General features: G+C 46.4%; 2 protein-coding genes and 1 long non-coding RNA gene across 18 annotated transcripts; 2 read left to right on the top strand and 1 right to left on the bottom strand.

Moving 5' to 3' along the window:
• Nucleotides 1-11,040: 11,040 nt before the first annotated feature.
• Nucleotides 11,041-67,659, bottom strand: IGFBP4 (insulin like growth factor binding protein 4). Its single transcript, XM_084804585.1, has 4 exons — nt 67,195-67,659; nt 20,043-20,209; nt 18,899-19,033; nt 11,041-13,548 (listed from the first exon to the last, which is right to left on the bottom strand). The coding sequence occupies exons 1-4, from the start codon at nt 67,541-67,543 to the stop codon at nt 13,414-13,416; spliced, it is 786 nt and encodes a 261-aa protein (XP_084660711.1). The 5' UTR covers nt 67,544-67,659; the 3' UTR covers nt 11,041-13,413.
• A 56-nt stretch (nt 67,660-67,715) lies between these two features.
• LOC146341021 (uncharacterized) lies at nt 67,716-71,777 on the top strand. The gene is made up of 3 exons (XR_014783812.1): nt 67,716-67,921; nt 70,193-70,684; nt 71,353-71,777. It is a non-coding gene; the product is annotated as an uncharacterized LOC146341021 (long non-coding RNA).
• Nucleotides 71,778-74,965: 3,188 nt separating this feature from the next.
• Nucleotides 74,966-140,509, top strand: LOC146341020 (uncharacterized). 16 transcript variants are annotated; one of them, XM_084804611.1, is made up of 26 exons: nt 74,980-75,266; nt 91,559-91,677; nt 98,689-98,799; nt 100,344-100,415; nt 101,054-101,122; nt 103,127-103,195; nt 105,167-105,235; nt 107,240-107,308; nt 108,499-108,555; nt 112,259-112,432; nt 115,264-115,623; nt 118,948-119,058; nt 120,040-120,081; nt 120,247-120,273; nt 120,396-120,482; nt 121,738-121,782; nt 122,160-122,240; nt 123,624-123,665; nt 125,517-125,544; nt 126,496-126,548; nt 131,444-131,578; nt 132,854-132,916; nt 134,974-135,042; nt 135,487-135,681; nt 136,605-136,726; nt 138,700-140,508. In XM_084804611.1, the coding sequence occupies exons 1-26, from the start codon at nt 75,248-75,250 to the stop codon at nt 138,893-138,895; spliced, it is 2,484 nt and encodes an 827-aa protein (XP_084660737.1). In that variant the 5' UTR covers nt 74,980-75,247; the 3' UTR covers nt 138,896-140,508. The 16 variants fall into 16 exon arrangements, with proteins under 16 accessions (XP_084660740.1, XP_084660747.1, XP_084660737.1 ...); XM_084804606.1 differs by lacking the exon at nt 74,980-75,266 and adding an exon at nt 90,681-90,872; XM_084804614.1 differs by lacking the exon at nt 121,738-121,782 and having other exon boundaries at nt 74,966-75,266.
• Nucleotides 140,510-143,610: the final 3,101 nt, after the last annotated feature.

Genomic DNA, 143,610 nt, shown 5'->3' with positions numbered 1-143,610 from the left:
CTAGACAGGTCTCTGAGTTCATCTAGCTCACTGACTTGTGGTGGGTAGGGACAGGTGATACAGAGGCCATAGGATTCTGTGGATCCTGGCCTCTCTCTCCCTTGCCCCCAGGAAGACCCCCTTTTTGACCTCTGTGACTGAGATTGCTGTTGCGGTTCTTTCCGTGACAGCTGTGGGTGGGAGGGGCGTGGGTCAGATGTCAGATTCCCCTTCCCGAGGTTGTAGGAGTGTGTATGGCCTTGGAAGGGGGAATCCAAAATATCCTGTGGTCTGTGGAACGCTCTCCCAGAGAGCATCTTAGTGAGAAAGTTTGATGTTTCATTTTATTTTAAAATCAACTGGCTATTTCTGAACTTCTTTCTGCTTGTTTCTTTAATATATTGAATTAGAAACTGGAGTTGATTTGGTTCTCTTACTAGTCTGAAGGGTGGCCTTATTCATGCACTGGACTGCTTGGCAAACATGCTAACCTGCTTGTTAAGGAATTTAAAGGAGGCTCTGAAATGCGGGGGGTCTATCCTTCTCCACATATGGAAGCCATAAGCATGGATTCCCATGAATCCAGGGTATGAGTTATTCAATATTAATATTCCATAAGAATTAATAATAAATGGGTGGTGTGTGGCACGGCCCTACCTCTGAGGAATGTAGGCGAAAGGATGTCTTGCTGCCTGGCCTGCCTCGCAGGGTTGGAGGTGCAGACACACCAGTGTGCCACAGCATGGCTTTTGGGGCATATCAGTTTTTCTATAGGGAGGGGGATAGGGAGGAGAAATGATGTGGGGACTGATGGAGCAAGGAGCTTTCCCACTTGGCTCTGTATCACCCAGGAGTCACAAATGCCGCTCCATTGTTACAAGGATTATTGAGCAAATTGTTCTGTACCTTGAATGCTGCCTAAACAGTTGCCTGTGGGCCATTCCTATGTTAAGAGAACAAGGCAGAAGTCCAGAAAACGTTTCACTTGTATTTTATGCAGAGAGAGAGAGAGAGAGAGATCTTGGGGACCCTCCTCTCCGCACTCATCGAATGGGATCTGCATGTGAGGGAGGCAGCTGCATCCTTTCCAGGTCTTTCTACCCCTGCTTCTGTAACTCTACGATCTCACTGTCTCCTCTCCTCTCTCTTCAGAAAACTGATATGCCCAAAGAGGCAGGACAGCTTGCCAGAAGTGAAGGGAGAAGACTTAGCAAGCTGTTGGCTTTTGTTCAGAATTCATGCTGATGGGGCCCTTGGCCAGCTGCCTCCATCTTGCGTAGCTTTTTTTCTTGTGTGTTTATCAGCCGGGTTCTACCAGAAAGGTGGGCTGGGGGGACAAACAGGCTGAGAGCTCTTGGCCAGCTTGCCAAGAAAACGAAGGAGCAGCTGGAAACGGCATTTATCTTATCAGCACGTCATTCCGAAATGGAAGGGTCATTAAAATGAATGATTCCAGTGTGAAGGCCTACATAATTTTCATTATTAGTTGGCACCAAAGAAGGGGTGGAGAGACATAAATCTCATTTTTGTGCACAGAGTTGTCACTGCAGCCTTGATACAAGCTGAGGCCACAGTCAACAGTTTTTCTCCATCCAGTTCTTCTCCACAACAACAGCCAGAAACAATTTAACTAACCGACCCGGGCCAAGGTTTGTTTTGCCGGATTTGGAGATGAAGAGTGGAAGGAAGGGGGGAATAACTAGCTGTGCAGTAGCATTGCCAATAAGGATTTAGGGGTTATAGTAGATAATAAACTGAGGATGTGTCAGCAAAATAGCATGCTGGTGCAAAAGGGCACTCTCAGTTGCCTCAGAATAAGCTTCAGTCCAAATAACTGTTCTGCTTGGCTCAGTGATGTCATGCATGAGTTAGAGCAGCGTTCCCCAAACTGCTCCCCTCCAGACGCATTGGACTACAATTCCCAAGCATCCCCTAGCCAGTGGCTAGGGATCCTGGTCGTTTTAGTTGAGCAGTTCTGGAGGGCACCAGGTTGGGGAAGGATGGGTTGGAATGTTGGGTATGGATGTGGGCAGTCCTGGTTCAACTTTGGCTCATATGCTCCCTCTCCCCTTTTCACTTGCGAGCAGTGATTCCCTACTTCTGACCCTTGTTTGTCCCAAACTTTAGTTTACCGTTGTATCTGAACAGGAAAAGTATGGTTTGTGTTTTCCTGCAAACCAGGATCACAAACTAGGGGGGTGTCTCCACCAGCGATTTACTCTGGGCCGGCTGCGTGTTGAGGTCGTTAGGGATGCATGACATCATGGCCATCCAGCAGCCACCCCGGAGCTTATCAGGGAAAAAGCGGATTTCCCGAGACTGCTTGAAGTCCGATTCTTTTGCTTAAGTCGGGTGCTCCCTCGTATAGTTGCTGTGTGCCCCCCCTTCAATTCTGGCATGCTAGCCCTGCCCAGGGGCATGCCTTTCACCATGACCCTGGTCACGGGGCGTTTCCTGTCCCCCATCCCTGTGTTTCCCAGCACAAACCAAAGAGTGTCTACTCAGAAGTAACACCCATTGTGTTCAATGAGGCTTGGGGCTCATTGAGAGGCTTGTCTTGCAAATGCGCACAAGGGGAAGTAACGACTTTGCACCTTCCTTACGGAGCCTGGGGTGGGGGGGAGCCTCTCTTATTGGTTGAGCAGCCCCTGCCACTCAGATGACGTTCACTCCAACGCCGCTGCCCCCCCGGAAGTAAGTTATGTGAAGCCACTTAGAATGGTGCGATGGACACCCTCGTGGAGCCCTGCCCCGGGCCCAAAGCGGCTCCTACAAAAATGTGGGTGAGTGAGCCACTCCTCCCTTTCCTTCCATTGTCATGGAAACAGGGCCTAGGATTTGCCTTAAGCAAAGATCAGAAGTAGGGAATCACCAGGTGCAAGAGAAGGAGGAGAAGGGAGAGTGTACGCCTGAAGCTACTCAGGGCATGCTCAGGTAACATGACACCAAATCATGGTTTCATGTTACATCTGAATGGGCCCACAGAGAATGTGAGAAATAACTCTGAGATTTCCTATTTGGAGTTAGCTGAAACGGGGTGGGGAGAACTGCTCAAATAGCTTTCTGGAGGATAGTTTTTTTTAAACCTGCAACAAGAGTGCCTGTTTGCCTTCACCCATGCTCTGTTTGTACACTTGTAAATAAAACATGTACTACAGAGATGCCATAGGTCTCTATTTCTCTCTCACCCAAAGGAAACTGGAAACATTGGGTAACACTGTCCCTGGAATTTATCCCCACTTCTCTAAGTGGCAGGTCGCATACTACAACCCTTAGACGAACCATTTGATTTTCTTTCCCCAATTTTAGGAAGTTCAGAGCACCCTTTTGTAGGGGAAGTTTCCTTTGGGGAAAAGAGCATTGACATCTTATGGTGACTTTGTAAATGTAAAAAAAAAAAAAATGACCTGAGATTTTTTACATTAAAAAGTATGCATGGACCAAGAGACTTATGATACCACATCACTAAAATGAGGTCCAGAGGAGGCTAATGGGCTGGGACTTGTAGTAGATCTGGGCTTGGCCATGAAACAAACTGGGTGGTCTTACGCTTGTCAGCATCTGCTGGAGGGGCTCTCCTCTACGTCCCACCAGTGTGAGACATACACTATGGTGGGACGTGGGAGAGGGCCTTCTCCACTGTGGCACCCCGGTTGTGGAATGTCCTCCACTTGGAGGCCCAATTGGCACAGACGTTGGTTTTATTTTGGTGCCAAGTTAAAACCTGGCTTTTTACCCAAGCTTTAGAGGGCCAATTGAATTCCCTAAAGTTGCACACTGTTTTCAGTGTTTTAGAGCACAATCCTATGGACGCTAGACAGCAGCTAGATGGCCATAGGATTTTTCAGTTTTCGGGAACCGACCTCGGTGCTCTGAGGTTGGTTCCCGGAAAACTGCCTCCTCGCCCCCACCCCCACTGCCTCAGAGGCGGTGCGGATCGTTCTGGGCCCCGAGCTCCGAAGAGCAGCGTGGAGCGGGAAAGGGAGTGTTCCCAGGGGTGGGGAGGGGCAGGGAAGGCAGAAGCATCATTACTACACTTCTTATACGTCGGCCGGCCAGCCGCCCCCCACTCTGAACCACTCTGTCTAGACAGCTGAAATCGGCTGTCTAGCCAGTAATGCAGGGTGGCAAAAGCACAGAGGAGAAGATCCGCTCGGTGCTCCGCCCACCCTGCATTGCATAGGTGGTCACCTCCAAGTTCAGAGGCGGCCCGCTATCCCCATAGGATTGTACCCTTATTGTTTTCGCTTTTCTAATTGCTATAAGCGTGTTTAATGGTTTAATATGCTTTTAGCTGTTTACATTATTTATTGTTTTATAGTGTTTGCATTGATTTTATCTGTACACAGCCCTGAGATCTTAATTATATAGGGCAGGATACAAATGTTTTAAATAAATGCATAAATAAATCTCTCAGCTTAACTTACCTCGCTAGGCAGTTGTAAGAATAAAATGAGATAACCCTTGGGGGTGGGCACTTATACATCTCCCAAAAAGAAGACAAAAGAGGACACAGATTTGCATATACTAATTTATATGTACAGATGCATGTTCAGAAAGAACTAGTATAATTTCAATAGTAATATAATGCATCCCACCCTAATAGGGAAGATTGTGACCAATTGCTCAAGTACTCACTGTTGATGAGCAACTTCTTAGGGTCCTCAATCTTTCAACCAAACTTGGACAGCCCTTCAAATAGGGGATGCCTCCAAAGAGAGGGCTGTTCTCTGTAACATAGGACACGTAGACCCAGACTTATAATCCAAGAACAAATCATGGTTTATAACCCTGGATTGTTTCCCCTTCAACAACCCTGTTGAAGTTCAACAACAACTTCAACTTCCCCTTCAACAACAACCAACAACTCTGGGTTTGCATGTCACAGAGAACAACCCAGGGACAGGGAAGAAATGTGAACATGTATGTGAACATGCAAACCAGGAGCAGGGCCATGCTGCATAGTCCCACCCCTGATCTCATGCATGGCACACGACCCTTTCTACTGGCATGTGCACAGAGATTGCAAACGTCTGCAGAGAGCGGGTTCTCATCCTGTGACACATGATAGGGCTTTCTCTCTCGCGCACTCTCTCTCATACACACATATACACATACACTTGAATGTTTGAATAGATCCTTTTTTTGTCAGTGCAAATTGCAAGCATGAAGTCCTTGATCTGGATCGGGACCAAAGTGGGGGTCAAAAGATTGAAGCCCCCCCAACCCCCCATGCTGGGGTACCAGTCTGGATTGGGTCATAGAATCATAGACTCATAGAATAGTAGGGTTGACAGGGGCCTACACGGCCATCGAGTCCAACCCCCTGCTGAGTGCAGGAATGCAAGTCAGAGCATCCCTGACAGATGACTGTCCAGCCTCGTCTTGAATGCCTCTAGTCCTGGGCTTACTTTTGAGTGAGGAGTGGAAAAGACGTAGCTGCTAGCTTCACCTGTAAAGTAACATGTAGCTTGACCCTAAGATTCTCTTGTTTAAAATCCCTTACTCTCGTCAGGTGTCCTTATGCAAAACCATAGCAGTAGACCCATTCACAGTAGCCAGGACAGGGCAAGTAATCCAGACACCTGGTTACCTTATTTTCATTGTTGGAATCCCTTTCGCTATGGTGAGCCTCTTCATCCTGCTTAATGTAGTTTGTGAATTCTGCAGTCCTATACACTGACCTGGGACTAAGTCCCATTGAACTCCATGGGAATGACTTCCCCGAAGACGTGGATAGGGTTACACTGTAAGGAGAATATCTGGAGTGCATGGAGCGTTTCCTCCTCCATGCTGGATGTTCCTGGAGGCACAGGTGTGGAAACTGTCCACACTGAATGTCACTGATTTTTATTTCTCCTTTATTTTTTACCATTTATAAATAGCTTTTCCAAGAAATGCTCCAATTAAGCGATGTACAACAATCATAACATTTTTTTTCAAAGTTAAAAAACAACAACAATTAAGAGCAATAAAATTCACAGCAAATAAAAACATTACGACCAATATATGAGCAGATAATCACAGCACTAATCGTATGCAAAAGCCTGGCAGGGTGAGGAGAGCCACCATGCAGAAGGATAAAGTAATATGCAGGCAGGCCCTCTGTTGAATCCTACAGGGGTAACATCACAGCTGCATGGTAGAATGAAGACTGTTTTGAAGGCTCAGACCCAAACGAGGTGTCAAAAAGAGGAAGCCGGGCTGCCGCCACCAATCCCCATCTTGTGGACAATGGATGGGACTCGGAACACGATGATGTCACCTCACATGTCCTCTCTTGCCAGAGAGATGTAGGTTACCAGTGAGATATAGGGCGGCGGCAGCCATGTCTCCCTGTAGCCTCCAGTTTGGGCCTCTTGGAACACAATCCTATGCATGTTTAGACAGAGAAAAGGCCTTTTCTCTGTCTAAACATGCATAGGATTGCACCCTAATTAATCTCTAGCATTTCTAGATATCTTGGGGAGTTAATCTGGGAAAAAGCTCTGCCTGAGATCTTCAACAGCCACTGGTAGGCAGTACTGAGCTAGTTGACGGCACTGATCCATCTTGGTAAAAAAGGAAATGAAAGTAGCTCCTTATATTCTGGTTTGAGTTCATGGGGGTGGTTGGGTTTGGGGCAGTGTGGAAAAATTATCTGTTTATCAGGATATGAATTTGCAATTTTCAGAATAGGGTTTACACGTGTCCTGCTCCCCAAAGCAGTTTAATGTCCTTTGTTTGCAGTGCCACTTATTGGTAGATTTCAGCACATTAATAACACACAGCAATAGATGTATTTCAGAGTCATCTTGTAAGACCAAAGCAAGGGTGCCCTTCACAAAACCACATTGTATATTTAGTGCACCATGGCTGTAAGCCCTGATACAGCATCACTTGCATCTTGTCTCCATATAATGGAGGGATACCCTGACAATGGGGTGGGGAGGTTAGTGGTGGAAATAGCCAGATTCATGTTTGCTAATTCTTCTTTTTATTTAACAATAATAAACATTGATTATTATTTTTATAATAATAAAATCCAGTTTCAGCTGGATGAGTGCTCCGAAACTGCCTTGGCACAGTGGGGGAACACACAGCCAGCAAATAATTCAAATACGCACACTAATTTTTAATAACGGCAGGGCAGAGTGTAGTGAGGTTATTCTTCATGTTAAAAAATAATATACATGGTTTTTTACCTGAAGCATAATTTAAATGAACAAAGGTTTACAACGTGGCAGAACATATGTCACTTTTGGCTTAATTGCATTGCAGGAAATATTCCAAATGTTATCTCTATTGCTACATTTTTCATGACAATTGTAATTTTCTATGGTAATTGTAATGGATTTCACTACCTGTAGAGATAAGAAGAGCCCTGCTGGATCAGACCAAGGGTCCATCTAGTCCAGCATTCTGTTCACACAGTGGCCAACTAGCTGTTGACCAGGAACCCACAAGCAGGGCATGAGTGCAACAGCACCCTCCTGCCCATGTTCCCCAGCAACTGGTGTACACAGGCTCACCGCCTCTGGTACTGGAAGCACATAGCCATCAGGACTAGCAGCCATTGATAGCCTTTTCCTCCAGGAATTTGTCCAACCCTCCTTTAAAGCCATCCAAACTGGTGGCCATCACTACATCCTGTGGTAGCAAGTTCCATAGTTTAACTATGCGCTGTGTGAAGAAGTCCTTCCTTTTATCTGTCCTGAGATGAATCACATTGTCCCACGTACAAAACAGAGTGCATCTAGTGCTGGGGAATATGTGATATTCCTTCAACAGAAGCGCAGTCTTGACATCTGGGCTGTACGCAGCAGATGTATAATTGTTGTACATTTATTGTGATGGTATAGAAAGGTGCTATGTACCTTGTAGCCCAATGCAGACTGTGTAACCCTATACATGTATACTCTGAAGTAAGCCCCATTGGATTTTACTACCAGGTAAGGAAGTTCAGGACTGCAACCTAAAAGACTTGCTGTACCAGGAAATAAGGTTTCCTGTACTGTACCACTCATAATGCTGTACCACTAAAAAAAGTCACTGGCCACATGGTTAAACTAGCACAGAGTAGCACAGAGATGTTATGTCACTGTTATGGACCTACACGGAGCTACAAATGTTTAGATTCATGATAGCAGATTGACCTGGTTTGCACATAGCGCCAGTTCATGGGTTGTTTAACCCATGAAGTGGCAGGGCTGCGCCGGAGCGAGCAACCATGTTGCCTCCAGCCCACACATTTTTCTGCTTTCAGCAACAACCCAGGAATGCCCTGTTCTCAGGTTGTTTGGATGTGACATGTGAACCCGGAACTCTGGGTTGCTGAGAAACAACAACCCAGGGTTTTAACCCCAAAACAAGCCATGGGTTCAAACTCTGGGTTGTTTGTCCCTCAGCAACCCTGAGTTCTGGTTCACACATCGCATCCAAACAACCCAGGAACAGGGCCTTTGTGACGTCTGTCTGCATATATGAATTTGTCAGTATAATAATGTATTCCCTTTAGAAGTCTAGGTTTATGCTGAGTATCTCTAGGGTGAGAGTAGGATGAATGGCCGGGAGAATGGTGGATTTGCAAATGTGTGATGACTGGCTGAGTGAATGAATGTGGGGTGAAGTGTGTGTACTATATAAACTGTGTGCTGTGCTTGTGTGAGTCAGACAGGGATATGATTTGACAGAGATATGGGATATTAGGATTGAGAATTGAGAGAGGAAGGGAGGGAGGTCTGTGGTGATTTGTTAAATGATTGATTTGAGAATGTGATCTGGTGTATGGTGTATGAGAGAACATACATTAATAGAGCCATTAAGAGTTACTTATTTACTGTTCAACAACTTATTTTCTGTAGTTAATAAAGTTTATTTGTTTAATCAAATCCTACACCCTCTGCTCTTGGCCAAGTCAGGGGAAGGTAATAAAGGAAACAATACAGGCGATATTATAAACAAGCATGTCCTCACAGATAGAGGACTGAGGGTGCCTTCACACTGAGCTTTTATCCTGCAATTGAGATTGCTCCTTCACAGATCTTTGCAGGCTCTTTACACGACGCCATGTCCCTCCTCCACTAAATGCCCTTTGTTCCGTTTTTAAGTAGATTGCAGATAATGGAACTATCAAATTACCCCGTTGTGTTCCGCTTCAGTTTCCTCCGTGAAAAGAGGAAAAGTGGCAAGAAGAGGAGCCAGATCAATGAAAGATAATGGAAGACTCAGATACGGGGAAAAGGAGGGGGAAAGAGGTGGGGGGGAAAGGAAGCACGTGAAAAAAGGAGTCGTGATCCTGCATTTGAAACGGAAGCAGAAAGCCCCATTTTAAATGCAGGATGTTAGGCTGGTGTAGAGATGCCCCGAGTGTGGGTTGGACCACAGCCTTAAAGGTCCTGATGGCAGTGTGACTGTGTGTGGGGAAGGTATTTCCTGCTGGCGTGAGAAAGGCCTTAGAAAAGGGGTCTTCTCACAGGGAAGGGGCGGGAACGCCACAGCCTTCCTGCACACTTGCTCACTCTGGCACAGCACCAATAACCCATGATTTAAACAACCCGTGGGTTGTTGTTACACATGAATCGGGCCAGTGATGCACCAGCCAGCTAAATTCTGAGTACTTGGTTTTAGAATGTTTGGAAGAATGGAGCTCTACCATCAGCAGAATTCATGCAAGTCTTGCGGAACTGTACCACTTCAGAATGTAGGGGATTGTATGTTTCAGTGTCCCCACCTCACCCACGTATTGAAAACAAAACAAAACACCACTCTGTATTTAGTAACCCTCTTGACCAACATAAAGATTTTAATTGGCTTTTTACGGTGGGGCATAACAAAATAGATTGAGAATTGACTCTTAATTTCCTGACAACTGCATGAATTTGTATAGCTGTCTGTTGGGAAACACCAGTGCGTGTATTTTGGGATGGCTTAAAAAATTTGGGAGGTTGCTTTACTAACAAAATCAAGGGCACAATCCTATGCATGTTATACAGAAAGAAGTCCTACAACTCCCAGCATCCCTCCAGCCAGCCATGCTGGGAATTGTAGGACTTTTTTCTGTCTAAACATGCGTAGGATTGCAGCCTAACTCACGCTTCTTTACAGGTTATTTTAGAGAGCTATCCTAATCCCCAGATATGGCTAGTGGGTTTAGGCTGGGGCAGAAGTGCCTCCCCACTGGTGAAGAGGAGCTCCACCAGTATTGGGGGCATGTCCTTCCTGGAGGCACCAGTTACGTGACTGGAAAGTTTCAGAGGCATTGATCTACCAGTGTTCTTTCTCCTGCCAGCAACACATTCCAAGGGTGGGCTGGAGGGAGGCTTGGATCCATTTGATCCACAGTCCTTTTATTCCCCCAGGATCGAGTCCCTCAACTATGAGCATCTCTACACCAGCCTAAAATTCTGCATTTAAAATGGGGCTTTCTGCTTCCGTTTTAAATGCAGGATCATGACAGACTCCCTTTACACATGCTTCCTTCCCCATACTTTTCCTCACTCCTTTCCCCCCTTATCTGAGTCTTCCATATGTTTCATTATAAAGCCACTAGATGGCGCTGTGGTCTAGCTCCTCTGATTGCGGGTTTTCCTATTTTCATGAAGGGACTCAAGCCGAACTCAAGTACTGTAATTTGAAAGCTCATTATCGCCGATCTTTGGAAAAAAACCAGAATAAAGGTAATTCAGTTCTGGAGACACCTCAGAGGTTGACGATGTCATCTAAAGGACCCGCAAACTTCCTTGAGTAACCAATCTCAATAGCAGGATAAAAGTTTGTGTGAAGAAGCCCTAGGTGTAATTAATTTCTCCACTCCTGAAACTAATGGAGGGGGGATTAAAAATTAAAGCAAAACCAGCAGAACAAAGAGGAAAAAGACTGCCCCCACATTCTGCAGTGGCCAGCATGAACCAGCGGGGCATGAAGTGGTGGACGATCTGTCAATTCTCTCCTCTCCCTGCTCCCTGAATAGGATTGCTCTGATAGATATCAAGTTGACAGCTTTGTTCAGAGATGGTCCTTGTTTAAAGATTTTTGGAACAAGAACAATCAAGTTAAGGTGCAACTGTATTTTTTCCATTTATGTTATGAATGATTAAGGTTCTTTTCTTCTTTTTGTTCCTTTTCCGTTTATTCTTTGTTCCCATTTTTTGTTCAAATTTATTTATTTATTGATTGATTGCATTTATACCCCGCCTTTTTTCCTCTTGCAAGGAACCCAAGGCGGCTTACAGTATCCACCTCCTCTCCATTTTATCCTCACAACAACAACCCTGTGAGGTGGGTTGGGCTGAGAGTCTGTGACTGGCCCAAAGTCACCCAGTGAGCTTGCATGGCCGAGTGGGGACTAGAACCCGGATCTATTATCAAATGCTTTCTTTCATTATGCTTTTGTTGTTCTTAACATCTGACATACGATTGTCTTTGTACAACGTTTGTAATGTAATAATAGTAATTAATTTTTTAAAAAAATCTCCATTTAGAGGACTATCATTTCAAGAAGAAGGGCTTTAGCCAAGACTTTTATCCAACGTGCTGCTGGAAGCTTTTAGATGGGGTAGCATTCAAATGTAATTCCTCCACCGACAGTCGGAAGAGATGCAGACCAGCAAGAGCTATACCACATGATTCTGCTGATCATGTAGGGAAGCCTTTACTCCCATGGAACACACAGGAGCTGGTCACTGGGACAGGTGCTTCAGAAGCCCTTTCTTGACACTCGCCTGTCTGGATGGGGGAAATGCAGCTGTCAGGGCCAAGCTGTATCTGACAGAGAACTGCCTACTCCCTGAAATGGGATGAGGCCCACTCGCTACGGCGAGCCATTTCATTTGGGGAAGCAAGTCATTGTCCCACTGCAACTATTGCCTGGTGGCACTCCCTTTTATGCTCCTATAACTAGAATGCATAGACGTTCTTGAGAAGGCTGAGGGAAAGTGAGCTGGTTTCCAGTTGTGTTGGATACTGGAATCTAAGGCTGGGTGGAAGCACCCTAGTTTGCCTGTTTAGATTTTGGCTTGGAACTATTACTGTCCCTATGCTGTTCTTTATCATCGGGGCTGAACGCACTCTGCACCTAGCGAGTTGGAAGGACAAAGCAAAACTCTGAGCCAGGTGGAGCTTGAATTCTGCTACCTATATAAATTAAACAGATTACGCTATTTTTGCATATACTCACTTTTCTTATGTATTTAATTCCACAGGTCATGGGGAGGGATGCAGTGCTAATGCCCACACTCTGCTGCCCATCAAAATCTTGCTCAGCTTTATTGCTTACACAATTTCAAACATCTGCAACCTGAAGCTCTAGAAACTGGCTTATCTTTTTTGAAATGAAAGCCGAGATCCTGAGGGTGCCAGGTGTGCGCCCAACATCAGTTCTTTCTCCTCCAAAGTAAGGTGAATGTGAATTTCCCACTGCTCAGAGGGTGACAGAGTATCATGCAGATTATTGTAGTTTGTTTGTTTTCTTTACTTATTTTTGTTTTTTAAATGAAGGATTAAGGATTGGTGATCCAGAAGCTTATTTGTAGTGCTCTTATTTTATGATCTGGACTTTCCTTCTTATGCAGTCCTATATCTGTTTTTTAATATGACCTGAAAGCCACAGTTAATTCCTTAAATGAAAACAAAGAAAAGGGGAGTTCCAAACCTTGCTTGGAAACTCCACCATTTGTAATCTTGCATTCTAATCCAGAGACATGGGGCTGAGAGCAGATTGTGTTTGCTCTTTTGGTTTGAAAGGCAAACTTTTCACATGTTCAAATGCACTCTGTTCTTTATTATTGCTTCACATATTCAAGGACTGAGCCATGGCATTGAAAACAAGCCCCGGGGCTGTTTTCTAGCGAGGCCTGGCTGGAAAATGAGGCCTTCCCAATCAACCTTGTTCGGTCTCCCCTCAATTTAATTTATCCCTTGCCCCCAAACAATAGACTAGGATGGGGAAAGGTCCAGGCACCTTTTAGCCAGCTTGTATTTGGGGGCAGCCCCCCAAAAGGTAGGGAAAAGTCCCTCTATCGTTCACTCCTCTTTTCCTTTTCACAGCAGAAATGCTTGAAGAAGAAACCATTCTCCAGCGGTTTGTGCCGAAAGCAAAAGCAGGTCTACCTGGGGAAACTCTCATAAGACCCATCAAAGTACTTAAAGCTTGTAGGTCTTTTTTGTCATCAGTGGTCACTCAAATGGAATGTAGTTTCCAGAGTCTGTGAAGAATGAGCCATGGTTGCAAATAGCTATCCAATTAAACAGCAGAGAGATGCAGGCTCGCCACATCATGCTTGGATTAATGCAGTTATGGGGGGGGGGCAGATGTTACTGCTGTTATCATTCCCCCTCAGGAAAAAAAAGTATTGTGGTAACATCCCCGTTTGTTATTCCATCTGCTCAAACAGCACCATTAGTTTCCTTGGCAGTTCGTCAAGGAAAGTTGTTGTCCATTTATCATTGGTCCAGTCACTCCTGTACCCCCTCTGCAGGTAGGTGGCAATCCAGCTCTCCCTTCAACTCCAGACTTCCTGGCAATTTCACCCCAGTTTTCCGATCCACACACCAACATTTCCCTCGTTGTCCATCCAATGCTGGGTGACACTGAAGAAGAAAGACAGAGTGACAATTCATTACTGGGATAGCAAATACCAGTGTCCCCTTGAGCAGAAATGAGATGAGCTCAAAGCAAAGATGATCTCAAGCAAATTCCGCTAGCTTACAAAATGTCAAATTTGTATTCTTCTAACATCTTTGTTATAAGTGCTTTGAATGTTGACTCTTTGCAGGGAGAGCATTACATTTGGTAAATAGATACTTAGCATAAGTGCCTTAAAATTCATCAACAGAACTTAGGATTTCAGTTTGTGTTGCTTTTTAAAAAATATCCTACAGCACTGGATTTTGAGGACAAAACTTGGGAATGTTTTGAAAACCAAATCTGAATTCTGAAATTTTAATGTATTACATCTTTTTGTCAAATTTTGCTTGAGTTCTTGAAATGCAAGGATCCTGTTTTAAGAATGATTACCTAGTCTTGTTTAACAGGTTCAGCTTGCAAGACAGAACAAGTGTTTTTGTTTTTCTTACAGTTCAAAATGCATCCCGAAATGGTCTCCCTTGAACATCTGTGGAAGAAAAAATTCCCCAAAGAATGTTTTAAAAGTTGGACAGGTTATGGCTACACATCATCACTGTTTTCTGCTGCCACCTTTGTGAGGCAAAAAATTCTCACCCTGGTTTGCTGCCCCTGCCTCTAGTCCTACGATTGCATCATGACACACAAATATAGAGTAGGTGAAACTGTTCCCAACACTTCATCCCTGCACCAGGAGAAGGTTCCCCTGTTAAATGTCTGCATCTGAGGCGCTTATAAAAGGAACAGGAGCAGGGCCAATTAAAAAAAAGTGGTAGCTCTTACCTATGGCCCATCTGGGACAGTTGCCAGATGCAAAACATGAGACGTCTCCTTTACTTTTACAACACAATCCAATGCATGTCTACTCAGAAGTAAGTCTCATTGAGTTCAATGGGGCTTACTCCCAGGAAGGTGGGTATAGGATTGCCGCCTTAATGGTTATATAGCAGAGAAAAGTCCATCTGTCACTACATTACTGTGAAGGGGAAACACACGCACCCATTTTCTATGCAGCTTTCAAAGGCACAACTCCCACAGTCCGTCCTTGACAACAAGTAGCATTAGAGCATTCCGTGCACATCGCATAAATGTTCATGTTCTAATCCCTTTAATACCTCTGTAAGGTAGATTAGTAGTATCCCCATTTTGCTGATGAGAGATGGTAAGGCCATGAAGTGGTTGCTTGATACTTCTTGCTCAGTCTCTTAGCTGAGCTCAGTGAGGATTGGCGGCTCTGATTTCGGTGGGGCTGTGAATCCATTCTGAGTTTCTGTCAGAACCAGGCGGAACTCTGTCCAAGTTGCTGAGCCCCCGCCCCAAAATAGGTTCAGCACCTTGGATAGCTCCTTTAGAGTTCTGGCAGGTTCTGGGACTGAACCTCAGAATGGAAGGGCTGGATGCACCTGATCTCGGAAACTAGGCAGGGTCAGCCCCAGTTAGTACTTGGATGGGAGCCTGCCTGGGAATCAGGCTTCCTGCACTGAGCTGGGGGTTGGACTCGATGGTCTTGTAGGCCCCTTCCAGCCCTACGATTCTATAATTCACAGCCCCACTGAAATCGGAGCCACCAGTCTTCACTGCTGAACTATACCAGTTCTCCAAGGGTGCTTCTAGATGGCTCCTAGCATTAATAAAGCATTGTTCTTCCACTGTAAGCTACAAACAGAATTGCAACCGACTTTCCACACTATGGGGATATTGTGCAATTTCTGTGCACACATCCCACTATGTTCCACCCACACCAGTGCCCTTAGTGCTACTATTTTGTCTTTTATGGGATGTGGTTTTGACGTGGTTAGTGAATTGTCAGAAAGCTGAACCTATCACACCACCACTTTAGTAAGGTGGTTAATGGAGATGATAGCAAAGGCTTTTTTAAATGATCTCTTAACTAGCATTATAGAGATATAGCACTATATGTCTGTAATGATATAATACTTAGGGAGCAACCTGTGGGAGCAACAGGGAACACTCTCCCTGTGGTTGCTGGGAGAGTGTTCCAGGGTCATAGGATTTTTCAGATCCCGCCTCCCAAAACTGCAGACACTCCTACAACTTTGGGAGGGGGACTCTGAGATTCAATCCCTGCCCCTACCCGCTCGCAACCGCCACAGAAAGAATTGCAGTGCCTGCTTTCTGAGATTAGGAAAGCAACCTTGGATTACCACGTAGAGGTAAAAACGGGGTGTTCTGGTGGGCAGTGAGAGGAGAGGCCGGGATCTGCTCTATCTTCTGGCCTCTCCAGCCCTGCCTCTGGCAATAAGATTCCTCTCAACGGGCTCAGAGGCCGTCTAGAGGAAAAAATAAAAAAGGAAGATGGAGAGGCAGGCAGGCAGAACACATTGTATTTCAGCAAGAAGAAAAATGCTACTTTCTGCGTGGAAAAGCTACTAGCAGGGCTTAGCTCAGCTGCAGAACATATGCTTTAAGTGAGAAACAACCCAGGTTCTGTCCCTGGTATCTCCACTAAAAGAAGCTTGGGTGGTAGGACCAGAACAGTCCTCTGTGTGAGAGTACTGGAGAATTGCCGCCACAGTAGACAGTACCGGACCGATGCTCTGACTGAGTACAATGCAGCTTCATGTTGTTATATGCAGTGTTTGGGGTCAGTCTAAATTACCTCCAGGGATCCCTTACAATTCAGTGCTGCTGAGTACAAAGAGACTGAGGATTTCCTCCCAACACCTCTGACTCTTGAACCAGTAACCTTTGTCCTACAAGGCCTGAGGGGGTAGGAGGAAATCAATCTGGGGGAAGGTAGACAAAGGGAGAGAGGCTTTTGTTTTGCAGGTAAAGATCGGCTGGGCAGCTGAGAGGAAGCAAGGTTTTGTTTGGATTTGTGGTAGGCCTTCATCCTGAGCACGGTGTAAATAAACCTTTATAAAAGAAACACCACAAGTCTCCAGTGCCCTCTAGGAAACTGAAGTCTGAGCAAGTGCTGAGGCCCCTGCAAGTTCACTCCTCTCAGGACTGGAGTGCAGGAGTGTAACAATATGTTCACCCAATTTCATTTGGCCCATTTCTGATTAATCACCTAGGCTGCTTCTGCATGGGGTATTTATTTATTTATTAAATTTATTAATCGCCCATCTGACTGGTCACCCAGCCACTCTGGGCGATGTACAACTCACCATAAAACAATTTAAAACAATAAAATTTTACCATAATTTTTTTTTTTAAAATACCCTAACCCACCCCAAATGCCTGCCTGAACAACCACGTTTTTAATGCACGACGGAAGCTCATTAAAGAGGGGGCATGACGGAGTTCCCTAGGGAGGGAGTTCCACAGAGTGGGGGCCACCACAGAGAAGTATACTTTCCAAATTTAGTGTGGAATAGTCACGCTGTGTTCACTCATTATTTATGGGACATCTGCATGACACCGTCATCAAATTGTTCACTCCCATGTTTTCTTCATTAAAGCTTCCATGCCTTCTCAGAGCTCAGAAACTCCGTTAACACAATGGAACAGATGCACAATCTCCCCACGTGTATCTGAGCGATCACACAGCTATCCCTGTACATTCTGGGTCGATTGGTCTAGTCAGCTATCCCACAGCATTTCAGCTGGATCGCATCTCTGTTATGGGCAGTATAGATCGCTCTAGCCATTTCCTGGCTCCGTGGCAAGGGTGGTCAACTCTGGAGAGTTCAGGCAGCAATTCAGCAGCCAGAATAGAAGCCACATATTTGCTTAAAAATGAGGCACGCAGGGCAGTATGCACCTTGCTTTAATGCAACATCAGACTCCTGAAGCTCCGGGAGAGCATGATTTTGCATTAAAATAAGGTGTACGCTCCTCACACACTTTGTTTTAAAGCAAAAAATGCCTTTTATTCTTGCTGGTGAAATTCAGCAGCAATACAACAGTGCCCATTTGGGCCTGGTGGGGGCTGCAAAAAAAGACTGGGGTGCATATGCCCCATGGACCACACGCTGCCTACCCCCGCTCTATGACCTCTCCCTCCCTAGAAATCAACTGTACTATTTTAACCCTTCCCTTTCTAAATGGCATTGCCTTTCCCATCTATTTCTTTTCAAAATTGCAGTTGCCCCAATCAAGATTGGAACCATAGAGAGTGGGAGTGGGAGCGGGAAGGGAGTGTTTAACAAATTTGTGAACCGCCCAGAGGCTTTGGCTATTGGGCGGTATAGAAATTAAATTAAATTAAATGAATGAATGAATAAATAAATAAATAAATAAATAAATTTCCCAGCACACTACAGTCTCAATAAATATTCCCCCCACCCCAACATGTAGGGGTGACTGCCCTCAGGGCGACATGGTACAGAAACTGATTTGGTATTCCGCTTCCAGTTTGACTGAAATGGAAAAGGTAGGACAGGGTGCCCCAGTCTACATCTGGAAGCACCTATAGGGTTGTTGGGGTTGTTGCCAAAAAAAAAAAAAAAAAAGGCTGGACTCTGTGAGTATTGGTCTGTTCTGGCAAGGCATTCCTTGTATTTGGCAAATCCTGTTTTGGGCTACATTGCAAATGCTCTTTTGGGCTGCATTAATAGAAGTATACTTTCCAAATCCCATGAAGTACTAGTTCCCCTCTACTCAGCACTGGTTAGGCCTCATCTGGAGTCCTGTGTCCAGTTCTGGGCACCGGACTTTAAGAAGGACGCAGACAAGCTGGAGAGGGTTCAGAGGAGGGCAGTGAAGATGATCAGGGGACTGGAAACAAACCCCTATGAGGAGATACTGAAAGAACTGGGCATGTTTAGCCTTGAGAAGAGAAGACTGAGGGGAGATAGGATAGCGCTCATAGAGATATCATAGAGATATGATAGTACTTGAAAGGCTGTCACAGAGAGGAAGGCCAGGATCTCTTCTCGATCATCTCAGAATGCAGGACACGGAATAATGGGCTCAAGTGACAGGAAGCCAGATTCCAGCTGAACATCAGGAAAAACCTCCTGACTGTTAGAGCAATACAGCAATGGAAGCAATTACCTACAGGGGTGAGGGGCTCTCCCACACTGGAGGCCTTCAAGATGAGGCTGGACAGCCACCTGTCAGGGATGCTTTGACTTGGACTCCTGCATTGAGCAGGGCGTTGGACTCAATGGTCTTATAGGCCCCTTCCAACCCTACTATTCTATGATTCTATTTTTAAGCAAGAATTGCGTATTTGAGATCACCTGACACAGACTAGTTATTCATTAACTAATAAGATGCAACTCATAATAGTTATTAGTATGCACTACGCACTCCTGATTTGTAAATTAAAGCTTGCCAGGGGATCAAGGGTTGGTAGTTTAAAAAAGTATTAGTACCCCACACAAAGAGCCAATGCTTCAGTGTTACCTGCTTGGGGTGGAAATTCCCATTGCGGTCACAATTGGGGATGGGTATTATGTACAGGTCCTCGTGAGTTCGGGTTTGAGAAGCTGCTAATCTCTCCAGTGCTCTCTGAAGTTCACTCTGACATGAGCCTTGGACCTATTGGCAAAGCAGTAGGAGGAAGCAAAGTCAGAACATGGTGACAAGAAGAGGAGAAGGTGTGAAGGTACTTAATGAAAGCACTACCACCACCACTTTAGTTAACTACTTGCAGCCTCCCCATCAGAAGGGATGGCTGTGTCTTCAGAACACTGGCTTGAATGGGACACAGTTGAAAGTCATCCCCATTTTTTTCCACCCCAGGGTAGAGATGAAGAAACATGTCATTGCTAGGCAACAAAAATGTCCTGCTCTCCAATCAACTTAAAGATGCGTTGGGCTGCAAATGAAATGAAAGTTTGTTAAACAGTGTTGCTGTCTTCCTTGAACTGGGATTTCTCCCGGAACCTGGCGGGCCATGATATGATATGGCCGATGGACTCGGTAGGCCGCAAAAGTCACGCTGACCTGATCCGAATGAAACCATGCTGCTCTGTTGCAACAGGTTGGAAAGCTAACAAGGATATTTTTCACCAGCTACGCTGCCTCCTGCCAATATCTCCGTTTCCAAGGCACATCCTTTCTCAGATCTCCCCTGCAGTATCATTCAGTGGAGTATGGTGGCGAAAACCTACTGGCATTTTGGGCCTTAAGGGTATAGTGATCTCCTTGTTGTGGTACAGACATACAAGGTGGAAAACTCATTCTGGTTAAAGAAACAATTTTCTCTCCGCAGTGTCATGTTGCCCTTTGGATGTGCACCCCATCTTAGCAACTACTTGTACATTTCTCCAGAACCCTTATCATGTATTTAAATGCTTACATATGTCTTGGAAATCTTAACTTTCATATGGCTTCATTCGAAGTGCGCTGGAGTTGAGGGATTGGCAGTAAAGTGCACTGAAGCAAGTTGGGTGATACGTCCTCTTTTTTTTAAGCCATCGGCAGAGAGAGAGATTGCTTTACTTAACTCTGCTGTGAGGAACAGTCTGTTTTAAGGAACAGCAAAGCTGGGCAACAGATGTGATTTGTGGTCCCTCTCCCCTAAAGACAAGCCAGGACACCTCACCACTGGCCGGGTGTCCTCCCGGATAGGCAGGTTCCCGTTGTTTCTCATCTTGACACCACTGTTTATCCGCTCGCGTGCTCTTGCTTGCTGCTTCTGGAGGCATTTTCTGTCATGGGTGGGGCAGGGGCTGAAGATGTTGGTCTGGGGGAGCTCAACCTCCTCCTGCTCTAAAGAGGAACAAAGCCACAGGGGCGCAAAAAGTGTCAACAAAGGTGATTTGTTTTATGAGGACAGCATTACAAGCAGCACTTTTAACATGGTAAGGACATGCACATCCCAATAGTTCACTGCCATGGCTGCTTTTTTAGGACACAGCAGTGCAAGGGCTTCCTGTTTTCCCAAATACAGATGTTTTGTTCCTTGGTCACATGAACTGCACCGCTCATGGCATTCCCCCTTCGGATGAGTGGATCAGCTGGTCCTCTATGTTTGGACCAAGGGGGTGCACAGGAGCGGACTCTCACAATTGCTTTGGTTGGATCTGTCTGGATGTGAGCGTAGCAGAGGTGGCAATATGGAACATAAATGGAAACAATTGTGTGAAGAAATGTTCCTAGCGCTTCTGTGTAGTTTAGAGACTTCATTACCAAATGGTTGTTTAGTGTTTTGTAAGGTAGATTAAGGGTGTCTCTACAAGAGAGATTTATTGCACACTCATGATTGATAATTCATGGAAGTTTGCAGTCTTTTACATGATGTTGTCAACCTCCAGGATCTCTCCCGCACATTTCCCCCTTTATCCCACCTTCAAAAAGATCAGAGATAAGCTGGTAATAAAAGTTAACGGTGACATATTGGCAGCGTGTAATGCTGGCATAGCACTGCGAACTCGCCGAGGAAGGAATTTCTTTGACTCAAACCGCGTGTCTGCCATGTAAATGCTTGAGCACATTTCTCGATCTAACAGCCGATTGGAGGGAGAAGAGGGCAAAATGCCTCCCTGCAATGAAGTGAGACAGATCTGATCCCCCACCCCACCAAGCTCAGAATCAACGTCCTCTCCTAAAGAAACTGAAAGCAGAAAGCCCTGGTAAGGATGCAGCGTTGTTGCTTAATGTAGAGACACCCTAAGGCTGCCCACTTTTTAGCATCTTTTTACTGGCCATGGTCCTGTGTCTTAAAGGCCCAAACGTAACCATGCCAGTGATCGCACATCCACCAGCAGTGTCTGCTTTCCTCTGCATCTCCTACGGTGTCTTTTGATACCCGTGTTGCGACCTTTCCCCACCTCCCAGCAGCAGCAGCTAGTGATGGGGGTCAGGAAAACAAGGTGGGGAGCCCTATGCTATCCTGAATGACTAGACCTTAAAGTGAGGGTGGTGGAAGCTAGATTTGCCGTTGCTGACCTTGGGACATACATTTAGCATCAGAGCAGCCGATATACAGACATTTTAGTAGGTGATGCTGCCATTCATTTCATGTGGACTTTTGCAGGAGACCTTCCTGATGGATTCTATCTCAAGGGTCAGATCTGTGCATCTCCCACTCTATAATGGATCAATTTGCCATGTTGTAACCCAGGCATTTGCTCTGCTGTTTTAAAATAAACAACAGATAAAAGTGGGCGGGGGGCTGCTACTTCCTCTACCTGTTCTTTTATCAGGTAAAGGCTTATCTGATCCTTTTGTCTTCTCCCCTCTCCAAACTGCTGCAGTGAGCAGGGATCCAGCTGTGCTGCACAGGAGGCAGGGGAGATAGCAAACAAAAAGAATGGGGCTTTCAGAGCAAACAGGAGTGCAATCCTATGCACGTTTAGACAGAGAAAAGTCCTATAACTCCCAGCATTCCCCAGCCAGCCATGCTGGCTGGGCAATGCTGGGAGTTGTAGGACTTTTCTCTGTCTAAACATGCATAGGATTGCGTCCGAAGTTGAGGAAGCTGCAGTGTCTAATGCTAATCGGTCGTTTTAAGGGAATGGGGCAAATTTCCAGATTGCAACTTGGCAATGCTAATAATAGTACACTATGGTTGGGGGTCACCTTGGAGTAACAACTCAGCCCCTGGTGCTCTGTAAACCAGCAATCTAAAAAGCCCCCAAGGGTACACTCCCAGGAAATATCGCCACCATGATTACAAAGCAAAACGACAACTTGTTTTTCATTATTTACCAAATTTACAGCTCTCCTCCGGCAAACCCATTGCTACTGCCCTCCCTGTGGGTATAGTGATGGTCACCTCTCAAGAAGGCACCCTAAGGAGAAGGTGGGACCAGTTCTTAATTTGTCACAAGAGAGATGGCTTGTGTGCAAGCCCGCCTAGAATTCATATTCTGTGACAGGACCGGCTCTGTCATTATACACAGTGAGACAGTTGCCTCAGGCGGCACGTGCTAAGAGGTGGCAACAAGGTGCTGGAGGAAATGCAGCCTGTGCTGCACTCCTTAAGAGGAAATGCAGCCTGTGCTGCACCTGCTGCCTTCAGGTGCAGTGGAGAATGTTGTCCCATCATCAGTGTTGAAGACAGTCTCATCTGCCAATCCCGTCAGCTGTTGTACATGGAATGGGAGGGGACACCATCTTGTTCTTTGCCTCAGGCAGCAAAACATCTTGGGCTGGCCCTGGCCAGTGACCTAGAAACCTTGCCCTGTAACCCAATGCAGAATACGTGGGTGGGTTGTGTTACTCAGCAGTGAAAGAAAAGCACTCTGTCTTTTATTATGACTACATGTCCCTAGCACTGATACTACATTCCAGAGATAATCCCTGCTAAAGTTTTGCTCGAAATTAAGCCCTGCTTGAGTAGTAAGACAACAGCATTCTACTCATGCTCAGAGACTATTACTTTATATGTCCCAGGGTTAGCAATCAAAATAAGAGCTGAGCCGGTGTCCTGGTACAAACTAAGCGTTGCAGATGATGTGTGGCCAGCAAACTGGGCCACGAAAGGGTTTGGGATTTTTTTTTTTTTTTGCCAGCCCTACTCTGAGCTGGCCCACATTCCGGCCTTTTGTGGTTTGCCTCAACCTCCTCCCCTGATCCCTTTTCTCTTCAAAAGCCTGCCCAGTTGGCTGTCTCCAGGTTTCCAAAGTATGGCCATTCTCTCTTTAATTCCCCTTTCCAAATGGGCTGCATCCAAGTTTCCATGAATTTATGTGCAACTTTGGATCAACTTCTTGTTAGCTGACAAATACTGGAGATGCAGCTTGCTTGCTGCAGAGCAAAGACACAGGCTTTTCTCTGTCGGTAAGACCTCCCCTATCTCACCCCTCAAAAAAAAAAATCTAAAGGGTAAAAGTTGACAAAATGGTATAGAAATAGTATAATTTATTTACCCCCCCCCCCAAAAAAAGCCCACTCCAGTTTCCTGTTGTTTTGCCTAAACATTTTGAGACATTATGACGGCACTTCATCAAATACAGTAGTCTCCTCAATTAGCAGTCCCTTTGTCTTTTGTGAGAGCATTCACATTGGCCATGTTTTCGCACCACACTAAATTATGGTGCAGCATGATGTACATGAACAGGAATGAGCTGCAGTGAGCCTCAGGCTTGCATACTCCCCCACTCCCCTCTTCTCTTGCATGGTCAAGAGGAGTTCAGAAGTGTTTGCTTCCACTTTTAGTTAACTACAATTTACCATGATGTCTGTTTATCCAGAATTGTGGTTAACATTAACTATGGTTAATTTCAACAAGCCATGAAACCATGGTTTGAAGTTGGCTTGTTTGAAAGTAACTATGGTTAATGTTAACCACGGTTTGTTGCTCCAGCTAAAATGACAAACTGTAGTAAAGTAAAGCAAGTGTTTCCAAACACCTTTCAGTAACGTGGCAGGAGAAGGAGGCAAAAGTCTGCATTCCTGATTATGCACATTGCACTAAATAATGGTTTAGTGTGATATGTGAATGCAGCCGCTTCCCCCGCATCTCTATAACTTCCAAAGCCACTCTTATGGAATGTATTACATGAGCCTAACCACCCATTGTGAAAAACCACGATCCCCACCTGTCATCTGTGAAGTGAGTTGGTAATTTATACAGGTTGCAGCATTCCTTGTTAAAATGACTAGCTTTCTTGGCACAGAATTTTTAAAATTGTACATTGGCATGCATTCTTCCTTTTCTACTATAACTTAAACTTTCAAATTCTGAAAGTTCTAGTTCTTGGGAGCTAGACATTCAAGTCACACTACAAAATATAGTGGCTTGTGTTAGCTGGATGTAAAAATATACACATGAGGGGGCAGCTTAGGCAAATACATTTGTTGAGGTGATGGTTTTCATCAGGGATCATTTTCTGCTTTTGTTTTAAATGAGAAATGCCAGCTCAGCCATCAGACCTCCCTGAAAGGGACTTGTTTCCACTCCCTGCTCTGTTCCACTGCGAGGAGCTACTGTTTTTCCTCTTGTTAAACAAATATATCTAATTTCACCTGAGCTTCTTTGGAGAGAAATGGGCAGGATTAAAATGTCCTAAATAAAACAAACAGTGGCATTATCTCTAGCAACTGGAGTTTATAAGCTGGAGATGAACATTAAGGTCTCTTGTACCTTTAACAGTGGATAGATGGTGGGGGGCAAGGACAGCTTCTGGAACCACCGCAGCTAAAATTCCTTCTTCTGCAAAACTGTGAATGGCAAATGATCCTTAAAGGCGCTATTTCCCTCTCGGATGGTGCAAGCCCCTCTCACGGCAGAATGAATGAGCAGGAGCTGAGGTTGCCTCTCATTTTCCGCACAGAGGGCTGCCAGACCTACCAGGTGAGAAGCAGCGCTGTGCAGGCCCTGCCCAGACTGGAGAAGGAGTAGCGGGGGCCAGGTGCATAAGGGCAGCGGCAGTGGGTGTGACTTACAGGCTGTCGGCTGGCCATTCCTGCTCCTGAGTAAGGAAGCACATCCTTCCAGCACTTAGAGGAGTTTTGTGCCGCCAGGATCCAACAGCCTCTGGGCAACCTGGTATCTTCTCTTGCTGCTGCTGCCGCCGCCGCCATTGCTGTGCTTCTCACTTGCCCACCCGGCCCTCCACGTCGCTTGCAGCTCCAGCTCTACTCTAGGCTGCCTGGTTGCAGCTTCCCCACGCCAAGACCAAGAGAGGTAGTTCTTGCTGGTTTTAGGCTACTGGTGGAGAAAGAAAGAGTGCTGGTAGCATGGAGGGGTGCCTGTGCTGATTTGAACCTTCATGCACGCTTGGGAGCACATCTACTTCCCTACTCCCCCCCCCCCCGCCCCCAGCATTTAGGCCAGCATTATTGTCAGCCCTAAGCAAAACGTTGGTAGTTGGCACAGTGCTCAGCTCATTGGGGAACTGTCTATGCTGCCTGGGGATTTTTTTTACAAAAATGGTCAGCAAATAGTCATGCCAATCCCACCAGGTAATTCAGGACTCTTAAAGAACAGGTGTTTATGAAGAAACATGTACATAGATGATATGTAGAATTCTGCAGTCACGAGAATTCAGCATCTTGAGAATCTCACCTTTCATGAAAAAGAAACTTCTGATCCTTATGATCGCAGAGAAACATAGGAAGCTGCCTTATACCAAGTCAGACCATAGGTCCATCTAGCCTGGACACTGTCTGGCAGCGGCTCTCCAGCGTTTTAGGCAGGATTCTTTCCTCACCCTACCTGGAGAAACCGGGGATTGAACCTGGAACCTTCTGCATGCAAATCAGGTGCTCTATCACACTGAGCTGTAGCCCCTCCCAAAAGTAGTATCTGCAAAAAAACCTGGGAAGTGGGTATGCGGGAGCAGGACTTTTGGTGCTCATGAAGTTGGGGATGTTGGAGAAATGTGCAATGGATTCAAATGAGTTCGGATGTCTACAGATCCGATCTTCAGATTCCACAGTAGACTGGTGTTTTCCAAGTCTTGCAGACCATTTTTTTACTGGTGAGGTGGGATTTGCACAATATCGTTTGTTTGCAAATGCGCATTAGCACTAATGTGCACTTGCACAAGAACACATTTGCAAACAAATGAAATTCTTGTACAGAAAAACCAGTTCTGACCATGAGCGCACGACGGAATGAAACATGCCTGATGATCCATGAAAGAGAGACAGAATGGGTTTAACAAAATCCGTACATCCCTACATGAAGTAGATCATCACTGAATCAGGCTGCATAGCATTTTTGTGCTGGCTCCTGTATTTGCAGTCCACCTACTGACAGTCTGCAACTATTTCCTTCCTCCATTTCCCCACAGTCTCCAAAATCTTTTAAAATCTGGCTCCTGGAAACAGAATAAATAGTGCAATTTACAAAAAAAAACCATGTAAAGAATGGGCAGAATATATTCTGGTTGCAGTGTCTAAGCCTCTCTGGTGCAGAACTTAACTCTCATTAGTGAAGAATTTTAGGAATCCTACAAAGCTAGACTCTGTGAAGCTCTTTTTAGGCTATATCCCAAGCAGTTTGTCTCAAGAGAGATTCAAAGCTTCCTAACTGCCTGTGCAACAATGAAGTGTGCATTGATAATGCCTTAGGCTAAGACCAAATGTAAACACTATCTGTTTACTCAAGCATTTGCCTTTGTTTCCGGTTGATGCTAGGATTTAGGTTTTTTTCAACATCAGGAAACCTAGGATGGGAAGGAGTTTTGCCCCCATACCCACCTTTCCCAGTGTTATGCTACCTCTGCAAACTGTTTGGCACTCCTTCTTCCCAAAGTGGCAGGAGGTTCTGGGCTGCATTTAAAGTACAGGCGTCCCTTGGAGGAGAGAGCATAATCTGGGTATAGGTTGAAAATGTATTGTTTGTTGTTGTTTATTCGGTCAGTCGCTTCCGACTCTTCGTGACTTCATGGACCAGCCCACGCCAGAGCTTCCTGTCAGCCGTTGCCACCCCCAGCTCCCCCAAGGTCGAGTCCGGCACCTCCAGGAAAGGGAAGAAATGGAAGCAGTGACAGATTTTATTTTCTTGGGCTCCAAGATCACCACAGACGGTGACTGTAGCCATGAAATTAAAAGACACTTGCTCCTTGGGAGGAAAGCTATGGCAAACCTAGACAGCATAGTAAGAAGCAGAGACATCACCTTGCCGACAAAGGTCCGTCTAATCAAAGCTATGGTTTTCCCAGTAGTAACGTATGGCTGTGAGAGCTGGACTATAAGGAAGGCTGAGCGCCGAAGAATTTATGCTTTCGAACTGTGGTGCTGGAGAAGACTCTTACAAGTCCCCTGGACTGCAAGGAGGTCAAATCAGTCCATCCTAAAGGAAATCAACCCTGAGTGCTCATTGGAAGGACAGATACTGAAGCTCAAATATTTTGGCCACCTAATGCGAAGAGAAAACTCTCTGGAAAAGACCCTGCTGCTGGGAAAGACTGAAGGCAAAAGGAGAAGGGGACGACAGAGGATGAGATGGCTAGATAGCATCACCAATGCAATGAATATGGACTTGAGCACACTCTGGGAGAGAGTGCAGGACAGGAAGGCCTGACGTGCTATGGTCCATGGGGTCACGAAGAGTCGGACACAACTGAACGACTGAACAACAACAAATCTTGCCCTTGGTCGGCCCCTCTTCCTTTTGCCTTCCACTTTCCCTAGCATCAGCATCTTCTCCAGGGTATCCTGTCTTCTCATTATTCTCAAAATGTATTGCGGTGCTGCAAAAACAACCTCTCAGGCAAGTAATACTAGTCCCAAAAATAGCTGGGGTCAAGGGTGGGCATGATTGGGCACCTGCTGAGGGCCCACACCCCAACAGGGGCCCACTGACAAGAGCCCCCTGGAGTTGCTCCTCCTCTTCCCTATTGCGACCTGCTTGTTCGCCTGCCTCTCGCTCTGGCCCAGGCAAGGGTGGTGGTGAGAAGGAGGAGCAGGGGATGCCATGGCCTCCTTGCTCCCTGGCTGTCTGCCTGGCAAGCGAGCAAACGGTAGCAATGATGAGAGACAGGATGAGGAGCAAGAGCAGCTGGTGACAATGGCAGTGAGCAGAAGGGAGACTCGCGGGGGGGGGGGGGCTCAGGGTGTCTTGCCTCAATCATGCCCACCCTTGACCCCAGCTCTATTTTTGGGACTAGTATTACTTGCCTGAGAGGTTGTTTTTGCCGGTTTCCACCAAAACCTGGAGCCGGCACCACCCAGCAATATCAGTGCAGCACTGCAAAATATTAAACCACCAAATCCCACCCACTGCTGGGTTCTCTCTTTTTTTTAGCTCTACCCACGCTACCAGGCAACGGTAGTTTCAGCTGCCTTACACTCTACAGGTGGGTATGACTTAAGGGTATTTCAGCTGGCTTCAAAGAGCAGATTAATTTCCCATTCGTGTCCAATATCCCCTGCCAATGGAGCAGATAATGGCAAGTTTGAGCCAAAAAATATTGCCCGCCCTTGTTGTAACAGAACAGAATGATTCACAAACCCATTGTCACAATATTCCAGTTAAACCTTTCGAAGATACTAGATGCACTATTTCCCCTTTAATGCTTGTAAATAAATACAGGTTTCTGGCAAAAGGGCAGGAGGGAACAGCAAAAGCCTGCCTCCTATATGTGCCTGCCTGGGCCCTAAGATCATCCTCAGGGATCCTTCTCTGGGAGCCCCTGCCAAAGGAAGTGAGGCAGGTGGCTACCAGGAAGAGGGCCTTTTCTGCTGTGGCACCCTGGCTGTGGAATGAGCTCCCTAGAGAGGTTCACATGGCGCCTACGCTGTTCCCTTCCAGCGCCAGGTGAAGACCTTTTTATTCTCCTAGTAGTTTAGCCTTTTAGCTTCCTAATCTTTTAGCTCTGGTGTTTTAAATCTGTATTTTAAATCTCTGCATTGCTGCTAGGTTTTATTCTGGCTGTACTGTTATACTGTGGTTTTAAGCTTTCATGTTTTATATTATGCTGCACTTTGTGGTTTTAATTTTTGTGAACCGCCCAGAGAGCTTCGGCTATTGGGTGGTATAGAAATAAATAAATAAATAATTAAATTTAAATCCTAGTTTAAAAATAAAACAATAAAACAACTACCAAATAAAATAACTAAAATAAGTCATCCAGAAAGGGGGGGGGGGGAGAGAGAAACCAGTGTATTTTGAGCCACTTAGCAATGAGGCACATTAATAATAAAGTCACACATATGTGTGGAGGAGATCATTATAAAGAAACACATTTGAATCTGTCGGGGGTATGTATTGCCTTCTTGAGCTGCCAGATAAGTGCGAAATGCAACACAGAATTCATAAAAGAAAACTGATTTTTCCTTGTCCTCTCATTCCTCAAACCTGACAAGTTAACCTGCATAATATCCCCTAGCTTATCCTTCCACTGAATCAAAATGAAGGAAGTAATCACGTCCCCTTTGCAAGCTAAAGCTACCTTGACTCCCACAAAAGACTGAAAAACAGTTCAATGAGGTAGGAGTGGAGTTTCAGAAGGCACCAAAGTAAGTAGAAAGATGTTGGGGTACAACTTCTCTATTGGGCTACATAGAATCAAACAGATGTTTGCAAAATCTATTCCCAATAAGCTTGTTTTCGTGAGTTGTTGTTGTTCAGTCCTTCGGTCATGTCCGACTCTTCGTGACCCCATGGGCCACAACACGTCAGGCCTTCCTGTCCTGCGCTCTCTCCCAGAGTGTGCTCAAGTCCATATTCATTGCATCGGTGATGCTATCTAGCCATCTCATCCTCTGTCGTCCCCTTCTCCTTTTGCCTTCAGTCTTTCCCAGCAGCAGGGTCTTTTCCAGAGAGTTTTCTCTTCGCATTAGGTGGCCAAAATATTTGAGCTTCAGCTTCAGTATCTGTCCTTCCAATGAGCAGTCAGGGTTGATTTCCTTTAGGATTGACTGATTTGACCTCCTTGCAGTCCAGGGGACTCGTAAGAGTCTTCTCCAGCACCACAGTTCGAAAGCATCAATTCTTCGGCACTCAGCCTTCCTTACAGTCCAGCTCTCACAGCCATACATTACTACTGGGAAAACCATAGCTTTGATTAGACGGACCTTTGTCGGCAAGGTGATGTCTCTGCTTCTTACTATGCTGTCTAGGTTTGCCATAGCTTTCCTCCCAAGGAGCAAGCGTCTTTTGATTTCATGGCTACAGTCACCGTCTGCGGTGATCTTGGAGCCCAAGAAAATAAAATCTGTCACTGCTTCCATTTCTTCCCCTTCTATATGCCAGGAAATGATGGGGCCAGATGCCATGATCTTAGTTTTTTTAATGTTGAGTTTCAAACCAGCTTTTGCACTCTCCACTTTCACCCTCAACAAGAGGCTCTTTAGATCCTCTTCGCTTTCTGCCATTAGGGTGGTAACGTCTGCATATCTGAGGTTGTTGATAATCCTCACAGCAATCTTAATTCCGACCTGTGATTCATCCAACCTGGCGTTTCTCATGATGTACTCTGCATATAAGTTAAATAAGCAGGGTGACAATATACAGCCTTGTACTCCTTTCCCAATTTTGAACCAATCGATTGTTCCATGCCCGGTTCTTACTGTTGCTTCTTGACCCTTGTACAGTTTTCTCAGGAGACAGGTAAGGTGGTATTCCCATCTCTTTAAGAATTTGCCACAGTTTGTTGTGATCCACACAATCAAAGGCTTTAGCGTAGTCAATGAAGCAGAAATAGACATTTTTCTGGAATTCTCTGCTTTCTCCATGATCCAGAGAATGTTGGCAATTTGAACAGTGTTACGGACCTCCGTCCATAGTTCCTCAGGCACTCTGTCTATCAGGTCTAATCCCTGAAATCTATTCCTCACCTCCACTGTATATTCATAAGGGATATGATTTAGGTCATACCTGAATGGTTTAGTGGTTTTCCCTACGTTCTTCAATTTAAGCCGAAATGTTGCAATAAGAAGCTCATGATCTGAGCGACAGTCAGCTCCAGGTCTTGTTTTTACTGACTGTATAGAGCTTCTCCATCTTTGGCTGCAAAGTACATAATCAATCTGATGTTTTCGTGAGTACTCTCACCATAAACAGTGAAAAGTTCATGACTGACCACAGCTGGAGGTTTGCTTATCATAGAATCATAGACTTGTAGAATAATAGGGTTGGAAGGGGCCTACAAGGCCATCGAGTCCAACCCCCTGCTCAACACAGGAATCCAAATCAGAGCATCGCCAACAGATGGCTGTCCAGCCTCGTCTTGAATGCCTCCAGTGTGGGAGAGCCCACCACCTCCCTAGGTCATGGGTCCCATTGTCGTATTGCTCTAACAGTCTGGACATCCTAGAGAGTTTTCCCTGATGTTCAGCCGGAATCTGGCTTCCTGTCACTGGAGCCCATTATTCCGTGCCCTGCACTCTGGGATGATGGAGAAGAGATCCTGGCCTTCCTCTCTGTGACAGCCTTTCAAGTACTTGAAGAGTGCGGCCTTCTCTTCTCAAGGCTAAACATGCCCAGTTCTTTCAGTCCCTCTTCATGGGGCTTTGTTTCCAGTCCCCTGCTTCACTGCACCAATATAACTTGATAGGAGAATGGCTTCATTTTAATAGGATTCAGCTGTGCCGCGATTTCCCAAGCTGTTTTATTTTGGGATCATACCTTCTTTAGCTTGTTGATTTGGTTGAGAGACTGTTCAAGTTCAGGGCTGCTTGGCGGGTCAGAAGCCACCATGTTGCTTGCAGGTCTTGCCTTGATCAGGAGCAATGCCAGCAAGGCATTACAATGTATTTTAAAGGTTCAGGCTTACCAGCCAGTGTCTTAACTCCCCAGCATTCAGGGTGGCAAATGGCTACTGGAAGCTGATGATTTGGGGGAAGGACTTAGCTCAGTGGTAGAGCATATAAAAAATGTCCTAGGTTCAATCCCCAACATCTCAAGACCCCTCTGTGTGCGAACCACTGCTAGTCAGAGCAGACGGTACTGATCTAGAAGGGCAAGTCAATATAAGGCAGTTTATTTTGGAAATTGTGAAGAGAAACCTCCCTGGAAAAGTCCCTGATGCTGGGAAAGACTGAAGGCAAAAGAAGAAGGGGACGGCAGAGGATGAGATGGCTAGATAGCATCACCGATGCAATGAATATGAACTTGAGCACACTCCAGGAGAGAGAGGAGGACAGGAAGGCCTGGCGTGCTATGGTCCATGGGGTCATGAAGTTAAGTCGTGAAGGACACGACTTAACGACTGAACAACAACAACAACAATTTTGGGAATATTGCAACCCCATCTTCAAGTTACTGACTGGTAGGGGACAGTGTTGCAGTTAGTTAATGGGAATTTTGGCCACAGCTAGCCTTAGATCTCTATAGACTACAGTATGGTTTCCTGTAATTTCTTGCTTTTGCTCCTCCCCTTCCTCCCTACCCATCCTTCAAAAGGAGGATGTGGTCTCCCTTTATAACTTGTGTGCATGTGAGACTGGTAAACGCTCATTTCTGTTTTGCCTTTTGTTTTTTCTCTGCTAATTGCCTTTCTAACAGGAGGCATCATTACCAAATTATCCCACCAGTTTAAATCCCACCCCACCCCTATAGCTCAGTGATAGGGTACATGCCTTGCATTCAGAAGGTCCCAAGCCCAAACCCCAGCGTTTCCAGGTAAAGGAATCATATAGCAGGCCTGAGAAAGACCTCTGTCCGAACCTTTGGAGCACCACAACCTGGCAGAGGAGGTCTATACTCAGCTAGATGGACCAATGCTCTCTCAGTCTAAGGCAGCTTCAAATGTTCATATTTCTCTCGATTCTGTGGGCCCTACACAGCCACCTTGGGGTGATGTCACTGCTTTCATTGAGGGGAAATGTGGTCAGCGAGCCTCTTTGGCACAGCTACCTTTCAAACTGGCTGTAGACCAAGGATTTCAGCAGCTACCCAGAAAAGCTTGGTAACTGTTACAAAAGCCATTGCCCACTTCGCTCCCCTGAACTGCCCCACTTCTATTTATGTGTCTTAAACCAGAGCAAGCAGAAGGCACCGTGCCAGGAAAACAGCTGCGGGGAGTTCAGAGGAGGCTGCCATCTCCCTTCAAGGGCCCTGAAGAAGCAGAGCGCTCTTGAGTGGAGGATTGGCATGTGGTGCTCACAGGCACTCTGAGGGTATAAAAAGGGCTCACATTCCTGCTGGGCCACAGACGCCTTATGTGCCTTTGGACAGGTCACTCTGTCTCTCTGTGGCTTGTTTTCCTTTTTAGTAAAAACAAGGGTTGATTTACTTAGTGGGTTTGAAACTCTTCCAGGGACCCCTGATATTCCTTGGAAACTTCTGATAAGATCAGTAATGGTGGAGAAGATTTCCTAGAAGACAGCGTGCCAAAAACATACAGTAGCTTTCCTTAACCTGGCTCCCTCCCATGGTGTTGGACGACAGTTCCCATAATCCCCCAGCCAGCACAGCAAATGTCGAATACCTACTGGTAGTCCACATGGGCCAATGGTGAAGGCCTGATAGGTGTGACAGAAGCCTGCATGAACTAAATCTATGCCTGAATTCCCCAACATAGTCTGTGTCCAATGCTCATCCTTTTTTTGGTGGTGTACAGCTAGAGTGACCTGTTGCTGCGTGTGATGCTCTAGTTAGGCCTAGCCCAGGACATTTTGCCACCTAAGGTGTAATAGCAAATGCCCCCTTCCAAGTTGCATAGTACCCAAGACCGGTCCTGTTATTTTCGCACCTGAGGCAGGGAATTCCATAAACACCTCTCCCTTTCCCTAGCAGTAAAAACACAACAATTATACATTAAATAACCAACAGTTGCTGCCCTTTCGTGACACCCAAAATCAGCTGCCTGAGGCGACTGCCACACTCTGCCTAATGGTAGGGCAGGGCCTAGTCTCTAGTCTGGAACACTCCCTAAAATCAACATGGAAAGAGTAGAACATTTGACAACTAGTGGTTTGATTATTCATTCTAAGCTATTAAGTAATAACGTAAAGTAACTGGAAAGTGGCCAAGGTTAACAGCAATCAGTTTGTTTTTTAAGCATTTGTGGGGATTACAGGAAATAACAGACCAGCCTGTTCACAGTAAATTGGCGGAAAGGACTATGTTTAAGGCTAGAATTGTTATACAAATAGAAAAAAGGACAGGATAGCTGAGAAGAGAAACCTCCCTATATGGAAGCAGTGTACCTCTGATTACCAGAGGTAAAAAATAGCAGGAGGCATCAGTCTCCATCATTGCCTGCTTGTACTCTTAGGAACATAGGGAGCTGCCTTATGCTGACCTGGTTAACACGACATGACAACCCACAGTGGGTTGTCACCCTTGTTTGTTTCAGGGTGGCTTACCGTGACATCTGAACCTGGTGCAGTTTCCTCAGCATGGTGTGTTAGCTACACACAAGACACCCAGAGAACCCACGACTTGTTGGGTTGTTCAGGGTGGCTTGTTTTCAGAGTGGTTTGTTGTGATGTGTGAACCCAGCAGAGTGGGTTATGCACAGCTTGTTGGAAAGGGCTACAGAGCTGCCTGGGAAGAGGGGCAAAAAACCGTTCACTCCTTACAATCTCCCGCCTCCATCCTCCCTCGCCATCTGCCCCTCCTCCAATACATTGATAAGAAATGACACCTGTCAATTTACTTGTCCATTTCATCAATTCCCTAGATAGGTACACCTTTTCTTCTTTTTTGAACCTTTGGGGAGATTTGTGCAAATTTAACTTTTTTCCCCCTTCGAGGAGATTTGCGCACATTTTCAGTAACTACTGCACTTATTCGTAGTAACTGCTATGCTTTAGCAGTTTTGCACCAATCTCCTTGAAACTTTTTTAAAGTTAAATTTAAGGTGAAAAAAAAATCCACAAAAAAACTACTATGCTAATGAGTGCATTTGTACTCATTAGCAGAGAAGTGCAATAGTCTGCTGAGGCTGTGCTGCAAAGACCCATGGGATATGTGCCCGGAGCAAGCAGGAGGACTAAGGAAGAAACAAGCCGCGGCATGCCACAGAGTGCCTGATCATCTGTCAGGAGTAACATGGGTTAGCAATCGAATGACCAACCAATCATGGCTTATTTTCAGCATGGCTTATCATGACATGCAAACTGGCACAGTGAATGAAACTGTTGGTCCATCTAGCCTGGTATTGTTGACACTGAGTGACAGCAGCTCTCCAGGGATTCAGGCAGGATTCTTTCCTGGCACTACCTGGAGATGCCGGGGAGCAAACCTGGGACTTTCTGCGTGCAAAGCATGTACTTTACCACTGAACTACAGCTTTCCCCTGCTTCTCAGAGGCATTTGGCTGCCCACTGTTGGAAACAGAATGTTGCTCCAGCCTCCAGATAAATTGACTTTTGGTCTGATCCAGCAGGGCCATTCATATGTCAATATGTTCTTTCTCCCCCCACTAAAAATGTTATTATCTTGTGGACAGGAAACATGTATGTGCACGCATGTGCCATTTTCAGGTTAAATTGACATCCAATGAAGAGTTATTTTATTTTAATGCACCCCTAATAGGCCTTAACATTTTGTCCACTGCAGAGGAGACGAGTACTTCCTCTCGAGGAAGCAGGGCCAAGAACTTTGGGAAATCTTCACATTGAAGGCACTGGAATATATTCCTGTGCATAGTACAGAGTGCATAGAAAGTATCTCAGATGGCTTTTAAAAGTATTAGACACATTCCTAGAGAGGAATATATACCAGCAGCTATTAGCCATGATAGCTAAACTGAGCCTCCATATTCAAAAGCAGTATACCTTGATATCAACTACAGGTGGAAAATTCTAGAGGAGGGTGATTGCCTTCATTCCCTGCTTGTGAGCTTCCCAGAGGCGACTGGTTGGTCAGTGCGGGAAACAGAATACTGGACTGTCCTGGGTTTGATCCCTCAGGGCTCTTCTTACTGAAGTCACCCCCTCCAAAACAACACCCACAGAGCTACCTCATGCTGTTTGCCTTTTGTTGCATGTGAACAAATGGCAGTAAGTGTATCACCTCTTGTTGCGTGTTTCCCATTGTCGAACAGGTGACTTCACTCCTCCCATGCACCATATTCTTCACTCTGTCAGCCATATAATCTGTCACGGTTAGACTACTGCAATGCGTACTAAATGTGGCTACCTTTGATGAGCATCCAGAAGCTTGAATTTGTGTAAAATGCAGCAGTTAGGCTGCTGACCAGGGGACATATCACTCCAATATTAAAAGATCTGCACTGGTGACCAGTTGTTTTCCAGGCTCAAGTCAAGGTGTTGGTTTTAATCCTTAAAGCACTAGAGGCACGATCATATGGGATCTGCCCTTGATACTCATAAGCCTCTGAAGTTGGAGGCTGATGAGTATCCAGTGCAGAGCAGGAACTGTGATGAAGCTGGTCATCACCTCCACCATGCCTCCTGTTCTGCATTCCAGCTAGATGGGCTTTTTTACCCATCTAGCTGAGTTGTCGTGGAGGGGATAAGCTGGCCTCCCCAGTCCCCTTCCTGCCCATGGGAACACCCCCTTTTCCTCCCCTCCGGGGTCACTTTTCTGACCTTGGAGAGGCTGCTGATGCAGTTTTTTCCACACTGGAGGGGCGGGGAGGTTGGATTCCTGGGTGCAAGGTCGGGTTCCTGGATCTGAGGTTGGAGCACTACCTCCGACCTCGGATCCAGGAATCCGAAATATCCTTTACCCCCCTCCGAGCCATAGGATTGCTTTCTCCATAGCTCAGGCCCTAGGTAGCTGAGGGGCCGCTGCCTTGGTATGAATTTGCTCAGTTATTAAGGTCATCATGAAAGACTCTTTTGGAGACACCCCTGCTTGCAGAAGCCTGCTTGTGGGGCACACAGGACACGGCTTTCTCCTGTGTAACTCCCAAACTCTTGGGAGGTGCAATGGGTCTCTACTCGCTCTGCGTTCAGGAAGGGGGTCAAGACCCTTCTTAATAATTTGGCTTTTTAGATTATTACTGTGGTTTTAAAACTTGTTTTTAGTATTTTACTATGTCTTTATTTAATAGTTTTTAACTTCAAATTTTTGGTAAACCGCCTTGGTTGGCTTCAGAAACACAGTCGAGAAATAAATACTAGAAAGAAGGGAGGGGCTGCAAGCTTGCATCAATGTCTGAGCAGGTAAAAGTAAAGGAGCCTCTGGTGAGCTGCAAACTGTAGCTTGTTAAACAACATGGGGGTGGGGGGAGAGAGAAAATTCATGGCAAAAAGTATAGAAGTACATTTCAACTGCAAAGAGTCTTGGCAACTACTTGCTGGGTTAACTTAAATGCGATTCCAGCAGTGGGATAACCAGACGTTGGCAGCCAAGAAGGCAAGTGTCAAGAGAGCACATCTGGTTAGTTTGACATTTTTTGAAAGGAAAAGCAAATGCAGGACGCTATGAATTCAGGGCATTTAAAGCTTAATATTTTGGTACAGCAAACATGATTTCTCCCCAACGTGTGTGTGCGTGTGTGTGTGCGCGCGCACACACATGTGATCTCTCTTCTTGCTGAAGTTATTTTGCAGCTGCAAGGTCAAGATGTCATGCCGTTATGCACATGCTCCCACGCCCGCTGCAGTCTGTATCGAATTATTGATCCTTGCAAATGGAAAAGAGCTCCGTGGTGCTTTTGCTTTGAGGATGAGCAGCGCCGAGGGACTGAAAGAAAACTGTCTGCCAGAACTCCAGGCCTCTTGCCAGCTCCTTTGAATGAAACCCAACAGGATCCCCGCTGTGGAAGCCTATGAATATTGTGAGAAGTGTTTTAGCGCTGTCGGGCTGGAGTAGCCTAGGCCCAGAGATGGAAAAGTCCTGGAAGATTGGCTCTTTCGGCAATTAGAAGAAAAAGACAGTGGGCTTCTTCACACGGAGGTTTTATCTTGCTATTGAGATTGCTCACTCATGGACATTTGCAGGTCATTTTCATGACGTCATCAACCTCCAGGGCACATCCAGAGGTATTTCCCGGTTTTTCCATGTTAGAAGATCCAGAAAAAATGAGGTATCAAAAAATCTCGGATCATTGTGCTATTAAAACAGCCACTAGATGGCGCTGTTTCATTTAGTTCTATGGAACCTTGAAAATTAAAAACTCTCCTCTCAACAATCCTGCAGTTGCCGTCTGGGAGCCCGCTGTAAACGCAGAAAGACTCCACTATGGTAGAACTGCGTGTTTTTTCTTTAATGTAGAGGCAGCCAGTGGACAAACCTGGATTATCCAGAGCTAGGTATCCCATTTAATCTTAAATATTTAAGTGAAGCAACTGAGAGCTGGAAAAAGGGGTTAGAAAAGCTGTACCGAGAACCAGGTTGTCAACATGCCCATGATATTGATACTCCCTCAGGCAACTGAGTGTTGATTCCATATTGTATTATTTTCCTGCTGATCACCGAATAGCCCTTCGGTCCGTGTTCTTCCAAGATTCAAGTACAAGATGGAGGATACATGGCTCAACAACACTATAAGCAAGAAGGATCTTGGAATTGCTGTAGATCACAAGCTGAATATGCGCCAACACTGTGATGTGGCTGCAAAAAAGGCAAATGCTCTTTTGGGCTGCATTAATAGAAGCATAGCTTCCAAATCCCAAGAAGTCCTAGTTCCCCTCTACTCAGAACTGGTTAGGCCTCATCTGGAGTACTGTGTCCAGTTCTGGACAGCCATCTGTCGGGGATGCTCAGACTTGGAGTCCTGCATTGAGCAGGGGGTTGGACTCGATGGCCTTGTAGGCCCCTTATTCTATGATTCTATGATTCCTTTCTTTGGGAAAGTCAGGCTGATCTACGTACAAGGTTGCTTGCTACTCAGTCGGAACAACGTAAGCATGGGGTTCCTTTCAGAGTTAAATGCAGTTCCAGCAGTGAGATAACCAGATGCTGACAGCCAGATGCTGACTATGAAACACTTTTCATGTGGTGGGCCATTTTCAGGACAAAATGATGGACCAGAGAGGCCTTGGAACTGATCCAGTGCAGCTCATGTTCTTATGTGGGGGCAGAATGGGCTGGTGGTTTAAAAATGGTCTAACATCTGCGGTCTAAAATAGCAAAGTATACTTTATCACCTCAGGATTTTACGACATTATTCTGCTGCATGTGTAGACCAGGCCTACGATCCTTTAGGAGCACAATCCTATGCCTGTTTAGACAGAAAAAAGTCCTACTTTTTTTCTGTCTAAACAGGCATAGGATTGCACCCTCCAGAAATTAGCTTAGACGTTTTCTGCTACTGAGCTATGGTGTATATAGCACTGAACTCTTCTCCTGAGTGCTCAAACCACTTCATATTGACTCAGTAATCCTGATAACAACCCTGTAACCCTGGATTTTCCACACAGTGTACAAATTTCACATAATGCCATTGGGTTAGATCCAGATTCAGGGCATCTGTACACCAGCCTAAAATCCTGCATTTAAAAAGGGGCTTTCTGCTTCCATTTTAAATGCAGGATCACAACGACTCCTTTTTCATGTGCTTCCTTTCCCCGCTCCCCTTTTCCTCCTTCTCCCTCTATCTGAGTCTTCCATTATCTTTCATTGATCTTGCTCCCCTTCTTGCTGCTTTAACTCTTTTGACAGAGGGAACTGAAGCGGAACACAATGGGGCAATTTGATAGCTCATTATCTGCGATCTATTTAAAAATGGAACAAAGGGCATTTAGTGCAGGAGATGCCTTGAAGGATCACCGCGTCATGTAAAGAGCCCGCAAACTTCCGTGAAGGAGCCATCTCAATCACAGGATAACAGCCCCGTGTGATGGAGCCCTTAGTCGTACTTTAGGAGACCCACTCAAATCAATGGGGCTTAAGTTAGTCATGACTAACATAAGCCCCTTTGCTTTCAGTGGGTCAGTTCTTAGTATGACTAAATTTGGATCCCACCCTGTGTGAGCAGCCATCTCTGGATTGGTGCCACTGTCTTCCTTACGTATAAGTGTGACAGATGAGTCCTGATTATTTTCCTGTGAAATCCTATTCTCTCTTGGAAATGCGGCTTTTCTTAATACTTTGAATATGAAAGTGGTTGTGGCTGGAGAGATACACAAGGGGAAACTGTGAATGTAAGGCTTGTCTCCCCTAATATACCTTTATTGTGAGGTATATTGACAGAAGTACTTTCTCTCTTTCTCTTCCCTGCAAGGTTAAAGTCTGAAACCAGTAGTTAGTAGATGGCCTGGTTCACATGGAACAAGAAACTACCCTGGGTGAATTTCCCCACGGGGCTTCTTGTTGCAGTGGCCACCGCCCTCTCAAAAATTCGGGGTGCTGTGGGGGGCATAGTTTATCATTATGTGCAAACCTGATGAGGGTGGCTTGTTAGTGTGGCTGACAAGCCATCCACAACCCTAAAACAGCCCATGAATTCTGGGTGGCTTGTCAACCACCCCAACAACCCACCCTTGCTGGGTTTCCATATACCAAGAAACTACGGCATGCCCCCACCACGCCTGGAGTATTCAAAATGGCAGCTGCCTCTGCAACGAGAAGCCCTGCTGGGAAATTAACCCACAGTGCCTTCTCGGTACGTGGGAACCAGGTCAATGTCTTTACTGTTTTCCCCCCCATACCCCCCCCCGCTCCTTCTGTTCATTGTTTTCCGTTTAACCTGAAATACATATTTTCTAGGAAAACACTAATTCTTCCAAAGAAAGACTGATCTCTAGAACATCCGCCAAGAGGTTTGTCATGGCCCACACTAGTTTTCAGCTGGCTTAACAGTCATGTCGTCTGCCCTGGGACATCCCCTCGGAACTGTAGTTGTGTGAGGTGGGCTAGGCAGGGATTTTTAATAAAGACTGTTCAATATCCTCAGTCAACTACAACTCACAGGATTATTTGAGGGAAGCCATGACAGTTAAACTGCGATTGGCCAGTGGGACCCGCAACAAAATGTTGCAGTGTGGAATGCTTCTGTTCCAGTCATCTCAAACCGCAGGATTCCACCCTCCCCCAACTCGCTGGTAGTGCCCTCTTGTGAATGGTGGTGGCGGCGGCGGCTGTTTTGGCTACGAGCAATGATATACATTGGAAATAGAGGGAGTGATACATGTTTGTAGGATCAGTTTCACTTAAGTAGCATAAAAGGTTACTTTAGCTCTTGTATGTGATGCTGGCATTAGCAACCAGGGTTTCATTTCTTTAATATGTTAATACCCTGCTTTATTAAAATATGGTTTTGAGGTGGCTAATTTGAATCAGAGGGCATCATCAGAAATTGTAGCAATTTTTATATAAAAGTATTAATATATATTTAAAAGGAAACTGTAAAGTCCTGGACATGCTTTAGAGTACTGGAGCACATTATATAGTAGTAATAAGGATAAGAATACCTCTGAGCATGTGCAGAATCCCTTTCCCTCCATATTGAGCAGGAGGTAACTACTACTGAGGGTTAACTAATGAACACATTAACTATTAATAACAAAGAAGAGGATGCTTTAGAGCATGTGCAAAGTACTTTTCAGAATGAACCATAACCAGTCTCCTCATATATGGGCTTACGGGGGAAGCAGCAACCATAGCAGAGCATGTGATTTGTGGATACTCAGGGCTGTCATCTTTTTACCGGTCCTGTGCTTGTGCCTGTAACAGCAGCCTAGTGAAGCTTTTCCTGACATAATGTAACAGGAAAAGCTTCACCTGCTTAATTGCATGGGTCTGGCTGCTCTCAGAGGCAAAGGAGCAGGACAAGTGAAAAAAGGCCACAAACCTACATGAGCCCAGTACCCCTCGCTTTAAGGCAAACTTTCTTCCTTTCAATGGCTTAAGAATATTTTTTGTTTTAATAGCCACTGTGGCGGGCCCCTTTGGTTGCAGGGCCTGAGGAAGTTCAAACCCTCAGAGAGTTCAAACATTTGAATTGGGGGTGGGAGGAGGCAAGCGGAAAGCAGCATGGGGAACAATCCTGCACATAATTTATTCCAGGATGGAATGCAAGGAGGATTGATGGCTTATTTGCAGAGTGCCCCATTTAGAAATTTCATTCCATATGCAAGATGTACATGTGACAGAGAAGGATGTTTCATAATACTTTTGCTTTAAAATATGTACACACACTTCAGACATGCAATTTGGCTGGATCCAGGTATTAGAACATCTGACCAGTTTTTATGGGTTACACTTTCAGAATGTGTCAGCGAGTGAGAAATTTTAGGCCATGACCGGAGCCTTTCACGTATTTATCCAATGTTTTAATTTCTGTCCTTTATTGCTCATATAATTTTCAAAGTGGCTTACAATGATACGAAATGGCATTAAAATGACCCCAAAAGCCAAATAAAATCAGTACCCTAACCCTAGACAGCATAGTAAGAAGCAGAGACATCACCTTGCTGACAAAGGTTCGTATACTCAAAGCTATGGTTTCCCAGTAGCAACGTATGGCTGTGAGAGCTGGACTATAAGGAAGGCTGAGCGCCGAAGAATTGATGCTTTCGAACTGTGGTGCTGGAGAAGACTCTTACGAGTCCCCTGGACTGCAAGGAGGTCAAATCAGTCCATCCTAAAGGAAATCAACCCTGAGTGCTCATTGGAAGGACAGATACTGAAGCTGAAGCTCAAATATTTTGGCCACCAAATGCGAAGAGAAAACTCTCTGGAAAAGACCCTGATGCTGGGAAAGACTGAAGGCAAAAGGAGAAGGGGACGGCAGAGGATGAGATGGCTAGATAGCATCAGCGATGCAATGAATATGGACTTGAGCACGCTCCGGGAGAGAGCGCAGGACAGGAAGGCCTGGCATGCTATGGTCCATGGGGTCACGAAGAGTCGGACACGACTGAACAACAACAACAAAAGAAACAAGGGAGAAGAATATACTGAAATCATTGCGATGATCACAGCTCCTGCAGAGGAACATAGGAGGGGAGCAGGTGGGAAGGAAGCACTTCCTAAGATATCCTGGACCCAAGTCATTTCCACATCTGCACTATACTTTTAAACAAATTTCAAACGAGTTTAAATATCCGTGTTCCCAAGCTAGATATCATGGGAATTAGGGTTTCCTTCTCATATTCTAGACACCTCATAAGTCCATTTAAATCACTTGCTACTGTGGGAGACAAAACCGCCACAGCTTCTCCTGGATGTTCCCTGTCAATCATCTACCGCCTCCCTCACATGCTGTTGTGAGTCAGACTCCAGGTGTGCTGCACAACAGGTGATGGAGACTGATGGGCAATAAGATCAGGGAGGGAAGAGGTGGGAGGAACAGTAGCACCCATATGTTATATTCTAGGGAAATCAGGGACTTCTTCACATGGAGCTTTTATCCTCCTATTCTGTCAAGATTCCTTTAGCCCCCACTTTATTTCAATGCCAAAAACAAACACAGATGAGAGGCTTCAGTCTACAGGTTTTTAATCCATTACTTCACAGGGTCATACAGATGCAAATTCTCAGTGACTCTCAGTCTACAAAGGAATGCCTTCAGGGGAATTCAAAAGGAAGTTAAGAGAGTTGCCTGCCATTTGAAGAGGAAGGTGGTCTCACTAGCCTAACTTAAGGGGGGGATGTCCCTCTCTCTCACGAGGCTTCTGAGAGCAGCTTCTCACGCAAGGCCAATCGGGTAGACCATCTAAGTTCTGCCCCTGCCTTCTCTCTCTTTGCTCTGTGCCTGCGCCTGGCGTCTATTACATCAGACTCCCCAAACCGCACCTCCTTCTGTTCGTTGTCTCTCACAGGGGTGTGTGAAGAGGAACCCTCATCCTCAGCCAGCTGGGCGTTTGTAGCCTGAGAAGCCAGCCCAGTCATGTCTGGACTAGCCTGGGAAGACACCTCCCCCATGTCTGGCGGTTCTCCTTCAGAATCTGAACTGCTATCCCACTCCCTGCGCTCAGAAACACCCCTGACATCTTCAGAATGGTTACTCACAGACGTTTGAGGGTCCTTTAGATGACATCGTCAACCTCCAGGGCGTCTCCCACATTAAATGACCTTTATTCCATTTTTTAAAAGATCGGAGATAATGAGCTATCAAATTACAGCATTTGAGTTCCGCTAGAATTCTCTCGTAAAAAAAGGAAAACCCGCAATAAGAGGAGCTAGACCAGAGCGCCATCTAGCAGCTGCCTAATGAAACATATGGAAGACTCAGATAAGGGAGGAAAGGAGGGGGAAGGAAGCATGGGTAAAGGGAGTCCGTCATGATCCTGCATTTAAAACGGAAGCAGAAAGCCCCATTTTAAATGCGGGATTTAGGCTAGTGTAGAGATGCTCCACGAGAGCTGTGGGTGTTGTCCAAATTGCCACGTGGCAGCAACCTTACTGAGATTAGTTTTCTGTGAAGTTGCTAGGGAGCTCTCCTAAGAAACCCAGCACCCTTTGGCCTGGTCTGTAGATGTAGCAGAATGAGGTGGGTAAAAGGGCTGGCTATAGTTTTGAGGGGTCCCTTGTCAAAGTGCCCTCTGATGGACCCCCATCAGAGTTACTGCTGTTACTGCCATCCTTATCTGATGGCAGTAACAGCAGGCAAATTTAATTTTCCACAATGCTCCTGACGTAACATTCTCCAGGGCATTTGGGGGAATTAAAATGGAAGCTGGCATCCCCAGCTACGCAGTGTGTGTGGGGGGCGGGGGCGGCGAGGCGTGCATACATCACCTGCTGGGGCTCTGAGGCCCTGGTTGGTAAAATCCTGAGGTGGTAGAATGGGCTGTACCACTTCAGGCTGCAAGTAGACCAAGCCATTTTTTTAATGCTCTCCCATGGGATGGGGAACGATTTGCAAGTCAAAAATCAAATCAAATCCTAGCACGTCAAGGAGAAAGTTTCCAGCACAGTATACTGCTGTGCTAGTTCTCTACTTTCAGGGAGCATTCAAAAATGCAATCTCCTGCCTGCAGCCTGAAAAGGTACAGTCCACTTTAAAACATTACCACCTCTTAGTACTATATCTGTACATCAGACCTTACAAGATTCGGGGCCGGGGGGGGGGGGGGGGCAGGGTCAGTTGAAACAGCTTCAAACCAGTTTAAATTTGTATATACTCTTCATTACTTTTTTTTTTTTTTTTTGGCTTTTGACATGTTGGCAAGTGTAAGTTGGCCTTTGCAGCTTTTTGCTGCCATTCTAGAGTTTTAGCCAAAAACTAGTTAGGCTTGCAAGGTTTCAGAACTAGGTCATTTTAAAAAAAGTAAGTGGCCACATACTTTGTGGACTTGTGGGATGAGCCATGCCTTCAAATGCCTCCCTTCCCCCACCCGTCTAACCAAACTGTTCAAATTAATTAATATTGTTCACAAATGTTTGCATTTCTGGTGCCTATTATAGAAACTGCTTCAGGCAGGGGAAGTGATCTTGGCCTCCTCTACAAAAATTTAAATCTCTCTCTCTCTCTCTCTCTCTCTCTCTCGTGTTGGATTTAAATGGGAGCAAATAAAAACATTTTGAATGAAGCCAGATGCAAACAAAACCTTTTTTTTTTAATAAGGTCACTGGAACATAGAAGTGCCATGAAAAAGAGGAGGGAGAATTTGGCCACTGGGAAAGGAAATTTGATCACAGATGCAGATCTGAAAAGAAAAGGAAAAGGAAAGGTTCTTCCTGTGCAAGCACTGGGTCATTCCTGACCCCTAGAGGGACACCGCTTGCGCTGGCGTTTTTATGGCAGACTATAGCGGGGTGGTTTGCCATTGCCTTCCCCAGTCGTGACTCCCTTTCCCCCAGCAAGCTGGGTACTAATTTTACCGACCTCAGAAGGATGGAAGGCTGAGTCGACCTGAGCCAGCTACCCGAGACCCAGCTTCCGCTGGGATGGAACTCAGGTCGTGGGGAGAGTTTAAAGCTGGCCTTAATTTCCTACTCTCCACCAGGACATAGGTCCATTTCCCAATTTGTCAGTATTCTTCACATGGCAATAGTCAGCAGTCCTTCAAGCCAATTCCTTAAGAAAGTCATTTGGATTCAAGAGCAGAAACATCTGTTTCCTGTCTTGGCATCGCAGGACCAATCTACCCAGGTGGGATGTAGGCATGAACTTAAAAAGAACCAGAGTCTCTGAGTCTCTCTCTCTCTCTCTCTCACTCTCACTCTCACACACTCACTCTCGTCCTCTTAGGCTAAAGTCTGGAGGTTTCAGAAAAGCCCTCTGGATATGGAGTCACCAAATATAAGTTGCGGTGGTGGGGAAACCTTTCAAAAAGCCAAAACACTTTTTAAAGCAGGGCTTTCCTCTCCCTTATATGTATCTTATATAAAGCAACTGTACCCCAAATCAAACCATATGTTAATCTAGCCCAATTCTGTGTACTTCTATTGGCAGAAGTTTGCCATCTATTTTTTAATTACTGTAGCTGAGCATGTATGTTTTCCCATTTTGCGTAAATAATTAAGGCTGCCAACTTTTTTCTGGCACAGATTTTACATCTATCAACCGGAAGACAAGCAGAAATTCACCGGATGAAACTTCTCCCAAATATGCAGATGCATCAATGGGGAAAGCTTCACCAGCATTTGTGTGTCATGCCTGTTACAGGCACAGGCGCCCTGCACGAAAAAAAGTTGGCAGTGTTGGGAACGGGACAGCATGCTGTTCAAAAATGTGCATATTTCTTTACCAACAAAGATTAGTCCACTGGAAAAATAATGCCTTCCACAGGTTCAAAAGCTCCTCATTCTGGCCTCCAATAAATGGCATAGTGCTGCTGTCACTATTTACACTCTGCTAATTCGTCTCTAGGATCTAGTAAGCTCAGAAATTGCCAACACTGACCCAATTCATAGAATCATATCATATCACAGAACCATAGAATAGTAGGGTTGGAAGGGGCCTATAAGACCATCAAGTCCAACACCCTGCTGAATGCAGGAATCCAAGTCAGAGCATCCCCGACAGATGGCTGTTCAGTTTGCACGATTGCAGCGTGGTTAACAAGCCATGGTGTCTTGTAAATCCTGCTGAGGATGCCAATCAGTTTTCCCGAATTACTGTCACTGGCGCAGCTCGCCATGTCATCTGAACCTGGGCGGCATGGCTTGTTGGAGGGACAGCAACCCTCAAATAACCCGTCAGCTGTTGTTGGGTTATTTTGAGGATTGTTGCCCACCCCCACCACCCAAACAAGCCATGCTTCCCAGGTTCAGACGACATGGCGAGCTGCGCCAGCGACAGTAATTACGGAAATCCTGCTGGCATGTGACTGGCACACGCAGCAGGGGAAACAAACCACCATGGCTTATTTCCCTCGCTGCAAACATGCTGTGAACCGGCCCAATAACATATATAACTCAACTCGCTGCGAACCAGCCCAATAACATATGTAGCCATAAGTGTGGGTATACAAAGCCATGCTGTTACAACTTCCTTCTCTCCGATTTCCCCGCCCTCGCCCCAGTTCCTCTTCACCCATTGCTTCCCCCTCCCGAGAGCGGCTTTAGTTTCCATTCGTTTTAGGCACTGTGCTTGGGCAAAAGCAGCTGGTAGGAGAGGAAGAAGTTGGAAGGGGGAAGTGGCAGAGGAGGAGAGGGTTAAGCACCCTTCTGACCGCTGAAAGCTAGAAATATTGTCCTCCCAGCCCCTCTTTGTGAAAACAGGTTTTGGAGGCGCAACTTGTATTTCCACCCTGAGTACTCTGTCTTATGCAGATTAAACATGCCGAAGATCTGTACGTATTAAGTTCTGTAAGTGTTATTTATTAACCTGCTGCCTATATGTTAGCAGTTAACATTCTTCACAATAAAGTTTCAACCTGTTCTCTCACCATCCCAGACATAATTCTATAGAGCTCTGTTCTGTCCCTGCTCAGTTGTCTTTCTTTCTTAGCTAAAAAAAAAAGTACCAAGAGTCTTAACTTACCTGTTTTACAGCACAATCCTATGCATGTTTAGCCAGAAAAAAGTCCTACAACTTCCAGCATTCCCCAGGCTGCCATGCTGGCTGAGGAATGCTGGGAGTTGTAGGACTTTTTTCTGGCTAAACATGCATAGGATTGCACCCTTTGAGCACAATCCTATAGAGATAGATGGGTGCCTCTGACCTCCCCTAAAGTCGGAGGCAACCACCTATCCAATGCAGGACGGAAGCAGCATGGAGGAGAGGTTTGCCTCTGTGCTGCAGCCACCCTGCACTTTGCCTTAGACACATGCTTTCATGGGTCTAAATGCGGCTTTGAGGAGGGGCCAGAACGGGGCTGGAGACCACATAGGAAGCTGTCTAAAACAGCTTCTATGGTCTCTTCCCATCCCCGCCCCCAGGAATGCCCCGTTTTTACCCCTCTGTGCTCCATGTTGCAAGTTCTCTCTGCCCCAGCTGGGCGGGGGGCGGGGGGGGGATGCAGTTTCCTGGCTCCGAGCTCATAGCACTGTCTCCGCGATTGTAGCTGGGAAATTGAAAAATCCTATCTCATAGGATTGCTCTCTTAATATCTTTTATTCTCCAGAGGCCAATACAACAAGCTCTGCATCAACTGTTTATCCATTTCTAACATAAGATCACGCCACTCGCTGATCAAGCCAGCCCGGAAGTCATACCGTCTGACATGGGAACCTTTCTAAAAGCTAGCTGCAATTAGAGTGGGAGGGGAATGCACTCTGCACATGCTCATCTTTATTATTGCGTTCTTTATTCCAGGTCTGAGTAATGACACTTAAAAGCAGAAGCAGAGCTCTGGCTCAAATTAAGTCCTTCAGTTAAGGAATTACGATGTACATCTCTGCAGTTATGAAGGCTGAGACCACAACGTTTATGAAGCTGTGAGCTGATTTTATTAAATGCAATGATAATTAAAGAACAACCACTTTGGGAATGTGCTATGCTTGCAGATGGAGGTGGGTTGGAATGGAGGCCAGTAGCAAGGTTGTTCCCAGCCACATTGGCTACTTTCCTGGGGACAGTAGATATTATTGTCTGTTGCAAATTTTAAAAAATCTCGTCGCATTTTGGCCTGGGCAGATTTGGCTAATGTTCACTGGGAAATAACAGAAAGGCCTCAGCCTTTGACTATGAAAGTGGAGGCGGGGAAGAGAGTCAAATAAGTCAGCAGCTGTTTCATCAAAGCCAAAAAAGGGAGACTGTGCCTGGCTGAGGCTGAGGGGAAAAGGGCAATGTGAAATGAAAAACAGATCAGACAAAGAATGGGGGCGGGGCAGGTGAAGAGAGGTTTTGGTGAAAACCCACAGAACCAAGCTGGCAGTTCAGGAATGAAACATGAAAAGAGACAGATCTTCACGGCCTTCAGCTAAAGCAGCAATAAGGCCATATAGTACTTTGAATCATAGCATAGTAGAGTTGGAAGGGGCCTACAAAGCCATCGAGTCCAACCCCCTGCTCAATGCAGGAATCCAAGTCAGAGCATCCCTGACAGATGGCTGTCTAGCCTCACCTTGAAGGCCTCCAGTATGGGAGAGCCCACTGCCTCCCTAGGTCATTGGTTCCATTGTCGTGTTGCTCTAACAGTCAGGAAGTTTTTCCTGATGTTCAGCCGGAATCTGGCTTCCTGTCACTTGAGCCCATGATTCCGTGTCCTGCACTCTGGGATGATCAAGAAGAGATCCTGGCCTTCCTCCCTGTGACAGCCTTTCAAGTACTTGAAGAGCGCCATCCTCAGTCTCCTCTTCTCAAGGCTAAACATGCCCAGTTCTCTCAGTCTCTCCTCACAGGGCTTTGTTTCCAGTCCCCTGATCATCTTCGTTGCCCTCCTCTGAACCCTTTCCAGTTTGCTTGCATCCTTCTGTTAAGGAAATATCCAAGGCAGGTTAGACTGAACAGTCAGAAATTTATTAAAGCACATCACGGCTGTGGGAGAGACAGACAAAGCTGTGTCTCTCCCAAATAAAAGAATTGAGATGCATGTATTCAGACTGAAAGTTGGAGAACAAAGAAAATACACTACGCATGCTCAGAAACCAATTAGTACTCAGCAACAGTCTTATCAGCACAGTGGCCTTCTTATCTTTAGGGATGAGTTACTTTGGTGGATAGGAATTTCTTGCTTATGAGAAAGTTACAATTACCTTCTCATGGTCACACACACACACACACACACACACACTCGCCTGAACCAAACTACTTACAAGGTCTAGTCAGGCCTACTTTCACACTTCTTAAAGTGTGATGCCCAGAACTGGACACGGTTCTTAATTTGGTTGGTGAGCACCACCAGAGGGAGGCAGTGCACTGCAGCTTCTCTGCTGCCTGCCAAGCACCAGGAAAGAAGAATGGAGCTCCGGCTTTTTTCCCCCCAACAACCATCCAATAGGGGGGAAAGGAACATGATAGACACTCCATCCTCTGGCAACTGCCTTTGGAGGGAGGGGGGCTGTTTTGCCCCATCCTTAAGCATTTTTTAACGTAGTCCTCCTTCTGTACCATCACCACTACCCATTTGGAGGCACACTTTAATCTTAGTAGGTTAACTTTGCTTATTGCCAAAGAGATAGACACAAAGTACCTTCCCTTTACATCAGACTTTGCTCTGCAGTGGGTAGAGAACACAACCCTATTCCCAAAACACTAGCCTTTTCAGTTCCTAGAAAAAGTCCTCTTTGCCAAGTTATGCCTTTAAAGCACCTTTGCTCCCCCCCCCCCCACCATCTCCACCTCATCTCTCCCCACCACCACTGCCAAGGGCATCGATTTGCCTTTGTCACTTAGTAAAGAATGGAGCCAAAAATAACAATTTCAGAAGATTTTGTTCCTGGTACTGAGGCACCACAGAGAGAAAAATGTTTACTCTCTGGGCTACACATTAACCTGCTCACCCAGCAGTGTCTGCCAGGTAGAAGACACAAGTAAGAAGTCAGCAGTTTGGTCCAACAGAATCCCACCCATCCATGAAGAAGAGCTAAGATGTGTCATTCTGGATCAGCATTTTGTCCTGTGTGCCCAGCCAGATGTACCAGGGAAGTTTATTGTAGGGCACAGCTGTGACTCTAAATCTTGGCATTAGCAAGCTAGTTAAACAACCTCTGAACATAAAAGTATATGCCTCTGGCTCTCATAGTTAAGGAACACCAATAACCTTATCATCCCACGTATTAATGTCAGCTTTTAAAAAAGAAAAATGAAAGAAGACTGTGCTCATTGCAAACACCACTGCAATGATTTACATTCGGTGCCAACAACTTGGAGACACCTGGGTCATAGAATCATAGAATAGTAGGGTTGGAAGGGGCCTACAAGGCCATCGAGTCCAACCCCCTGCTCAATGAGGGAATCCAAGTCAGAGCATCCCTGACAGATGGCTGTCCAGCCTCGTCTTGAATGCCTCCAGTGTGGGAGAGCCCACCACCTCCCTAGGTAATGGGTTCCATTGTTGTATTGCTCTAACGGTCACAAAGTTTTTTCTCCTGATGTTCAGCTGGAATCTGGCTTCCTGTCACTTGAGCTCATTATTCCGTGCCTGCACTCTGGGATGATCAAGAAGAGATCCTGGCCTTCTTCTCTGTGACAACGTTTCAAGTACTTGAAGAGTGCTATCATATCTCCCCTCAGTCTTCTCTTCTCAAGGCTAAACATGCCCAGTTCTTTCAGTCTCTCTTCATAGGGCTTTATTTCCAGTCCTCTGATCATCTTTGTTGCCCTCCTCTGAACCCTCTCCGGTTTGTCTGCATCCTTCTTAAAGTGTGGTGCCCAGAACTGGACACAGTACTCCAGATGAGGCCTAACCAGTGCTGAGTAGAGGGGAACTAGTACTTCCCGGGATTTGGAAGCTATACTTCTATTAATGCAGCCCAAAAGAGCATTTGCCTTTTTTGCAGCCATATCACATTGTTGGCTCATCTTCAGCTTGTGATCAACAACAATTCCAAGATCTTTCTCACTTGTAGTGCTGTTGAGCCATGTATCCCCCATCTTGTAACTGTGCATTTGGTTTCTTTTTCCTAGGTGCAGAACTTGGCATTTATCCCTATTAAATGTCATTCTGTTGTTTTCTGCCCAGTGCTCCAGTCTATCCAGATCACTTTGAATTTTGTTTCTGTCTTCCAAAGTATTAGCTATCCCTGCACCTCCTCCTCCAAGTCATTAATAAAATGTTGAAGAGCACTGGGCCCAGGACTGAGCCCTGCGGTACCCCACTCATTACCTCTCCCCAGTTTGAGAAGGCCCCATTGATAAGCACTCTTTGAGTCCGATTCTGTAGCCAACTGTGGATCCACCGGATCGTTGTTTCATCTAGCCCACTTTGAGCTAGTTTGCTCATCAGGATATCATGGGGCACTTTATCGAAAGCTTTGCTGAAGTCGAGGTATATGATGTCTACAGCATTCCCACAGTCTACAAGGGAGGTTACTTGATCAAAAAATGAGATCAGATTTCTCTGGCAGGACTTGTTTTTGACAAATCCAGCCCCTTGAGGAATGGAATTTGATGCCTCTTTGCCATCTAAAGAGGAAGAAGAGGCCTCTGGGTGAAGGAGAGGCAACTGACTGAACCAAAGGCCACTTTGTCAGCAGCCCACTTTGAAGGATGGGGTGGGGGTTAGGACCTCAGCCCACCAACTTCACTCCTCCTTCAAAGTTTCACCCTCCAGCAAAGCTAGGTGTTATTGAGGAATTTTCATCAATTAAATGAGTATTTTGTGATGAAGTACCTCCTTATATTCATCCCTAACCTTCTTTGTATCAGTGTCAGGGGGGGGGGGGGTTAAACCCTGGCTGCCAATACACTTCTGGTTGGAATTCAAGGTTCTGGTGATTATATTTAAAGCCCTAAGCAGCTTGGGACCTCAATATTTGAGGAAGCACCTCTCCCTATATATACCTGCCCAAGGATTGAGATCTGTTGAAGGAGCCCTCCTCTACATCCCACCAGTGTGAGACATATACTGTGATGGGACATGGAAGAGGGCCTTCTCTGCTATGGCACCCCGGTTGTGGAATGCCCTCCCCTTGGAGGCCTGACTGGTGCAGAAGTTTTGTTTTGGCCAAGTTAAAACATGGCTTTTCACCAAAGACTTTGAGGGCTACTTGAATTCCCTAAAGTTGCACACTGTTTTAAGTGTTTTATTGTTTTAGATTTTTCAATTGGTATTAGCTTGTTTAATGGTTTAATATGCTGTTAGCTGTTTAAATTATTGTTTTATACTGTTTAAATAGATTTTATCGGTACACCGCCCTGAGATCTTAATGATATAGAGTGGGATACAAATGTTTTAAATAAAATAGAATAAATTCCCAGGAACCACTTGTTCACCTGCAAACCAGTGAGCACTGTTATGAATATGACAGTCAGCCTTGAGCTACACATGGAGCAGAAGGAAGTAGAAAAAGGGTAGTAGAGAGAGTTGACAGTATGGATTGTTCCATTTCAGACTGCAGTGGGGGATGGGACACATTTTTTAATGTTCTCCTACTTTAAGAAAAAAAAAGAAGCAGTCCCTGCAAGTAGAAAACTAGCCTGGCAGGGTGGGTGCTGGATTGCTACCTTTCCCACATGTAGCAGGAAATGTTACAGCCTGATATCCCTGCCTGTACCTTTAATAGTATTGATGCAGCCCGTGACCCCTTTTTCTCCCAAATCCTCGCCCTCGCCCTGTTTCTCGTACCAAAAGTACAGAAAAGGGTAACTAAAATTATCAAGGGACTAGAGCATGAGGGAAGATTACAACAGCGAGGATTGTTTCGCTTGGAAAAAAGGCGAGAAAGGGGAGACATGATAGAGGTACGCAGAATTATGCATAGTGTGGAGGAAGTGACTAGGGAGACATTTTTCTCCCTCTCTCATAATACTAGAACCCAGGGTCATCCCATGAAGCTGATTGGTGGGAGATTCAGGACAGATCAAAGGAAGGACTTGTTCACAAAGCACATAGTTAAACTACTGAATTCGCTACAACAACACGTAATGATGGCCACCAATTTGGATGGCTTCAAAAGGGGGTTAGCTAAATTCCTGGAGGAGAAGGCTGTCAAGGGCTACTAGTCCTGATGGCTCTGTGCTACCTCCAGTACCAGAGGCAGTGAGCCTGTGTACACTAGTTGCTGGGGAACATGGGCGGGAGGGTGCTGTTGCACTCCTGTCCTGCTTGGGGGTTTCCCGTGGGCAGCTGGTTGGCCACTGTGTGAGCAGAATGTTTGGTCTGATCCAGCAGGGCTCTTCATATGTTCTTACATTCTTATGTTCCATCTGCTGAAGCAAGTGGGACATGAAGATTGCCCCATAGCAGCTGGAGGGGAAGATCGGGGTGAGTGGCGTGGCCTAGGAAAGAATGGGGACGGAAGCCTGACAGGGGCAATGCTCCTGTTACAGGTAGGTATAGGTGGGTTGCCCAAGTTTGTGCAAGGGGCAGCCATGAACTCTATACTAGGGTGACCAAATGCGAAGGACAGCAGGGCTTCTGTACCATTAATAGACATGTCAAAGAAGACATTGTTGGCCGATGCGGCCCATCTTGCAATAGTGAGAAAAGCTGCACTTGCTGAAATTCCCCCTTCTGTGAATCTATGAAAGCAGGCGTGGGGGAACCTCATTCTTTTAAGGGCCATTGACCCACGGGAAAAATCCGTCAGGAGCCTTAGCTGATGGTGGCCAGTGCTTGCAGCACTGCAGGATTGCGTAGTTCTCTGTGGGATCATGCCATCCCATTCTGTCCCCTCCCTCCCTCCCTCCCTCCCTCCCTGCTACCCCACATGAAATTAGGCTGCAGTTAGTCCGCGGGTTCCCCACTCCAGTAATTAAAGGAAGAGGAGCTCTGTCCTCTTTTGTATCTGGTCAGCTTACACCACAACTAAGCAACCTGGTGCCCTCCAGATGTTTTGGACTACAGCTCCTATCACTCCTGGCTGTTGGCTGGGGTTTATGGGAGTCATAGTCCCAAACATCTGGAGAGCACCAAGTTGCCTGGCCCTGCCCTTTTTTCAGGAACATCCTTTGAGTTCATAATGGGAGGTGCTGGCAGATGGGAAGGAGTACACATTGGGCACTTAAAGGTACAACATCTACCCAAAAAAGGAATGTTGGGTGGAGAGACACACACTTAAATCCCTGCCCAGTCATGTTGCTGGCTCTGTCCCTGATAGCCTATGTGATATAGCATACATCGAGGGTCTGGGAGTCTATATCAGGAACCCACAATAATGAAACCAACAGAAAACAGCTTTGCCAGGTCGTGTTTCTTATTTTCTGTGCAGCCAACAGGTGATGGAGAATGTTGGGGTCATGGTTGGGTGGGTGTGTATTTATTTATTTATTTGTGTCATTTCTATACCGCCCAATAGCCGAAGCTCTCTGGGCGGTTCACAAAAATTAAAACCAAACAATAAAACAATTTAAAATATATAGAACATTAAAACCACAATATAACAATACAACCACAATAAAACCTAGCAGCAGTGCAGGAGTTTAAAATACAGATTTAAAACAACAAAGCTAAAAATTTAGAAAGCTAAAATGCTAAAATGCCTGGGAAAATAAAAAGGTCTTCACCTGGCGCCGAAAAGAATACAATGTAGGTGCCAGGCGAACCTCACTAGGGAGCTCATTCCACAGCTGGGGTGCCACAGCAGAAAAGGCCCTCCTCCTAGTAGCCACCCGCCTCACTTCCTTTGGCAGGGGCTCACGGAGAAGGGCCGCTGACGATAATCTTAAGGTCTGGGCAGGCACATATGGGAGGAGGCGATCCTTCAGGTAACCTGGCCCCAAGCCGTTAAGGGCTTTGAATGTTAACACCACCACTTTGAATCTGTGCCCACAAGTACATGTGTGGGCACCAGAAGTACCAAACAAAATGGGCAGTGGTTAAGGGTACAAATACTTATGTATCTGTTACATTTGTATTCCACCTTTCTCCAAGGAGCTCAAGGTGGCGTACATGATCCTCCTCCTCTCCATTGCATCCTTACAGCAACCCTGTGCAGTAGGTTAGGCTGAGAGTCGGTGACTGGCAAAAGTTGCCCCGTGAGCTTCATGGCCAAGTAGGGACTAGAACTGGGTCTCCCAAGTCCCAGTCCAACGCTCTAACCACTACACCACCACACTGGCTCCACCACACAAAGCAGAGTCTTGCTTTGTATGGCACCAAAGTACATAGTGCTTGTTGGAACATCTAGAAGAATATGTCTAAAGAATTAGCTTGTTAGTTCAAATCAATGTGTGACATTCAGCTCTATCCCATTCTACTATCTCTTGCCTCTCATTCCCCTCTTGGGATTGTCAGGTCACAGAATTATCTTTTCTGTGTTACACTTAAAAGCACAGGATGGAGTCCTCTCAGAGTCTAGTTCTGGATATCCTATGCCCCTTTGTTTACTTAGCACACAGTCTCCGAGCTTTTTATTTTGGCCCCTGTCTCTTCCCTGACTCCTCTCTTAGATTCCTCTGTTAGTCTGTTTCATTCTACTCTATCCCTTTCCTTCAGCCATCCTAACTCAGTAATCTCTTCTCCTTGTACTGTACTTTCTGAGACTCCCTTCTAGTCCGTTTTCCAGTCCTTGGCCTTTCTCACAAAGCTTTTTCTTTCTATTAATCCCAGTAGCCAAATTGACAGTTTACCTTTACCTCATCACAGCTGGGTGGTGAGCATTTTGTTGCCATCCGCTTTGTTTCCTCAACTGCTGGAATGTTTATGAACATTCCATAAGATCACACTAGTTTAATAAGTGTCAGAGGCTTCACTGCTACAAGTGCAATACAATATAGATATCCCAGTACATGTTAGGAAAGCTGTTTATGTCCACTGATGGAGGAAACCATTGCTCAGGCTTCTTTCTCAAAAAGGATGTTCCTCTGATGCCCCAGCTGTTTCCCAGATGTCTAATCTCCCCAATTTCCACTGGAGGCAAGAAAGTCAGCTTCCTGTTGTAGCTTCCAGGGTAGCATCCTTTGGGATGTCATGATTCAAAACAAAACAAAGCCCCCAGAATGATACAAAAAGCCGGGAAGCAGGGATCCTGCCATCTTCAAGCCAAATGGTGGGAGGATGTGTGTGCAATTCAGCAGGAAAAAAAGGTGGAAATGCGAAGAACCATAGTGGAAGTATCAACAAAGAGGTCATGCACAGTGGTTACTTTAGCGGAAAGGGTACCGCTCCAGGTCAGGATAGTAGGCCCAGTTATTTGAACCACGCCAAGACTGATTTTTATCTGGAAATTCTGTGCCAAGGTAACCACAGTTCTGCAACCTGTATAAAGTAAAGTTAAGCATATTTTCACACCTGTTCTTATTCTGTGTTCTGTTCCTATTAGGCATGGGGAAGAGAAAGGTGCGAAACATGGCACTGAAGCTCCCACCCCCAGATTACTACAAATCATAGCCAGCACCTCTCTTTTGGCTCCTGAGATGTGATCAACCACTGTCCACATACTTTCAGGACTCTCTGAGCAACTAAAAGGCAAGAAACTTGCATATTTACAAAAGTGAAAAATTATCAGGATGATGAATTCTGTACTCACGTATATGTGTTGGCTTTTGAACTCTCTTGATCCTTAATCCATTAAAAAATTAAGAAGGGCACAATCCTGTGCATGTTTAGACAGAAAAAAAGTCCTGCAACTAAACATGCATAGGATTGCACCTTTAAAGTATTGCATTTTACTTTTCTAAATTTAAAGGCTGTTACTTTCTTGTGTTTTAAGATCCTTTTCTTGGGGAAAAATACATGGATTTATTTTACAAATGCTGAAACTTTGCTGTTAAAGAAAGTTCTTTGTGCTGTGTAGAAGAGTTGGCAACCCTCTAAGCAGTGGCTGGTAAACATTCAGTACCGAATGATGTGGGTTTCTTCGCAAGTGATAAGAGCTGAATCCAGAGCAATGTGGCCATTGTATTGTTTCACAATGTGTCCATTACATGGGTCACTCTGACACATTTTAAAGCCATTGGTGGTGGCACCAGAAAAATATTTGGGGAGGTAAGGTGGAGGGAGGAAAAGGGAGGGAAAATAGATTCTAGGAAGGCAAGTTCTGTTCCACCTAACATTTTATATTTCTCATTAATATTCCAGTCTTTAACATACTTATGCAGATATGTACATCCAAATTAGATGGTATGTTTTGGACCATTAATCAACATTTTAATTTAAATGTCTATTTTATTTTATTTTGTCTAAATTGTGGGCTCTAGATGCTTTTCTGCTACATAACCTCTAGGTGGCACTGTGCTATAGGTGAATATTGCAATTACACAAGTAGTAAAATACCTTTTCTTTAGCTTTCAGAAATAATACCCCATTTTCCCCACTCTAACACCCCCCCCCCGGAAAATGCTCTAAAAAAACAAAAGTGAAACTGGAGGATCATGACATTATCTAAAAAACTGGTAAACAACTGTGAGTAAGGAACCACAAGCACACAATAAATGCCTCATGTAGAAATGCTCGGGTAGTCCTAGGAACCCTCTGTCTGGAAGCACCAGAGGGAGAAGGAGGCAGTGTTGAGATGAAAAGATGAAATGTAGAAGAGGATTGTCAGGATTCTCTTTTTGCCCTGCTGAGAACTCCAAGAGCCAAATCGACACTCAGACCAGAGGCTGCATTTCCAAGGCTTTAATTTAGGGATGTCAGAGAATTCCGCGACGGATCTCGGTGAGGCCGAATGCCAGTGCATTCAGCCCCCCGAAATCTGTCGCGGAACAAAACCCCCACCCCCCAACCCACGAAAGGCGCGCGGGATGAAGTCCCCGCTGCCCCCAACTCACAAAAGGCACGCGAAACGGAGCACTTACCTGCTCCCATCTGCACTGCTTTGCGAATGGCGGCCATCCTGCGGCCGCCATTCGCTTCGTCTTCATAGCCGTGATAGGCTACGTAAGCATTTATGTAGCCTATCATGGCAGGGGGGAAAAAAACTCAGCGTACGCAAATTTTTTCTCCCTGCTGTGATAGGCTACGTAAATATTTACGTAGCCTATCACGGCTCAATACAGGGACGCAAATGGCGGCGGCTACAACAGCCGCCATTTGCGTCCCTGCAGGGCTATCCAGCAGCCGGATGTCCGGCTGTGGGTGGCCGGAGCCGGCCGGCGGCTCTGCAGCTTGGCCACAGAGCGGAGCCGGCCGGGCAGGATTCTGGGGGAGAGGACCGGATCACCTCCCCCCTGTCGAGGATTCCGGGGGGAGGGACGGAGCGCCTCCCCCCCACCGCGGATTGCCCAGCGCGGAGCCAGGTAGGTGTTTCGTACATCCCTACTTTAATTCCATTTACCCTAATGAGGCATACAGATGCAAATTGCTAGAGACTCACAGAACACAAAAGAAACAGCCTTCAGGGAGTTCAAAGGGAAACTATGAAAGTTGATCTCTGTTTGGGAAAAAAGGCAGCAAGCTCTCTTAACTTAAGGGGTGGGAGGGGAAGATCTCCCCCTCTCCCATGACACCTCTAGGTGCAGCTGTTGACGCCAAGCCAATCGGGCAGGGTGCCTGCGTCTTGTGCCTGCTTGTTGCGTCTCAGAGTTCAGGATGTTCTTCCCTTGCCTCCCCGTGTTCGCTATCTCTCCCAGGGATGTGTGAAGGGGTTGGCTCTCCGTGCAGCTGTGCATCTGGAGCCTGGGAAAGTTCCTCCCCCACATGTTGCAGCTCTTCCTCAGAATCTGAGCTACTCCAACACTCTATATGCTCAGAGGCAACCCTGACAAGGATGGACAAGGGTTACACATGTATTGAAAAAGTGTAGGAAAGGTCACCTATATACAAGATCTTCTTACTCTGTATTCCGTGCACATTAGAGAGGCACATTTACCCCTCAGCTCTTCTATGTTCAAACCTCTGAAGACTCTAGCAGCACAATCCTGTACATGACTACTCAGAAGTAAGTGCCAGCAACGCTGGTGCAAGAGCACATGCACACTGACACATGCACCCCACTTGCTGTCACCATGCCCCAGCTCCTCCCCCACCCCTGTTGCCACATCCCATCCACCCTCATTATCACTGTTTCCGCCTTGCTTGCCACCCCTCACACAACCCCAGCCCTCACTCTACTGCCATTGCTAGGGCCCTCTGAAGAGCCACGCCAGCCACTCTGGCCAGCATGGGTCTTCAGAGAGCTGGCCACAGCCAGTTGCAAATGCTCAGCTCTGAGGGGGTCCTTCCTCAAAGCCAGGCATTGTGGGAGGGCTGTCCCAGGAGATAACCTGTACTGGAAGGTTCCCCTTAGAGCCAGACATTTGTGCTTGGCCAGCTCTCTCAAGAGCTGTTCTGGCCACTTTTGCTGGCCGACGCAGCTCTACAGAGAGCCTGCCCACCCTCTGGCTCACTCTGAGAGGGCAAGTGGCAGCCGCGGAGAGCCCCGCTGGCTATTCTCCTGCTGTAGCAGGTGCTATAGAGGGTGGGGGCAGCTCTGGAGAGCCCCATCAGTCCGGCTGTTCCGAAGTGGCAAATGCCACAGCAGGAGAGCGACTGGCAGGGCTCTCTGGAGCACCCAGCAGCAGGAGGTGCTCTTGGCGGGTGTGGCGGAGGACACACTTTGCTGCTTACCCCACACCGCTGCCTGAGGCAGAGGATTCATCTCATGAGAGGGCTGGCCCTGAGTCCCATTAAGTTCAATGAGACAAACATCCAAGGAAGTGGGTATAGGATTGCTGTCTAAATTGCCCTGAAGAGTTTGGGGCACTTGACCATCCTGGCCTAGAAGGTAAGGTGCTAGAACACCAAGCCGAAGAGAGAGGAAAGAATCTCAGACTGCAGCTGCAATGGACAAGACCATTTCTGGAATCTCGGTTTAGGGTTGGGATTCTATTACCTTAGTGATGGCAGCCATGTCATTTCCCTCCACCTTTCTTGCCCTCCAGCTCATCCATACTCCTGTTTTACACATTAAAGGTGCAATCCTATGCATGTTTAGACAGAAAAAATCGTACGACTCCCAGCATTCCCCAACCAGCAATGCTGGCTGGGGAATGCTGGGAGTTGTAGGGTTTTTCTTTCTTTCTAAACATGCATAGTATTGCAACCTTAATTTTTTTTAACCTATGGGGATATAATCACACAAATTCTATCTTTGCCTCTATCTCTATGGGGCTAGGTTCCATAAGGGGGCTACAGAATCTGGAGTCTGCCCAGACATAAAAAGGGCTGATTAGAGCAGTGCAAGACACCAGGGACCTGAGGAGAAAAACACATTATTCCCTTTTGCTAGCTTTGCTCTTTTGTTTTTAACAGCTGCTTGCCACACAGAAATTTAGCAGGTGACACGTTTCCCTGCTACTTAGGGCCATGCCAGGAAAAATATCTTCATTCAGGCAGGTCAGAAGGGCCAGCCCTAACGTTAGGCAGAGTGATGCATCTGCCTCAGATGGCAGATGCTGGGGAACAGGGAGCGGCGGCAAGGTGTTGGAGGACAGAGCGGCACGCCGTGGAGCCTGCCCTGTGTCCCCAAAGCTAGCTTGCTGCCCTCAAGCGCAGTCCAGGACGCTGCCACTTTGCCACTGTTGAAAATAACATCCCACTGCTAGTCCAGTCAGCATCTGTATGTGGAAGGTATGTATCTTCTCCTTTGTCTGAGGCCACAGAATGTCTTGGGTCGGTCCTGAGACACAAGTACACATCCAGGGTAAAAAAATTAAATTACCCATATTCCTCCTCCAAATATTTCAGAGGTGAACAGAGAGATCTTCCTGTGTACTTGTGTAAGATCCTCAAGTCCCACACCAGGAATCCTTGCCTCAGGGACCCCACACATTCAGGGACCCCACACACCACTACACACCGCTGAAGGCTCTTCTCTGCCTTCTCTATGCCATGTTATTATTTTACTCCAAGTCTGCAATGGCCTCTCCTGCATTGACATCTGGAGCATTTTGTATTAATAGACTGAGCTTAACTCTGTAGTTGGTTACAAGTTTGTAGTAGTAGTAGTAGTAGTTGTTGTTGTTGGGAGGTTGGCCCAGTTACTGTCTCTCAGCCTCACCTTTCTCACAGGGTTGTTGTGAAACTAAAAGCAGGGAAACAGGATATAATAGCTAAGCTGGCTGTGAATGATGGGAGTTGTCATCTAACACATCTGGAAAGCACCAAGTTGGGGAAGGCTGGTTTAATATAATGTTTGGTCTCGCCGTTGATCCGATTGTACTCACTGCAGAATCTCTGCAACTGAAGACACATTCCTCCACATTTACACTCCGGACAGACTCCTATAGGAGTGGTTGCCAATTAGCTAGGGTAGGACACATGTGAGCACCCTAACTTTTTTTAAAGGCATTCCCTTCCCACCCACCCCAATAAGGCAAAATAGGGAGAATTCGTTGTCAAGGCCAAATACCAGGCATTGGGCAAGGACCTTAGCAAACAGGGATAGTAGCAAGCACATTGTTGTTGTTCAGTCGTTCAGTCGTGTCCGACTCTTCGTGACCCCATGGACCATAGCACGCCAGGCCTTCCTGTCCTGCGCTCTCTCCCAGAGTGTGCTCAAGTTCATATTCATTGCATCGGTGATGCTATCTAGCCACCTCATCCTCTGCATTTGCTTTGCACCTTGGAGAGCTCCTTTAGAGCTCTGACTGGTTTGGACTGAAACCCGGAGTGGATTCACCACCCTGCTGACATCAGAGCCACCAGCCTCCACTGTCTGGCAATCTGACTGGTGGTGGATGGCCATTCCAGTAACACAACAGGTAGGTCCTATTAAAGGGGAAGTGATCTCAGTTACTGAATCCGTAGACTGCACCTAGGGATACGGTGCATTTCCTACCAAAGGACTTACATGCAAATTTACCTTGACCACATGAACTCCTCCCTATCTCCGTTCCTCTGTTACCACCTCTGCCAAGGAGCTGGCTTATACCTTACATAGTCTGCCTCACTCCCATTTCCCCATTTTTATCTTCACAACAACCTTGGGAGAATAGTTAGGCTGAGAGACAGTAACCGGCCCAAGCTGAGGAAGTGATCTCCATGGCTAAGCTACTAATCTGCAAGTGATCCCCAGGGCTGACTTGCTGCAGATCTATGAATCCTATCCACGCTTACCTGGGAGTTAAGTCCCACTTAATTCAATAGGGCTTATTGCTGTGGACATAAGTATAGGGTTGCAAAGCCACTCAATACTCTGTCTGCTGTGCACCGCACTGCCTGTCATAAAGAGGCAGAAACATGGATGCAAGCAAAGACCATCTACCCCACCCCACCAGCCTCCTCCGGGCAGCTTGCCCCATTGTGTGATTTCTCCACCACTTCCACTCACAGGGCCGGATGCGTGATGCTCTCCAGCTATGAAGGTGAGGAGGCACTGACCTACCAAATGGAGTATAACACTGTATAATCCAGATAATTTCTTTAGAAGCATTAGTTCTCTCTTTTTTTAATAAATGTTTTTGAGACTGAACATCAGGCATGGCCAACTGGCAGCCCACAGACCTAATCCAGCCCCTGAAGCAACTTTACTTGTTCCCCAGCAGTTTTAAGACACTTTCGTGCTTGTTTTTTCACTTGTGCGATAATGTGTATCTCAATAGAAATGTGGTTATATTGCTATTTCAAACCCATTTTGGGAGAGGCAAAGAGTAATTGGCAATGTGTCCCTTGAGTTTTTTACAGTGCAATCCTGTGCATGTCTACTCAAAAGTAAGCTCCATTGAGTACAATGGAACTTACTCCCAGGTAAGTATATATAGGGTTGGAGCCCCAACCTCTCCTCCACCACTAATGATCTCACAGTATCTGAGCAAATACACTCTACTTTACTACTAGGGCATGCAAACTTGACGATAGATTCTACACATTTATGAGGGAGCTGGTGGATTGTTTCATCAGGCTACGGGGGTTTCAAACAATAGCAGGTTCTGAGAATACAAAAGTCAGCCAACACCGTTGAGAGTCAGAATTCGTATGCTGGGAAATAACAGTATTTCATGCCATATTATTGCAGTGTGGAAACTTAAAAGGGTGATGTGTTTGCCATTCCCACCCACCTGCCTTTAATGTTTTGTTCATCATGCTAACAACTGAAAATAGTTACATCTTTTATGTTGCATTTAAAACAAAACAAAAAAAGCTTTGGTCTGTTTGTCTAGAGATATCAGATACCTTAATATTATGACTCTTAGTATGTCACTGAAAATACATTTACATTTATAACTTCAGAATTGAGGGTTGCCAGCTCTTCAATCAGCCCCATAGTTGACTCTTATAGGGATAGATCTGCTGCAATGAGTAGAGGGAGATGTATATCTCTGTGTTCTGAAACCTGCTGATTTCCACATAGCCAGCTGCTCTTAAAGACACAAGGGTGGGCCAGGCTGTTTGGGGATCAGGGGCATTCATATGTGCAGCAGAATGTGTCACCTGCGGTAACCTTGCAATACCAGTCAAAATGTATGGGAGGGAACATGCAACCAAATTTCGTGGCTGATCATTTCCTCCCAAGTCTCATGGGAATCGTTAACCACTTGCTCTCCAACCTCATCTTTGCCTTTCTTTAAATATGAGGTTCTATGGGGGGGGGGGGCATTCCTGATTATAGAGTCCTGGAGGGTGCCGGAGGCACTGATCAGTCAGAACTGCATGCTGTTTACACGTCCTTGATGTGTGTTGCCATCTCCTAGCACAGCCTGCATTTTCCCAGAAGGCAATAAGCTGCCATTGCAACACATCTCCAAATTGTGTTGGGATGTTTGCATGTTGGGTCAGTCTACAAATATAGGTAAGTAATAAGTACTGGGACAATTCAATGGGAAGGAGGAGTTGCTTGCTTGCTTTATTTATTTATGTATATCTCACTCTTCCTCACAAAGAGTCGGGGCTCTTTAAATATTCATGCAGGAGAGGGGATTTCAGCAAGTGCAGCTTTCTTTAGCAGGACATGGCAAGTGACATCTCCCTAAATCCCTGACTATTAAAGGCTCAGGAGCCCTCTCCTGCTATTCAACTGGCCACCCTAGTAAATGTAGCTGCTACTACTTGAAATTCTACCAGTAGTAGCAGCAATTATATCTTATTTATTTATTTATTTATTTATTTATTGCATTTATACCCTGCCTTTCTCCCTCTCGCAAGGAACTCAAGGCGGCTTACATTATCCTCCTCCTCACCGTTGTATCCTCACAACAACAACCCTGTGAGGTAGGTTGGGCTGAGAGTCTGTGACTGGCCCAAAGTCACCCAGTGAGCTTCCATGGCCAAGTGGGGACTAGAACCCGGATCTCCCGTCTCCCAGTCCGTCACTCTCACCACTACACTACACTGGCTCTCCAGTGTAGTGAGAGTATCTTCTGCTACTACTTAACTAACATGTGCTAGATGCATGTCATGTCCCATGTAAATCTACCCATAAGGAAATCATCTTGTATTTAACCAATGTAAGGCAGCCTATATGGTTTTCTAGATTCCCTTCTGTATACTCCCTTTCTTGCCGGAATCTCTCTGGAAAGTCCTTTTGGTCCTAATTCTTTCAGATAATATTCCCCCAGTCCTTGCCTTTAGGGATCATATTGCATACGCAAACTCAACACACACACACCACTTTATTCAACATTAATTCATTGGGGATAACTACCACACTGCTTCCATAATCCAAGCTCCCAGTCCCCAGTGGCGAATACTTGTGATCATCATGCAGATTAATGTGCAGATTAACAGAACTGTCATGGCCCCGTCACGTATGCAACGGGCAGCATAGAGCCCCTTCCACAAGGTGTGTTCCCATGTTGTAGGGGCACTTGTGTGAATAAGATCACCACAGGGGGCAGGAACGATGGTGCGTGTCTTTTCCATCCCACCCACACCTAGTGGGGTGACAGATGTGTGGGAAAAGCCTAGACAATTGACCCTGCCTGTATGATTGTGTCATTTGCAAGTGTGCCATTGCACAATACAAAGGGGGGCTCCCCCATGGCTGGAATTGTCTGTGCCAGTGGGCTTCGTACTTATTTTGGCTAAAATAATAATAGCATGGCATGCAGAAAGTCCAGCGGACTGGAGTATCAGCATCAGTATCATCGTAGCATGGCATGCAGGAAGTCCAGCAAACAGGCATGATAATACTAATACTAACAACAACAACAACAACAACAAGGCATGCAGAAAGTCCAGCAGACCCGAGCATGGAGATGAAATGATGGGGAGCAGTCAGCATGGAGAGGGGGGGGAGTTCCACCTGTTGAATGTCTGTCTGTTATGCAGCTGTTAGAGACACAGCAAAGAAAAAAGGTCTTTGCCCTTTCAATGCATCCTGGTGGGTGTAGCATAGATGCTAATGTCTATCAGTGGCCTAGTACCGGAGGAGGTGTAAGTATTTTGGATTTATTTAATGCAGAGGGAAGAGGCAGAGAGGTGCATGAGCCATTAGAACAGCATACTTGTAGTCACTTAATGGGGACAAATTATGCCTTTGTGCCCTGGAGCCACCCTGCTGCTTTTTAGAGTTCTAAAAACTCTCTCCTGTTCTCAGCTCAATCCCACATGCAGCCTGCGTTGAAAGTGTAGGAGGACAAAAACCAGGCATTCCATTGCACCATTCGGGCTGCAGTACTATACCCCCTTACTTAGGAGTAAGCCTCATTCAATTCAATGGGACTTAATTCTGAGTAGACATGTATAGGATTGTGCTGTCACTTACTCTTTGTAGACTTTAGTCTGCAGTCCTGTATACATTTATCTAGGAGTAAGTCCCATTGAACTCAGTGGGGCTTACTTCTAAGTAGACATACAAGGGATTGTGCCACACGCTGCATGCATAGGGATATCTGATGTACATAAGGAGATCTTGAGGATGCAACTTTTAAGCTCCAGGAGAAAACACCTTCTTGCTCTATATACGGAGAGGAGAGGGGTTGGTTGGCAAAGCTTCCTGTTAACTTTCTCCCATGTGCCAAAATCTATCAGCAGAACCTAGGATGTAATTATATGACAAAAATTTCAGCCCCGTGCCATTTCCTGAGTATCCACACATGAGAAACGCTACTCTTTATTATTCAGCAGCAACAGCAGTACAAGATACAAAGGGTGGAAGTCAATTCACATGGCTTTCCAATTTTTCTCCATGGAGCAATAGGCAGGGAGCTGATTTCCTCCCCACCCCTTTCTCTCACTGTGTCTGCACATCTGAGCACTCTCCCCTGGCCACAGAAGGCAATGCAAAAGGTGAATAAAGGCAGCCTATAAATAACTCCAGATAGATTTAGATAGACCCCTCTGCCTCTTGCAGGTTGCATTCTATCTGTTACCTATAACTATTTGTGGCCGGCACTTCTGAACATGCGGACAGGCCATTCTGGTGTTTATGTTGGCAGCCAACAAGTTATGATCCAGAAATACAGCGCAAAGCTCTCCTAGGGCTCCCCAGAGCGTGCGGATGGCTGGTATGGTGCTCGTTTCCTTCCAGGCATTGGTTGATAGGTACGGCTGTGCCCAGCCAGCTTTTAGAGCTGGCAGCCTGAAGGTTATGCACCTAAGCATGACCCACCAACATAAGGCACCCCAAACGAGTCTACCCTTCCCCACATCTGGGATGGGCTCTAGAAGGCAATCTTCGTGAAATAGCTCCTGCAGCGAATCACCCTGCCTGCCGGGCTGGGGTGCCCCGTTGCCCAGTGCCCCCTTACCTGTGGACTGGATGCTCTCTTGGATAGCTTCGACTTCCGACAGCTCCATGCACACCCCTTGGCCGTGCATGAGCGTGTGCAAGGGCTTCTCCATTCCCCGGGGTGGGTAGCATCGCAGGCCAGAGCCGCAGCGAGGTGTGTAGACCCCACAGGGCGTCCCCTTCGCCAAGGCACAAGTGGCACAACACCCGCAGCCGGGCTCCTGCACCAGCTCTTCGCATCCCGAAGGCGCCCTGCAGCGTGCCAGCTTCTCCTCGGAGCACGGCGGGCACTGGATGGCCTCCAGGCTGACCGAAAAGCCCACCTGGGCCAGCAGCAGCAGTGTGACAGGCACCGTCCCCGAGGGCATGGCCGGCAGGCGGGCGTTACTGGGCCGATAGGGACTGACAGGCAAAGGTTGCAAAGCACGCTGTCGCTGGCAGAGCGGAGAGGCTGGCTGGTCTCCGTCGAGCGGGACTCTGTACTGGAGGGGGGAGAAGCTCTTCTTTGGACTTTATACCACTCTCTGGCCACACCTCCCTGCTCCAGGGAGAGGCAGAGGAGAGGCAGCAGCAGCGGCCACTGAGGCTGCTTGCCCCACAGCTGAGAAAAGACCTCATTTGCCCTGAGGAAGGAAGCACAAAGGGCTTGCTGCAGCTACGGAGACGGAAACCTGCGCTGGAATTGGGAAACAGCAGCAGCGGTGGCAGCGGCAGCAGCCCTCGGCCTTGCTTCTGTTGTTGCTTGGGTGAGTTTCGAGCCTGCTTCTGGTCGGTTTCTGTAGAATGGCAGGGGAGACATCACGCCACAGCTCCGTTAAGCGCACTGTGTGTGGCTCTGGCCATGCAGGCATGTTTGTTCTCTTTAGAGAAGTTGAGAATTGTAGTGCCGCGGCATCACCGGATCAGTCCATCCGGCCCAGAAGTCTGTCTGGAATAGTAGCCGGCTCACCAAGAGGGCAGAAAGGTCACAACAGTCCTCTGTTGTTCTTTCCCAGCATCCGGCAGTCAGGGGGACATTGTGCAATTCCCTCTCGACGTTCCATCCTTAGCCAGTATGGCAGCTAGGGATCCATAGATGGATCTTCCACAGACTGATCTGCAATTCTTTAAAAACCCAAACTAGGTTAGTGTTTTGTCGCCAGATTTTGCGGCAGAAGAATTCCTGCTTTGCAGGCCATCTGAAACGTGGACTCACCAATGGCCTGTCCAATCGTTTTCTCCTTGCTTCCACATGACGTTTGTGCAAAAAGAGACTGTGTGCATCTCCCGCGCAGAGAGCCACAGACATTCCGAACCACGTGTGGTGTTTGCCTGCACCCCTTGCCAACAGATGGGCAAGTTGCCTCTTTGGTCACTCCAGTAGAAGAGCGGAAAGCGGATGGGAGAGTCGACCGCGTATTTGCCGCAGTGTCTGAAACGCCGTCACTGAGGGTGGTGATGCGTTGTGCGAAGGAGTGCATCCTTTCGTTTGCCCCATACGTCCAGCCAATGTATTTCACTGGATGATCCCAAGTTCGAATGGAGAGACAATATTCACTCTTTCCACCTTTTCGCTAAGTTTGTAAACCTCAGTCATACCCCTCCCACTTGGGGCCAAAATATACATTACATGCAAATGTATGCAACTATACTCTTTTTTAGCTTTAAAAGCCACAGCAGGGGCGGGGGGGGGGGAGAGATTAAGACCTGAGAAGTGGCAGGGGAGCTATCTAGAGCACAATCCTATGCATGTTTAGGCAGAAAAAAGTCCTACAACTCCCAGCGTTCCCCAGCCAGCCATGCTGGCTGGGGAATGCTGGGAGTTGTAGGACTTTTTTCTGTCTAAACATGCATAGGATTGGGCCCTTAACCTCTTTCCAGTCCACTGTTTCCCTGCTCCAAATTGTACCACCTTGCATGGTCTTAAAGGCATGATCTGGCCCTTAGATGATGTAAAGAAAGTGAACTCTTTCATACCAACAGTACTAAATCTCCTAACATTAGAGGTGCTGGGGCTCAACTGGGCCAGAAGTTCTCTTTCTGACCTGGGCACCTTTACTGACCATTTCAGATGTGTGAAAACTGGTTGTGATTACTTGGTGGTGATGAAGGGCAGGTATACTGGATATCCTCAAAAGCACTCTCTTTGTTACTCCTTTTCCTCTTCCAGGACTTGGCTCCGGCACAGAAAGTAAATTCCAGGATAAAGCTTTGATGAGCCCTGGTTTAAATTAAGCACTGCTTTTCAGACAGGGTGGCCAGATGCAAAAGCAGACAGGGCTCTGTCTTTTAATTTAGAAGGAATTTCAGCAGGGACAGCTGGCATAACCTAGGTTTGTATGTGAGCTTCTGACTTTTGCAGAACTCCTCTGCTGATAGAGAGATCTTGGAAACTCAAAAGCTTGCATATGCCTACTCCAGCTTAAATTTATCCAGCAAATGTTATCATACCTATTTTTATCAAGCGCGTGTTACTGTTCAAAAACACACAATCAAGGTGTTAAACTGGATGATCCTATGCATGTTTGCTTGGAAGTAAGTCCCACTGTGTTCAAAGGCGCTTATTCCCTTCTCATGTGCATATAGGATTGTAGCCTTCGTATCCCATCCCCCCCCCCACACTTCTGCCACTTAAACCAGACATTTAAGATCCCCAGTTTATTCCCCAATTACAGAATGACAACCTGACTTTTAAATGTTCTAGAGCTGAGGGTGTAGCTATGGACTGACTGGGCTCGCATTGACATGCTGTGGCGCCATCCCAAATATTCAACCTCTGACCGTGGGCTGGCAAGGGTTATGGGAAGGTTAAGCGACCTGTTCAAGGGCCTGGCAAGCGGAGGTTATGCGAGGGTTAAACAGCCCTCACATAACCTCTGCTGGCCAGGTTCACATGAGCCCTATCATGCAAACAGCCCCATATTGTTTTCATAAGACTTAAAGTGGCTTTTGCTGTGTGGAAAGAAATGTAAATCCTACATTGACCAGAATGCTCATTTGCATTACAAATGCCTCTCATCTGCTTTTATCTTCTTTAGGACAAATGAAGCTCCATGGCCGTTTCAGCCTGTGATGACCCCATCTTCACCAGGCTTTTACTCTGGGGCCGGGGCAAGTCAAGGCCCCTCGTGACAGATGACGCAGTCGCAACTTCACAGCCATCCGTGGTTTTTGCCCAGAAAATGTGGAGTTCCAAGGAGTCATTTATTTACTGCGATTTTTTGGGTTTGTTGCGGGTTGGTTGCAGGCCATCTGTTCCTTCCCTGAAACGACTTTGCATTTTGCAGTGAGCATGTTGTAGGCATGCATAGTGCCTGCATCACTCTGTGACACCCCTTGACTCCCCCCATCCCTTCGCAGCTGCGCAGTTACAGAGGCGCAGAGGGGCGTTTTCATCTATTTAATCACACTTTTACACAGTTTTGCAGCTTCGTATCTTCACAACAGTTGTGGACTCAGTGCCCAAGGACCAGTGGGGTCTTGGGGCAGGACCAACATCGCTCCGGCCACCATTTCGGAGCAATGGCTAGGTACATACCACTCACGCTTGTGAGTGCTAACCATCACGAGAGTCTCGGGCTGGGGAACTGACAAACTGATGGTGCAGAAATGAAGGAGCACAAAACACCCACTTTTTACCTAAAAGGGGATGGAAAGACAGAGCGGAGCCTCTCAAATACAAAACAGCCACTGAAGTTTCTCACCCCCACACTCACGGGACTGCACAGCTACGCAATTCAGTAAAATGCCCCAAAAAAGGGGGCACAGAGAGTCTGTAAGGGAAGCGTGCAGTACATCACGAGTGTATCGCAGGGTGTGCTGACTCGCAGCCACATTGCTGCGCAATTGCGATGGGGTGGGGGGTCAAAGCGGTGCCATATAGATGGGGCCCAACAGTTTGCCTGCCTTGCTGCTTGTTCAGACTTGAGGCATGAAAGGCGCCAGCAAGAAATACTACAATGGGGCAAAGGGAAGGAGGCGGTGGCCAGGTCTATGTCTGCTGTGTACCAATGTTCAAATGCCCTGTGCAAAGTGCATAGTACCACAGCATGTTTTGGTACACATCAACGTACAACTGAGCTAGAAGGTTGCTGTTTGTTCATGTCACACAAGAGCTCAGGGTGGTTTCCAAAATGCTTTACAGTTTATAGAGACAACAAGGGGTGGAGAATGAGAGTTTTTTTTTTCCTCCATACAGCCATGATTTGAAAATCCGTGATCTCAAGGGAAGAAGCTGGGATGGATCTTAAAAAGAGGATCTTTAAAAGAGGAAACATGCAGTGCAAAACCATTGCTTTTCAAGTTATACCAGGCCTGTGTGCCTCAGTGTGACACCACTTGGAAATGGTGGGGGCAGCCTATTTTTTGGCTTTTCAGTCCTTTGTCCCCCCTGTTGCCTCCACATTTTTATTTTTAGCTGTACACTTCAGGTGAGTGGGCAGCATCGGTGCTAGGCTCTTTCCTCCTCCAAGGCCAACTCCCAACCACTGACTTTGTCCTCTGATCACACGCTTGGACCCACTCTGGGCTTCTTCACCACCACCTACCAAAGTTTTTAATTTCAAGGACTGGCAACCTTATATTGGCCAACTGGAGCCTCTGTAAAATATAAATGTAATGCACAAAAAGACACTTTTGCCTTGTCTCTTTCTGGAACACCCTTCCTCAATCCGGTGCCCTCCAAATGTGCAGACTACAACTCCCATCCTCTCCAGCCAGTGGCCATGTTGGTTAGTGATTATGAAGGATTACCAACCTGGTGCCCTCCAGATTATGAGCATCTGGAGGGCACCAGGTTGGGGAATGCTGCTCTGAGATCTCTCCTTATGCAATAGCAAGTCACCAGTCCCTTTGATACCACATGTGTTAAGTATATATAAAGGTCATCTTATACTAAAGGCTTTTCTACACAAGGCTGTTAATCCACTCCATCTTCTTTTGGTTTCATCACAGAATTGAGTCTGAGCACTACACAAGAAGTGTTTCCTTTCCTGCTTTTCTGCTACATAACCTCTAGGTGGCACTGCAGTGTAGCAGAATAGCACAAATACACACGTAGAAACAGTGTTTTCTTTCCTCCATCAGAAATCATACTCCATTTTCCCTGGTCTAAAAAGCTTGCCGAAAATGCTGTTTACAAACAGAAGTGAAACTGGAGGGTCACGATGTCGTCTAAACAACCCATAAACAACTGTGAGTAGGGAATGACAAGTGCACAATAAATGCCTTGGGTAGAAAAGCTCACATACACACCATGCTCACATTCAGTAACTGAATACCTTCCTAAAAAAACTTCCAGCATCCAAAATTTGATTTTGTACAGTCTTTATGGCCTTCCTTTAAATCAGGAATGGGCAACTTGTGGCCCTCCAGATGTTTTGGCCTACAGCTCCCATCATCCCCACCACTGGCTATGCTGGCTAGGGCTAATGGGACTTGTAGGCCAAAACATCTGGACAGCCTCAAGTTGCCCACCCCTGCTTCAAATACAAAATATTATCCAGTAGGTTTCCATTCTTCCTCCCTTGCCTAGGCCAAACCAGGGCCAGATCTACACTTTGTGTCATATTGATACGATCCCATCATGGTAATGTTATATCCCTCTTGTGCATTTACACCTCGTAGCTCACACAGTGACATCTGCTGTGGTATTTTGGATAATACGGAACAAAAAGAGGGAAATAACACTAGAAAAGCGGTATGTGGAATGTGCCCCAAGAGTTATCAATGCGCTTCAATACTGATAAAAGCATTAGCGGAGATCTAGCCCAAATATGGTTTGTCACCAGCAATCTCCAGACACAATGGGGAAAATAAGTAACTCCTGACATCTATGTGATAATTGCCTTTTCATGTATCTATTTGTGCTATAAATTTTGAAGGAAGACCCACGCTGCCAGCCTCCCAGTCTTTGTGAATGGCGCCCTCGTGTGGTTTTTAAAGATTACTTCTTACTTTGGTACAAATCTGGGCAGGCCCCACGAATCCCTGAGAAATTAGGGAAAGCACCTAAGCAAGGTAAGTACTCGGTTCAAATATCAGAGCCTGCGTTTTATATAAATGTATTGTTTCAGTTATTCCTCATATAAAAAATAAATAAGTAAATAAAAGAACAAAGAACATCAACAAAAAGACATTCACAGCTCCTCCCATTCAGACCAGCTAAACCGGCCCTCAGAGCTGCACAGAAATTATATATCACAATAGCTGGAAACATGTATTAGTAAATATAGATGGAAGAATATTCAACACCAAATTATTTAGGGTGGTTAAAACAAAAAGGGATTGTGAAGAGCTCCAAAAGGATCTCTCCAAGCTGGGAGAATGGGCATCAAAATGTAAATGCGGTTCAGTGTAAGCAAGTGTAAAGCGATGCATGTTGGGGCAAAAAATCCCAACTTCAAGTATAGCTTGATGGGATCTGAGCTAGTGGTGACCAACCAGGAAAGAGATCTTGGTGTTGCAGTGGACAGCTCAATGAAGATGTCAATGCAGTGTGTGGCCGCTGTGAAAAAGGCAAACTCCATGTTAGGCATAATTAGAAAAAGGAACTGAGAATAAAACTGCCAATATCATACTGCTCCTATACAAATCTATGGTGCAACCACACTTGGAATACTGTGTCCAGGTCTGGTCACCACACCTAAAAAATATATTGTTGAGCTGGAAAAAGTGCAGAAAGAGGCAACTAAAATGATCAAGGGGCTGGAGCATCTCCCCTATGAGGGAAGGTTACAGCAGCTGGGATTGTTTAGCTTGAAAAAAAGGAGGGTAAGGGGAGACATGAGAGAGGTGTACAGAATTATGCGTGGTGTGGAGACTGTGGAGAGGGAGGTATTTTTCTCCCTCTCTCAAAATACTAGAACCCGGGGTCATCCCGTGAAGCTGATTGGTGGGAGATTCAAGAAAGATAAAAGGAAAGACTTCTTCACACAGCACATAGTTCAACTATGGAATTCACCACCACAGGGTGTACTGCTGGCCACCAATTTGGATGGCTTTAAAAGGGGGTTGGACAAATTCCTGGTGGAAAAGACTATCAACGGCTACTAGTCTTGATGGCTATGTGCTCCCTTCAGAACCAGAGGCAGTGAATCTATGTACACCAGTTGCTGGGGTACATGGGTGGGAGGGCGCTGTTGCGCTCATGCCCTGCTTGTGGTTTCCTGGTCAACAGCTGGTTGGCCACTGTGTGAACAGAATGCTGGACTAGATGGACCCTTGGTCTGATCCAGCAGGACTCTTCTTGTGTTTGTTTGTTTGTTTATTTATTTATTATTTATTTATTTCATTTCTATACTGCCCATTAGCCGAAGCTCTCTGGGCGGTTCACAAAAATTAAATCCAAGCAACACATAATAAAACAATTTAAAATATACAGAACATTAAAACCACAATATAACAATACAACCACAATAAAACCTAGCAGCAGTGCAGGAGTTTAAAATACAGATTTAAAACAGCAAAGATAAAAATTTAGAAAGCTAAAATGCTAAAATGCCTGGGAAAATAAAAAGGTCTTCACCTGGTGTTCTTATGTTCTTAAATGACAGAAATGGTATCCAAACGAAAAGAAAGTTGTTAAGACTCAGGTGGATGCTCTGTGCTGAAGAAGACCTTGTTAAGCCATTTGCTGCCCCTTCTCATAGAGGTAGCAAACTCAGAAATGAATATTTGTCTTTTAATGTGTTTGCTAGAGCTGAGGCCAGATCTATATAACACACATCTATATTGGAATGAGCTAAGGGGCTGCATGGGGGGTGGGGGGAATGAAGCCTCTGGCAGAAATGGGCTGAGCTTCAGTAGGATCTGAGAGGGGTGGGGCAAGCCAAAGAGGCTCTGTTGGCTGAGCTGCTCTGATCCTAGCGAGAGGCAGGCAGAAGGGCTAGGAAAGGACCAGAAGGACTACAGTCGTGGCTTACAAAAGCATGCCAAGGAAATATTATAAATCAGCATGCCAAGGAAAGAAGGGGGATGTCAGGAAACTATGGTAAGGATTTGGAAGTTAGATTGCTCAAGAGGAAGCGAAGGATGGACAGAGGAGTTACAGAAGAGCAGGAAAACTGGAAGGGAGAAGAAGAGTAGAACTACACATGGCCAGGAGCTGCAGAGGTGAGAAATTTCATCTATATAAGAATACGGTAGCGTAATATTACTAGAGATCTACCAGACCGATTTTGCTCGTTTTTTAAAACACTGAACCTTGCGTAGTGTAGGCATGCAGAAAATTTTGGAAGTTCAAAAAAGTTCAAAACTTGCGCTTTAATAGCAAAACAGTATGTTTATTTTCTCCGTGCCAAACAGCCTCCTGTTGCTCTATGGTGCTGTGTCGGTTTATTTGCTTTGCACCACACAGTGGCTGAGCTGAGATCACGCATTTTCAACCTCCATTACCTGCATCCTCCCAATTTCCTTTTTTGTTTTAGGTGGGGGTAGGGCTTCTTGGGTGGAGGCTTGGAACACCCCCTTTTCTGCAACAGAGGAGGGGTGGGACTGTCTATGCTTTCATGTAATCGGAGGGGGTTCTTATTGGAATGAAGGGGGCTAATTGTGTGGATGAATGAGAGGGAGGGAGGTGGGCTGGAAGACCCTATTTGCTATGGCAGGGGGAGGCTTCCTTTAATGTAGTGGGAAGAGGTTGTATTATTGGGTACTCGTTGAAGGGAAGCTGACGCAGGACATAATTTGAAAGTTGAGAGAGGAAGAGGGAGGGAAAGAAGGAAATGCCCTCTGGAAGTTGTTCCAGTCACAAGGCCAAACATATTTTCATCCGATCATTCTCAGACTACTAGCGCCCATGGTGACACGGGCTTTACACTAGTATTAGCTTGAAATAACCAGCCAGATCTTTGGCGGCAAACCTCTGGTAGACATCTAATGCATGACCAGCCGAGAGAGGTTTTTGGGGTGGGAAGGGCTTGAGCAAGATGCCTTCGGTGGGCCTCCCTCTGTCCCTCCCCCTTGCTACTCTCTTGACTGCCCATCCACTTGCTTACTCGCCCTGTGCACCATCCATGCAGCCACCTAGAGGGAGAAATGCAAGGCCAGTGGAGGGGGGATGCTGCAAATTCTCCTTGGGGCATTTCTACACCAGCCTAAAATCCTGCATTTAAAACGGGTCTTTCTGCTTCCATTTTAAATGCAGGCTCACAACGGACTCCCTTTACATGCACTTCCTTTCCCCCTCCCCTTCCCCCCTCCTTCTCCCCGTATCTGAGTCTTCCATTGTCTTTCATTGATCTTGCTCCTCTTCTTACCGCTTTTCCTCTTTTCACTGAGGGAACTCGAGCAGAACACAACAGGGTAATTTGAAAGCTCATTATCTGCGATCTGTTTAAAAATGGAACAAAGGGCATTTAGTGCAGGAGGGTCACAGCAAGGTCACAGCGTCATGTAAAGAGCCCACAAACTTCCGTGAAGGAGCAATCTCAATCGTGGGATAAAAGCTCCATGTGAAGGAGCCCTTGCTCTTGCCACTGCTGGCATGTTCGACTTCTGCTTCTGGATTCTTTGCAGGATTAAGATCGGTTCCTTACACAGGCTGCTTTTTGGAGCTGTCTTTCTTGGCTGTCTTTCTTGGCTTTCTTGGCACAGCCTGTTTGCCACCTCCTCAGAATTTGCTGCCTCCCCCTGCTTGGCCTAGGACTTGGGCAGAGCGGGGATGGGGAGAAAAATGCTGAGCAGGGAGATGCTTTGTCAGAATTTGCTACGCTTTTTCTTTTTCTCCTCATCCTGCTGACTCCACTGAGGTAGCAGAGAGGGCACCCCAACTTACTCAGTCAGAGAGGCCCACCCAGAATATGTAACTTCTTCAACTCCATATTAGATGTTTATCCTGCTGTTCTTCCAAAGAGCTCAGAGCAGCATACATGTCTCCTTCCATTATAGAACAACCCTGCAAGATAGCTTAGGCAGAGGAGAGAGGCTGGGGTGGGGGGGAGACTAGCCCAGAGTATCTTCCCTGCTTCCATGATGGAGTAGCTTATCATATGGAGCCACCCTATATTTACTTCATGGTGCTGTGGTTATAGCAGGACTGTGCAATTTCACATGGCTATTAAAGCGGATTTACATTTAAATACTGCATTATCTCCGATCTTTTCAAAAGCAGGATAAAGGTCAAAAACTGCAGGAGATGCCCTGGATGTTGACAACATCGTGGAAAGGACCCACAAACTTCCGTGGTTGACCAATCATGAGCGTACAATAAAAGCCTAGTGTAGAAATGCTCTGTATTGGCACAGAGGGTTTGAGAAAAACCACAAAGGAGACGCGTGCAGCTGTCCGCTCTGCAAAAGAAGTCCCATCCACAATGCCCAAGGCAGGTCCCTGGAAGAAGGGGCCCATTTGCATCCCTGGGGCAACATGGCCATCCAGTCACTGCCAGCCCCTAGGCTCAGCCCTCCGAGGGCAAAGGACGCTGCTGCTCTCGAGGGAGCCCCTCAGTCCCTGCCTCCAGCTGGGAGCAGCAGCAGAGCAGGAGGAGGTCCCTCATCACCTAAGGGAGGACCAGGTCCTAAAGGCAGGCAGGCGGCCTGACTTCGCCCCACCATTCCCAGCTGGTCCCTTGCTCACCTCCACAGCTTTGATTGTATTCCCTCTGTATGTGCACGGGAATTGAAGTACTGACATCTTCGTTATTGTATTTGTTGTTGTTTTCTTTTTTAAATGTATGTTTTCCCTTGAATTTGGCACCCTTTAACCTGGCACACTAGGCAACTGCCTGGTTCCCCTATGTGGATGGGTTGCCCCTGATTGGAGGCTCCGGGGGTCAGCAGTGAGCCCCTGCTGGAATGCCTGGCTTACCTGCTGTTACCCGGAGAGTGCCCACTGCTAGATGTTCTTGGCAGCTGTTGACGGAGATGTATCCACATGACAGGCAGTGGCCCGTGTTGTACGATGGCCACAAGGGGTGGAGGAAGGCACTGTTTTCAGAAGCCTTCTTGTGGCAAATGTAACCTGAGATCTGGCCCTGAGACTTTTCCAAAATGGTTCATTCCAGCAATCCTTTGCCTTGCCAGCCCCGCCCACGGGATTGGCCAGGGCAAACTTACAGGCATACAATAAGATCATAAGAATTGTCTCAGTGGAGCAGGCCATCCAACCCAGTGTTCTGTTTCCAAGAGTGTTCAGCCACATGGCTGTGGAAGCTCACAAGCAGAGAATGAAGGCCTTCCCCAATGGTTTTGTCTCTGGTATTTTGTCATTTAGGGGTATACTGCATCTCTTCCTGGAGGCTTCATGTAGCTCTTATGGCTGAGGACCCATCTTCCATGAATGTATATTTTTCAAAGTCTAGGGAGGGTAACATCAGATATCCCATGTGACACTGCTGCACATAAGTAAAACAGAGAGACAGAGGGAAAAGAAGCTGCGCTTTAGATTCCTGAGCATCCCCACACCTGTTGTTAAGCGGCCATTTCTAAACCGCCCAGTATTTCCAGCACCCCTTTAAAACAAAGTAAGTGTTAAGAAGACCCTTTAGGATTACTGTGGGCTGACAGGGTGAGGCCTGGGCATATCCAGGGAATGAAAGTAGACCACTGGAACGTTGGGTACTGCACACTATGTGTATTTAGGGATGCTGGAGAAATTCAAGACGGACTAAAATGAGCTCAGATTTCTAAGAGTCCGACCTACAGAATCTGCTGTGGAGCGACCCCCTCAGGCTGTGCGGAGTCTGTGGACTTCCAGATGAAATTTGCGCATATAAATTTGTAGGAAAATACGTATGTTTTTGCTGAGGAACCATTGAATGGAATGGGGGATAATACGCTAAATATTACATACTAAGCTAAATTATGTAAATACGTAAATACTTGCATAATTATTTGTGTATTTTTCTGGAAGATGGGGAAAAATATTCGCATCCGTCTGTGGGTGGACGATGGAGCAAAAGGCACCTGACAATCTGCAAAACACAGACGGAGCAGATTTTGCACAGTCCGTACGTCCCTACGTGTATTTCTGCTTCCTGCATTTTCACAAATGTCCGCATGAGGGCACCAGAGCAGAAGGGGAAGGAGCGAGAACGAGAAAGTGGTGCAGTATTTAACTACTGCCAAATTCTGTTCATGGCTGGTACAACGTACACCTCCCCTTTCCCATCCTTGGATACAGGAGCAGGCCGGTGAAGGTTTGAGCTTCTGGTAGCACTAAGATGTGACAAGCTGCACTGGGCAAAATTCCTGGTTCCCCCTGCCCAGACACCCACCATAGATTATGCTTTTCTGCACTCCGCCCACAGCCCTATTAAAGGCACAATCCTAAGCGTGTTTAGACTGAAAAAGTTCCTACAACTCCGAGCAGGAGTTGTAGGACTTTTTCCTGTCTAAACATCATAGGATTGTGCCCTTAAAATGTGAAGTGCCTAGGAAGTTTGAAAGCTAGGGGAGGGATTCTTTAGAGGAAAGGAGTAAGGGCTGGATGTGCCTGACCTCAGCTGATCTCGGCAGCTAAGCAGGGTCAGCCCTGGTTAGTACATGGATGGGAGACGGCTTGGGAATCAGGCTTCCTGCACTGAGCAGGGGCTTGGGCTCAATGGTCTTGTAGGCCCCTTCCAGCCCTATGATTCTATGATTCTAAGCCATAGTAGAAAAACTATGGAAAGAAAATGGAAACATAGGAACTCAGTTGTGCTTATCTAAATTTAACTGGATTTAACGACTAAATAATGGAATTGTCCAGTTAAGTTATATAGCTTAATACATTGATTCCACATTTATTTGAAAGAGCTCAGCCTGGGGTTTCCATGAGTTTTGTTTTTGTTTTGTTTTGTTTAGTCTCATAGCCCTGTGGGGCAAGTTATGGGGGGTGGGGGGAGAAGGCAGACCTCCAAATGTTTTGGAATTCAGCTCCCAGAAGCCCCTGCCAGCATGGCCAAAAAAGATGGGAGTTAGTTCAAAACACCTGAAAATCTACTTTCTGCCCACTTCTGAGTTGTATATATTAGCAGACCCAAGATCACCCAGAAAGCTTTAAGGCAGAATGAGAATTTAAATCCAGGTTTAAGGGCATCTCTTGTTGTTGTTGTTGTTGTTCAGTCGTGTCCGACTCTTCGTGACCCCATGGACCATAGCACGCCAGGCCTTCCTGTCCTGCGCTCTCTCCCGGAGCGTGCTCAAGTTCATATTCATTGCATCCGTGATGCTATCTAGCCATCTCATCCTCTGCCGTCCCCTTCTCCTTTTGCCTTCAGTCTTTCCCACCATCAGGGTCTTTTCCAGGGAGTTTTCTCTTCGCATTAGGTGGCCAAAATATTGGAGCTTCAGCTTCATTATCTGTCCTTCCAATGAGCACTCAGGGTTGATTTCCTTTAGGATGGACTGATTTGACCTCCTTGCAGTCCAGGGGACTCGTAAGAGTCTTCTCCAGCACCACAGTTGGAAAGCATCAATTCTTCGGCGCTCAGCCTTCCTTATAGTCCAGCTCTCACAGCCATACATTACTACTGGGAAAACCATAGCTTTGATTAGACGGACCTTTGTCGGCAAGGTGATGTCTCTGCTTCTTACTATGCTGTCTAGGTTTGCCATAGCTTTCCTCCCAAAGAGCAAGCGTCTTTTAATTTCATGGCTACAGTCACCGTCTGCGGTGATCTTGGAGCCCAAGAAAGTAAAATCTGTCACTGCTTCCATTTCTTCCCCTTCTATATGCCAGGAAGTGATGGGGCCAGAGGCCATGATCTTAGTTTTTTTAATGTTGAGTTTCAAACCAGCTTTTGCACTCTCCTCTTTCACCCTCAACAAGAGGCTCTTGAGATCCTCTTCGCTTTCTGCCATTAGGGTGGTATCGTCTGCATATCGGAGGTTGTTGATAATTCTCCCAGCAATCTTAATTCCGACCTCTGATTCATCCAACCCGGCATTTCTCATGATGTACTCTGCATATAAGTTAAATAAGCAGGGTGACAATATGCAGCCTTGTCGTACTCCTTTCCCAATTTTGAACCAATCGGTTGTTCCATGTCTGGTTCTTACTGTTGCTTCTTGACCCTCGTACAGGTTTCTCAGGAGACAGGTAAGGTGGTCTGGTACTCCCATCACTTTCAGAATTTGCCACAGTTTGTTGTGATCCACGCAATCAAAGGCTTTAGCGTAGTCAATGAAGCAGAAATAGACGTTTTTCTGGAATTCTCTTGCTTTCTCCATGATGCAGCGAATGTTGGCGATTTGATCTCTAGTTCCTCTGCCACTTCTAAACCCAGCTTGTACTTCCGGTAGTTCTCGGTTCGCATACTGCTGAAGCCTAGCTTGTAGGATTTTGAGCATCACCTTGCTGGCATGTGAAATGAGCGCAATTGTGCGGTAGTTTGAACACTCTTTGGCGTTGCCCTTCTTTGGAATTGGAATGTAAACTGACCTTTTCCAGTCTTGTGGCCACTGTTGAGTGTTCCAGATTTGTTGGCATATTGAATGCAGCACTTTAACAGCATCATCTTTTAGGATTTTAAATAGCTCAGCTGGAATACTGTCATGTCCGCTAGCTTTGTTGTTACTAATGCTTCCTAAGGCCCACTTGACTTCACTCTCTAGGATGTCCGGCTCAAGTTCAGTGACCGCACTATCATGGCTATCAGGGACATTCAGATCTTTCCTGTATAGTTCTTCTGTGTATTCTTGACACCTCTTCTTAATCTCATCTGCTTCTGTTAGGTCCCTGCCTTCTTTGTCCTTGATCATGCCCGTCTTTGCACAAAACGTTCCCTTGAGATCTCCAATTTTCTTGAAGAGATCTCTAGTCTTTCCCATTCTGTTGTTTTCCTCCATTTCTTTGCATTGTTCATTTAAGAAGGCCTTCTTGTCTCTCCTTGCTATTCTCTGGAACTCTGCATTCAGTTGGGTATATCTTCCCCTTTCTCCCTTGCTTTTCGCTTCCCTTCTTTCGTCAGCTACTTGTAAAGCCTCATCAGACAGCCACTTGGCTTTCTTGCATTTCTTTTTCTTTGGGATGGATTGAGTTGCTGCCTCCTGAACAATGTTACGGACCTCCGTCCATAGTTCCTCAGGCGCTCTGTCTATCAGGTCTAATCCCTGAAATCTATTCGTCACCTCCACTGTATATTCATCAGGGATATGATTTAGGTCATACCTGAACGGTTTAGTGGTTTTCCCGACGTTCTTCAATTTAAGCCAAAATTTTGCAAGAAGCAGCTCATGATCTGAGCCACAGTCAGCTCCAGGTCTTGTTTTTACTGACTGTATGGAGCTTCTCCATCTTTGGTTGCAAAGGACATAATCAATCTGATTTCGATATTGACCATCTGGTGACGTCCATGTGTAGAGTCGCCTCTTGTGCTGTTGGAAAAGAGTGTTTGCTATGATCAGCGTGTTCTCTTGGCAAAACTCTATTAGCTTTTGTCCTGCTTCATTTTGTACACCAAGGCCATGCCTGCCTGTTATCCCGGTGATTTCTTGACTTCCTACTTTAGCATTCCAATCCCCTATGATGAAGAGGACATCTTTTTTTGGTGTTAGTTCTAGAAGGTGTTGTAGGTCTTCATAGAACCGATCAACCTCAGCTTCTTCGGCCTCAGTGGTTGGGGCATAGACTTGAATTACTGTGATGTTGAATGGTTTGCCTTGGATTCGTACTGAGATCATTCTATCATTTTTAAGATTGTACCCCAGTACTGCTTTTCCCACCCTTTTGTTGACTATGAGTGCTACTCCATTTCTTCTAAGGGATTCTTGCCCACAATAGTAGATATGATGGTCACCTGAATTAAATTCGCCCATGCCTGTCCATTTTAGTTCGCTGATTCCCAAGATGTCGATGTTCAATCTTGCCATCTCATGTTTGACCACCTCCAGCTTACCTTGATTCATTGATCTGACATTCCAGGTTCCTAAACAATATTGTTCTTTACAGCATCGGATTTTCTTTTCACCACCAGACACATCCACAGCTGAGTGTCCTTTCGGGTTTGGCCCAGCCGCTTCACTCTTTCTGGCGCTACTTGGAAATACCCTCTGCTCTTCCCCAGTAGCATATTGGACACCTTCCGACCTGAGGGGCTCATCTTCCGGCGTCATATCTTTTAGCCTTGTGATACGTTCCATGGGGTTTTCTTGGCAAGAATACTGGAGTGGGTTGCCATTTCCTTCTCCAGTGGACCACATTTTGTCAGAACTCTCTGCCATGACCTGTCTGTCTTGGGTGGCCCTGCACGGCATAGCTTATGGCTTCACTGAGTTACGCAAGCCCCTTCGCCACAACAAGGCAGTGATCCATGAAGGGGAAGGGCATCTCTACACCAGCCTAAAATCCTGCATAAAATGGGGCTTTCTGCTTCCATTTTAAATGCAGGATCACAAGGACTCCCCTTTTCACATGCTTCCTTTCCCCCCACCCCTTCCCCCTCTTTCTCCCCATATCTGAGTCTTCCATTCTCTTTCATTGATCTTGATCCTCTTGACACTTTTCCTCTTTTCAGGGAGGAAACTGAAAGGGAACAAAACAGGGTAATTTGATAGCTCATTATCTGCAATCTATTAAAAACAGAACAAAGGGCATTTAGTGCAGGAGACGCCCAGGAGGGTCACGGCAGGCAAGTGAAGGAGCAATCTCAGTCGCAGGATAAAAGCTCCGTGTGAAGGAGCCCTGAGTCTACTACACAATCCTTGCTGGTTTCTAAGTTGTGTGTGTGTGTGCACGCGCACGCATGTGTGTGTATGCACATGTGTGCGCTCAAGCCATCCTACCCACAACTCCCCACTGGCAGTGGCTTACTCCAAAAGATACCTTGTGCCGGGGTCTCCAGTGCAGCACCTGTGGGCTCACCTGCACCCACAAGACCAGGTTGAGGCACCCAAAAAGCTATTTCTCCCCTCTGCAAATGAATGGGACAATTCCTCCATTCACTTGCACAGAGGGGAAAAAGCCGCCTTGCCAAAAAAAACATTTGGAAGGAGGGCGAAGTCCACCCTCCTGCCACAACCAAGGACAAGGCCCTTTGTGGGGGTGGGGGTGACCCTCAAATCACTCCATTGGTTTTAATGGGGGGGGGAGAAAGAGAGGTGCCAGAGAGATGGGAGGGGAGCCAGAGAGAGAGAGAGAGGTAAAGAGGAGCCAGAGAGAGGGCGGAGAACAGGAAAGAGAGAAAGAGGAGCCAGAGAGAGAGAGAGAAAGAGAGAAGAGCCAGGGAGTGAGAGAGAAGCCAGAGTGAGTAGCGTGTACACACAGGGTGCATATTAATGCACACACACAAACACAGGTTCAAGGGGTGGTGGTGTTCCCAACATTTTTGTGATTGGCCTTCCACCCCGCTACAGCAGCCACTTTGTGGAGGTGGCTGGGGCACTTGTTTAAAATGCCAAATGTGCCCAGGGGCCCAAACATGTGGGAGAGATCCCTGTCTACTGCGAGGAGAGGGACAATCTGCCTAGAATATCATGATGAGATAATTCAGATAGATGGAACCAACTAAAATGAGATATTAGAGATAGCTGGGCTGCTACACAGAAAAGGCAGTTTCACCTTAAGAAAATGATTATGGGCCTGTTTCCATGAGCGATTTACTCTGAACTGGCTGCATATGGAGGTCACTAGGGATACATGACGCTGTGGCCATCCAGCAACCACACTGGAGCTTATCACGGAAAAAACGTTTTTCCTGAGACTGCTTATAGTCCGATTTTTTTCCTTAGTTCGGCTTGTCTGCACTTCTGTGTGGCGTACACCAACCTTCCACATTTACTCCACTATGTTAGCCCTGCCTAGAGGTGTGCCTTTCACCATGACCCTGGTCTAGGGATGTTTCCCCAATGTTTTCCACGCCTGTGTTTCCATGATGTTTCCACCATTTCCCGGCTGGTGACCAGGATTCTTCTTTAAAAATAAAGGATTAAACTGAAACAACGCATTAGCGTGGCTTTGCGAACCCAAAGCAAGCACCTCCTTGGATCCCCAAGTTCTGAACAACTTTCACCCAGTTTTGAATCTGCCTTTTTTGGGCAAGGTGATCGAGCGGGTGGTAGCGATGCAGTTGAAGGCACACTTGGAAGAAGTCGATTATCTAGATCTATTTCAGTCGCGCTTCAGGCCTGGGCATGGGACAGAAACGGCCTTGGTTGCCTTGGTGGATGATATGAGGAGGGCTCTGGATAGGGGTGAATGCTCCTTCCTTGTTCTCCTCAACCTCTCAGCAGCTTTTGATTCCATTGACCACGGTATCCTCCTGGACTGCCTGGAGGGGTTGGGCATTGGAGACACCGTATTACGGTGGTTCTGGTCCTTCCTCTCCAGCAGGTACCAGAGGGTAGCACTGGGAGAGGAGGTTTTGGACCCATGGCCGCTCATCAATATGCAGATGACATGCAGCTCTACCTCTTGTTCAAATCTTCACCAAGGTTGGCCGTAGAATCCCTGTCCAAATGTCTGAAGACGGTGAGTGGCTGGATGGGGAGGAATAAGCTGAACCCTGACAAGACCGAGGTACTTTTGGTGGGAGACAAGAGGAGGTTGGGGGATGTTGTCCTGGTGTTGAATGGGGTACGGTTACCCTTGAAAGACCAGGTCCGCAGCTTGGGGGTCATCTTAAGACTCCCAGCTGTCCATGCATGCTCAGGTGTCAGCTGTGAGCTGAACAGCGCTGTACCAACTCCATCTGATATGGTGGCTGCGCCCCTTCCCGACCATCTGCTCCCATCAGTAGTACATGCCCTGGTCTCCTCTCGTTTAGACTACTGTAATGCGCTCTACGTGGGGTTACCCTTGAAGACGGTTCAGAAGCTGCAGCTGGTACAGAACACAGCGGCTCGCCTGATTAAAGGCAGCTGCCGGCAAGATCACATCACTCCAGTGCTGAAGGAGCTGCACTGGCTACCAGTTGTTTTCCAGGCCAAATTCAAGGTGTTGGTTTTGACCTTTAAAACCCTATACGGGTCCGGCCCAGCCTATCTCAAGGAGTGCCTCCAGCAACACCAGATAGACCGCTCAACAAGATCAGCCTCGGATGGCCTTCTCTCTATCCCATCAGCCACGACAGCTAGGCTGGTGAGGACGAGGGAGAGGGCCTTCTCTGTGGTGGCCCCCACTCTGTGGAACTCCCTCCCTAGGGAACTCTGCCATGCCCCCTCTTTAATGAGCTTCCGCCATGCGTTAAAAACATGGTTGTTCAGGCAGGCATTTGGGGTGGGCTAGGGTAATTTTAGAAATGTTATGTTTTTAATGTTGAATTTTATTGTGTAAACTGTTTTTATTGTTGTACATCGCCCAGAGTGGCTGGGTGACCGGCCAGATGGGCGATTAATAAATTAAATAAATAAATAAATTCACCAACAGCTGCTGCCTGTGAGCTGTGCGCATAAAGTCATTACTCCATCAGGAGCTAAGGCTTACACTACTAAAAGTGCCGTGGGATGGCGTGTACATATATAACTTCTCAGCCAGATGCAGTTCCAAAGGTAATTACTGCAGAATCCTCAGTTGCACATTTAGAAAGCATCACTATCACGCAATAGCGAAAAAAGCCCCAGCCTCCAGCGCACTTCTGCCCCCGCCCCTCGCTATCTCATTATAACACTATTGCATATTTCTCCAGGAATATGCCTACCCCCTATGTCAGTAGCTCACTTTCACTCTATAACACTATCTCAAAATAACACTGTCACGCATTTGCGCTATCATACAATAGCACATTAGTTCAGAGGTTCTTGCTAACTCCTGTTGTGATCAATCAGACTTGTTCCCGAAATTGCACTATCATGCATTTGCGCTATCATGTGACAGTGCATTTATTCAGGGGTGCCTGCTAATGCAGAAGCCCGTTTTTTAGAGGGAAAGGGGGGGTGGAATTGGGCATAGGTTGGGGAAGTCTACTCAGAAGTAACTCCAGTTGCAGTCAATGAGGCTTGTTCCCAAATTTACTAAGGTTGCCATTAAGCCAAAAATGCTAAGTAGACCTGGGGTACATCATGTATTCATCGGGTGAAAGGCATAGTAACTCCCCTAATGGCTGTGAAGTGCTGTTTCCAAAGCTGCGTGACTCTGCTGTGCTGTTTGGTTCAAGGCTTTTGGGGAGTAATTAATTGATGCAAAGCTTCAATCCTTTGCATCATCGCCTAACCGGAGCTTCAGGAGGAAGGAGAAAGGGGAGTAGAGCCTGAAGCGGGGAGCCTCTCGTATTGGTTGAGCAGCCCCAGCCAGCCTGAAGACATTCACTTCCAATCCCCCCACCCCACCCGGAAGTTTGTTTCTGTCAGTGGCTTATAATGGTGCAGTGCAGTCCTTCGTGGAGCCCTGTGCAGAGCCATGGCGATTCCATGAAAACTCTGGTATTCCTCCGTTTGCTTCACCTTCCGTTGTCGTGGAAACAACACGGCCCAAGTCAGGGAAGTAACGTCTATTGGGAAAATAGCAGAAACCTTTGTGTGGTTCATCATAGGTGGGAAACGAGCCTGTTTTGCTCATGTGTATAAACAGAAAAAAGGCAGAATTGCTGGCAGATGACTGCCACATATGCGGGCAAAGAAAGAGACACATGCAAAGACAATAGAAAAAAGAAACAACATGGCAGATGATGCTACCTCCTTGTAACATCATTGGGTTGCTTGTGAGTTTGATTTGGAATTTCTTCTGAATGACTGCTAAAATAAGTACTGTGCATTACTGGAGAAAGAGATTGCCATCAAACATGTACACATGTATATGAACTATATAGCGCTAATGCCTCAATTAATTAACAGTGCAATCCTATATACGTGGACTCCGAAGTAAGCCCCATTGACTTCAAGGGGATTTACTCCCAGGTAAGTGTGTATACGACTGCAGCCATAGTCCATGTTCTTGGAGGCAGGCAACAGCGAGATAGTCATTACTGGTACATTTTTTGGAATGAGAAGTATAATTATTATGTGACTTAGCATGCGTTATTGTCTTAATTTGTATACATCTATCGGTGCTTTAGTTCTCCTTACCTTTAACGATGTTTCCATGTTATAAACTAGAGAGAGAAATTTCATTTACTACACATGGAAGAAATGGGTGTGGAAGAACCATCCTCCTCCTTAATTGGTTCTTGGAGCCAACTCTGCTCCACATGCCAGAGCCCTCCCGCCCTCCTGCCTGCCCTCTCAGGGGACAGCAGAATGTGGGCCCTGCCAGCCATGACTCAAGACAGCCTTGAGCTGTTTTCAAAACCCAAACAGGTACTTTCACTCCACCAAAACCTTATCACCCATTGACGCCTGGGGTTGGTGTTTAGACTGTAGATTACTTTGCGGGTAACTCACTTACTGACAGAGGCAAAAGGCAGGATGGAGGAGATGTGTTTTTGGGTGTTAAATGTTGACGTTTGGCCTAGCGGCCAAACATCAACATCAGCTATTAATCCCTCTTCCAGTCCTAGCCATCAGCTATTCTGCCATCACTGATACACATTGATTCCTTTTCCAGCCCCTTCCTTTCTCTTGCCTTGACCCCAAAGGTACCATTGCTTCCTGAACTTTTGCAAGGGAGAAATCCTTACCATAATTCCCTCAATCTTGTCTGTGGTACTAGGGAAACTGTAGGTTCTCCCCTTTCCTTCTGTTTTTTTTTTTTTTTTTAACCTATGATTTAAGTCAGTTCCTGGCCCTATGGTTGCTGTGGGAAACTCTGGTGTTACACAGTTGTTTCTGATAGCAAACTTGTAATGTGTGGACATCACACGCAAGTGTTCATGCATCTTTAACCTCCAGCATACAGATATGTAGGGAATCTGATTGAGTGAAGTTTCCTAGATGCCGGGGAACCAGTGTGTGATTATGCATTTTCTGGGTTCCTCGCAGCAGTTGTAATGTAATGAAGGGGCTCCCTTAACAGGCCACATAACAGAGATACGGACATGAGGGACCAAAACCAGCCACAGATCCAGATGCCATCTCTGTCCCCATGTCTACTCTGGAAGTATGATCACAGGACCTCATAATATTATCTGAAATATCAGCAATTCATTCACCTGCCCATCTTCCAATAAGGTATATGCCATCATCCACCAGACTGCATATCTGCACTCCACACAAGACAAACTGGCCAGTCTCTACATAAAAGAATACAAATCTGGATACAAATCTGACACCAGAAATAGCAATGTTCAAAAACCAGTGGGGGGACATTTAAGCCTCCCAGGACACTCTGGAATTACATAAGAACATAAGAAGCACCCTGCTGGATCAGACCAAAGGTCCATCTGGTCCAGCATTCTGTTCACACAGTGGCCAACCAGCTGTCAACCAGGAACCCACAAGCAGGGCAAGAGCGCAGCAGCACCCTCCCACCCATGTTCCCCAGCAACTGGTGTACACAGGCTCACTGACTTGGATACTGGAGGTCGCACATGGCCATCAAAATTAGTAGCCATTGATAGCCTTTTCGTCCAGGAATTTGTCCACCCCCTTTTAAAGCCATCCAAATTGGAGGCCATCAGTACATCCTGTGGTAGCAAATTCCATAGTTGAACTATGCACTGTGTGAAGAAATCCTTTTATTTTTCCTGAATCTCCCACCAATCAGCTTCATGGGGGGACCCCAAGTTCTACTATTTTGAGAGAGGGAGAAAAATGTCTCCCTATCCACATTCTCCACACCATGCATAATTGACCTTAAATTGCTGATTCTTGAACTTCAGAGGGAAACGTAACGTGAAACCACTAAACTGCCATACATGAACATGTTCAGTTCTATCAGCTAAGGGCTTCATCACACAGACCTTTTATCCCACAATTGAGATTGCTCCTTCACGGAAGTTTGCAGGCTCTTTACATGATGCCGTGACCTTGCTGTGACCCTCCTGCACTAAATGCCCTTTGTTCCGTTTTTAAATAGATCGCAGATAATGAACTGTCAAATTACCCCACTGTGTTCCGCTTCAGTTCCCTCCCGTACAAAGAGTTAAAGCGGCAAGAAGGGGAGCGAGATCACTGAAAGAGAATGGAGGACTCAGATACGGGGAGAAGGGCAGGCAGGGGGGAGGAAGCGCATGTAAAGAGAGTCAGTGGTGCTCCTGCATTTAAAACGGAAGCAGAAAGACCCGTTTTAAATACAGGATTTTAGGCTGGTGTAAAAATGCCCTAAGGCTTGAATGAGGATGAAGGTTTTTTTTTAAATCACATTATGTATGTTAATCAGTTTACCAATGCCAGGATGTGTCTGTTTTAACCAACAACGGATTTATGATTGACCACTGTTAATAATATAATTCTCACTGTCTATACTTCCTGCATTTAATTTCCCCTCTGACGCCACTCCCCAGGTGTGTGTATATATACCTGTAATTCAGGACAACACTCCATGCATCGGATGAAGTAGACAACATCTAGGAATGCTTATGCCATAATCAGTATGTGAGTCTTTAAGGTGCCACAAGACTGATGCATCAGACTGGCCCAGCTACTCCCACCCCCCACCCTGGGCGATGGAAATTAAAGGAGAATGTAGTGTCCAAGGGTGAGATGCCAGCTGATTGGCAGAGAGAGAGACTGGTGGGAGGGGACCGTGGGCTGATAAGAGCTAGACTCAGAAGTGCCAAAGGTTGGTGTGGAGAGGAGCGTGTGCTAAAGACTTGGAAGGCTGAAAGAGCCATGGCAGCCCTGAGAGGAGCCCAGTCTTTCGGTTGTCTCTGCCTCCTCTTGGCCTTAGTGGGGCTGGCTCCACCCAGTGCTGCCCAGTTGTGGTGGCCTTTTGGTGACTCCAAGGACACCAAGACTACAACTGTTGAGATGCCCACTACCCCCGAAGGTGAGTGTAAAAGCTGTCATGAGCCATCTCTCCTCTCCCTCCCCCGTTGCCCTCTTATGGGGGAAAGTGTTGGAGAGTAGGAGAAACCAGGAGGCTTCATCTAAAAGGGGAGGGGTGGTGACCACTATTTGGCATGGAGGAGGGCTTGGAGCCAGGTGGGGTTCCTGGGTTGTAAGCATTGCCAGGGGGGTATATGGGACGTAGTTTGGAGCAGAAAGCAGTGGGAGCTAGGCTGCCTGGGATCAGGTGGCCACTTCTGTCTGCACCTGCCAGGGCTCCAGAATCTCATCTAGCTGTGTGAGGGGCAGGATTTCAACAGGGGCTGCTTTTCTCTGCGTGAAAATGCAGTGATCCACTTAGCTCTTTCCTCTTAAAGTTCCACATCATGGCATCTGTGCGTGGCAGAAAGTTACATCTGGTGAATTGCTGCCTGATGTGGGGGGCTCGCCAGGGGAAACTGGGGAGAGCCAGGATGGCGTGTAGTGTGCTGGACAGTGTAACCTACCTTGCAGGGTTGTTGTGAGTCTTGCCCTGAGCTCCAAGGGGGAAGGAAATAAATACAAAAAGAGAGAATCCTAACTGAGGTCCTTCTCTCCACTGCTCTGGGGAAATCGTGTAGGGAATGGAGCAATTTATTTCATATTGTGGATGCTCTGATGTGGTAATAGCCCAGTTTGCCTTCCCAGATGTGGAAGCTGATGTCGTGCAACCCTCTGAAAAGATGGTCCTGAGCACACCCTCCCTTTGGAGTACACTGGACACATTTACAGAGGAGATGGCCACATCTGAGAGAACAACAGCCCTGGTGAGCAGTTGCCAAGTGGTGGCTGGGTGGGTGGGCCAGCTGTGCATGGTGAATTGTGTGGCAACTGGGTATAGTCATCGAGTTGGGGTGAGCAGTTCATCTAGGCCACCCCCCTGCTCAGTGCAGGGAGTAAGCTGACATCCTTTTTTACTAGCTTACATGCAGCGTGACAAGCAGATATTCGACAGTCAATGCATTCCCCATTGCTATATTTGTATACAGTGGGAAGCTTTACCTGCTCAATGTCTGACTTCCCCAGACCCGCTAAAAGCAAGGGAGCTTCTCCAAAAAGAAATAAAAGTGGAAAAATATACCTGTGACGGATATGTAAACCTATTACAGCAAGGGGAAAGCACAGCTGCCAAAGAGGGAATGTTTGGGTAACTGGGTGCAGACTGGGCACAGGAGCGATAATACCTGGCATTTATACGGCACGTCTTGGGTGTTCATAGCCTTTCCCATTATTGCAGTAATCTTTAGCAGCTCTGTAAATTAAGCCATTAGTATCATCATCCCCATATTTCTGGTTGGAGAAAGAGAGGGCCGAGGCCACCTTGTAAGTTCGTGGATGGGGTGAGATTTGAACCCATGATTTCCAAGTTAATAGCCTCCTTGCTGCACTAGGTACAGATAACGTGCCTGAGCACACGTGCCGAAATGGTCTCTTTTTGAAACTGAATGTGAATTCACAAGTGAGTGGGTGGGAGCAAGAACAGAACTGTACGCAAGAGGGGGCAAGTGAGTGAGCATCTCGAATGTGCCCCAGCCTTCAAAAACGCATACACAAGACTGCAGCCTTTTACTCAAAGAACAATCCAGAATCAGGGCCGCTCCCTAGTGTTGCATTTTCAGACATTCATCTAAGAATTTCCCTGGTGCAATATTAAATGCTTGATGAGGAGGAGGATAAGATTTCACGCTTCCCCTGCAGGAATGGGAGAAAAGGTGTGTGTTCTTGTGTGTGTGTTGTGGAGGAGGAGGAGGAGCGGCAATCCAACTTTCTACTAGTCTTTCACTCCCTGGGCAAAAATGTGTTTTAAACTGAATTAACACTATTCCATGTTAAGTAACCTGGAATTTGCGTGTGTGTGTGTGTGAACCGGTCGGTGGCTTTCAGCACATGGAGGGAGCGTGGAGAGGTTGTATACAAACGTTCACACCCTTGTACTCTGCAATAATTAACCCGGAAGAACGGTCACCTCCACATCCCAGTCAGTTATAAAGCTTAAGGGAATCTCCTGGCTGTGAACTGTTATGGGAATTCCACAACCTAATCGACATTACTTGACCTCGAGCGCGCAGCCCTTGTGGTACACGGGAGCTGCCTTATGCTGAGTACAGACGATGGCTCCACCTCACTCAGTCTTGTCTACACCGGAGCTAGACAGTGTGGCACCCGCCGGCTCCCGTGTGCCTCTGGACACCTTTCCTGCCCCTGCCCCAGGTGCCCTACACCTCTGGCTATTTATTTATTTATTTAAATAAATCTCACCAGCAGCTGCACTGGCTTCAGCGCAAAGTGAGGGCTTCCCGCTGCTGCCATCTTCATTTCCCTTCATTTCTGGGCTTCGCGTGGGGCTCAGAGACATTCTTGGAAACAAAGATGGTACTTGCCCAGCCACCAAGTAAAAGAAGCAGAGAAAGAAAAGGGGCTCTTCGATCAGCTGGCAGTGGGGGAGCTAAAGAGAGCCGGGGGGGGGAGGGAGCTAGGAAGGGCAGCAGGATGCCAGCAGGAGCTGGGGGAACCAGCTGGGGACAACCTGGGGGGTTGGGGAGTGTTGTGTCCTTGTATGTCTGAATGGATGGAGGCTGCATGTATGAGAGAAAGAGAGGGAGAGAGATTTTGGAAGGATTTTGGAGGGAACCTGAAAAAGCACGAGTGTGGCTTGTCTTGTGTTTGCAGTGAGGAGGAGAAGGGAGGGACAGATACATGCATATATACATGCATACATGCATGCATGACAGGTGTGTGTGTGTGTGTGTGTGTGTGTGTGAAAGAGAGAGAGAAAGAGAGAGAGAGAGAGAGAGAGAGAGAATGGATGTAGGATATAGGCTGCCTGGAGCATGGTGCGTGTGTGTGTGTGTGTGTGTGTGTGTGTAAGAGAGAGTGTGTGTGCATCTATGGGTGACGAGGGGGGGAGAGAATGAGTATGTGAGAGAAAAATAGATGAGGAGAATGAGTTGGCTGACAGAGGGGAAGGGGGAAAAGAAATTTTCCTTCTGTGAAATAGGTTTCTGTTGGGGCTAGAAACTGTGGGTTCAATGGAGTTGTTTGTTTAGCGTCTTGGGGCTCAGCCTCCACCACTGCCTTGTACTCAGTCTTTGGGGCAGGTTATTTGTCATTTGTGATTAGCCTCCCATGGCAGCCATTTTGTGGTGGTGCCCAGGACAGTTTCTCAAATTGTCAGATGGATCCACACACCCAAAAAGGTTGCCTACCCCTGGTCCACACTGGCTGGCAGCCGCTCCCTAAGGTTTTTTAGCTGGGTCTTTCCCAGCCAGACCTGTTGATGCTGGGGACTGAAGGGGGGATCGTGCCCTCTGCTACTGAACTATGCTTCCCTGCTTCTGGTACCCCCAGTGGGAGTGCTAAATATAAGCATATATGTTTCACACTTGTGATGGTTTGTAGCACATGCACAGGATCACATCATGTTGATCAGTTAGCCTTTAACCACCCTGCTGTATTCAGAGCCAAAGTTTTTAGAGAGAGGCATCTACCTGGTCACTGTTGGAAACACAGTGCTGAACTAGATGGACCTTTGGTCTGATCTAGCAAGGCAATAATTTTCTAATGGCAAACAAGTGGATTCCCCCCCCACACACACACACCCCAGTATGTGATTGTGAGTGAAGCAGGGATTGTAATCCACGATGGTTATTGTTGTGAACACAGAATCAGAAGCATGGTGGAGTATTCTATGTGCATTAAAGCAGAGAAGGGGTGGGTTTTTTGTGCACATTAAAGGGTGTGGTCTTCCGTACGTGACATACAAGTGTGCTTTGGGACCAAGGATTTGTGCTTCAGGAAATGACTTTACTAACGACGCAGAAAGCACAAAGTACTAACTATGCGGGAGAAAAATCACATCTGAAGCTGCCCTCAGAGCTGCATTCACTCTTTTCCTATTTAGGTGTACCATTTAAAAAAAAATCTTAGGTGTACCCCTAAACATATCAAGAGTGACTGCACAGCCATGCACTTATCAGGGAACTAGGATTGTCTGGCTGCAAGTCCCTGACAGGTGTACACAGTAGCAAACCTGAGTTTACTGTTGCATGATGTGTCAAACTGTGCTTAGCATGTGAGCAAAGGATTTATGCTTTGAGAAGGGAAACTTGGTGTGTGTGTGTGTGTGTGTGTGTGTCTGAGAGAGAGAGAGAGAGAGAGATGGCATCTGTATAATGTCGTTCAAATGCACACATTTTGAGCCATGGGCATTTGTGGTGTGTGTTTTGTTCATGCATACGGGTTGGGGCCAGGGTATGTTGTGGGTTGCTACACACAGGCAGGCGTGGCTAGTGTGTGATTTCTGGGTTGTAAGTGGTGGCACATGTGAACATAAGAACATCAGAAGAGCCATGCTGGATCAGACCAAGGGTCCGTTTAGTCCAGTATTCTGTTCACACATGTGTGTATGTGTTGCTGCGGGCATGCACAACCTCTGTTTACCACTTTCCTTGCATTACTTGCTCACTCTCCCACCCTGCAATTAATGCACCAGTTGTCCCACAGGTTCTTACCTTTCCCCCCAATGCCTCCACATGAAACACTTGTGGCAATACAGGCCAGGCAGCTGCTAATCGGAGCGCGCTCTTGATGTGGGAGATACAGGCCAAAGTCTCAAGGCCAGCTCCCCCACCCTGTGACAGACGCTCACTCACTCTTACCCTCTCCGCACCAGGTCTAACTGTCCTTTCCCTGCTACCTTATCAACAACCAAGGTCCTGTCAGACACAACAAATCCTTGGCTGCTGTGGCAGAGTGACCTGGACTTGTAGGCCAAGTCCCATTTCCCTCACAGGGCACATGGATCAGGAATTCAGTACATATACAGTAAGCGATCTTAACTTGCCAAAGGGAGATTGGCAGAAAGGGACCACCCCGAGTGGAAATGCTGAACAAGAATAGGGGCAGCCTGAACAGAAATATTAAGAAAGAGAGAAACAGATGTATCTATTAACATAGCATATCTAAAAATCCACAGATGTTCTCCATGGGTGGGGGGGGGACTGGAACAGATCTATAATGGCACCAGTTCAGAGACATGATGGGCTGTTTCACACTTGCATGTACACCACCTAATTTCTCTGTACTTAATTATTGTGCATGTGATAACTGGCAGCTGAATGTGTGATTGGACTCTCTAGAAAAGCACTGTGGGGGTGGGATGGTGGTAGAGCACACATTTTGCATATAGAAGGACTCGGGTTCAGTCTCCTGTTGCAGGGTCCCTGGTCCCTGGACTGGGAAAGACCCCTGCCTGGGACCTTGGAGACCCACTGCCTGTCAGACTAGACCATAATGGAATGAATTGGTGCTCTGATTCAGTTTCGTCTATTCAGAAGACAGATTCATATGCTCCTGTACAGCTGGGGCGATAAAATTTCAAGTAATAAACATGTGGGGAAGGGCCACAGCTCAGCGGGGTAGAGCACCTGCTTGGCATGCAGAAGGTCTCAGGTTTGATCCCAAGCATCTCCAGGTAGGGCGAAGAGAGAATCCTGCCTGAAACCCCGGGGAGCCATTGCTGCCCATCAGTGTCGACAATAATGGGCTGGGTGGACCCATGGTCTGCGCCAGTATAAGGCCGCTTCCTGTGTTCCTAAATATTTGAAGCTTCCTAAAGTTGTATCTGTGATGAACCATCAAATGATGAGCATACACATGTGAAGCAGCTCTCTATGGCTTTCAGATATGAACCCTGAAAAAAGTAACGCTAATTGTTCATTAAAAATGTAACAGTGAACGCTTCACTGTTCATAGGGGTGAACAGTATCCAAACAGTCCTGCAAAGGATCCTGATACTTAATACATAATAAGGACTCACTAACTCATGTTTGTCCAAGAGGTCATAATATAAACAAAGAACTGGATTCAAGTGCTAGGTGAGAGCAGGGACAGCAAGATGGCTAAGATTCAGCTAAAAGTCACGGTGTCCATGGTTCATATCTCACTTCTGCCATGAACTTGCTTTGGCAAACCCTCTTTTCAGATTCAGCTCTCTCTCCTCCCTGCAATATCAGGATAATAATGCGTTACTTTACATCACTGTTTAAAGGATTATTTGCAACAAGGTAATGTATGTGAACCATTGAATGCTCTAAGGTGTTATATGCGGGTTTTTAATTTTATGTATTAAATGAACACTTTCAAAACAAGAGGATTAAGATTTCTCACTTACGGATAGAAAGTGGATTAGTAGTCGGACAAAATGCAAAACACAAGTGTGGCGGGCTAGTGGTGGACGTTCCTCCAGTTACAGTGGCAAAAAAAGAACACAGGCTTTCTGACATGAAATGTGAACTTGGTATAAAGACAGACTCAACAGTTTGCTTGTGGTGTAAGTGGTTTGAACCACGCTTGCTGCATTCTGAGACTTTTTTTTAAGGGCAGAGAGTGTGTGTTCAATCGACTTCCACCACACTTAAATTGTTTTGCTTGTCTTCACTCTTTCGTTCCTTGGGGCCACTGTATAACTGGAGGAATATGTTCTTTTTAAGAGCCTTTGTGTCGTCTAGTGTCTTGTTTATTAAGTCGATTTTCATCCACGTATAAAATCTTCATTCTGTTCTTTTGAAGTGTTCATAGAGCAGTTAGAGGCAGTTCCTAATTTGATCTAGAACCTGCAATATCATAATTCATTTTGAGATTGCTTGACAAATGTGAATGGTTATTCTTTGTTTCTGTCAAGATTCCATATCCCTGCAACATTTCACAGAGGAAAGTAAGACATTATTGTATATCAGTGATGTCCCTGTTTTTGCACCAGTGATCACTGCCAAAGGCAGCGTTTCTTTGGTTGAAGCTATACAAGAAAAAACGCAATTGCGCTGTAATACGTTATCAAGTGCTTGAAATGAAGCTCGCCGACTGAGCAGGTGAAATCTTAGTGTCACAGTCTTACTGTTGTAACAGTGCTCTCTAGGTGTAGGTATTGGGGTAGATCAGTGGTCCCCCAACCTTTTTGGATCCGTAGACACATTTGGGAATTTGAGAATCTGCTGTGGGCACCACCACAAAATGGCTTCCACAGAAGACTAGCCATTATACTAGTCTTATAATGGCTGCTGTGGGGGGCTGGCTAGTCAAAAATGAGCTAAAGATGTGGCGGGGAGAGAAATAGTGAGGTTAGAGGCTGGGAGGAGGGGAGAGAAAGAACAAGGCTAGAGGCTAGAAAGGGAGAAAAAGAAAACTAGCCTAACATTTTGTTGTTGTTGTTGTTCAGTCGTGTCCGACTCTTCGTGACCCCATGGACCATAGCACGCCAGGCCTTCCTGTCCTAGCCTAACATTTTACAAGGTTTTTATTCTTTACCAAAAAACTCTTCTTGAAGGGATCGGGAGTGGCCCCTGGGATATATGTTCAAATACTTTGAATATGTTCAATTACTTTAAGTGTGGGTTTCACTGGCAATTATCCAGGGTTAACAAGAGACACTGACCTGGCTTGCGCAACATGATGGCCCATCGTGGATTAACTTATCCTTGAAGAGCTGCAGCATGTGCCCCCCTGCTGGGGGTTGTCATGTGGACCTGGCCAGCAGGGGTTATTTGAGGGTTATTTTAAAAATAAATAAATGAAGCTCTACCTGTATTCTTGTGGTAGAAAACACACCACTATTCAGACCTAGCAAAATATATAGCTTTCCTCTCTCCCCACTACACGGAGATTAATATGCAAAATGGCTCTGAGCTGGTCCCCCTCCCGACACCAATATAAAATGGTGTCAAATGGCATCTGTATTATGTCAGGCTGGAGGGTGCTCATGATTTTCGTTTTTCTCCCAGGCCACCTCAGCAGCTGACAGGACAGAAGTGTCTCCTGACATTAGCTTTCCCGTTTCAATGGACTTTGAGGGCAGCTCTGACGGAGAAGAGCCTGAATTCCTACAGATCCAGGTAAGTGGGGAAGGCATTGCCAAGATGGCTGCTTGGCTCTCCTAAAGGTGCTTCCAGATGAGGCTTTTATTCTGCCATCGCCCTGCCTCATTCATGGAATTTTACAGGAGGTCCAGACGGCATCTTCTTCCATTTGTAGCCCTCCCATGTCTTCTCAACGCTCGTTCCAGCTTTCTTCTTACTAGAAAAAGTCCAGTAACGAGAGAAAGACAGAAAAGCTGCACGATGCCTTTTGACTGCTAGCACAAGGTGCTGTCTATCTGAAAGTACCCTCAGTCTTTATTTGGCTGTTTTGTTCTCCCCCGACTCTGGGGGTGGGGTGGGGGATGGTTCTTTAAAAAAAAAAGGACTTCTGCAAACCTTGGTGTTCCCCTGAACTGATACCTCTGTCTTGTTTGCTGATGGAGTTGTTTCGGCTATATAAGAATAAGCACCCAGCAAACTGAGTTTGCTTTTAATGTAGAGGGAATTATAATAACTACTCATTTCCTCACATTCTCTACAGTTGTGTTTAACAGTTGTCAAAGTTGCCATTATGCAATGTGGATAATAACAATTAAAAATTAAAGCATGAATGAATCATTTGTTCTGCAAAGAGGAAACACGTTAGGGGATTTCTACACCAGCCTAAAATCCTGCATTTATAACGGGGCTTTCCGCTTCCATTTTAAATGCAGGATGACCACTGATTCCCTTTACACATGCTTCCTTCTCTGTAGATGGCCATTCCCATCGTGCTATGCTTCCGTGAAGAGGCATTACACACGCTCCAGGTTCAGCGATGCTTGCTCCTGGGTTCCTGCCTCTTTCCCTCCCTTTGCACGTTACTGGTGGATGGGGACTGACACGCGGACGGCCCCCTCACCGATCTCCCCGGGCCCCGCCTCCCTCTTCCATGCTTTTGGCCAGTCCCTGCCGCTCAGCCCTTCTGCTGCTCCTCCGCTCTGCCGCCCCCCCCTCGCTGCTGCTCTGCCGCTCTGTTTTGAACAGGCACGCTGAAAATGGCAAGGAGCCAAAATGGCGCAGGAGCGGGAAGGCTGAACGCCCATCAGACCTTGGTCACCACCTTCGACTTCGTGACCACGGCCCCAACAACCGCACTCAGTGCTTCATTCACGCTTGGGGAGAAATACACGGGGAGGACATGGCGCTCCATTTGCACATATCTGGAAAAATACCCCATTTTTTCCATTTGAGGAAAACACGGGATAGGTGGGAGGAAATAGTGGAATAATGACTGGACAACGACAGCGTCATGTAATGGACCCGCACAATTCAGTGAGTGAGCAACCATGAACGCGCAAGAAACATGAGGTGTGGAGATCCTCTTAGTAAAGCCCAGCCCCAGCAATTTGTAAGTAAAAGGCTGATTCATATATTTGGAGTAAAGGAAATAACAAACTAACTAAAGGACCAGCAGCCTTTTGAAAGCAGACAGATGTGTGCACTTTGCAGCTACTGGGTCTTCCTAGTAAGAAGATACCTGGTCTTAGCTGGTGCCTTTGAAAAGATGATTTCCTAACTCTTGTTATCTTGTCTACCAGGTCACCTCAACAAAACACCCGAAGCCATCAGATCACCAGCCTACAATCAGGGGTGACCCTATGACAAAACAGGTATGTTGGGGTTTAGCTACGAAGCAACTGATACCACTTTGAAAGAAAGGTGCAAGGAGGAAACAATGAAAGGAACAGTTCAGGGAAAGCAGGACCTTTGTTCAGTGGGCTTTCCTTCTAAGTGAAAATATATTGGGATCTTGCCTGTGGGGATGGGTTTTGTTGGATTGTTATGGTAAATCTAGCACTATATTAAATGGCATCTGGAACTACTGTTTTAATTCTGCTTCAAGTTGCTTGAAGAAGAGCAATGCCTCAGCGGCATTATCACCCAAGTGTGGCGTCCCAAGGATTAAACTACAGCCTAAGTAAACATTCAGATCTATGCTATAAACTTGTATCAGCTATGTAATGGTACTACAACCCGGGACCGTTTCCTTGCGAAGCATTTGCTCTAACCCTGAACTCTGCCGCTTCTCTAGGTGGTTCACTTAATGACAATTAATGACAATTAGAGCAATTTAAATATGTAGTATGGATATGTCCAAAGTGGTTATTCTGGAAAAACAAACAGTCACATAGATGATTTAATTCAGTCAGAAACCTTTGCTTGTTCTTTTCACTCCGTTAGAAAGCACCTTTCTTTAACTTTCCCAGAGAGTTTTCTAACTCCTCCTCCTCCTTTCTTCATGTTTCAGACAAAAGGGGAGATGCAAAGATCACTCTCGCCTCCAGTGACCACAGAGGAAGACCACCAGAGGACTAAAGTGAGTCACCGGAGGGCTCCAGCCTTCCTAATTGGAGAACCCACGCCACATAGTTACAAGGCAGCACCAGTGAGGTTCATCTCATCTTGGCAGTTCTGAATCCTCCAGGAGTGATTCTCCCAATGAGACGCTCCCGCTGAGATTGGCACTGCTATAGCTATGTTTTGCCTGCCCTTCTTTGAAAGACTTTAGGGCCTCCATGGAGAGTTAGGACCGTATGCAGAAAGATGTACTGCCCCTGGCTGCTAGGAAGGCCCCTCCACCCACATTGGACTGTGGTTTCTGAGCCACTGACAGACACTGCTTCTTGCTTTTCTACACTTTCTCTTTACAAAACAAAGTTCTGTGTTTTCAGGATCCTGAAAGTTATTCTATCGGTGGTTAATTCCAAAAACAACCCAAACCCCTAAGTGCCAGCCGTGACCTCTGACCTAAACCCCCTTCGCCTCACTCAGTCCCAGAGGTATGAGTAATTACCTTGATGGGCTGTTTCACACATTCATTGCAAGTACACTTGAAACGTGTGAAATATTTTGTATGTAATGTTTGCATGCAGCCACCATATGTTTGCAATGCATACTTCCTGGCAAGTACATATGGATATTTTACAGGGCTGTGATTGGGTGTAGCTCCCTATCGAGTGTATCTTTGGTGGGGTAAAGCCACCTAATATGGCTCTTGGTCACTCAGTGGTGGTTGTTTAGGTTATTCAGGAATGTGCTGTTTTAGCTGCCCCTGGTCTGAGGTCTCCGTAAGATAAGGGTATCAAACCTCAGATGGACTGGAGGACCAGTAGATACCCAGTAGATAGCTAAGGACCTCTTCCTTTTCAATGAAAAAAACACCAGACCAGCAGACACAACTAATTCCACCTGAATTCAACACCAAGCCATTAATCCCTGCGCAATGAGACAATAAAGTTAGAAACTGTTCCTGCAGCTCTGGTAAGTTTATCTATTCACAGACAATTATTGCATGAATATGACAAAGGTGATGTGTGCACATGTTATTGGTGCTGTTGTGTCCCAGCAACAAGTATTTCCACCCCACAAAAAGAGTTAGCAATCATGACCACCAATGGCTGTGGCTGTAACTGTGACATTTAGTAGCCAGTAAGGGCAAGTCAGGTCTTTGCCCTGTGAAAAACATCTGGTGCTTAGCCCTGAAGCCACAGAGGAAGCCGTCTTATACTGTGTACAATCATTGATCCATCCAGCTCATTATTGTCTAAACACTGACTGACAGTGGCTCTCCAGGGTTTCACGCTCTCCCACCCCCGCCTGGAGAACCTGGGACCGTTTCCTTGCGAAGCATTTGCTCTAACCCTGAGCTCTGCCGCTTCTCTAGGTGGTTCACTTATTTGTGGTAAGGATGCTACAGGATCTACCGGGGGACCCCCGAGGAGTCTGATATGGCCTGGGAGGGGCTTGGGTTTGACACCTCTACCCTGGGGTATGTCCTCAGTTCTCACTTGGTTGATTTTTTAAAAAGAATGGTTTGGGTTTTGGCAGGTGATAACTGAGAAAGAGACCGCATCTACTCCCTCTCCCAAGACAGCTGCTGCCTCCGTTCTCTGGGTAAAGAGGAAAAGAGGATGAGGGACATTTCTGCCAAGTGCCTGAGAAAGCTTTTCTGCAAGTCTTCTGCCCATCCCATCAAGCCACCCCCTGGCACGCCTCCCACCAGCTGCTACCAATTGCATTCGCCTCCCATTTCCTCTTTGCTAGACCTTTCCACGGTCCCTGCCCATCCGTGGACTTGCCCTCCCCTTCCCTGAGAATCTACAGTTCTCCAGACTTTTCTTCGCCTCCTCTTGGAGCTGCCGTTTTGAAAGCAGACAGATGTGTGCATTGTAAAGCTGGTGGGTCTTCCTCCACCATAAGAAGATACCATACCTGCACTTGAGTTGGATGTGGGGCTGCTCTATGGCTGAAGGAAGAGACCTGGTCTTAGTCAGTGCCTTAGCAAAGACCATTTCCTAACTGTTGTCATCTTGTCTCCCAGGACACCTCAAAACGCTTGATGCCATCTGTTCACCAGCCCACAATTACGGGGGACTCTGTGGAAAAACAGGTATGTCGCGGGTTGGTTATTAAGCGTGTGTAGAGCAATGCTTTCATAGCTCAGGGTCATTCACTCAAAAAGAGCGCTGTGGATGGGAAAGGTGGCAGCGGAGGAATTTGCTGGCCTTGGTATTCAGGCATGTTGCATGGAAGGAGACAATTCATAAGGTAACCTGGCTCCAGAACATTTAGGGCTAGAAAGGTCAACACGAGCACTTTCTGTTGAGCCCAGAAATAAAGTAGTAGCTAGTGAAGATGGCTTAAAATAGGAATAACATGGTTTGACCTGCTGACCTCAGATTGGAATCTGTTAGTTGCACATTTAACAAGTTGCCGTTTCTGAATCATCTTCAGAGACAGCCTCTACATAAAGCACATCACAGCAATCCAATGTAGATGTGATTAAGGTCTTCTCTACATGAAGCTAAAAATCCTGCAACTTTACCTGGGCTTCTGCTTCTGGATTCCTTGCGGGATTACGCTTAGTGCCTTTCTACGTGGTTTTCTCCTTCTTTTTTCTTTCTGGGCAAGTTCTATATGTTTCTTTATAAAGCCACTAGATGGTGCTATGATATTGCTATGATAAAGTGCCATTTCCTCAGTACACGATAGATTTACCACGGTTCATAGTGGGAGGAGGGAAAATGCCGGACTTCCGTCGTTATGAAAAAGCTGCAGTAAAAGTTGCAAAGAGCGGGAGGTGCCCTGGAGGACAACATCGACTATAAGACCCATGCACTTCTGTGAGTGACCAATCATGAGCACACGATAAATGCCTCATGTAGAAATGTCCCAGGGCATAGAATCTGCTATAGATGCTGGTGGTCAGATCTGATTTTTCAAGGAAAGGCTTCATGCCAACTGAAGCAGGTAAAAGGCACAGGCCTGCAGCAAGAGAGTAGCCTCTTCCCTCTGCCGGGGCTTGCTCCCCTTCCCTTCCTCCCTCACATGTTCAGTGAAGTGCAATGGAGGACTTGCTTATGAGTAGACGTTCATGACAAACCCCACATACACACGTATTTATGAGGCGGGCAGGCAGGCAGGAAGCCGCCGCTGCCCAGAGACTAAGCAGAATGAGCAGGAGTGCAAGAGGTGCTGAGAGCAGAGGGTGTGGAGCCGGCGAGGAGGCAGAGCGACTAGCACGTTGTCTTTGATGTATATTAACTACGCCCCCCTCCCCGCCCCGGGCTCAATGGAGTGCTTCTGAGTACAGGTTCATGAAAATCATCCGCCCTTTCTTAGCTACGCAGCTTCAAATCAACAGGCGTCCACCGTTTCTTAGCTGTGCTCCTTTGTAGCTGCACAGTTTCAAAACAGCAGGACTGGCTCCCCTCCCCACTCCCGCCCTCAATCAATATTCAAAGTGAGAGGCAGTGACTGAGCCCACTTTCGCAACTGCGCAGTTTCAAAGCAGCAGGTCTGCTCCTGTGCTCAGCAAAGTGGAACTGAGGGCAATGGGTTACTTCCAGGTAGACTTGTGTACCCCTCTGCTCTCCTCACGCAACTTTCCCTTCTGCTAATCAGCGCCGCTTCCACCAGCCCGCGCCAAAGCCAGCTGAGGTCACACGGACTCCTGAACGGCACCGAAGCCTCTGTGATGGGGAAAACTGACAGAAAATGAGTTTGAAAAAACCTGGTTTTAGGGCAAGAAATGCTGGGCTAGCTATGGAGAGCAACATGTACCATCTGACATGATCAACTTGGAGGTGGAGTAGAACCGGAGTAAAAGGCCTGTGTAGATGGGCCCAGAACTACAGTTCCAATGATTCCCTGTGGAGAGGGAATTAATGACAATTAGAGCAATTTAAATATGTAGTATGGATATGTCCAAAGTGGTTATTCTGGAAAAACAAACAGTCACATAGATGATTTAATTCAGTCAGAAACCTTTGCTTGTTCTTTTCACTCCGTTAGAAAGCACCTTTCTTTAACTTTCCCAGAGAGTTTTCTAACTCCTCCTCCTCCTTTCTTCATGTTTCAGACAAAAGGGGAGATGCAAAGATCACTCTCGCCTCCAGTGACCACAGAGGAAGACCACCAGAGGACTAAAGTGAGTCACCGGAGGGCTCCAGCCTTCCTAATTGGAGAACCCACGCCACATAGTTACAAGGCAGCACCAGTGAGGTTCATCTCATCTTGGCGGTTCTGAATCCTCCAGGAGTGATTCTCCCAATGAGACGCTCCCGCTGAGATTGGCACTGCTATAGCTATGTTTTGCCTGCCCTTCTTTGAAAGACTTTAGGGCCTCCATGGAGAGTTAGGACCGTATGCAGAAAGATGTACTGCCCCTGGCTGCTAGGAAGGCCCCTCCACCCACATTGGACTGTGGTTTCTGAGCCACTGACAGACACTGCTTCTTGCTTTTCTACACTTTCTCTTTACAAAACAAAGTTCTGTGTTTTCAGGATCCTGAAAGTTATTCTATCGGTGGTTAATTCCAAAAACAACCCAAACCCCTAAGTGCCAGCCGTGACCTCTGACCTAAACCCCCTTCGCCTCACTCAGTCCCAGAGGTATGAGTAATTACCTTGATGGGCTGTTTCACACATTCATTGCAAGTACACTTGAAACGTGTGAAATATTTTGTATGTAATGTTTGCATGCAGCCACCATATGTTTGCAATGCATACTTCCTGGCAAGTACATATGGATATTTTACAGGGCTGTGATTGGGTGTAGCTCCCTATCGAGTGTATCTTTGGTGGGGTAAAGCCACCTAATATGGCTCTTGGTCACTCAGTGGTGGTTGTTTAGGTTATTCAGGAATGTGCTGTTTTAGCTGCCCCTGGTCTGAGGTCTCCGTAAGATAAGGGTATCAAACCTCAGATGGACTGGAGGACCAGTAGATACCCAGTAGATAGCTAAGGACCTCTTCCTTTTCAATGAAAAAAACACCAGACCAGCAGACACAACTAATTCCACCTGAATTCAACACCAAGCCATTAATCCCTGCGCAATGAGACAATAAAGTTAGAAACTGTTCCTGCAGCTCTGGTAAGTTTATCTATTCACAGACAATTATTGCATGAATATGACAAAGGTGATGTGTGCACATGTTATTGGTGCTGTTGTGTCCCAGCAACAAGTATTTCCACCCCACAAAAAGAGTTAGCAATCATGACCACCAATGGCTGTGGCTGTAACTGTGACATTTAGTAGCCAGTAAGGGCAAGTCAGGTCTTTGCCCTGTGAAAAACATCTGGTGCTTAGCCCTGAAGCCACAGAGGAAGCCGTCTTATACTGTGTACAATCATTGATCCATCCAGCTCATTATTGTCTAAACACTGACTGACAGTGGCTCTCCAGGGTTTCACGCTCTCCCACCCCCGCCTGGAGAACCCGGGACCGTTTCCTTGCCAAGCATTTGCTCTAACCCTGAGCTCTGCCGCTTCTCTAGGTGGTTCACTTATTTGTGGTAAGGATGCTACAGGATCTACCGGGGGACCCCCGAGGAGTCTGATATGGCCTGGGAGGGGCTTGGGTTTGACACCTCTACCCTGGGGTATGTCCTCAGTTCTCACTTGGTTGATTTTTTAAAAAGAATGGTTTGGGTTTTGGCAGGTGATAACTGAGAAAGAGACCGCATCTACTCCCTCTCCCAAGACAGCTGCTGCCTCCGTTCTCTGGGTAAAGAGGAAAAGAGGATGAGGGACATTTCTGCCAAGTGCCTGAGAAAGCTTTTCTGCAAGTCTTCTGCCCATCCCATCAAGCCACCCCCTGGCACGCCTCCCACCAGCTGCTACCAATTGCATTCGCCTCCCATTTCCTCTTTGCTAGACCTTTCCATGGTCCCTACCCCTCCGTGGACTTGCCCTCCCCTTCCCTGAGAATCTACGTCCCTCCAGACTTTTCTTCACCTCCTCTTGGAGCTGCCATTTTGAAAGCAGACAGATATGTGCATTGTAAAGCTGGTGGGTCTTCCTCCGCCATAAGAAGATACCATACCTGCACTTGAGTTGGGTGTGGGGCTGCTCTATGGCTGAAGGAAGAGACCTGGTCTTAGTCAGTGCCTTAGCAAAGACCATTTCCTAACTGTTGTCATCTTGTCTCCCAGGACACCTCAAAACGCTTGACGCCATCTGTTCACCAGCCCACAATTACGGGGGACTCTGTGGAAAAGCAGGTATGTTGCGGGTTGGTTATTAAGCGTGTGTAGAGCAATGCTTTCATAGCTCAGGGTCATTCACTCAAAAAGAACGCTGTGGATGGGAAAGGTGGCAGCGGAGGAATTTGCTGACCTTGGTATTCAGGCATGTTGCATGGAAGGAGACAATTTATAAGGCAACCTGGCTCCAGAACATTTAGGGCTAGAAAGGTCAACACAAGCACTTTCTGTTGAGCCCAGAAATAAAGTAGTAGCTAGTGAAGATGGCTTAAAATAGGAATAACATGGTTTGACCTGCTGACCTCAGATTGGAATCTGTCAGTTGCACATTGAACAAGGTGCCGTTTCTGGATCATCTTCAAAGACAGCCTCTACATAAAGCGCATCACAGCAATCCAGTGTAGATGTGATTAAGGTCTTCTCTACATGAAGCTAAAATCCTGCAACTTTACCTGGGCTTCTGCTTCTGGATTCCTTGCGGGATTACGCTTAGTGCCTTTCTACGTGGTTTTCTCCTTCTTTTTTCTTTCTGGGCAAGTTCTATATGTTTCTTTATAAAGCCACTAGATGGTGCTATGATATTGCTATGATAAAGTGCCATTTCCTCAGTACACGATAGATTTACCACGGTTCATAGTGGGAGGAGGGAAAATGCTGGACTTTCGTCATCATGAAAAAGCTGCAGTAAAAGTTGCAAAGAGTGGGAGGCGCCCTGGAGGATGACAATGTCATCTATAGGACCCGCGCGCTTCCATGAGTGACCAATCACGAGCACACAAGAAATGTATCATGTAGAAATGGCCTAGGGAATAGAATCTGCTATAGATGGTGGAGATGTGCTCTGATTTTTCAAGGAAAGGCTTCATGCCAACTGAAGCAGGTAAAAGGCAGAGGCCCGCAGCAAGAGAGTAGCCTCTTCCCTCTGGTTAGACCCGACTCAAGAACCATGGCCAAATGGGAGGTGCCCATGGTGCCGTCCTTTCCCATACAAATTGGCCTGAACTCTGGTGCTGCTGCTATTCTGTGTTTTAGTTGTCACACAGGACTGCTTTATTAATGCTTTTAATTTGGCTGAATAAATGGGGTGTGCATTGCAAAGCAAAAAACCTGCGAGAACCTCAAGGGGGTGGGGTTTCATATCCTCCCTCACTGTCAACAATATATGAGAGACGTGGCCCCTCACTAACCGCTTTTTCTGTCTCCCTTAGATGCATAATTTTTCACAGTGCGTTTGTCCAGCAATACCCGGCCCTCGTGGTCCAAAGGTGCGCATCAGTCTTGTGTGCTGTGTTAATAAAGAACCCAGGCCTGTTTGCAGGTCAAGCGGCATCTCGAGTACGACCAGATGAGGCCTTTATGGTGCCATTGTTCTGCCTCATTCATGGACGTTTATGTGTGTGTGTGCGGGGGGGGGGGGCAGTCCAGATATCAGTGTCTTCTACTCATGGATCTCCAGTGTTTTCCCATCGCTTTTGCTGTCTTTTGCTGTCTTTTTCCGTCTTTTTCTATCTTTTTCCATTGTTTTCTTTTTCTGTCTTTTTCCGTTATTTTCTGTCTTTTTCTTTTTCTGTAGTTTTCTGTCTTTTTCTTTTTCCATCTTTTCCGTCTTTTTCTTAATGCAGAAAATCCATTAAGGAGAAAACCACATCTATGCTATTAGGGTTGCTACCTGTGCCTTGAAAACAAGGGATCTAATTTTTATTTATTTATTTATTAAATTTATTAATCGCCCATCTGACTGGGCACCCAGCCACTCTGGGCGATGTACAACCCACCATAAAACAATTTAAAACAAAATTTTACCATAATTTTTTTTTTTTTTAAATACCCTAACCCACCCCAAATGCCTGCCTGAACAACCACATTTTTAATGCACGACGGAAGCTCATTAAAGAGGGGGCATGACGGAGTTCCCTAGGGAGGGAGGTCCACAGAGTGGGGGCCACCACAGAGAAGGCCCTCTCCCTCGTCCCCACCAGTCTAGCTGTCCTGGCTGATGGGACAGAGAGAAGGCCATCTGAGGCTGATCTTGTTAAGCAGCCTGTCTGGTGTTGCTGGAGGCGCTCCTTAAGATAGGCTGGGCCGGAACCATATAGGGTTTTAAAGGTCAAAACCAACACCTTGAATTTGGCCCGGAAAACAACTGGTAACCAGTGCAACTCCTTCAGCACTGGAGTGATGTGATCTCGCCGGCGGCTGCCTTTAATCAGGCGAGCCGCCGTGTTCTGTACCAGCTGCAGCTTCCGAACCGTCTTCAAGGGTAACCCCACGTAGAGCGCATTACAGTAGTCTAAACGAGAGGAGACCAGGGCATGTACTACCGATGGGAGCAGATGGTCGGGAAGGAAGGGGCGCAGCCGCCGTATCAGATGGAGTTGATACAGCACTGTCCGGCTCACAGCTGACACCTGAGCCTCCATGGACAGCTGGGAGTCCAAAATGACCCCCAGGCTGCGGACCTGGTCTTTCAAGGGTAGCCGTACCCCATTCAACACCAGGTCAACATCCCCCAGCCTCCTCTTGTCTCCCACCAAAAGTACCGCGGTCTTGTCAGGGTTCAGCTTCAGCTTATTCCTCCCCATCCAGCCACTCACCGTCTCCAGACATTTGGACAGGGATTCTACGGCCAACCTTGGTGAAGATTTGAATGAGAGGTAGAGCTGCGTGTCATCCGCATATTGATGACACTGCACCCCAAACCTCCTGATGATAGCCCCCAGGGGCTTCACATAGATGTTAAATAGCATCGGGGAGAGGATGGAACCCTGTGGTACCCCACAAGTAAGTGGCCACGGGTCCGAAACCTCCTCTCCCAGTACTACCCTCTGGTACCTGCCGGAGAGGAAGGACTGGAACCACCGCAATACAGTGTCTCCAATGCCCAACCCCTCCAGGCGGTCCAGGAGGATACCGTGGTCAATGGTATCAAAAGCTGCTGAGAGGTCGAGGAGAACAAGGAAGGAGCATTCACCCCTATCCAGAGCCCTCCTCATATCATCCACCAAGGCGACCAATGCCGTTTCTGTCCCATGCCCAGGCCTGAAGCCCGACTGAAATGGGTCTAGATAATCAGTTTCTTCCAAGTGTGCCTTCAACTGCACCGCCACCACCCGCTCAATCACCTTGCCCAAAAATGGCAGATTTGAGACTGGGCGAAAGTTGTTCAGAACTTGAGGATCCAAGGAGGGCTTCTTTAAGAGCGGTCTTATCACTGCCTCCTTGAGGGCTGATGGCATCACTCCCTCCTCAAGGGAGGCGTTCACCACCGCCTTGATCCCCTCACCCAGTCTCTCTCTGCAGCTCATAATGAGCCAAGATGGGCAAGGATCAAGTAAGCAGGTGGTCGGCCTTACAGATGAAAGCACCTTGTCCACTTCATCAGGAGGAAGAAGCTGGAACCGATCCCACAAAACCGGTTTGCCACAGGCCGCCTCTTGCTCGCTAACTGTATCCACAGTGTGCAGAGTAACACACCTAATCTGATCAATTTTATCTGCAAAGTGCCTTGCCAAAGCCTCACAGGAGGCCTTAGAATGCTCCAGTGGTTCTGGAGCCACAGGACCGACCAGGCTCCGGACCACTTGGAACAGCCTTCTGGGGCAGCACTCTGCAGACGGGATGGAGGCAGCATAATATTCCTTTTTTGCTGCCTTCACCGCCACGTGATAGGCTGAAGATACAGCTCTAGCCCGTGTCTGATCGTCTTTGGAATCTAAGAGTTGCAGGACAGTCAAGAATTCAATGGGTGTAGCTTTCCCCATCAGTGTATCTCCATCCTGAGAAGAGCTGTTGCTGTTGAATGACACTGACTGCCGTGGATCTGTGAAAGTTAATGGCACAAGAGTTTAGCCAGGAAAGCTCGCGGCCACTGAGGCTGCTAGAAGGCATCCAAAATAAACCCGCTCCCCTGTGTTAAGTCAAGAAGTATCTGATGTTGCATGGCAGCCTTCACCAACCTGGTGTCCTCCAGATGTGTTGGACTACAACCCCCATCACCCCCAGCCCATGCTGGCTGGGGATTTGGGGGGTTGTAAATAGGGATGTAGGGATTATGTGAAATCCACTCCGTCTGTGTTTCATGGATTGTCAGGCACCTCTTGCTCAGTCGTCTGTTCACAGACAGATTCATTTTTTTCCGTTATGCAGAAAAATATGCAAATAATTCCGTAGGAAGGTTCACAACAATTTGCATAATTTACCTTAGTATGTAACATTTTGCATATTGTCCCCTATTCCATTCAACTTTCCCCCACGCATATTTATGAGTCTCAGCAGAAACTTGTTATTTTCCTATGCATGAATATGCGTACATTTCAGGAAAGTAAAAAAAAAAAAAAGATCCGGAAGTCCACGGACTCCACACGCCCTGGGGAGGTTGGTCTGCAGCAAATTCCACAGGTTGGATTCTTAGAAATCCGGGCTCATTTTAGTCCATCTTGAATTTCTCCAGCACCCTTAGTTGTAGGACAACACATCTGGAGGAGACCAAGTCAGGGAAGGCAGTTGTATGGAATCTTTTACAAAGAGTCCACTGGAACCGAGTTTCAAAGACTGGCTCCTGACGGAATGAGTGTGGGCCCCATCTCCCACAACACATTAAGTTCCCCCAGAATGTATGTCGAGATTGCTCTCCCACTGGGTCTGTGCCATTCAAAACAGGGGCACCAAAAGGGGGCAATACATTGCAGGCGAGCGTTGGCTCCTGTCCAGGCATCTAAGCAAGCCCTGGTTTGCAAGACTCTTTCCTGTGGAGTTCTTAAAAGAAAAGGGAAGCATCCACACCAGGAGTGTGGAGCATGAGTCCATGACCCCCACTGTGGACATTGGTGCCTGAATCCACACCATGCTCCCAGTGGAACACTCCTTCAGAATTCTGACTGGAACCCAAAGCAGATTCGCCACCCCACTGCCATTGGAACCACCATCCTCCACTGCACACTCCTCATCACAAGTTCTTTTCTCTGACAGGGAGACAAGGGTGACCCGGGCCCTCCAGGGCAGAAAGGACTACCAGGAGAAACTGGCCAGCCCGGCCACCCTGGCAATCCAGGATCTCCTGGGCCTCCAGGACCTCCAGGCCTGTCCCTTCCAGGAACAGCAGACTGTGCTGATACCAAGGATGGAAGTGACGTCTCTGAAAAGGTGAGATTTGGGGTGCATCCCCTCCAGAGAGGCTGGGAATGTACTGAAATGCATGTTCAAGCCTTTTCCAGCAGTTCTGAAGTATCATCAGGTTCGTGGCCAGAGGCTTTCATACTTCCTTGACACACAGTCAAGAATTCAAATTCTGCTTCAAGCAAACTCCAAATGCAATCTATCTGGTTTGGGTTTTTTTTCCCAAAGGTTGTTCTGTTTTGTTTTGACTAAATCTTCTGAAATAACTTGCATTATTCTGAATGTTTGGACCAGCTTTTGCATGTCTTTCCCAGGCCTGTGTAACTTGTGAGCTACAAAATAACAGCAGCAGCAAACCATTGATGTATTGTGGCTCACCATGTGATTCAAGGAGGGAAACCCATCTGGTTTTGCAGTCCTAGACAGGGAGCAAGAACTTCCACACCTTACTGCCATGGTTCCTGCACATGCGTTCTCATAAGGAGCTTCCGCATCACAAATATTGCTAGTTTGGAAACTCTCCATAAGGTGGAGGGGGGAGCTGGAATTCACATGGCAAGCCAGCCAGGGCAAATGTTACAGCTGTGATGATGGAGAGGGAGCACACAGAAGCTTCTGTCCATGGGGTAAGGTTGCACTGGCCGTTATGGTCAGGCTGGTGTATATTCTGTACTAAAATTCTGCACCAAGGTAGCCCAAATTCTGCACTTAGAAGCTGAATTCTGCAACTGGTTTAATTTTAAGCCAGTTCTTGCATGCTTTATTCTGCTTCTGCTAGTCATGGGGTGGGGAAAGTGCTGAGGTTCTTCAACTTCGCCCAATATTATCTATACACTTCCAAGCCTATCTTTGTCATGTAATGAATGTAAAATGTTAGAATGGTTGCATTATTGAAATGAATTGTTTATTTGGGTTGATGTATTACATGTTGAGATGAATTGGTACTAGAATGTTGATTGTAATGATGTATTGATATATATGCTTGTGCTGAGAGCCGCTTTGGGCTCATTTATGTGGAAAAGCAGTATACAAATGAAAGCGGTGGTGGTGATCTTAGTCCAATTCTGTGTATATTGACTTGAAAGTAAAGTCCCATAAAGTTTAGTGAGACTTATTACCTTGTGAGTGTGCTTAGGACTGAAGTCTTAAGGACTAGAAACTTGGTTTTTTAGTAAAAGCTGGTACCATTTTCTGTGCTTATGTTGAACAGTTATAGAATTGACATGGTTCTGCTTCTATTTGCACTTTTGCAAAATCTGGGGAACGGGTGGCATTGGGATGGTGGCAGATAGAGGTATGAGTAAGGGAAAGGCCGTTGTGGATCATATAGGTGGGGGAATGCAACAGGGAGAGGCACCAGGACATGCAGAATGCAAAGACTCCTCCCTGAAATGCTGCACGCTAAGATGTTTCCTGTACATTTTCAAATGTATCTCTGGGTGCTAGAAACTTGGCTTCTTTAAAATAAAAGCCAAGGTTCTGCACTAGTGCTGTGCCGAAAATGTCTCCCACATTTTTTCTGACCATTCTCATTCAATTTGATAGAAAAGAAATTGCTTTCGAAAAGACAGTGGAAGGAGAAGAAATTTTGGAGAAATTCTCATGGGCTGGGTTTGGGGTTCTCGTGCTTACCTTACTTATGAGGTGGCTGAGGAGTATGCATGAGTGTCCTGTCTGTCATCGTACGATAATCTCTGTGGCAGCCTGTAGCCTCCTTGGCTTCCTGCACTTCAGTTAAAGCCATCATGAGGAAGACATCGTGAGGCAATTCGGGCTTTTTCAGTTCCGGAAGGGCAGGTGGCCTGGGAGGCTGCAGAGCCGTGGAAAGATGTGCAATAGAGAAAGAGAGAAAATACACACAGCACCCTCGGCCACCTTGCAGGGATTAGGTAAGCTCAAAAATACCACCAAAAGAAATTCAAAAATCTGCCTCAGAAAAGTGGAGGCCTTAACATAGTTGCTGCTGTTGCCACCTGCAGAAGCAGTGCAATAACCAAAAACCTCTTAGGAAAAAAGAAAGAAGCTGTGTTTACAGCCCCTGCCAATACTGAGCCCTATCTGTCAGAAACTGTTGGAGAATTTCTCCTCCCCTAGGAGAAATTTGGTGAAATGGTCCCCCTAATTTCTCTGCCAACAAATAGGCTGGAGAATTCTGAGCGGCCGTTTGTGCACAGCTCTATTCTGCACTACATCAAAATGCATTTACAACAAAGATGATCAGGGGACTGGAAACAAAGCCCTATGAAGAGAGACTGAAAGAACTGGGCCTGTTTAGCCTTGAGAAGAGGAGACTGAGGGGAGATAGGATGGCGCTCTTCAAGTCCTTGAAAGGCTGCCACAGAGAGGAAGGCCAGGATCTCTTCTCCATCATCCCAGAGCGCAGGACACAGAATAATGGGCTGAAGTGACAGGAAGCCAGATTCCGGCTGAACATCAGGAAAAAAAACTTCCTGACTGTTAGAGCGACAATGGAATCAATGACCTAGGGAGGCGGTGGGCTCTCCCACATTGGAGGCATTCAAGATGAGGCTGGACAGCCATCTGTCGGGGATGCTCTGACTTGGATTCCTGCATTGGGCAGGGGGTTGGACTTGATAGCCTTGTAGGCCCCTTCCAACCCTACTGTTCTGTGATTTTATGATTCTATGCCATACGCAAGGGGTCACCAAGCACCTTGTCCCTGCTTAGCACCTCTAGTCTTACACACACCATTCCTTGTCCTCGTTCTTCTCCACTCTACCTTGCTGTCCTGCCCATTGTCAGAGGCAGAATAATGGGGCTGGTGTTCCACTGGTTCCGTCTCTTCAAATCTCAGTAATCCGCTTGTGCCTCTCTTTGTATTTCTGCAACTTTTCTAGGGATGTGCCACCATTGAAGGACCCTCTGGACCACAGGGCTTGCCTGGCCACCCAGGCCCTCCTGGACCTCAAGGATACCCAGGGCCGGAAGGCCTCCAGGGACCCCCTGGCCATCCGGGGCAAGATGGTCAACAGGGTGTCCCAGGCCTCCCTGGTGCACCAGGCCAGCCTGGCCCGCCAGGATCCACAGGCCCTCCAGGTATTCCAGGGCCAGTGGGGGCAGAGGGGTCTCCAGGAGCCATGGGCCCCGAAGGACCTCCAGGGATTCCGGGCCACGTGGGATCACCGGGACCTCCAGGCTTTCCTGGGCAGGAAGGGCCTCCAGGACGAGAAGGGTCTCCGGGCAAGGACGGGGCAAAGGTAACCCATGCCAGAACTGAGCCTTAGGGAGAGATGGGTGGGGGAACAGGATGGTGGGGAGAGTGAAGGGAAACGAGATCGGCCAGGCCAGGGAGAGCAATGGACAGGCCCTCCTTCCACAGACACCTCTCCTGCCATGCCAGCAGGCATGTCGCTCGTTAGTCTACAGCAGCCAGCTCCTACTGCTGTGCCTGGGGCTGTGCTGAAAATTTCTCCCACATTTTTTTCGACCATCCTCATTCCATTTGATAGAAGAGAAATTGCTCCTGAAAAGTAATTCAACGGTGAAGAAGTTTTGGAGAAATTCTCCTGGGTTGGGTTTGAGTTTCTGGGGCTTACTTTACTTAGGAGGCAGCCAAGGAGTGAGCACAAGGGTCCTATTTTCATTGCACCGTCATCTCTCTGGCTGCCTGTAGCCTCCTCAGCTTCCTACACTTCAACTAAAGCCCAGTTTAAGGCACCATGAGGTAATTCTTCCCATGGGGCCTTTTCAGATCAGGACGTGCAGGCAGCCTGGGAGGCTCGCTGTGATCAGGGAAGCTCAGAAACACCACAGAAATACATGATGAAACGTCCCGAATGAGGCAGAACAAGGGAAGCCCCTTTCATGGGGGGAGAAAATGTTCAGGAAATTGGAGGACAGCTTTTGGCAGAGCACTAACTCCACCTCTTCCCTGGAGCTGGACCCAACACTGCCCCCACCTGCCTTGCGGTGGATGCATACTGGGGGCCGGCCTGCCAAGACAGTTGATGCTCTTGCAGCACAACCCCCCCCAAAACCCTTACCAAAAAAGAAAGAAGCTGTGCTATGACCCCTGTCAACAGGGAGCCCTATCTGGGAGAAATGGATGAGAATTTCTCCTCCCCCTGGAGAAATTCGGAGAAATTGGCTCCCAAATTTCTCTGCCCACAAGTAAGGTGGAGAACTTCAAGAGGCCATTTGCGTCCAGCTCTAGTTGCACCAAGCTCTAACATCACACCGAGCAACAGAATCTGTGTCCGGTCTGTGCAGAGGAAGGGGTGGGGCTGTGCAAATAGCTTCAAGCATCAACAGCCCTCAGTGAGGAAAAAGTACATGGACTACAATTGGCAAGACTGTTGGGGGAAGGGACGGAACTTGCCCATCTGTCCAAGAAACTGGAGAAATCGGGGCAGGGAGCAGTTTTATCCCCCCACAGCCCCTCCCCACTGCCCCAAGCCCAGCTGTGTTCCTGAGTACCCACCTTCTTCATTTGAGTACAATGTGACAACCACTCACATCTGTGGGAGAAAGAGAAGCGCTACACTGCCCTGGGGTACTTGTTGAGGGGGCAAAACCTACTCCCTTCCCTCGACCCAGGGTGATCCTGCTTCTCCTGAGAGAAGGTGTGATGCGTGTCTGTGCGAAGAGGACACAGAGGTGCACCGCAGGCCCCAATGCTTCTCTGCAGTTAGTGCTCCATCCACACTTTCCCCCCGTCCAGAATGTTGCTATTCTGTTGGGTATTGACGTGAATGGAACTGAAGCACACGATGTGCCCACACCGTTTCGTGGCTTTTAGTTTCACTTCTGCAAATACTTTTTGTATTTAATGCTTTAGGAGTTGTGCTTTTTATACTGTGCTCAGGGGAACCCTGGGGTTCCTTGCAAGCTTATCAGGGGCTTCTCAAGGAAAAGATGACCAATGGCAGAGACATTTCCCTGAAAAGCAGTTTCAGTGAAGCATTTCCTTACAAACATCCCCTGCCACGTGCCGCCGCAGGCGAGAAGTAGACATGATCCTAAATGCTTCACTTGGGAGCACATTGAAGATTTTTTTTTAAAAAAAGTAGGTTCTGTGGGGGGACTTTTTCTTTGGGACCTTCCCCCAGCTGTTTTGGTTTTTTAAAGTTCCAACTGATACCACTGGAAGCATTTTTCCTAATGCTAATGGCTGTGCAGGGAGTGGTCATTTTGGCTGAGATCATGGATGGGGAGAGAAGGTTTCAACCTCCCCTGCCTGTGTGCAACAGACATATTGTTAGACCTCCAATTGTTATTTCTTTTTTAAAGTCCTCACATGCTTCCAAGTGACCCATTTAGGGAGCAATCCTATGGGGACAATCAGCTGCCTCTGAACTCGGAGGTGACCGCCTACCCAATGCAGGGTGGGCAGAACGCAGAGGGGATCCCCTCCTCCAAGCTCCGGTCGCCCTGCATTTGCGGCTAGATGGCCAGTTTCGACCGTCTAGCCGGAGCAGTTCAGTGCAATGGGGGGAGGCGGGGGGCGGACGACACATAAGAAGTATCATAACGACGCTTCCAAGGTCCCTGCCCCCAGGAACACCCCCTTTCCTCCTGCTCCACACTGCTCTTCCGAGCATGGAGCCCAGGATGATCTGCACTGCCTACAAGGGGGAGGGGGAAGGGAGGCGGTTTTCTGGGAATTGACCTCAGAGTGCGAGTTCCCAAACACCGAAAAATCCTATGGCTGTCTAGCTGCTGTCTAGTGGCCATAGTATCGCACCCTTAGGGTGCAATCCTATGCATGTTTGGACAGAAAATGGGTCTTACAACTCCCAGCATTCCCCAAGCAGCCACGATGGCTGGGGAATGCTGGGAATTATAGGACTTCCTTTCTGTCTAAGCTTGCGTACGATTGTGCCCTTGGTTAAGTTGTCTAGTTTGGCCCTCAGTTCACACAGGGCAACAGGCATGCTTAACAGGTTTGGCTAGTCACCACATTGAACTGACTCTGCGCATGCTCAGAAGGCTCTCCTCCATGAATATGTCCTTTAAAGCCATCTGCATCGGTGGCCATCACCACATATCATGGCAATAAATTCCATACGTTGATCACATGTTGTGTAGCTCAAGGTGCTGGTTGAGCTCCTCGGTGAGATGACGGGAAGGTAATGTAGCCTCTCTTTTTTTAAGGGTCAGAGAGCACGCTAGCTATTCCATCCACAATATATCACATGCAAATTAGCTATTGTGCTACTCTTCTGGGGAACTTGAAGGCCAGGCATGCAAAGGCTAAAAAGCACTTGGGTCATGCCTCGAATCAAAGGCAGTGTGTGTGTGGGACATAAATGTGGCAGAAGCTAGGAACTCCATGTCTAAAGCCAGTGGAGGCTGGTGGCTCCAATGTCATGGGGCAGTGAATCCTCCCTGGCTTTCAGTACAATTCTGACTGAAAGCAAGAGCAGATTCACTGCCCTTGTGACATTGGAACCACCAGCCTCCGCTGCCTAAATCTCTCCCTCTGTCTCCCCCCTCTCTCATTTTCAAATGGTGGCACTTACAAACCCTGGGTTTTCCATTTCGTCTTGCCATGATAATTTCCATATGTTTTACTCTTGCAGGGTGAGAAAGGTGACACTGGCCTACAAGGGCCCCCAGGGAATCCAGGAGAAAAGGGGCCTCACGGTCTTCCTGGCCCCATGGGCCCGCCTGGCCCACCAGGCGAGAATCAGGTAGGTGGGAACCTACCCAACCCTGAGCCAGCATGTGCCTCCCCTCTCCCTGATACCCATCTGGGATCGGTTGCTTGTGGCAGGGAGGGCAATACTGTGTGTGCTTACTTTCGTATTATTTTCAGAGCAACTTTCTAGAACCTTTGACTACAGATATGAGCCTGAAAACTAGAGATGTACGAGAATTTAATTTATGTTCGCAAATCATCAGAAAATGTCACGTTCGCAATCCTGAACACAAATGCGAGTCGTAGATTTTTTTTTCAAGAAATGTTTGCAAATTCGTGAAATTCGTGAAACGTTTGCAAATTCATGAAATTTGCAATCGCGTTCCAAAAATTCGAGAATTCTTATGTTTTAGTCAATGGGGGGGGGAGCGTGCGCTTTTGAAAAATGCACACAGAAATGTGTATTTCTATGTGTATTAAATGTGTATTAAAAATGTGTGTTTTTCCTGTTCAAAATACATGCTTTCCCCTTTTGAGCAAGCCGAAAAATAGATAAAAAATGAACACGGGGGTAAGGTGAAACAAGCTTGAAACTGCATTTTGGCGAATTTTGGTGAACTCAAACTAGTAGTAGTAGTAGTAGTAGCACGTCAGTGGTTCCTCCATCCTTACAAAAAATACATGAAGAGATCCTGGAAGGAAGGAGCAATTCCAGTCGTAATGGGGCATCAATTGCTTTCCATTGATCCTTCCCTTCCCCCTCAGTTCATTGAGCCCACAATTTCAACATTATTTTCTCCTTCTAGAACTCCTTTAGTTCTTGCCAAAAGAGAGAAAATCCCTTATTCTTACAGCTTGGTTTTAATTAGCATGATTTATCTGTTTAGTGTCCCTCCATACGTGTCAAATTCTGCAAAGAGTACACAGCGCGGGCTTAAGGGCTCTGTCGCTTATACGTTGACAGTGAGGATGTGGGCGGCCTTTTGTGTGGTTCCGTGAGGGTTGCATTGACCCTCCTCTGTTCTCTTGGCAGTGCAATTCTCACACAGGACTTCTTGGGCGTCCAGGTCCTAAGGTAAGTAGGTATGCTTCCCACTAACGTCGTTCTCTAATGTGAGAGCTCTGGCTAATCCCACCCCCTGTTGCTGTATTCCTGATCCTGCCTGTATTGTAGGCTTGCTTAGAAAGGCAAGGGCAAGAATTCGTAAGCTGACCAGCTGTACATTTCTTTTCTTTGCAGGGGGAAAAGGGGGACCCAGGAGAACCGGTGCGTAGTTGTGGATACAGGGCCCCTATCCTTCAAGGCTCAGCGGTGGAAAGGGGATAATTCATTTTTATTCTTTTGCTTTTCAAATTCATTCTAAGGCTCAAAATGCTGCTTTCACACAGGATTGCCGCAGCTGCTGCGAGGAAGCAAGAACTGAGGCCCATTTCCCTGGTTCATCAGACTCTTGGGTGCCGTTTACATACCAAGAGGTACATCTAGAAAAGTTTGTGTCCCATTTAGGACAGCTGGTCTAGCACTGACTGGGCTTCTGTTCATAGTCCCCACTTCTGACCAACCTGCTTCCTCTCCCTTCAAGCTCTACAGTATTATCAGTCCTGGAAGAATGGGAAAAGTTCTGTGCAGGGATTTCCTTGCATCACGCTGTTGCGAACTCTTCACTTTGCCAAGTTGTGAAGTCCAGGAGCACCACTGGAGAGCTTGGTTTCCCTTGGAAGAGAGAACACTGGGGACTTTTAGTGTCTTTGTAATAGTTGTCCAATTTACAAATATACAAGCAGAGCCCAATGGAGGCAAATGGGCATTCCTGCAGCAGGCAGCGAATTGGCTAGCCCTGCAACACATTCAGACCTGGTACAGACCTCCCAAAGCTACGCCCTCCGCTTACCATTAGAAAGCTCCCACGCTCTCTCTGCCTCCCTTTCTGTCTGTCCCAGTTCAAACTACTTTATTTTCCTGCCTATACATCCCTGCAGAGTATTGGTCTCAGACCTCTACTCCCTGCAGATAGATTACCCATTCAAGAAAATGTCTCCTAAGCATTAGCTCCAACTGAGGGTATTTCAGCAAATCCTCTTGAACAGGAAGCAGTCAGCTTTAACAAAGGATGGTGCCGCTGCTTATAAAACACCACTCATTATGCTTTGACTGAAGAAGGCAGCACCTTAATTGGTCCTGGGCAGTATTTCTTTCAAGGGTGAATTAGGGGGACCAAGCCCTGGTACCTGGGGCAAGAATGCTTTTGCCTGTGGATGAAGAGACCACCCAAAGTCCCACATGCTTTTCCTGGGTTTCAGTGTAACTCTGGAATGTCATGGAAAATGTTGGAGGAGCCATTTTCCTGGGATCTCCGCTTGTGCTGCACTCAGGTTGCAAGACCCCCAGTTCTCGAAGTACTGTGCTGTTTCTCCCCATCCCAGGAGTGAAACTGCCATGTTACTGATATGTGAACTTTCCAAGGTGACGTCAGCATGGACCTTTCAGCATGAGTCAATAAAAATATGCCACCACCCTTGTGTCAGTGGCATCCATGGGACTCCCAGCCTGCACCAGCAGTGCTCGTGCTCTGGAGTGATCCCAGTTATCTTTCGAAGCCCTAAATCTCTGCAGTCAATATGAAAACAGGGAATTTAGGGAATTTGTTCAGTGAAGATAATGTGGGTGGGCGAAATGTGCCGGTAACAATACCTGGCTATTGAGTTTTCATCTTTTTTTTCCCTCCTCCAGAATGGCAAAGGAAACACAGAGATATATGGTGCAATTGTCAACCATGTACGTCACTTCCAGCTTTGCATCTTCTGCAACAGATCTTGGTTTGATTTTGGTTTTGTCCGTTTTTAAAAACCGCATCCTGTTTTGGGGCCTTCAAGATGCCCTAAATCCCATCTTGGCCACTTTCTCCAAGAAAGCACCTTGTCTGTATGAACAGCGCATGCAACAGAACTCCCAGAGGGGTCCTACAATTTACAGGGCTTTCTTGGAGTTCACGGGTTTGTTAGCGGAATCCGGGGAACCATTAACACTATTTGCCGGCACATTCAGACATAGGAGGGACTTATGGGAAATATCCATGGTCTGCAAAGTCTAATTTCAGGGTGTGCCTTCTGGGATAACAACTGCTGCCTCTCTCTCCCCCCACTTCCTTCTAGGGTCCTCCTGGCCCCCCAGGAAACCCTGGCCTGCCAGGCCCGCCAGGCCCTCCAGGCCAACCAGGCGTTCTTTATCTCAACGTAAGTGACTTCTCCCCCACCCCACTCAGTTCTTCCATCGCTCAGCTAACTTGCACGAGTGCAACTGTGACTCGGTGTAAGGGAAGGGGGACTAGCAACCACATGGTTTCTGAAGGGTGCTTTGTGGAAAACTAGGGATCCAATTCCTCTGCTGTTTTTAGGGCTTAATTAAATGTTGCACACGTGTATCTCAACACTGACAGCTGCTCTTAATAAGGAAACTTATTTATTTGAGGAAATAAGGTGAATTTAAGAGGAGGCGATTTGCAGTGCAGAAGCAGCCGAGGAGGGGGAGGTGCTTAGTCCTTCTGTGCCTGCTGTTTCTTCACTGCAGTACCCCTATATCTTCTCCCTGCCCCGATGGGTTCCAGAGGCATGTTTGCCCTAGTTAAGGCCTCCGAGGCAGATGCTGTGGTGCTGGGCTTTATCGCCACATATTTTGGCTGGGGTTTGGTCCCACGCCAGGGCGTGGTGGGAGTAGCCCGTGTGCTCCTTGTCCTCTAGAGTTTCAAAACTGGATGGTATAGGCTTCGCTTTGTGGAGCGTATTATGGCAATCACCATGTTTGGGGACCAGAAGGATATTTTATACTTTTCTCTTATAGTATGTGGCTTGCTTTATTTGTCTTCGGCTTGTTCCTTTAAGCATTTTTCTGTGAGGCATCTTCTTTGTATGCCAGTCTGGATTGTGTGGGTTGATTTACGGTATGGGAAGGGAACTGATGGGTGGATTCTTCTCAATTTCTTCTAAGCTGAAGGTCTGACATTAAGTGCTTCTTGGCAGCTTCCACCTAAGTCAGAGGTTTTCAGAATGCGTTGAGGGGACTCTGGGGTTCTTCAGAAGCTTATCATGAAAAGATGAGTCATGACTCTTCCCTGAAAGGCAATTTTGCCTGACCACTACCAATCTGCAATATGTAACGTGCAGCTGCAGAGTAACGTTGGGTGTGTTTGAGGTCACACTCTTGAATTCAGGTGAGGCCAAACCAAGGCCCAACAGGCTTGGCCAAGCATGAGTGTGTGCTCTAGACCATGATCCAACATACTCTGCAACACACATGTGCCTTGGAAGTGTTCTATGAAGGTAAAAAGTTTAAAAACCACTAGCGTAAATCACCTTGTGAAAGGTTCAGAGCCAAAGTCTGAATGAGCTATCCTAACTTCCACAATTGGGTGGGAAGAGGCTTAGTATTTTGCAGGGCGGGGGATCATCTGTTGCTTTGTAGAATTTTGTATCTAATACTAAAAGCTTCTGAGAATGGCATGGGGTACCTGACCTCCACCCCCTTTAACCTGTATCCTTTCTTTCCACCTCCCTCCCTGTACTTTTTGGGACTGGTTGTTGTTAATGGTGTTTGGCACCAATTGATCTGTCTCTTTCCAGAGAGTGTTCCCTGTCCGACCCAGGCCACACTGCAAACAGCCGGTGAGTTAATTTATTTTGTTTATTTATTTAAAATATTTCTTGGGCGCCTTTCAGAGCAGAAGTCCCTCAAGGCAGCTTACAGCAATAAACCAGAGTGCTGTTGCACTCATGTCCTGCTTGTGGGCTTCCCACAGGCAGCTGCTTGTCCACTGTGTGAACAGAATGCTGGACTAGGTGGATCCTTGGCCTGATCCAGCAGGGCTCTTCTTATGTTCTTAATACATAAAAAGGTTAACAAGCCTGAACGGCCTGAAAGACATCTTGCAAAGACAGGTAGCCCCTTGTTTAGCAAGCCAGGGCTTTGCTGCGTGAGAAGACAGCCAAGAACAATCTGGCTTGCACAGCAATACTGTGGACACAGCAATACCCTGAGGCCATGGCTGTGCTTATGCATTTCCCCTTCAGAGCCTCTCTAGGTTGCTGGCTGTAGAGCTTTCCCCAATCTTGCCACCTTGAGCGCCATTTCCTTGGTAGACAGGCAGGGTATAAATTCAATGAATGAATGAATTAATAAACCTGGTACCATCCAGATGTGTTGGACTATATCTCCCATGCTGGCTGGGAATTATGGGAGTTGGAGTCCCAACACACCTGGAGGGTACCAGGTCGGGAAAGGCTGATTGTTCTCTTCTGTTGAGACTGCTCACACATTTTAACAACTGGAGAAAATAGCAACATAAGGGCAGAGGAGCGCAGCATGGAAAAGGATGTGAGAAGTTACCACCTCCCAATGCTGTTATTATGGCCCAGATCCCCCACCCCGCAGCTTTTTTTTGCAAGAGAGGGACTTTGGCGTTCCAGTCTCTGTACTCACATGTCCCATCTAGTTTGATTTTTTAGGAGACTTGTGCCATCTGGAATTCTGACTGGCATGTTGTGGCTCTGGCTTTCCCATTATTTGTTTTATTTATTCATTTTGTTTATTAAATTTTATATCCAGCCTTATTTGTTTTATTTATTTATTTTGTTTATTAAATTTTATATCCAGCCTTTCTACTAAAAAGAGCGATCGAGGCGGCTAACAATAAAATACAGAAAAAATAAGAGTCCTAATTAAAACCTGAAATGTCATTAATTAAAACACATCCCATAAAAATCATATCAAATAAAACATGAGTAACAATAAAAGACAAATAAAAACACACCAATGAGAAATAAATAACAGAACCCACCAGATTAAAAAACCCAATTCAACAGCATTGGCAGCTTAGATGCCAAAATCCTGCCCCAAGCAACACGTCTTTGCCTGCCAGCAGAAGGGTAACAGAGATGGAGCTAGCCTTGCCTCCTTTGGCAGGGAGGTCCAGAGTCTGGGGGCAGCCATAAAGAAGGCCCTCTCTCATGTTTCCATTACATGTGCCTCTGTTAAGGGTGGGCCAGATAGAAGGGTCTCTCCCAAGGGTCTTAAAACCCAGGCAGGCTACTATGGGAGAATGTGATCTTTCAAATAGGATCTGTTCCAAGATTCTTTGGATGCAACAGTTGAGGAGATGAGAGGTTTTCTAACAGATTCCTTTTAACTACAATTTGCAGGCATGATAGGGGCACAACAGCCATAAATAGGGAGTGCTGGTCCCTAGAGGAAATCAGTGCGGCTCATGCCAGAACCTGAGAAGCTCCCTGCATGCAGGGAAAGGACAGTCAGATCAGGTTAAAGGGAAGTCCTATTCTTTAGGAGTTCTTCTTGCTTAAGAAGAAGACTTATTTCTAAAAAAAAAATTCAGCCTCATTTGATTCCATTTACCAGCAGACTGGTACCATCCTGCACTGGGAAAGCCATTTCTGCCCACATCATTCGTAGACACAGCTTGGCTAACATGGTGCTCATCTCTCTGCTCTCGTTTCTTCCAGCTGCCCCAAGACCCGTATTTGGATGCAGGTAGAAGCCCTTTTCTCTCTCTGAAAGGGAAATGTTCCTAAGGTGCATCTGTCTTGCATGTCTCTCCCACTGTTCACTAGCCCTGCTTGTATATTTTGGGATGGCCATTTAGTGGCCTGTGAAGGGGATCTGGCCTGCCCAATGCTTTTCTCTGGCTCTTGAAGTGGTCAAGCCTGGGCACTGGGGAGAAGGGAGAGAACGTGAGGACAGAAGTGCCCTGGGTTGCTCGTCCGCCCTTGTCCTCCACGCTGAAAGTGCATAAGAGCAGCCCAGTGTGCAGCAGACAGGAAGATGGGCGGGGGGGGGGATGCGTCTGCTTTTGCTCAGGCTGTTTGAAAGGAAACGCCACAGCACTTCTGCCCGTTCATTAGCCTCCTCTGTGGCAGCCTGCAATGGCGACTCTGCCCCTGAGCAGCTTCTCAGTGGCAGGTCCGACCCCAGGGAGTTGACTGTCCCTGGTATGGACATATGGCAGCAGTAGGCAACTTGCAGCCTGAGGATAGCAAACCCATGGCTCACGTACACTTTTCTAGCAGACTTTTAGCCCTAGCCAGGCCCTGCTTTGCTCTCTTCGTGAAGGAAGAGAAACCTGGAGAAATGCACGGGAGGTGCACTTGTTTGGTGTTTCCTGCAATCGCCCCCCCAGAACTGGCAGCAGGGTAGTCTGGGAATCTGAGCTGTAAGTGTGCTGGCAACAGTCAGTAAGGAGGGTCTGTTAACCATTGATGCATAGCATAGCGGGATGCTATTTGCAGAGAGAGCTGTGCTAAGTCTCTCCATGTAGGGAACAGGGCAAGCTCCCTGCTTTTGTACGGCTGCCACAGTGTTCCCATCCTGCAGTGACAGGACGAAGCCTAAGCTGAGTGGGGAGAGCCTTGGCTATTGGGTGGTATAGAAATGAAATTCTTCTTCATCATCATCATCATCATCTGTCCTGTTTCTGCTGTGTAGATGCTGAGCTGCCTCTGAAGGAGTCTTCCAATGGAAACCAGCATGGTTTTAAGGTGTGTTGCCTTGTATTTTTCCTTTCTGATCTCTTCCTCACTAGTTAGCCTGGGGCAAATTGCTGAGCATGTGCAGAGTGCATTTCCCACAACCAGCGCCTGTACACATTGGATTAAAGAATAGGGCTTCCCAGTCTGGGGAAGATGTGGCTTCCAGACAAGCTTGTCACTAGGCACCTCTTGTTTATGTTAAAATATCCCAAAGTAAACTTGCCTGGATAGGAGCAGTGGCAATAAGAAAGCTCGTGTCCTTATGTTAATGCTAGATGCTGCCATCAGAGAAAAAATGGATCCATGGTTCATGCCATGGTTCTATCTTGTGCCCTGTTTGTGAGTTCCTGATTGACAGCTGGTTGGCCATTGTGTGAACAGAATGCTGGACCAGATGGATCCTTGGTCTGATCCAGCAGGGCTCTTCTTATGTTCTTACCTTACACGACACACCTGGTTAGGATAAGTACCCATGTGCATTAAGGGACAGATGTTGTGGGGGGGGGACTGTCAGGAGCGGCATGCAATGGATTCCCCCAGGATTATGTACAAACACTAAGTAAATTCAATTTATTTAGTAAATGTCTATGCTGGGCCAGAATAATGGCCTCTTGCTCAGGACTGTCTTCTGATAGCAGCCAGCCAGATGCCATGTGGAAGCAGGGGCAGGATGGTAATATTCAACCCTGTTGCTCTTCTCTGATGTCACAGCAGTTGCTGCCTGTGAACGTGGAGGTTTTGCTTCTGGCTATCGCACCTTGTTGCTACACCTTGACTGATACCTGCTATTCATGGTGGTGCTAGCCTGGAGCAGGCCCAGTTCGTTGCTAGTTTGGTGGATACCTTAATTAGAAGGGCTACTAAGCACCAATTCACTGGGTTGCCTGGCTCATGGCATCCATGTTCTCCCCTGCTCGTAGCAGCTCCCTGTTTGGGATAGGCAGCTACCAGACTCATTCACATAAACAGAAGCTGCTATTTGGGGGGACGCTACTGATGATTTGCAGCAGCGTGCTAGCCTAGTAGCTTCTGTTTGTGGCAAATAAGGCCGAGTGTGCCATGGGGTGGTGACGGAGAAAAGCAGGTGGCATGAGAGTTCAGCTGCTGTTGTGTAAATTGGGGCCCCAAGTAATTTGCATTGGTCCCAGAAAAATAAGAATGTCTTAGCAGATCTGACCAAAGTCCATATAGTCCAGGCATTCTGTTTCCAACACCCAGATACCCCTGGGAGAAGCTTGCAAGCATGGTATGAAGTTGATGGCCTTCTCTCCTGCTCGCCCCAGCATCTGCTATATAGATATATATTATTTCTGTACATAAAAGTTCCATTTAGCTATCATGACTAATAGCCATCGCTAGACCTATCCTCTCCTAACTTGATAACGTTTTTGTCCAGAATACATATGGTCCCAAGCAAAAAGGGGACCTTCTAGGCTCGTCTTAGGCTGAGGCTGAAGACAGACAGTAGGTTTTAAGACTCGGCCTTACCCAACCTGAGCCCCTCCAGATGTTTTTGACTACAACTCCCATCAGCATCACCCAGCATGGCCAATGGTCAATGGTGATGGGAGTTGTAATCTAAAACATCTGGAGGGACCCAGGTTGGGGAAGGCTGTTTTTGAGAACTGGAAGTACATTGAGAAAAGAAGCATTGGTCACTACCATCTGAATAAACGAGGTAACCTTTTTTTTTTATAGCCTATGACCCTAGTAAAATTATTAGCCATGATGGCCATCTGTAATGAGTAGCAAGTGGTCTTATGCACCTAGACTTTTATTTCAGCTAGAATATGTTGCATTTGTCAACTTGTTTTGTCCCCTTGGGTTTAGATTTGAGTATAACATATCTCGGACTTGCTTTTTTCTTTTCTTTTTTACACAATAAAGGTGCTTTTTCAGTAAAAGCTACTCATTACCAGTGGGCATCATGCCTAATAATTTTACTAGGGTCATAGACTATTTAAAAAACAAACAAAACAGTATCTAGATAAATTCCTGAAGATGGTACCAACCATTCCATTTAAAGATCCATGAATTTGGAAGGGGGATATTGTTTACACTGGGAATGTTACCTCAACAGAGTTATTACCAATCATTGCTCAATATCAGATAACAGACTAAATAGGGGAAATGTTGGTGTATAATATTATTTATTTTATTTATTTACAACAGTTGTATACTGCTCCACATCTTAACAGGTACTGGAGCAGTGATCAACAAGAGACAAAATGAACAAAAGATAAAATGAAACATGATATTAAAATTATTTAAAAAACAGAGTGCTGATAAAACCAAGGTTGGTTGGCTGGTTGGTTGGTTATTTATTTATTTAAAACATTTGTATCCCTCCCTATATCATTAAGATCTCAGGGTGGCATACAGATAAAATCAATTTAAACAGTATAAAACAATAAATAATTTTAACAGCTAAAAACATATTAAACCATTAAGCAAGCTAATACCAATTCAAAAATCTAAAACAATAAAACAGTTAAAACAGTGTGCAACTTTAGGGAATTCAGTTAGCCCTCAAAGGCTTTGGTGAAAAGCCATGTTTTAACTTGGCCAAAATGAAACCAACGTCTGCACCAATCAGGCCACCAAGTGGAGGGCATTCCACAACTGGGGTGCCACAGCAGAGAAGGCCCTCTCCCATGTCCCACCATAGTGCATGTCTTGCACTGGTGGGACACGGGGGGGGGGCCTCCAACAGATCTCAATCCTCAGGCAGGCCTATACAGGGGGAGGCGCTTCCTCAAATATCAAGGTCCCAAGCTGCTTAGGGCTGTAAATGTCATCACCAGCACCTTGAATTCCGACAGGAAGCATGTTGGCAGCCCATGCAATTCCTTTAAAACTGGTGTTATGTGATCTTTATGAGATGTTCTAGTCAACAGTCTAGCTGCTGCATTTTTCACTAGTTGCAATTTCTGAGTTGTCTTCAAGGGCAGCCCCATGTAAAGTGCATTGCAGTAGTCTAATCGGGAAGTTACCAGCACGTGCGCTAGGTTTTTTTCTAGCCACTTTGATCCTTTTTGGGCCCTAATGGAGCAAAAGTTGTCAAATGTTTAGCCCCACACAAGTATTATGTATGTTCAGCTTTTTCTTTTCTTTTTTACACAAAGTGTTTTTTCAGTGACAGCTACTCATTACAGATGGCAATCATGGCTGATATTTTTACTAGGATCATAGGCTATTTAAAAAGCCCTACCTTGTTTATTCACTCCAGATGGTAACAATCTCCCCCTTTTCAGACCCCTGGCCCATGAATTGTTCCATTTGTACCTCTTCTCAAGCATGGTTTTGAAAAAATACAAAAACCTGCTAAGGCTGTTTCTCACAGCTGAAAGTGGAATGAATATATCACCCTCTTTTAAACCCCCCTGAGAAATTGTTTTGTCTCCAGCCTGAAACAACATGCTTTCTATTTGGAAGCCAGTGCTTGCAGATGGAACAGATGTTGTCAATTCCAGTAATATAACAAACAACAACTAAGCGTTAAGGTGATGATGATGGTAGGATCTAGCTGCTACAAACACATGCATGATTACAAATCCTTTCTCCAGTTCAGGCTAGGTAATGTCATGTTCTCCAGCCTGTCAGGAGTGTTTCTGAGCTCAGGGAGTGGGCTCAGAAACTGAATTGGGTAAACTGTCTAAGTTCCGCCCTGGCCTTCTCTCTCTTGGCTCTGCGTCTGCGCCTGGCATCTATTAATTCAGACTCCCCAAACCCCGCCTCTCCCTGTTCGCTATCTCTCACAGGGGCAGGAGGTGAAGAGGGACCCTCCTCCTCAGATTCTGAAGAAGAACTGCCAGACATGGGGGAGGCATTTTCCCATGCTAGACCAGACATGGCTAGGCAGGCTCCTCAGGTATCAAAGGTCCAGCTGGAGGAGAAGGGTCCCCCTTCACCCCCCACCTCTGTGAGAGATAGCGAACAGGGAGAAGCGGGGTTTGGGAAGTCTGAATTAATAGATGCCAGGTGCAGACGCAGAGCCAAGAGAGAGAAGGCCAGGGCAGAACTTAGACGGTCTACCCAATTGGCCCTGCATGAACAGCTGTGCCTAGAAGCCTCACGAGAGAGACAGAGACCTCCCCCAACCCCTTAATTTAGGCTAGTGAGACCGCCTTTCTTTCAAATGGTGGGCAACTTTCATAGCTACTTTTGAACCCCCTGAAGGCATTTCCTTGTAGACTAAGAGTCACTGAGAATTTGCATCTGTATGACCCTTTGAAGTAATGGATTAAAAGCTGTAGATTGAAGCGTCTTGTCTGTGTTTGATTCAGCGTTTGAAGTTCAGTGGGGGCAAAAGGAATCCTGACACAGCTTTGACCCGTCCTCTGGCTCCGAAGAGGAACCAGAGGCAGAGGAGCCTCCCTCCATTAATCCAGTCCCTGCTAGGCTGGGCCTTCCAGACTGAGGATGTGCCTCTTCCCGACTCCTCAGGTGTAGCGGACACTCCTATATTACAGCCTTCACCACCCCTACCCTGTAGGAGCCAGAGGCTACAAATCAGGAAGAGGCCCTTTGTGAAATAAACTACTTCCCTGAGGGGGTGGAGTTAACTGCTGGTCTTGAGCTGCTGGCCTTCAGAAGGCCTCAGAAAGCCTTTGACTGAGGCAGAGTCAACAATTCTCCTTGCTTGAGTCTCAGCTAACTTGGAGCTGGCCAAGGTCCTGGAAGACCCGTCCTGGTCTAACTTGCCTGGCTATTCAGCACCCTTAACCTGGCCTGGACTTGACCACACCACACCACACCACACCAGACCCAACCTGACTTGCCAAGTCCTTGCCTGTACATGCCTTGCTGGTTTTAGCACCTTTGGGTGCCCTGAACCAATTTGGACAGGACAGATAAATGTCGATGTTTCTACTGAAATACATCTGCTCCTCCTCGCTTTTCAGCGCTCCACCTGGGTCTTCAAGTCAAAAGAGCTGATGTTCAACTCCGCCTCCTCTATTCCTGAAGGCAGCTTGGTCTATGTCAGCGAAGACAGTGAAGCTTTCTTCCGGAGCCCCAAGGGATGGAGCAAGCTTCTGGTAGGATCTGTAACCCACTTAAGGGTGGGGGATTAGTAGAACTTGGTAACTGGAAGATCACATCTCCTTAGACACCAACGGCTCTATAGATGTGTGTTTCTCAGGCTTGCTTTCTGTCTGATTTAGAGGCAACAGCTTGGCCACTATGTGAAACAGGAGGTTGGGCAGATCCAGCAGGGCTGCTCTTAAGTTCTATTTTTTGTTTTAGTTTGAAAGGAATGTTTCTCCCTCCTCCCCTCTTCAGGTCAGATTAGTTAGTGACCTGGGGTGTGTGTGTTGGTGTTGGCTTCTTCCCACCCACCCCCTCCCAGAACATCAAACCTGTCCTCTTCCATTAACTCCATGAAGGGATGGACACATAAGTATAATTTATTTAAGCTTTATTAGGTCTTTGACGGTTACTTCACTACTCAAAGGTAGGTATCCTTCTTAGCGAAGGGAGCTCTGCTTTCCTTCCCTAGAGAGTCTCTCCAGGAGGACCAATTTCTGCTGACTGCTTTTCAGTCCTGGCTCCTTTTCTGAAGTTTCCACTTCATGCGTCTCTTGGGGATAGTCAGAGGTCCAAGTAGCGCTAGCCCTGGGTCTCCACCCCTTCCACTCAGGTGCCAGTGTGTTTATAATGGAATAATAGTAAACCAGAATAGTAGTTTACCCCAAGACATCCAGGGGGTGGTAAATCTAAGCGTTTCTGAAGGTTCCTCACTGAGAAAAGCAAGGCTTGAGCCCTTATAATACCTGAGCTGAGGACAAAGGAAATCTGCAGCATATTTCGCAGTCTTCCCTGGATTGCGGTAAGTGGGTACTCCAGAATTTCCTGTCCCCTTCTAGGCTCTCCTCTTCAGGATCTGACCAGCCTTGGCTATTCACTGCTAGCTGTGTCCTTCCCCCTTCCTAGCCATCAGTGTTTCCCCATCCATCCCTACCACACCGTTTCCCCTCCTTTTATCTCTTCTCCCTCCCTACTCAGTCATCCACAGCTGCTGCATCTTTCCCAGTCTGCAGCCTATGATGCCAGATCCCAGCAACCCCTGCTCACTGCTGTCTGAACTGGGGACTTTCCTTATGAGGGAGGGACTGGCCCATGCTGGTGACAGCTGTCACAGTTGGGCTTTCATGGTGAGGCTTGGCTCACTTGCTTGAGTTACCTGACAATACTGGCTCTGTTGGCAAATTTGCTTAACCTTCTAACTTTTCAGAACAAATGATTGTTTTTACACTTATTTCATTTTAGTTCAGCCTTAAATACATCCCTGCTTCTTCTTCTCTCTTGATCAGTTGGAGGATTCAGAGACTTTATTTCTTGGTGATGACCCCTTGGTGTCTACAGAGAGAAATCAGGTGAGAAATTCTCCCAGCTTCTGATGCCACTCAGCAGGTCTGTTGCTCAGGTGTTGTCTTCTCTGGATTTTGCTCTGATGCAGCAATGGCGAGAAATGGCTTAAATACTTTGCACAAAGGAGAGTGGGATGGAAGGATGAGAATCTCTACCCCGCTCTGCCCCTTCAACAAAAGAGACCCAAACCCATCACCTATTAACTCATTTGGGTGACCTACTTGGAGAACTGAGTTAACCATTGGATAACGTGATTAAGGGCTTCTTCGCACGGAGCTTTTATCCTGCTATTGAGATTGGTTACTAACGGTAGTTCGCAGGTCCTTTAGATGACGCTGTCAACCTCCAGGGCATCTTTCACACTAAGGGCGCAATCCTATGCATGTTTAGACAGAGAAAAGGCCTACAACTCCCAGCATGCCCCAGTCAGCATGGCTGGGGCATGCTGGGTGTTGCAAGCCTTTTCTCTGTCTAAACAAGCATAGGATTGTGCCCTAAATGACTCTTATTCCATTTTTTAAAAGATGGGAGATAATGAGCTATCAAATTACAGCGCGTGAGTTCTGCTTGAGTTCCCTCGTGAAAAAGGAAAAGCCGAAATAAGAGGAGCTAGACCACAGCGCCATCTAATGGCTGTATAATGAAACATATCAAAGACTCAGATAAGGGGGGAAAGGGGGGAAGGAAGCATGTGTAAAGGGAGTCCATCATGATCCTGCATTTAAAACAGAAGCAGAAAGCCCTGTTATAAATGCAGGATTTTAGGTTGGTGTAGAGATGCTCAAGCAGTCACTCTCTCAGACACGTGCTTTTGCCTGTGTGTTTAGTTTTGCAAACAACAATGAAAAGAGAAAGGTATTGTATTGAATTTGATGTATTATTATATTTTAAATAAATATATGAAATTCAATACCTTACAAATATAAAGCAACAATATAACCTGAATTAACTAAGAATACAAACCTAATATCTAATATATAGTATATTTTAAAAACATCTAGAAATACATTTTCAAACAAGTCATTGAAACTAGATTAAGTTGCTTGAAAGTTCTCTTTTTTGTCGACGCTTGAACTGAGTTTCTTCAAGAACACAGGTCAGCTATCCGCAGTTGCAAATCAGGAGTAGGTTTATCCTTCCACTGTCCTATAATAATTCTCTTGACTACTCACCATGCTTGGAGAATCCAGAACTCTTGGTATAAGAATAAAATCCATGCGCTAGGACCTGGTGACTAGGGTTATAGCTGAAGAGAGCCTAAGCATCTTCAACAAACAATGATAGTTGTAAAGTCATGTTAACAATCTTGTGAATTTCAGACCAAGATAAACAATAGTAGGACATGCCCAAACCATATGAGCATTTCAATATCCAAATTACATCGCCAACAACCAGGGTCTATAACCAACCCTTATTAAACTCTCTGAGGTGTCCAAGTAACATGAGTTTCTGTTGTATTAGCCTCATCTTACTATCAAAAGAACTATGTTTCACTAGTTTCAAAACAACTTGTGACTGATATAAAAGTTCATAATTCCAAAGATCTTTCAAATTCGCTCAAGCTCATTATTCCAAGGATCTCAAAGATATCATTTTTATCTATATCTTTGATGTTTTGATCAAGATAAGTAACCAGTGTAGATACACCCAATGAAAAGACCAGTAACAAAGGTGAAGTTTTAGAAGCTGCAAACACATCTGGACCAAAAAGCTAAAATAACAATGGTTTAAGTTGAATAAACTGCCAACCAGGATTCTGCGGTAAATGATACTCAGCTTTTAATACTTCAAAAGTTTTAAAAGCAGTATTAGAAGAAATAAAATTTGTCCAAAGTTATAATACTGTGGGAGGCCCAATTTACCCCCGCCCCCCAACAAAAGGATCTTGGATCCATCTTTAAACTAGGTTTCCCCCACAATGTAAGCTTTTCATTAGTGTAAAAGTCAAAACAATACCTACAACCCAATTACAATTTATTGTAAGCCACCTTGAGGATCATTTGATCAAAAGGCAAGATACAGATCTAAATGAATAAATAATAAATTAACCCTGCGTCTCCAGGTCCAAAAGGATGAAAGCCAAGCAGCAACTCAGGCTGCATCAACTAGCATCTCCCAGAGGATTCCTTCGGTAAGTTCAACCAGAGGGGCATGCAAGAGAGTGAAACTGTTGGCAGAATAATTTGCCTTTTTGGAATACCGCAGATAGTGCTGTTAATGTAATGACACAGTTTGGATCTGGTTTAACTGTGACAGCTTCTCCCAAGAACTTTAGGAACTGTAGTTTTTGTGAGGATGCAGGGAATTCTGGAAAACTTTTATAGAACTGTAATTCCCATGGCTCCTTGGTTCATAGCCATGACAGCTAACTGGAATGGGTTTCAACTGGTAGTATAGAGTCCGTGTTTTAAAGATACAGGATGAAACCTGATAAAGCAATGGGCTGATGGTATAATATCAGCTCTCCTTCTGGTTAATCAACTCCAGCCTATTGAATCAAGGCCTCCTTAAGTGTAATATATTCATCGACACTTCTATCTACATGCATTTACCAAGACTTTCTCCAATTTTCTAGCTTCGCCTAGTGGCACTCAACATTCCCCTGACTGGTGACATGAATGGGATTGGGGGTGTTGACCTGCAGTGTTATCAGCAGTCACAGGAGGCAAAGCTGCATGGAACTTTCCGGGCCTTCCTGTCCTCATCCACTCAAAGCCTCGTCTCAATTGTGAAGAGAACTGACAGGAGACTGCCTATTGTCAACCTTAAGGCTAGTAACCAAATCCTGTTGACTTCTTCTTGATTTGATACAGACATCTTTCCTGAGCAGGGTTCTGGTGAAGGAAGAACACAGCAGTTGCCTAGCAACTGCCAAACTAATTCCAATACCTGATGGAGTAATCACAAGAAACTGTTCAGTAGTCAGCTGAACAGTTGCTAGGCAATTACCCAGTGCTTGCTTCTCCTCCTACACTTGTGAATCTCCAGATGTTTTGCCCTACAACTTCCATGAACCCTCACTGTTGCCTGTGGTGGCTAGGGCTGATTGGAGAAGTTGAAGCTCCAGATGTCCTAGGGCTTCCCCACCCTGCCGTACAGGAAATGCAGGCATAGCCATAATTTTGACACCTGGGGCTTCTCCACACAGGGCTTTTATCCTGCTATTGAGACTGGTTACTCGTGGATGTTTGCGGGTCCTGTACATGATGTTATCAACCTCCAGGGCATCTCCCACGCTAAATGACCTTTATTCCATTGTTACAAAGATCGGAGATCACGAGCTATCAAATTACAGCACATTGAATTCTCTTGTGAAAAGAGGAAATCCCGCAGTAAGAGGAGCTAGACAACTGCGCCAACAGGGGCTGTATAATTAAACATATAGAACAACACAGGTAACGGGAAAGCAGGAGGAAGGGAAGCGTGTGTAAAGAGAGCCCGTCGTGATCTTGCATTTAAAACGGAAGCAGAACCCCCCGGTAAAGGTGCGAGATTTTAGCCTGGTGTAGAAATGCTCCTGAAGACACTAGCTGGCATTCCATATTTCTGGGGAGAGACAGTATCTTTTTAAAGGTGCCTGGGTGCTGCTTCTTAGGCTGAGGTGCTGAATTTCTGAGGCTGCAAACAATGGAGTAGAACTTGCAGACTCTGTTGGTTATGTTTTTAGCTTGATAAGTATCGTTTTCATTGCAGGGCCAACAACTGGCCAAAAGCTGGAATTTCCTCTTCAGTAGAGATGGCACTTCCCATTTCAACTCCATGAGGGTCCCCATCTACACATTCAATGGGCTTAATGTCATGACAGATCCTACGTGGTGAGCATGGTGTGGCGAGAGAAAGCATCCATAGGGATATATCACTATATGGGAAGTACAAATGGAGAATCCCAAAATACAGGGTGTTTCAAAATGATGGACCCAATTTCAAAGCAGTATATTTCACGATGGCAACATGTTACAATTACATCAAAACTTATGAACGGTTTAATGAGTTATCAAGTTTTACTAACCATTTTATAAATGCTCTATGTGCCCTCCGTGTTCTTGGCTGGCATGACTTGCGCGGGCTACGTCAAAAACGCTCTTGAATTCTTCTCACGTTTTCCTCTGAAGTGCGTGGTCGCCCTGTGCGCTTCCCCTTACATAAACAGCCTGTTTCCTCAAATTGTCAGTACCAACGACAAATGCTCTTTGGCGCTGGCGGATCAATGCCAAAACGCCGTTGAAACGCATGCTGCACCGCAATTGCGGATTCAGTCTTGCTGAACTGCAGAACGCAAAACACCTTGGGTTGCGGGGTCGCCATCTTGCGAATGACTGAGGCCAGGGGCTGTTTGTGCACTGAGAGAGGCATCTAGCAGTAATCATTTGAAACTCTGTGCCCCACCCTTTCAAGTGGTAAGAGTTTCATTCATGGGCGGTTCGTGGTTGCAGAGATATAGTGATTTCAAATTGGGTCCATCTTTTTGAAACTTGCCCTGCAAGTGGGGAAGAAAGAAAGAACTGTGCCTATTGGGGGATATCTCTATAGAGGGGGTAACTCTATGAGCCAGCAAGTCCCCAGTTCAAACCACTAGTGATGGCACTAGAACAGGAATAGGCAACGTTTGGGGCTCCAGGAACAAATTTCAACCCTTTCATGGCAGAATTTTGGCAGCAGCAACATGAAAACAACTGGCAGTCTTCTAGTGACTAGAAGAAAAATATTGGGGAGGCACAGAAGGACCAATATGCTTTGTGGGGCAAGCAAGCTTTGTCCCACATGTTAGATTTATGAAATGAAATATGCAAGGGGGGACGTACTTGTCTTTGGTGCTGTCTGTGCACATCATAGCTGAGCTGCTGACTTCTCCATTTAGGCATGCAAATGTTGGCTTCATCCTCCACCTGTCCATTCATCTGTAATATGGGGATAATACTGGCCTATCTTATAAGTTAGCTGTAAGGATTACTGAGAGAATATGCATGGGTTGCTTTGAGCACTGAAGGTAAAAGTACTACATCAACACATATTATTATTATTGAGGCTTAGGGCCAAAGTAGGGTGACAGCAGCAGTTTCATGTGTTTAAATACGAAAATGCCTCAGTCACATAGAAAAAGATGGTGGGGCTGACTTTTGAGGAGTAATTTTTGAGCATACCAGCCATGAGTGCTGAACCCTCTTCTTGCCTGTGCCTTTCCTCCCTCACAGCTTTCCTCCACTAAGTGTTTTCCTTTCAGCTGAGTTCTAATATGGGAAGTGACTGAGTGAAAAGCAAATGCAGGGAAGGAAGTGGCACATGCAAGGAATGTTGAGCTGTGCATCCCTTTTGCTGTTAAACTGTAACTCAACCTCTCCAGCCCCCTCTTTCTCTGTCGCTGAGGCAGTTTCATATTTATACACGTAGAATTGCTGCCACTGACCTGGTTCGCATGATCAAGACTGTGGCTTCTTTAAATCATGGTGCGTGCAGGACACGATTTCCATAATCACTGCCCGGGCACGGCTTGACATCTGAAGCCGGGTGGCATGGCCTATTGTAGGATTATTGGAGGGTTGTTTCCTCCTCCCTCAAGCCGTGCCGCCCAGGTGTGGATGACACGACAAGCTGAGCCCCACACGTGATTATGGAAACCATGCCCTGCATGCACTGTGATTTAAATAAGCCGCAGTGGCTTATTTTGATTGTGTGAACCAGCCATGGTCTGATTTGGCCTTCGGAGTACTGGATGGCGACAAGAGAGATCACCTCAATGCTTTCTTGTGCAGCGCGGCTGACTTCCTCTGTCCCATTTTGTATGTTCCAGGACATATAAGGCAGTCTGGCATGGCATCAAGTACCAGGGAAGCCGCTCCCAAAATCAGGACTGCCGCGGCTGGCGAACAGCATCCAACCAGTCTGAAGGCCTTGCCTCATCTCCAGCCGGGCGCAGGTTTCTCACAGAAGACAAACACAGCTGCTCAAATTCCTTGATTGTGCTGTGTGTGGAAAACACCTTCTGATATGTACATATATGGTGAACACAACATCGGATTGACAAGGAATGCTGGAAAGGTCTAGTTGCTGCCAAGCCTGGAGTGGGATGAATGAGAGACTCGTGCAACACTAAGGTGGAAAGTGCAGATACTCCTCTCTCCACACCATCATGGGTGCAGGGGGGAGTTTGTGAGGAAACAAAGCCATCCATTGCCTACACCGTGGCACATTGTCATGTCTGCGGTTGTGTAGAAACAGCACCTCAGTCTGGCCAGGTGCAAATGGTGCTGCTTGACCTTTGGCTTCAGCACATGCAGGATCTGCTCCTGTAAGAAGATGTGTGCACGCGCACTCACACACACTAATCTTTACTTGGCAAAAAGGTGGCAGAAGGGTGCATTGGGCACAGACATGTACAGGGGGCTGTAAGTGTCCTTTTTATATAGCATTCTTGCAAAAGGAACCCAGATCTGAAAGAGAAAAGGCAGCATCCAGGTTGCTGGCACATTTCCACTTTTTAAAAGCATAGAGCTGTAACCTCTACACCTGGGAGGCAACGGATATGGGACAGCGAGTGCAAACCCCTGCACTAGCAATGTGACCTGCATCTGAAGCAGATTCAGATTCCCTTGACAAAAGCCAAGGAAAGAAGTTCCACAACCACCTGTCTAGGCAGCTCGTAAACCTGTGGGTGGGGAGCGTGGTTTGTTATTGTTTTCATTGATCTGATGTAAGCCTCTCTAGGAGCCTTTTTTGGCTGAGGGGCAGGGTAAAAATGGTTTAAAATAAATAAATATTTGTACATTCCCAATTGGAAGTGTCTCATTGTAGAAAATTGGTGATGTCAGGGATCTCAGTTAACAGTTTGTATTTATCCCAGACTAACATTAAACTTTTAAACTCAAGGGCTTGTTTGAACCTAGTTTAACAAAGCAATTGCCTATAATGGAATCCTGATATATGGATCATTTTAAGTATTTCTTACTGTTACGAGATTGTTTAATGAATCAGTTGCCCATAGGAATCGCCTGTGAGGCCAGATAGTAGAATGTAAACATTGGTATATTAATTTCTGCCTCTTTCTTTTGATGGAGGATTGTGAAAGAGATTCTGTATCATTTGCTTATCATTAATAAAAATCCTTTGCAGCTTTCCCCATCACATCAAGGTTGCATCAGCACAGAGGTAGCAAAAGAAGGAGAAACAGAATTCTAACATTTGAACAATTGCTATATGAGCTATTATAATTTCAATTTCTCCAACTTTCAAAGAAATTTCAGAGATCATTATCTTTTTCTCATGACTGCAATAAGAAAAAGTAGTTCAGATAAATTAGCTCACAATTTTTCCTAGCTACTTAAACACTTCCCCCACTGTCTCCCCACCCCAAACAGCATTGTGCAGTAAGAAGCAATCTTCTCTCCTCATTCTTTGATGGCTAAGAAGTTCCAGTTTAGCTTTCTTAATTACTTCAGTACTTCTTTTAAATAATGTACTGCATTGTAAGTGTAATAGGGATATTACCTTTTATGCTGTAAGTTTATCTCAGAAGTTTGCAATGATAATTCATTGTATTCAATGTTGGATCTAATTGCTATCAACAATTCCTCAGTACAATAAAGCTGAAGATGAGAGACAGCCCTGTTTAGTCACTCTTCCTAAAGATATTCTTCTTTTGAATACTGGTTATCAATCAAAATATTTGTTGAGTTATTAGATAAAAGAGTTATCCATTATCTAAACTTAGCACCAATGCCAAATACTTGAATAACTTTGAAGACCATCACACCTTCTATATTATCATTTTTTGCTTCCCAGCATTTTTTGCTTTCCAACATTGTCAGAAAGTTTTCTGTCTTGTATAAACCCAACTTGACCTTCTGCAATATATTTAGGAAGAATATTTTCCTTGATTGGGAATTACTACCTGAAAAGTTTCTTTCCAAGAGCTAGGAATAAGGGGATTCAGATAAGTGGCAGCCATTTAAAACTGGGGCCTCTAAATCTAGGGGAAGGAAATTGTATTTAGCCTCCATTTGTACAGTTAAGCTCAATATTAATACCCTGTTGCAACTGCTAGAAGATCTAAGGAAAGAGTTTGTATTTTCTGGTCATTTGAATCCAGCCTTAGGCTGAAGTGCTTCTATTCCTCAAGAGGTTTCAGTTAACTAATTTAGGGCGCAATCCTATCGGGATTTGGAGACGACCACCTATCCAATGCAGGGCAGGAGAAACATGGAGGGGATCGTCCCCTCCATGCTTCTGCCACCCTGCATTCATGGCTAGACAGCTGATTTTTTCTGTCTAGCTGTGGGAAGCCAAAGCGGGGGGGGGGCAGACACTGGACGACACAGAAAGCATCGAAATGGTACTTCCACCCACCCTGGCATGCCCCCAGGAACGCCCCATTTTTGCCGCTCCATGCTCCTCTTCCAAGCACGGAGCACAGGGCCTTTCTGCCCTTTCCGCCTTTCTGTCTACGAGGCAGCGTGGGAGCGGGTGGAAGTCAGTTCTCAGGGAACCAACCTCAGAGCACTGGCTCCGAGGAACCAACCTATCCTATGGCCATCTAGCTGCTGACTAGTGGCCATTGGATTGCGCCCTTATTCATAATACTTACAGACTATGGAATACGGGGGGCGGGATTTATTTAAATCGAGTGATTTGAATCAGCAAGAAAAAAGGATGATTTAAATCAAGATTTGCATTAAAACTTTTTTATATATTTCCTGAACTAGGGTGTAAATCTGGCCACTAAGCCATGTTAATTTACAACTAAATTGAATATTTACACTGTTTCATCCTTATAAGCAGGGCTCGCATCTCTATTTCTCACTGTATATATTTTTTGTATGCATTCCTTTTTACCGATAGAGGGAATGTCTTTAAAATATTCCCATATAGGATCTTTCTTATGACCAGCACCCATGACAGTTTGAGTTAACAGAACAATGTTATGCATGTCTCCTAAAAAATAAGTCCAATTGAGTTCAATGGGTGAGACTGCAGCCTTAGTATGAGAATACAGGATGCACACTGAACACATTTGTTATCTTTTTCTTTCTGCTTCGCTTTCTTGTCCCAGCCTTACCCTCATCAAAAATAAAACAGCAAACAAAAACAAAATTCCAGTGATTGATAGGTGTAAGCAAGGTTTGAGAGTTTTTGGGCTGAAAAAAAATCCAGTGTTTGTAATCCAATTATTTTGGATTTATTTTAAGCATTGGTTTTTTAAATCTACCCTGCTATATTGTCTTTCTGTCTTAACTAACTCCTTTGCCTTTCTTGGCCCAACCCCATCACCACATAAGCATAGAACGACCATCCTGTCTAGGCTGTGTATTTGCATATGTGACTTTAGTCAGAGAAACTGAAAGCCCAGAATTTTCAAGATGCAAGAGCTCTTAGGCTGGACAGAGCCATTTTTATAAGATGAAAAATTGAAATGAATTCCCATTTTGTAGGTAATTTCATTGATATGGAACTGTAAGTGTAGGTTTAGCACTTTTTTGATGAGATTTAATTATTTTTTACGTTCAAGAGAAATGTATTTCATTTTTGATGTTTTTTTTTTAAAAATAATCAAAATAATCAATTTAAAATGTTTGTAATTATCCATTTTTATCCACCCTGGTGTGATATAATAAGATCTCTAAGGGCGCAATCCTATGCATGTGTAGACAGAAAAAAGTCCTACTGGGGAATGCTGGGAGTTGTAAGACTTTTTTCTGTCTAAACATGCACAGGATGGGGCCTTAAATTGTTTAAACTAGCTAGAGCACAGGGGCGGGGGCTCCCCCCCATTACAACATCCTTTCCTTTACATATTCATTAGTTTATGAGCATTGGCATATCTGGCATTGCGGTTCTTGAAAGGTTTCTCCCCATTGTCCTATTCAGTCTGTTTCAGTTCCTTGAGTCTGGATGACTCAGACCCATTTTATATGTTACTTAAATTTTTTTAAAAAGAGAATTTTTGTTGTTGTTGATTTGTAGATTTCTGGCTGGCTGTGCCTCCTTCAGGAAGCCAATCCCAGGGTTAATTTTCAGAGGCCCATGAATATTTATATTCATGCCAATTTTACTATTGTTGTTTATTCGGTCAGTCGCTTCCAACTCTTTGTGACTTCATGGACCAGCCCACGCCAGAGCTTCCTGTCGGACGTCGCCACCCCCAGCTCCCCCAAGGTCGAGTCCATCATCTCCAGAATATCATCCATCCATCTCGCCCTTGGCCGGCCTCTCTTCCTTTTGCCTTCCACTTTCCCTAGCATCAGCATCTTCTCCAGGGTATCCTGTCTTCTCATTATGTGGCCAAAGTACTTCAGTTTTGCCTTTAATATCATTCCCTCAAGTGAGCAGTCTGGCTTTATTTCCTGGAGTATGGACTGGTTTGATCTTCTTGCAGTCCAAGGCACTCTCAGAATTTTCCTCCAGCACCACAGTTCAAAAGCATCTATCTTCCTTCGCTCAGCCTTCCTTATGGTCCAGCTCTCGCAGCCATAGGTTACTACGGGGAATACCATTGCTTGAACTATGCGGACCTTTGTTGTCAGTGTGATGTCTCTGCTCTTCACTATTTTATCAAGATTTGGCATTGCTCTCCTCCCAAGAAGTAAACGTCTTCTGATTTCCTGGCTGCAGACAGCATCTGCAGTAATCTTTGTGCCTAGAAAGACAAAGTCTGTCACTGCCTCCACCTTTTCTCCCTGTATTTGCCAGTTATCAATCAAGCTGGTTG

This window comes from Heloderma suspectum, chromosome 6 (assembly GCF_057233095.1).
Source record: "Heloderma suspectum isolate Gila_16-S chromosome 6, 16-S_ref, whole genome shotgun sequence".
Taxonomy (NCBI): domain Eukaryota; kingdom Metazoa; phylum Chordata; class Lepidosauria; order Squamata; family Helodermatidae; genus Heloderma; species Heloderma suspectum.
The sequence above is the reverse complement of the archived record's forward strand: the minus strand, read 5'-3'. Positions and strand labels throughout refer to the sequence as shown.

Coding starts and splice junctions, on each gene's coding strand:
- IGFBP4 (XM_084804585.1), bottom strand. CDS start 67,543: ATGCCCTCGGGGACGGTGCCTGTCACACTGCTGCTGCTGGCCCAGGTG. Junction 19,034..20,042: donor GGGAGGACACCCGGCCAGTG/GTGAGGTGTCCT, acceptor CTTTGCCAATAG/GTCCAAGGCTCATGTCAGAG. Junction 13,549..18,898: donor GGAATTTCCACCCCAAGCAG/GTAACACTGAAG, acceptor TTTCTTCTTCAG/TGTCACCCAGCATTGGATGG.
- LOC146341020 (XM_084804606.1), top strand. CDS start 90,716: ATGGCAGCCCTGAGAGGAGCCCAGTCTTTCGGTTGTCTCTGCCTCCTC. Junction 132,917..134,973: donor TGTCTACAGAGAGAAATCAG/GTGAGAAATTCT, acceptor CTGCGTCTCCAG/GTCCAAAAGGATGAAAGCCA. Junction 135,043..135,486: donor TCTCCCAGAGGATTCCTTCG/GTAAGTTCAACC, acceptor CCAATTTTCTAG/CTTCGCCTAGTGGCACTCAA.